The 144,179-nt window shown below is 45.6% G+C and overlaps 1 long non-coding RNA gene across 1 annotated transcript; it reads left to right on the top strand.

Moving 5' to 3' along the window:
- Positions 1 to 56,919: 56,919 nt before the first annotated feature.
- LOC138503333 (uncharacterized) lies at positions 56,920 to 133,817 on the top strand. The gene is made up of 2 exons (XR_011279620.1): positions 56,920 to 57,096; positions 133,143 to 133,817. It is a non-coding gene; the product is annotated as an uncharacterized lncRNA (long non-coding RNA).
- Positions 133,818 to 144,179: the final 10,362 nt, after the last annotated feature.

The following is a 144,179-nucleotide window of genomic DNA, read 5'->3' as shown; positions in this document are numbered from 1 at the left end:
TACCGTCTCTATAAAGGGCTGTGTCCTGTGGGAGAGGTCATATCACACCACCGGCACCCTCTCTATAAAGAGCTGTTTCCTGTGGGGGGGGGGGGTCATATCACACCACCGGTACCCTCTCTATAAAGGGTTGTTTCCTATCCGCGGGTTCATATCGCACAGCCGGTACCCTCGCTATAAAGGGATGTTTCCTGCCGGTGTTGTCATATCGCACAGCCGGTACTCTCTCTATAAAGGTCTCTTCCGTGTCTGCAGGGTCTTATCGCAGAGCATGTACTCAGTACTCTTTCAATTAAGGTCTCTTTCCTAACTGCGGGGTCATATCGCACAGCCTGTACTCTCTCTATGAAGGTATCTTTCCTATCTGCAGGGTCATAATGCACAACCTGTACTCTCTCTATGAAGGGATAGTTACTATTGGTGGGGTCATATGGTCATATCGCACAGCCGGTACCCTCTCTATAAAGGTATCTTTCCTATCAGCGGGGTCATATAGTGCAGCCGGTACTCTCTTTATAAAGGGATGTGTCCTGTCGGTGGGGTCATATCGCACAGCCAGTACTCTCTCTATAAGGGTCTCTTCCCTATTTGCGGGGTCATATCGCACAGCCTGTACTCAGTACTCTCTATGTAAAGGGATGCTTACTATCGGTGGGTGTCATATCGCACAGCAGGTACTCTCTCAATAAAGGTATCTTTCCTATCTGCAGGGTCATATCACACAGCCGGTACCCTCTCTATAAAGGTATCTTTCATATCTGCGGGGTCATATGGCACAGCCTGCACTCTCTCTATAAAGGGATAGTTACTGTCGGTGGTGTCATATCGCACAGCCGGTAACCTCTCTATAAAGTTATCTTTCCTATCTGCGGGGTCATATTGCACAGCAGGTACTCTCTCTATAAAGGTATCTTTGCTATCTGCGGGGTCATATATTACAGCTGGTACTCTCTCTATAAAGGTATATTTCCTATCTGCGGGGTCATATAGTACAGCCGGTACCCTCTCTATAAGGGGATGGTTACTGTTGGTTGGGTCATATCGCACAGCTGGTACTCTCTCTCTGTAAAGGTATCTTTCCTATCTGCGGGGTCATATCGCACGGACGGTACTCTCTCTATAAAGCTATCTTTCGTGTCTGCGGGGTCATATCGCACAGGCGTGCCCTCTCTATAAGGGGATGGTTACTGTCGGTGGGGTCATATCGCACAGGCGTGCCCTGTATATAAAAGAGCAGTTTCCTGTCTGTTGTCTCATATCCTAAAGCATTTGCTCCCTCTAAAAAGAGGCTGTTCCTGTCTGCAGTCGCATAACCCTCAGCCTGCAGATACTTATAACGAGTATTTTCATGTCTGCAGGCTCATATCCCACAGGCTGTACCTCCATGCCAATTGCCCCTTTCTGTCTGTGGGTTCGTTTTCCACAGCGTGTACCCCAACATACAAAGAGTCCATTTCTTATTGTGGGCTTAAATACACAACACTCTCCGACAACCCTCGTTGTCATTTGTCAGCCTGTCTGCAGGCTCACTTCATACATCCTGCCCTCTCTATAAAGTGTCCTTTCCTACCCGGGGACCATAATCCCCTGCCAGTACCCCCGCGGAAAAAGATACTCCATTGCCTGTGGGATCAGATCCCCCAGCCTGTGCTCCAGTCTATAAGAGTCCTTTCCTGCCTGTGGCCCACAGGCCACAGCTGCGTGTGAGTGGCTCTTATCCCACAGCCTATCTCCCCTCTAGAACAACAGCCATTCCCTACAACCTGTACCCCTCTTTACAAAGAGCTCTGTTCTCTGATCAAGGTTGGCAGCAAGAATCACGTGTACCTCAAAATTCGTTCTTGAATGCACAATCCTTATTCAACTTGTCCCAGTCGATGTGAGAGGGAGGGAGAAGGGGGCACAGAGCTTCCTTCTGCCCCAGTGCTGGCTACTGATGGGGTCTTCCTAAGGGGCTCTAATTGTGATCAGCTGCCCCTCTCCCCCTCCACAACAGTGAGCCTGCCCTCCAAAGGTCATTGCCTCCTTCTCTGACCTACAGCGGGGAGTCCAAAAATATTTAGATTAGTCCAAATTTGACATCTGTCCCAGGGACAATGGGGAACCAAGGACAATGGCCTTCTGTCGCCAAATCCTCAACGCCCATTAACGCAGCCCAAGTGACTGCTCTCGGGGCTTGGGGCCTTCAGGGGCAGGACTCCCAGAGATGCGGACGGGACACGTTTCGACCGGATCGTGCTTCCGACATGCCCAGTAGGGCTCGGACAGAGCAAGTCACATCCAAATGCCACTGAAATTGGGGCATCCCAAAGAACACTGCAATCAAGCTTTGGCTCACTCAAGTAGCACAACCATCCACTGAACCAATCAACCCCATCCAAACAACACTACTTTGTACCCATTGGCTTAGCCGAGCTGCACTCCCGTCCAACTACAGGCCTAGTCAAACTACAGTCCCGTCTATCCGAGGGGCAAAGCAACCTGCACTGCTCGCAAGCCACGGATCTATCCAAAATCGCCCCCATCCAGTTGCGAGCCTAATCTTACCACACTGCTAGCTAGCCACGTGGCAAGTGTGACTATAGTGTCAGCTTCTGTGCTTTGAGGCCAATCTTAACAACGTAACCACCAACCCATCAGCACATCCCAAACTCACAAACCTCCATCGATGGGGCCACGCAAGCTGGACTGCCATAATGCTGGTCACAATGGGCTCTTGATGGTGGTGTGGCAGGCCCCCACAGATGGCGCTTGCCTCTGCAACCGGAAGTGCAGAATCTGGGGATCACCAACGAATGTGGGTGTGTCCTTTGGGCTGGCAATGTTGTCAAGAGCGCACTCAAGCACCTTCACCAACTCCACAGGGGGCCTCCCACTGCAGATCAAAGGCCTCCAACTTCAAGCACCCGCCACCTTGAAAATCACATCCATTGCCCCATTCTGCCTGCAAACACCACCCCCCCCAAGCCAAGGCCCTGGAGGCACGAAAACGAGAACTGCAAGAAAGATGTTCAAAGAGGAGGTGAAAGGCTTTCTCGTGCTCATCGCCCAGAATATGGAACACATTGCCTTCTGGTATTAGGTAACCTTCCTCTATCCAATTCTTCATAAAAGAACTGAAACCCCAACTCAGAAATAACTTTATAGAGCTGCATGCTGGCTTCCTGAATTATAGCTGTTATTATTCTCCAATTTAAGGGAGCCTACGGCACTTTCTTTGCAATTTACCGTGATACCAAACTATAAAAATAAAAAAGGCCCTCAATTAATTGACCACAGAATGATGAAGGGCTGAGTCAGCCCTATTGTGATTCGAACTTGCAAATTGCAGTCTTGCCCAAAGTCTGAAGTCAGTGCTTAACCTGTGAATTATCCACCTGGACAATACCTTTCCAACTCTTGTGTAACCTGCCCCCCACCAGCAACATAAGGATGAGTAGGATAGTAGTTTGCGCTGTTGTTTTTTGGGGGGCTGCACTTTCTAAATTACCATACGTACCTGCGGATGATTCTCCGTCGCATTGCCATATTTCTAGTAGAGGGGCTACCGCATCAGTATTTACAGGGGGGCGGGTTCCTAGTCATGACGTTAATCACCCTTCAAAGGGCGCAACATTTTCTTCCCTCCTTAACCTTGGGTTAAAGCCAACAGAACCTCTTACACCATCAGTGTTGGACCTGCCCTCGCTACCAATCAAACAGAGACTTCCCTTCAAACCCATCTGCCTTATCCATAAAGCCCTACACTTCCGCCCTGAGCCTATGTATGGAAGCTGGTGCATCCCTACCAGCCAATGAGATGGCTGAGGTTGGCTTCCTTAAAATGTGCGTATCTCTCAAAGGTAAAAGCTAAATGATTTGTGGGTTGAACACTACATTCTGAAGGGTTGCCCAATGGTGGTCATTGCCTTAATCCATTCAATTCAAGGTCACTTTGGCAAACTCCCCAATCATCTGAAAACTTGGGGGGAGTTCACACATCTGTCGCTGAAGTGTCTGAATGGTGGGTCACTGATAACATAGTTGACACATTTGAGGGAATGCTTCATTTGCTTGCATGCAAGCATGTCCTTCAAAAGTGTGAGGCAGAGTTACACCAGCATCGAGTCGACAAGACCATAGGGAGCATGGAAAGGCTGCTGATGGGTATGTGAGCATTTACACCCACAAGAAGGCGCAGACGATCACACCCAAAGCCGAAGCAGGGGCATCTGATAAAAGGAAACAGAAGGAGGGTAAGGACAGAGGTCCTGATCCTTCTGCCAAGAAAGCCCCCCAAACAATGATGGGAAATCTCAGAGCCATGGCTTGTCAGCCCCTACAGAAAAGAAGAGTGAGGGTATCTCTAGTACTGAGGCACCTGCACCCTCAACACCCAACGGTTGCTTTCTGTCTGGGAATATGGCACGTAGGATGAGAGATACAGCCTGCAAGGTTAAACACAACCAGGCCATCGTGGATGCTGGCCTCATAGAAGTGGTCATAGTCAGTATGGGCATCTTATCGGATGAATCCCACTAGGACAGAGAGTGGCCGATTGTTCCCTGGACACTCTGAGTAGGAACACCACTGAGTCTCCAGGAGAGGCCCCAGTTCCTGCCCATACTCCTTTTAGAGCAGGTTTTAATGAGAGGGGAAGGATCTCCCACTTTGCATGACATTGCTGCTAGTAAAGGCACAATGGGTGCAAGAAGGGCAGTATATCCCAAGTCCAGACCAACCTGTAAGGAGGGTTTGATGGTCCTAACTACTGTCTCACTGCAATGTTAGAGCTTAGTTGGAGGGGTAAAACCTCCATGCATCACACTGCTTTCAAAGACTCCATTCCAGTAGGGTGTCTGTTAGGTAAGACCTTCCTGACTCAGACATAGTCGATGCAGTCCATATGGTGAGAGCTCTGAAAGCAGCAGGGGAATAAACGCTTGAGGCTCTAGGCCTAGCGGTTCTTCCAGCAATAGAGTGTGATAGACCGTTCTTACCAGTAGCCGACAATCCATTCCTGAAGTCCCCCGAGGTGCCTGCTACTGTGGGAGAGGGCTCAGCAGCCACTGAAGTGCCTATGGATGTGGCATGGGATTAAATCATCTCAGGGTTGCCTACTGCCATAGAACCAAACCTGAGATGGAGGACCAGGTAGCTGTAGACGTGAAGGGCCTGCCAGCGCTGAGAACATTATCCTCAGCTGGAGACCACGCCAGGTTAAGTTTTGCCAGGAACAGAGGGACTGTCCCACTCTGGCTAGTCGGTGGAAGTGGACAGGGTAGCAGGCACATGGTGAGAGTGCTGGCCTATTCCAAAACAGGGAGCGGATGCAAGGCTTGTGTCCTGGCCTGTTCAAAATCAGTGAGTCTGATTTATTTATTTTATTTATTTATCAATTTATATTGCGCACCCGGTACCCAAGGGCTTAAGGGCGCAGACATAAAACAGGAGAACATAACATGAAACGTAATTCCTCAGCAGTATGGGGCTGTCTGTTAGCCATCAGTATTTAGGAAAAGAGAAAAGTCTTTAATTTCTTCTGGAAGTCTACTGTCGAGACGACGTTTCTCAGAGCGGGAGCTAAAGTATTCCAAGCAAGGGGGACCACAATGGAAACATCTCTGTTGCGTGCTTTGTTGGTCTTGCAACGCAAAGTCTTCAACAGATGTGAATTAGCTGATCTTAGAGTACGGGTGCTAGATTTCTTAACAATGTCTTCCATTAAGTAGGATGGCATGTGCCCACTCATACATTTGTGAGTAATGAGCAGGAGCCTGAAACTGACCCATGCCTCTATAGGTACCCAATGCAGGCTCCTCCTTGCTTCTGACACATGATCTCTGCGCTGGAGTCCTTTAATGACCCTCACTGCCCCATTCTGAACCACCTGAAGACGAAGGAAATCTGTTGTTGTGATGCCTGTCAACAGGTTGCGCCAATAATCCCGTTTGGAGCAGATGATAGCTCTTGCCAGGGTCTCTGTGTTTTTTTCAGAAATAAGGGGCCAAAGGTGTCGTATCAATTTAATCTCTCTTCCTAAATACCTTCCTTCTCGGGCTCTTCGCTCATCTGCCTCCAACTCCCTCAGGGTTAGCCGCTTCTCCAAGCAACGAGTTGGTGGTCGATCTCTCTCCTCGGCTGGGCATCCCTCTGGAACAGCCTTCCTGCCTCCCTGAAACTTGAGGAGAACCATCTCCGGTTCCGGAAACACCTCAAAACCTTCCTCTTTGCTTCTGCTTTCTCTGCTTCTCTCCACTGCTGAAATTCCTGCCGATTCTGCAATGGTTACCTGGCCAACCTTTCTGATCTTTGGCCAGGTCCCGCCTTTGCACACCTCCCCAGCCTCTCTGACAACCCCCTGCACTTAGGACTGGTTCTGTATCCCTTCAGTCCCCTTCCAGCACTTATGTCTGCTCTTACCTTGCACTTGCCACCATCAGGCCGTTTATTTATCGTATTTATTCTTCTTTCCCATGTACTGCACCTTCCCCTTTCCCTTCCCCCTGGCACTCTTCCCTTTGCCCCTACCCGTGCACTTGCGCGATCTGCATGACACCTGGCCTAGTAGGATCATTGTCTGTCTTCCACTGTTTTCCCTTCCCTTGCCTCGTCGTGCCTTGAAACACTTGTGTATAGGCGCGTTATAAATGCCATATCATATCATATCATATCATATCATATCATAGAATAAGAGGATGAGGAGACCAGACTGCTCACCTGAGCTTTCATACTGAGGTTCTTATCAAGGATGACGCCTAATGTCTTGACCTTGCTCTTTACCTCGATGACACATTTGTCTATACAGAAATTCTTGTACAAAGGGCCTAACTTTTCCAATTTGATTTTAGAGCCTATGAGTATGAGTTCTGTTTTGGCACTATTAAGAGCCAGGCCATTAGCCACCATCCACTTTTGGATTTTCAAATAAATTTGATTAATGAAAGACTCGTCATTGCAGTGTATTCCTGTGATAGGGATAACACATTGCGTGTCATCGGCGTAATTGGCGAAAACGATCCCTTCTTGTTCTAACATAGAAAAGAATGGAATCATAAAACTATTATAAAAACAAGGGGATACGCAGGCTCCTTGAGGAACCCGTAATATTAAAGGAACTGGATTAGCCTCTGCTGAATCACTTACCACCCTAACCTGCCTACCACTTAGAAAAGAAGAGATCCGTTGGACGGCTTGAGGTGAGAAGTTGGCGATTTACCTCAACCTGGTGGACAGAATGGAATGGTCCACCAGGTCGAAAGCCGCTGAAAGATCCAAGATCATCAGTAAGGCAGTATGACCGTATCAATTAAGGATTCTGAAGCTGGGTTCAATCAGATGTGGGGGTTTCTTCCAGGCCGTAGGATTTTCATACCGGATCTGGGGCCTGGAAAATCTGTCTGGCCACCTAGAGGTGACTAGGACATCTGACAGCTCATCGTATAATTTTCTCAGGGCTCAGGAGGGAGTAAAAGTGAAGGAACCAGTGCGCTCCTTTCCGTCTTGACAAGGTTCTGGGAAGTCAGGAGGGTCATCCGAGACTCTCTTAAAAACATTAATCCATTACCTGTGGTTGGGTGGTAGTGAGGAAAGGGAAAGTCTCTAAACTGGGATTCCCGCAGGAAGTCATATCTGACAGGGGATCCCACTTCATGTCAGCGGCTATGCAGATACCACAGAAAGATCAGCAGACATCTGCGCGCCAAACAGATTTTCAGTGCTGGAAAGTTGGTTTGTGCAGGGCCCCAGTAATAGAGTCCCTACGCTATGATCGGGAATCGGTTACCAGACAGGCACCTTCAAATCTGGATTGGGGTAGATTTAGGCCAGAAGATGCTGTCCAGCCCATAGCCCACCTTAGCAGGCAACTGATGGAAAGAGGGAACGACATGGCCACAGGTGAGAAGAATCCAGAGTGATTGCCTTGGATCATGTCTCTCACGAGATCCTGTATGGACATGCAGCCTAAGGCTGGATCTCAACACTTCAAGGCAGATGGGCAGAGTATATTTTCCCACCTTGAGGGTGAGCCAGACCCTTAGAAGGTTGAAACTCAACCTGTTTAGCTGCAGTGTGTGATGGATTTCCATATGCAAGTGCGTGATAGCCCTAGTTTAGTTGATTTTTATTAGCATAAAATGATGTAGGTAATTTCTTTTTCAGAAAGTGAGGTCTGCTAGTCAGATTCCTCTTTCAGAAATGCTTCATACTAAAGTTATAGTGCACCAATGTACCTTTCATGTAACCTATCTCCTGGCATCTACAGTCCAATCCCTGCAGTGGTAAACCACATGTTCAAACGTTGCATGGGCATCCCTGACAGCACTGGGGACTCACATTCCCTGCAGGAAGAGGTGACCTTTTAATCTTCTGCACCTCTGAACTAAATTATAATAATTGTATGCCTTAGTCAGTCTGTCAGCACACACATTTTAACTATAAGAAAGGCCTGTTTGTGGTATGGTGAATGCTAACAGCACACAGTTAAACAGTCATAACAATTGAATACCACACTAGTTCCAGCTCTGAGAGAACAGCACAGATATGACAGGATTGATGCTTAATAGTTTCAGGTCTGACTGTCTCCACTACAGCCAAGGGAAAAGTAGCCTGTTATCCAGTGCTGCCCCCTTGATTCTCCTGGAGGAAGGATAACACCCTCCCCGGGGCATAGGAACTTCCCTTTTGAGGTATCTTTTGTGTTTGGTTATCTTGTTTGTTTTTGATGAGGTTCCAGAACTGACTCAAGTTCTGGAACCTAACAGTTGCTGGAGCTGAGCCAGGCTATGTGTGCCTGTTGCTCGCTCCGTCCAACCTAAAAAGAGTATCCTGCTTATTACCTCTGAAACCGTGCCCTCAGTCTTAACACTGGTGACGAGGATTCCGGGTTTGACGTGTAGAGGAGAGGTGATCCTGGCAGAGACCCGCAGCGAGCCCCTCCCGTACCCGCTCACTGTTGGAGCTGCTACGGAGGTGCGAAATGCAGATGTCGGAGCAGAGAGCAACAGGCGCTGCAGTCGTGCATGTGCCCAGGAAAGAGAGGAGCGCTGCATGGGGGAGCGGGGCAGAGGCTAGTATCCTCAATAATTGACCCTGCGCTCGAGCACACGCAAAGCACAACATAGCAGAGGCAAGCAAAGCAACTACGTGAAGTGCACGGCTGCGTCCCTCACAATTGTGACGCACTGCGTCCCTCACAATTGTGACGCACTGCTTAGCAACGCAGAGCGTTGTGGAAGCTGGCAGGGCAGTGTTACATGGACTAAAGGCGCAGCAGATCAGAGAGGGATTGCAGTACCTACAAACTTGGTGCCTGCAGGATCAAGAGAGCAGGTGGAAATTATACAGTTTCAGACACTTTAAAAGGCACTGGGAGCACCCAATTAAACCAGCCATGAGCCAGCCATCACACAGCACCTAATTAGGCCAGCCAGTACACACTGACCACAAAAGTGATGGGTGGAAGGTTTCGAATGAATCTAAACCACTGGCAATTGCTCTGGGCCAACTTTTCACACCACCGTTTTTTAGCCCGTCTGCGCCATTGCAAAAGGGGACCAGCCATGTGCAAATCATTCAGCAGCTGCCGCCACCGAAGGTAGCAGTCCAGCCCGAACTGTTAGGCCAGGTCCCCTCTGCACAGAAAACCAAGCAACCCCAGACATGTTTCGGCCTTGTTGGACCTCCTCAGTGAGGTGCAGCCTGGTTCCCTGTGGCGTAGCGAGCAAAGGACCCACGTCTGGGCATACCCTCTCTCACAAGGAGAAACAAACTGACCACAAAAGTGATGGGTGGAAGGTTTCGAATGAATCTAAACCACTGGCAATTGCTCTGGGCCAACCTTCCACACCACCGTTTTTTAGCCCGTCTGCGCCATTGCAAAAGGGGACCAGCCATGTGCAAATCAGTCAGCAGCTGCCGCCACCGAAGGTAGCAGCCCAGCCCGAACTGCTAGGCCAGGTCCCCTATGCACAGAAAACCAAGCAACCCCAGACATGTTTCGGCCTTGTTGGACCTCCTCAGTGAGGTGCAGCCTGGTTCCCTGTGGCGCAGCGAGCAAGGGACCCACGTCTGGGTATACCCTCTCTCACAAGGAGAAACAAACTGACCACAAAAGTGATGGGTGGAAGGTTTTGAATGAATCTAAACCACTGGCAATTGCTCTGGGCCAACCTTCCACACCACCGTTTTTTAGCCTGTCTGCGCCATTGCAAAAGGGGACCAGCCATGTGCAAATCAGTCAGCAGCTGCCGCCACCGAAGGTAGCAGTCCAGCCCAAACTGCTAGGCCAGGTCCCCTCTGCACAGAAAACGAAGCAACCCCAGACATGTTTCAGCCTTGTTGGACCTCCTCAGTGAGGTGCAGCCTGGTTCCCTGTGGCGCAGCGAGCAAGGGACCCACGTCTGGGCATACCCTCTCTCACAAGGAGAAACAAACTGACCACAAAAGTGATGGGTGGAAGGTTTCGAATGAATCTAAACCACTGGCAATTGCTCTGGGCCAACCTTCCACACCACCGTTTTTTAGCCCATCTGCGCCATTGCAAAAGGGGACCAGCCATGTGCAAATCAGTCAGCAGCTGCCGCCACCGAAGGTAGCAGTCCAGCCCGAACTGCTAGGCCAGGTGCCCTATGCACAGAAAACCAAGCAACCCCAGACATGTTTCGGCCTTGTTGGACCTCCTCAGTGAGGTGCAGCCTGGTTCCCTGTGGCGCAGCGAGCAAGGGACCCACGTCTGGGCATACCCTCTCTCACAAGGAGAAACAAACTGACCACAAAAGTGATGGGTGGAAGGTTTTGAATGAATCTAAACCACTGGCAATTGCTCTGGGCCAACCTTCCACACCACCGTTTTTTAGCCTGTCTGCGCCATTGCAAAAGGGGACCAGCCATGTGCAAATCAGTCAGCAGCTGCCGCCACCGAAGGTAGCAGTCCAGCCCGAACTGCTAGGCCAGGTCCCCTCTGCACAGAAAACCAAGCAAACCCAGACATGTTTCGGCCTTGTTGGACCTCCTCAGTGAGGTGCAGCCTGGTTCCCTGTGGCGCAGCGAGCAAGGGACCCACGTCTGGGCATACCTCTCTCACAAGGAGAAACAAACTGACCACAAAAGTGATGGTGGAAGGTTTCGAATAAATCTAAACCACTGGCAATTGCTCTGGGCCAACCTTCCATACCACCGTTTTTTAGCCCGTCTGCGCCATTGCAAAAGGGGACCAGCCATGTGCAATTCAGTCAGCAGCTGCCGCCACCAAAGGTAGCAGCCCAGCCCGAACTGCTAGGCCAGGTCCCCTCTGCACAGAAAACCAAGCAACCCCAGACATGTTTTGGCCTTGTTGGACCTCCTCAGTGAGGTGCAGCCTGGTTCCCTGTGGCGCAGCGAGCAAGGGACCCACGTTTGGGCATACCCTCTCTCACAAGGAGAAACAAACTGACCACAAAAGTGATGGGTGGAAGGTTTCGAATGAATCTAAACCACTGGCAATTGCTCTGGGCCAACCTTCCACACCACCGTTTTTTAGCCCGTCTGCGCCATTGCAAAAGGGGACCAGCCATGTGCAATTCAGTCAGCAGCTGCCGCCACCAAAGGTAGCAGCCCAGCCCGAACTGCTAGGCCAGGTCCCCTCTGCACAGAAAACCAAGCAACCCCAGACATGTTTCGGCCTTGTTGGACCTCCCCAGTGAGGTGCAGCCTGGTTCCCTGTGGCGCAGCGAGCAAGGGACCCACGTCTGGGCATACCCTCTCTCACAAGGAGAAACAAACTGACCACAAAAGTGATGGGTGAAAGGTTTAGAATGAATCTAAACCACTGGCAATTGCTCTGGGCCAACCTTCCACACCACCGTTTTTTAGCCCGTCTGTGCCATTGCAAAAGGGGATCAAGAGAGCAAGTGGAAATTATACAGTTTCAGACACTTTAAAAGGCACAGGGAGCACCCAATTAAACCAGCCATGAGCCAGCCATCACACAGCACCTAATTAGGCCAGCCAGTACACACTGCCAGCAGTATATTGAATACAACTAGGGAGGGCTCCCAGGAATTTAACCAAGCAGCAGCCAGTTTTATTCCCATAATTGCCTACGCATCAAGGGTGGATTGTTAAGACGGATTTCTGAACTCTGACCTGGTGGGCAGAAGTTCAGAAGGCCAGCCTAGTTTCTTGGAACAGGGTAACCTCTAGACAAGCCAGACTAATCAAGGTAGCTAGGCAGGCGGTCAAGACTGGGTCTCAGGAGGGGTGAGGGTGACTGAAGTACCTCAATGAGTACACAGAGCAAGGACACTTACAAATTACTCCTAGACAGGTATATATATCAGAAATATAAATACATTTATTACAAGGCCTTTGTAACTCAACACACAGTAAAAGAATCACAGTAATACTATCAAACCAACGCAACAATATCAATACAAAATACATACAAGACCATTGGGGTCTAAAGGGTTAAAGGCACGAAATGTATTCACAACCTAGAGGGGAAGGAAAATAGGCAGTGCAGATTGTCTTTAGTCCCTTTCAACATCAAACACACACCTAGCTAACAGGCAGTCCAAACCCTAAGAAGAGAAGAGCCTTATGCTCAATAGTGCATGCAGTGCAGGCGCATGCGGTTGTTCCAATGGGCAAAACGGGGTCTCTTCAGGGGTCTCTAGCAGCTCAGGAAGGTGGGTGAGGTGATGAAGAATAGATTCCCACTATTCAGGGAGGACCTCCACTTGAAGGTAGAGGCAGTTCCAAGGTTCGGAAATAGTTTGCTAGTTTGCACTAACAGTGGAAAGGAGAGGGAACCCCAGGGGCCACTCGTTTGTAAAAATGGATGGAAGTGCTAGGGGCCAACGGTTAGGGTTAGGGTTACTTACCGGCCGCGGGCGCACTCCGGACTAAACTTCGCCAGTCGAGTCCACTGCGGTTGCAGGTTCAAATGTGAAAAAAGACGTTTCTGCTCTTTCAGTTCCAAAGATACAGCGATGATTCCCAAACGGGATAGTGGCGATTTCTCTGCTCCTGATGGATGGATCACTGCAGCAGGCTTCAGGGGCAAGAGGGTCACAAATGCAGTACACCTGCAAAGAACGTTGCCGTGGCTGGGCAACACGGTAACCACATTTACTCTGGTCCTGGCGCACTCGTCTCACTTCAGATCTGGGAATGCCAAGTGTTCGAAATTCGGTGTGAGGATGCCGGGGACACAGAGCTAGCAGTATACCAAGTTTCGAGGGCCTCCTCGAAACAGCGGTGGAGACAGAGTAAAGGTCCTGCGTAAGCTGGTCAGCCCACTGGTTGGCCCAGGGCTGGCTTGCAGGTTTTGTTGAAGGTACCAAGAATAGTTGGTCCCACTATTCTAATGGGTCAAAGCATCTTTGCGCACCTTCTAGGATAACCAGATGCAGAGGGGTCCCATGGGCCAACAGCAGGCTCAGGGTGCCAAACCTTCCAGCGGTTCACCAGTGGTTCCTCGACTCGGCTTCTTAGTTTCAGGATACTTGGATCCTATCCTTCGTTCAGTGAGAACTCCAGAGATCGACATGGTATGGGTGTTTGGGGCCTCCTCTTATCCAGAGTCTCCTTCGCGCCAAAACAAAGAGGACCCAATGGGAGATCTGCTCACAAACACACACTCCATATGTGGACCAATCATGGACCATGGTGGTCCCAGGCATTCACTGCACTCCAGACTCTCTGGCACCCAGGATGTGTATTGGGGACAGACACCCCAGCCCACATCCTGGAGGCACACACAAGGCATGCAGAAGCCCACGAAAGCTTGGCATTTTATGGGAAACTGCATGACCAAACAAGGACTGACCCGAGTCGGCTCAACCTGGGGAAGGCAAAGAGGCAAGATGACCATTGGACAGGACAAAGAACCTCGTGGCATGGTCATTTTGGAGCCAGGCCAACTATTTGTGCCAAACGCGGCAAGCACAGTTTAAATGGCAGGAAAGGGTTAAAATTATAGGAAAAGATAAGCTGCCACCAGCCCTGTCCATGACACATCTGCACACCTCCAAAAAAGTCCTACGAGAGTATCTAGGGTCTTTGGAAATGACTAAGAGACCGAAGTGCACTGTACTGTAAGGTACATTGTGCACTTGTTACATGTTGCAGAAAAGTTGCAACATTGGAAAAGGACTAAAGGAAACAACTGTCTTAAGGGCATGTCAGTTTCCCCCAGAAAAGTGAGAGAAAGCCCAGAGGAGTGCAGCAGAAAGCTGTGCTCCCCTAGCAAAGTCAGACTAAGGTGTTTAAACAGCAGCAAAACGTTTGTGGGTGTCCAACTGGAGGGAAAATTACACATATAATGAAATCTTTCCTAACATGGATCAAGATAGAGAAGAAATGGCTGCTGCCATTCCGCCACCGTTGCCCTTCCTTGCAGAGCCTGGTACTCCTCCTATCCGGTGGGAGAGATGGAGGAGGATGTTTGGAAATTACCTGGTGGTAATAGGAGGCGGCAGATTCAGTGCAACCAGGAGGAAAGCCCTATTGCTCTATAATTTGGGCCCCGAGGGCCATTGCATATTTGATGGCCTGGTGAGTCGGCTGGAAGAGGGAGCAGGAGACCTCGATGAGTATTCAGTGGCAGTCAAAAGGATAGAGGAGCACTTCGAGCCCAAGAAAAATGTTACTTTTGAGAGGCACAGATTTTTTCTAGCGAAGTCAGGATAAATCCGTGGAGACCTACGTAGCCACATTAAGGACATTGAGTCACACCTGTGAGTTTGGGGACCTAACTGACTCCTTGATTAGAGACCAACTTGTCAGATGAACCAACAACCCGAGAGTTCAAAAAAAGCTGTTGGCCAAAGACATGTCGTTGGAGCAGGCGGTAGAACTCACATGTAGCATCAGGCAGACCTTGCAGTACATGAAAGAGATGTAGGTGGGAAAACAGGTGGTGCAGGAGGTTTGTGCAGTTGCTCCAAAGAAGAGGTTACCTGGCCCAGGTTCAAGGAAAGAATGGTGGGGACAGAAGTGCATTAAGTGCGGTAGCCCAAGTCACACTGCAAACAGTGCATTCTGCCCTGCCAAAGCTGTGGAATGTTTTAAGTGCAGGTGCATACATGTGTAAGGAAGCGTCCATTAATATGGTGGACAAGAGAGACTATAATGGTGATCCATCAAATTCCTCGACCTCCAGTGTGTCTGCTACACCCTGTCAAGAGAGCAAGCCACGCCATATTTTTGAAATGTCTGCTTTGTCAGGTGAGACAAGTGGTCCCATAGACAATTTCATGGTGGATGGGTGCAGCTTAGAATTGAAAGTTGATTTGGCATCCCCATGGACCATCGTATCTGAGGACACTTTCAAACATGCGCTAAACAGGAATGTGTAAGATTTATCACCAGCCAAAGTGCAACCCTGTGGTTATGGGGAGACGGCTATAGACCTGCTAGGTGAATTCCAGGGACAAGTGTGCTACAAAAGAAGGGAGTGCATGGCCGACATTCTAGTTGCGAAGAAGGGTGCCTCGCTATTAGGATGGGAGGAGCAAAGGAAATTTGGAGTGAGAATTCAGGCCAGTGCGCTGAGTCCTATCACCATAGCTGAAGTAAATGACAGATGGTCCAGGGAATTTCCGGAGGTGTTCACGGAGCGTTTAGGTAAACTAAGAGACTTTGAACATGCTATCAAACTAAAGCCCAAAGCACACATAGTGGTTCACAAGGTGAGACCAGTTCCACTGAAAATGAGGTAGCAGTTGCATGAAGAGCTGGTCAGCCTTTTCCAGAATGGTGTAATTAAGCGGATCCAAGGGACTAAATGGTTGTCCCCAGTTGTCTTGGTAGCTAAGAGTAACGGGAAGCTGAGACTGTGTGTCAATCTCAGATAACTGATTAAGAATATCTTAGTGGAAAGTCATCCATTGCCGGTCATTTCAGAGACTTAGCCATGTTAGGAGAATCCAGTTGGTTTTCAGTCATCAATCTCTCTGCAGCGTACCATCAGGTGCCATTATCCAAAGGAATCGAGGATCTCCCGGCCTTCATCACTCCTGTTGGAACATTTAAATACCTGTTTATGCCTATTGGGTTGGCATCAGCTGCCTCAGGGTTCCAGAGAGTGATGGAGGAGGTGTTGGAGGGAATGGCAAATGTTGTGGTATTACAGGATGACATATTAGTGTTCGCTGTGAGTGAGGCACAACATAATGCAGCGTTGGGGTCTGTGTTGGAGAGATTGAGGAAGGCTGGTTTTACGGTGCAGAGAAGCAAGTGTATGATTGGGCTAAGGGAAGTGGAGAAACTAGGACACACGATTTCAGGGCAAGGGGTTGCACCCAAGTTCAGTCTGGTAGATGGTATTTATGGGTATGGCTGAATTTTACCATAAGTTTGTAAACAATTTTGCCACCATTTCCAGTCCTTTGAGGGAGTTGTTGAAGAAAGAGAGTCAAATTTAAGTGGTCGGATGAGTGCTAGGGAGCTTTTGTGAGAAGTAAAGAAAGCATTGGGAGTGCACCATCTCTGGGAGGATTTGTGTGTGGTAGGAGGATGGTGCTATCTGTGGATGCAAGTTTGTTGGGTCTGGGAGCCTCACTTTTGCAAATTGATTCTGGGAAGGAAGAGCATATTATTGCATTTGCTTCAAGACCATTGAGGGGCCCGGAGAGAAACTACTCGGTAATTGAGAGGGAAGCCCTGGCTGTTTATTGGGCAGTTATACATTTCAAGTTTTTCTTGTGGGGTCAGGAGTTTCTGATCAAAATGGATCACAAACCACGGGTGCAGTTGATGAGCAGAGAAGGTTGGGCGAGGGGCTCTCCCAGGATTTCCAGATGGATGCTTGGATTGCAAGGATATAATTTCCGTATGTGCTACGTGCCAGGTAGGGAGAATGTAGTGGCAGATTGCCTCTCTTGATTATGGATGGAGGATGTAGGAAAACCAGCAGGAGTCGCTCAGGAAGAGGACATGATAATTGCAAGTCTTGACTGTGGTGCTGTGGAAAAGGAAGAGTGGATGTTAGCGGACAGAGAGGATGTGACACTGGCTAAGGTGAAGGAATGGACTGTAGGAGGGTGGCCAAGGAAAAAGAATATGGATAGGGTGTTTGATCGTTTCTTTGAAGTCAAGGAGGAACTATGTTTGTCAGAGGATGGTAGCAGATTAAGGGGAGGCCCAGGGTGATTCCCCCTGAAGGAATCAGAAGCAGATTGACAAACATTGCCCATCAGGGTCATCCTTGTATGGGTGGAACAAAAAGGGAGTGTGCGATGTGTGTCAAAAGTAAAGTTTTGATAGAGATTCCCCTCTCACCTGTGCAAGTTCCGAGTGAGCCTTGGAGGAAAATAGCAGTGGATCTCATGGGTTCTTTTCAAGGTTTAAGGGATGGCTTTAAGTTTGTGGCGGTTATGGTTGACTACCATTCAAAATGGTTGGAGTGGAGGGCTCTGAGGGAAGCTACCACGGGTAAACATTTAGCGTTCTTTGAATATGTGTTTTACAGAGAGGGTTATCCCTCTGAAATCATTACGGACAACAGATTTTAGTTTTGCTTAGAGACGATGAAGGAGTTTCTCATACGCTTTGGGATAAGTCATTTGCGCACAGCTCTGTACCACGCCAGAGTGAATAGGTTAGTGGAACGGGCCAACAGATTCCTTCAAGGGGGCATACAGCTAGCACTGAGAGCTGGGTTATCGTGGATGGACGTTTTAAAGGAGATGGTGTGGAGTTATTGCATCACTCCCCACTCATCACCAAGGTTTGGCCATTCGTATCTTTAGAGGGGCATCAGGCAGCCACCAAGTTGTGCCCTGGTTGGCTGGGGTTGTCGGGGTGTGTGGATGTTGACCAACATAAAGTCATGAATGTGATAGAGAAGGCTCAGAATGAGTACAAGTGAAATTTTGATATTGCAGCTAATGTCAAGTTACAGGAGTGGTCAGATGGGGAATGAGTCCTGATAAAGTACCCCAGATTCGGATCTAAATGTCTGGAGAGTATGTTCCTGGGACCCAAAGAAATCACAGCTGTTCGGGGTGGTGTGGTGATTGTAGAAGGTGGTGAGGTTTGGTCCAAGGGGAGGTTGGTCAAGAGTGGTGCTGGGATGAGTGATGAGTTGGAAATGGAAAAGGATGGTGCGTAGAGCGATGGCCTGAAGTATGTCTCGGTGAGTGTGGTGGAGAAGGAGGTTGTGGGTAGCAGAGCACCAGAAACCAATGGCCAGATAATTGACCAACAAAAAGGAAGGGTAAAGAAAATGCCTACCAGATTCAAAGACTTTTTTTGCGATTAATGTATTGATTAAGGTTGTTTTGGTTTCATTATAAGGAGGGAGATGTGTTCTGGAACCTAACAGTTGCTGGAGCTGAGCCGGGCTGTGAGTGCCTGTTGCTCGCTCCGTCCAACCTAAATAAAGTATCCTGCTTATTACCTCTGAATCATTGCCCTCAGTCTTAACAGTATCCTGGGAACCAGTGCTTCCGTTCCAGCACTGACATAACAATGCTGCTCACACATCAGAGTGCTGACTACTGGAGTCCATTTGAAGTCAGAAGGCATGGAGAGAGGGTGGCTATAGGGTGGTTAGAAGGAAGAGGTAGGCCAAGAGAAGGGTCCCACAACTTGATTTCTGTGAGGTCCTCTTCCTTAACCTGTCCCCTCAATTTCCTGCAGGCAATGTCATCTTGATATTAAAAGGAGAAGGACACACCCTTCTTCCTTAATTCATCTTTGGACCATCACGAGAAGAAGATTACACTTTTGGTTGTATATTTGGAGTGTAGTGCCCTCCAAAGTCCTCTGCCAACGAAGTGAAGACAGAAGGCATCCAAGGCAGAGATCTGTTCCCTAACCATCCCCAAGGAACAGTGAGGGTAACTGCCGTTGGACCAAGGCCTCTAGTCTGGCTGCACTGGAACCATGCTAAAGTTCACTAAAGGTAACAGATCCCTTGTAGGTGCAAGCCAATCTCTCTAAAGTGGGAGTGCAGAAGGGCTCACCTTGTGCTTGAGCTACTAGTGTGGGTCTGCCAGCAACCAAAGAACCAAGGAAGTGCACTTCTTGGCTCACCCTGCAACTCTAAATTGCATCAACACCAGTGTGGGCCTCTTTGACACAATCCAAGCTGCTTCATTGGAACTGCTGGTGTCCTCTCCAGCCTTGGTGCCCAACTGCTTCTGCCTCTGCAAGTTCACTATAACGAATCTCTACAGCCTCTGCATCCAAGACAAAGCAAGTCTTCTAGCGTCTCCAACTCGACACTGCTGCCTGGTCTCTATAGCTTCTTTGACTCCAAAGCCAACGCATACCCCGACACTGTGTTGGGTCAGCTGAGCCCTCTTACCACCAAAGGTCAGTCTCTACTTCTCCACACCTAGGCCACTGGGTCTCTGACCCGACATTGCCTACTATCCCAGGTGTCCTTGACCTACAAGCCGTGGCCGCTATTGAACAGCACTGCATCATTGGACCCAGCGCTCCCACTCATTGGCTTGACACCGACCCAGTGCAGAAAGCACCCAGACTCTTGGTTCGATTCTAAAAAGCCAGGCTTAATGCTGTTGAGCCTCAAAGAGAAGAACACAATGTACTGTGAAGAAGCCCTGCCCCTCTAGTGAACTTTTAAGATCGGGGTGACATTTAAGTCCCCTTGCTCTACCTTGTTCTTAAAGACAAGTCCTTTGAACAATTGCAATGTGTCAATCTTGTGCCCGAACACCCCTGCTCATCTACCCCTGCTCATCTACCCAGAGTGCCCTTTCACAAAGTCTTTGTTCTCATTCTCTGTGCTTCTTTTACAAGATTTGGACTTTAGGGTGTTTTCTGATTAGTTGTTGCCAGTTATTGTTTAATTAAAAGTGTATCTTCTTATAGAACCTTGATTGGCCATTGTTTTAGTTTGGACAATTGTAGTTAAGTTGTTTGGGTTGCTATTGTGATCACCCCACACCACACTCCTGGAGAGCGTAGCCTGCCCTCAGTCTGTGATACAGCAAAAGGTGAAGGACGTTTACCTGCTGGGCTGTGTCTGTTTCACCTTTATGATTGGGACCAGTTCTGGTGTGGTACCTGTCTGGGGGGTTCCATGTGGTAATGTCCCTGCAACAATGTTGCCATGCAAATTATTCACTTTTTTGCAGAGACCTTATTACATGGAATATGCAGGGGACAACCCTACAACCCGCAAAACCTTTTTTATTTCAAGGGACGCGGGCGACACCCCCGCAACGCCCGCTCCGCCTGTCCCTATATATATGGTCACCTATATAATGTTGCCACAACCTTTTCCTGGCAACATTATGTATGGCGACCATATATCTAGGGACATTATTACCTGATACAGTGTGGAGCTGAGTAGGTGATTTAGCCACTCCTCATCCCTGTTATCCTGCAGAGCAGTAGTCATGTTAGCAGCTCAAACAGCACTTCCATCCAAACATGTTAACTGCTCAAACAGCACCTCCATCCAGCCATGTGGCCAGCTGAACCGGAACAGATGTTCACCTATGGACCCCTCTAAAACTGCATGACCATCTATTACCATCTATTGAGTGGTCCATCCAAACAGCACATCCTTCCTTGGGAGCATTCAAAGAACAATTCTCTGTAACAGCGCCTCGATGCCTTATGGGCTGCAAGTGCGCTTAACAAATGCAAATAAATAAAATAAATAAAATGTTATCCAGCCATGGGTCCATCCTACTCTTTATCTAAGGAAGCATTCAAATAGTGCTTCCACTCAGCTGGGGGACGACCTCATATAGCACTACCATCCAAAGATGAACACATCCAAAGAGCACTAAAGAACACTGGCATCTAACTGTGCATCAGCAAAAAAAATAGCACAACCCATTGACCCATCCAAAGTGCACAATCTTTCTTCCATGCATGCTCGCAAACAGTGCTATTTTTTCTACCTGTGGCATGCTAAAACATTAATAACATACACGTGTTCTCCAATACAGCACAACCTCCCGCATAACTAACAGCACAACCTCCTAGCCATGGGCATAGCCAGATTAATTGCATGATTTGGGCCATTGTGCCACCCAAACAGCAGTTTATGGGCTTGTTGGCGCCAGCGCACAGCTTTACCACCATCGACCTGTTAGACTAGGTGCACGGCCTCCCCTAACTGTTCTGCTTGATAGACAGATACACCTATTGCAGTTCGTGGAATTTCGGAGTCTAACACTCTGCCCTCCTTTCCGTTCACTCCCCTTTACAACTTTTACTCTGCCACAGATTTGCGCCTGAATCTGTTTTTGACCCCTGACCCTGTCGGAGCCTTGGTAGTCTGTTCTTTTCCACGACAGCCGGCAGGTGTTGTCTGATATTTTGCATTCTCATGGCAGAATGATGGAGTGGTTGGAAACTCAGAAGGAAAAAGTAACAACCATTTTTACAAACCAGTCTTGGGCCTTTAGAAAAGCGGAATTGTACCGTCAGAAATGCAAGGCTGTGTCATTTCTGGTGGAGATCACGAGCTACCCCAAAACACGTTCATAGTTGTTGGCCATAATCAGTGAAGTTCAGCTAGGCCAAGCCAGTATGCGACACTATGCATCCTAGCTAGGTGTGTGCTATGTAAAAGCATAACTGCAGATACCAAAATAACACACTCTCCCTTAGGGAGACACATTGCAACCAAACAATGATGTAAAGGGTTGGCAATAATAACATCTGGCATATCTCTGGCCAGCCGACCATGCACTACTGCATGGACATTAGTCTTGGTCATGCCACCAATGTGAGCAGTCTTACCCAAACTGCTAGACCGCAAGGCCTGCCTGCCAGTGGTGGAAATGGAGACAATTTAAAGAGGGATCTCACAAGGCCATGGGTGGGAGCAAAGTTTGTTAGGAGGGGGCAGAGTTCGAAGGGTACGGAGTTTCGAGGAGGTGGAGCTGGCAGTTGAACTCCAAGGAAATTATCAAAATAATAGTTTTACAATAGTGGCATTTCTTTCATGCTGCTTCTTTCCCAACCCCACACTGTGCATCAATTCCACTTTAAATCACTTCCATGGCAGTGGTGCACCCGAAATACTGCCCCTGTAGTGAAAATCAAAAGTTGGCAACCATGAACCCACAGTTTAATTTCCTAATAACTGCTGTCTGCACAACAGAAACATTTATTTGTGATTATGCGGTTTGGCAAGCATATAACATCTTTATAAATATAACCTGTGATAAAACACAAAGGAAGGGGCACACACATTACATGTTGTTTGTGTGGTAGTCCGGCAACAAAAGAAACACATTTCAAAGAAAATTAGCGAATGCAAGTTTCAGCAGCATTTTTGAGTTTGGAAATGTCTTTTTTTTTTTTTTTTTTACTTCTATGAAAGTATAAGATGAACATTTGGAAAACAATGGTGTGTCCAGCATGTAGGAAGCCTGCTTTTAACAGTGATGGCCCCCACCCCAGTAATAGTCATGGACCATTGATTCCTGTGGTGTCCCTTTCTGGTCAGAAGAAAGAACACAGGGGGAGCGTGAATGGCGGCTGGGGAAAGGCGTGCAGAGCAGATTAGATCACCAAGCCCCCAGCCTCGCTGAGGGAAGCCCTTGTCAGGGCTGAGGAAGGGTGGACCCGAGATCCGGGGAGACAGCTGATGCGGGTGTCCTCATTGCAGAATGATGGAGTGGTGCTCGGCAATCTTCAGGCAACGCTTACCCAGTAGCCCGCCCTTGGAGCTACCAGGTGGGCGCGGCTTCAGGGCCTTCACTCGGTCATGGGAAGCCAATATCATCCCACATTGTATACTATACAGCTTCCCATGTTAGTGAGGGAACTGGTGTTCGGCAATCTTCGAACACGCCTAAAGGAATAATTGGATGCTACTTATTCTGCCCTTGCCATCACTCCAAAAAACACTTTGAATGCTGGATCCATACATTCAAAAGCTTAAAATTAAACTTCCAGTTCCAGCATGCAACGCCACTCCATCATTCTGCCATGGGCATGCAGAATATCATACAACAATGGCTTTAAATCTTTGGCCAGTGTATTTGGAGCGTACTGTTTAGGAGCAAATTGTGATGCTTGGGCGACAGCCCATTTTTGGGCGTTAGCCCATTTTTGAGTGTACGGCTGAGATTTTAACCCAAGTCCCACAATGTGAATCCAGCCACAGGGGCACAGGAATACCATATTACATAGCACTAAACTGTCTCATATTGACAATCTTCTATACAGGAATTGTTTTGTTACACATTCTTAGACATAAAAGGTGTGCGCCTTTCAGACTTAGCCAGCAATGTTCTAGGAAAATATCTTCTCAGGTGGAAAAGACAAATTGAATGAAATGTGCACATTTCGCCTTAGCATATGTTCACGTCTTGTGATGTCACTTCCCATTACGTACATCAAAGTACCCCAAACCCCTTTTAGGTCTTGAGCCCTCCGTAAAGCTCAAACAGCTGATTTGGACCACACATAGCGCCACATAAAGTGCCCGCAAATAGAATGTGCAGAATTTGTCTTAGCATATGTTGACTTTTGTGAGGTCACTTCCTATTGCATACATCAAAGTCCCCCATTTTTTTTAGGACTTGAGCCGTGCGTCCAGCTTGTACAGCTGATTTTGACCACATCTTGCGCCACATAAAGTGCCTACATTTTTCCTCTGTCTCGTCAGTGATTTTTATGCAGGCATACATTAAGTGTATTATTACTATGGAATCCGCCCCAGTTTTGATCAAGACCATGTGGACTAAGTAGGAATCCATTAGTAAATGCCACCTGCAAAGTGTATTTGCAGGCAGTGTTTACATTTTTCACAAAAAGGGGAGGAAAATAGGAGTAAACACCACTCTTTCTTTCTCCCCCCGCCTTGTGAACATTTTAAATGGCATGCAGGGGACACAATGGTAATTTGCACCACCTGTTTCTCTGGGCGTAATTCTTACCAACACAAGTGGTCATCATGTTTTATATTTACTCTGGTCCTAACCGATATATAGGCACCAACTAGCACCTCCCTGGGTACCCCCATACCAGTTGATTGTGGTTGTGCAAGATATCATGGCCTGAACGCACCTACGGTAATGCGCATCCCCTGTTTTTCCAGGGGTAATTCACATTAACACAAGTGGTCATCTTGTTTTATGTTAACTCTGGTCCCAATCGATGTATAGGCACCATGTAGTCTCTCCCTGGACACCCCAATACCTTTTGATTGTGGGGGTGCAAGATATCATGGCATGAACTCACCTATGGTAATTCGCATCCCCTGTTTTTCTGAGGGTTATTCATACTAACACAAGTGGTCATCGTGTTTGATATTTACTGAGGTCCCAACCAATGTGTATGCACCACCTAGCCCCTCCCCTGGACACCCACAAACAATGTTTATGCAGGGATGCAAGATAACATGGCATGAACACACCCATGATAATTTCAATCCCCTGCGTGTAATTCACATCAACACAAGTGGTCATCCTGTTTTATATGTACTCAGGTCCCAACCAAGTAAATATGCACCATCTACCCACAACCTGGATACTCCAATATCTGTTGGTTGTCGGGATGCACAATATCACGGCATGCACTCACTCATTGTAATTCACTTCTCCTCTGTCTCTTGGATTAATTTGCCACAACACAAGTGGTCATCCTGTGCTCTAGCACTTGAAGCGTCTCTTGTGCTAGATGGGATTACCAATAAAGATCTCAGACCAAAGAACTGGACAGACTGAAAGAATATGGCAAAAAACTACTTTATTCTTAGTTCAATAAAGCAGGGCAAACTGGCATACATCCGACTGATGCTTGCACCCTCACACCCAGACTTGATTACACAGTTGTCTTATACCCCAATATGCATCATCTATGACGTCATCCATGGCAAGCTGTAAAGCCTATTGAAGGTGAGGATTGGTTAGGGGAACATATGTACCTATATATCATATAAGGGTAAGTTCATCATTGGCTGCCTCTTATCTGCAAGGCACGCCTCAAACTACCTCTAAATATGTATGATACTGGTTACAGCAGAGTAAATGGCACTGGATTGGCGAATGCTACTTTGTATAGCAGGTTACCCCATAGACCCTCTGATTACATGTCTAAATGCCATAATAATCAGGAGAAAAACAAAAAAGAAAATAATGCAGAATGCCATCACAATTATTATTCCACAAAAACTCATTATTTTCTTCATGGAAATGAGCCTTTTATAATCTGAGACCTTGTTTTTGCTTAGACTTTTGATATATAACTCTGTAATTATCTATGTATCACACCTTTATAACAAGAACTGCAAGATAATTACTATGATTATCCTGAAAATAATATGATTGTTCTTAAAATTGCCAAAAAAGTGACAATGTTCACGTGTCTTCTTACTAAAGCAGGATAAAACTGTGATATACATGTAAGAAAAATACAACGTGTGGAGTCTTAGTTCAATAGGTAACATAAAGATGGAGTGTGCTTCTCTTCTTTCAGCTCTGGTAGTTTAAAGCACTGTCTCTTGAGCTTATCTAAAAAGTTCCAGCATAACTGCAAGTCGATTTATTCTTTATTAAATGTTGAAAGATATTGGTACTCAATCTAAAGTGCTTCTGTGCTCTTCATTCTCCTTGTCTTTGCTCTTTAACCATTGAGAGATTCTGCATGTGCGGAACGTCTTCTCTTGATTCACCATCGGTAGCTGCAGGAGGGCTCAGGGTTTCTCCTTTATATGGTTTGATGTTGAGCAAATGCAGCAAGACACATCTTCCTTTTAATTTAGCAGCTGTGGGGGTGGCTTCTTCCACCTCATATGGTCCTTTAAAGTGGGGCGTACTCCAAGTGAATGCAAACGTTTGTATCAGCACATGGACCCCATGTAGAGGAGGTCCCAAATATAGCCTGCACTCCTGCTGCCCATTTTGAAGTACCAGGAACATTCACACCAAGATATGTGACGTATGATGAGCAAATAAACCAGCAGAGAGCCGCATTAGGGCTCTGCCCAGTGCATCAGAAGAGCAATACCTATTGAAGTGCCAATAACCAGACAACCATGGGCAGTAAGGTATCCATTGAGAAAGCCCTACCAGCAAATGACATGAAATGAAGATTGCTTAAACACTGTCCCAGAAGAAACTCAACAGGCCTTAATTGAAGACGAATGGTGACGTCACGAGGGCCCGGACAGACTCACAGATGAAAGAAAACGACAACCAAAAAAAATGACACACAGAGACGAAACGCCATGAATAAGGATATCATGAACTTAGAAGGAGAGACGACGTTAAAAGATAAAGAAACTTAAACTGTTAAGCAGGATGAAGCTATTCAACCAGCTTACACCTGTACATATGCTTGTAACCGCAAGAAGCTAAGAAAACAGTGCGGCTTGCTATGCTTAGTAGAAGAATAGAGCGGCAAGCGCCACCTATATATCTACCTCAACAAGACACACTATATAAGTGCAAGTCCACTTTTATACAAAAAGCAGAATTAACTCAGGTTACTAGGGGTCAAACAGGACAAGATTCATATTCCAGCTAAAACAAGAAGAGACGGCTGAATGGAAACTCAACGAGAGCAGCCCATGCCTGGGAAGTCGAGGTCAGACCAAGAAAGGGAGGCGGACAGTAGCTCCGGATGAATCGAAACTTAAGAACAGAGCAGCCTGCCCTGTGAAGGTCGAGATAAGGAGGCCCAGGCAGGCGGCAAGGCAAACAAGAATTAAATGCCCAAATACAAGGAAAACTAAGTAGATTCACGGTGTGCTAGCACGTGACCTGCTGAGCGAGAAGCAGCACCAACGTCTGGCTGTCTGCCAAACAGAAGATACCATAACTTTTCCTGACAAGAAGCTACAGTTTCGAGGCCGACCACAGCCAACTAATTGACACATAGCACTAAAGTACTGATTGATGGAAGGGAGACTGGGTGAATCTTGGGGTATCCTGCACCTGGTTGACCATTCTGCGTGCTGCTAAGTAAAGTGGAGATTTATGCATGGGGTTGAAGCCAACCCAATCATAGTGGACCAAATAATCTAGGGTCCTATAGATAGTAGAAGCAATGGGACGTCGTACTTTTAGTGACGTCCACCGTAGTCATTTTTGAGGGAAGGGCTTAGACGCCCACATAATGATGTTTATCCAATCCTCACACTCTGTTACCATATACAGATATAGCACCTATATTTAAATTACCTTTTCCAACCAATAGAATTGCATGATAACTTTTGAGTGTTACACGTCAATGATGACGAATTTTGGGTATAACTTTTACTGTTTGCATGAAGTGGTTGGGAGGTGAAGCGAGACGGCTATCGCATCATCGTTGATTTCCATGTTTCCACGTTTTTTGTACTTTGCCATTAAACTGACCCCCCTTTGCCAAACCATTGAGTTGTCCTTATTGATTGGTGTTGGAGTAAGAAATCCAACACCCCATCCACCTCAAGGTGCAGCTATCTCATCTTAAAAAGTACTACAGAGCAAGCTCTGACTCTGTGGGCCGGTCAGGGGTATCTCGATCTTGCGGTACACTTGGTAGCAGAGGATGGTTGGTAACCATCGATTATTGATTATTGATTAAAATAAGACACCTATTGACCATCGGCATAAAGTAACTTTAGGTCTTCGGCAATATCACAAGTCCTTTGCCATTCGGCTGAGTAGACCGTGAAGCTTCCCATAGACAATGGTAGCTTAAGTAAGAGACTGCCGTCGTGGCCTGAAATGACCCGTTGTCCCAACACATCCCTTCCCATTCCTACGGGTAGCTGATCGGGCGCAAACTCTAAAGGAGGCGGTAATGAAGGCGGTGATCCCGAGGGTCCAGAGACGAACAATGAGAATGGTGAGTGAAGAAAAAATGTAGTGCTTTGGAAAACAGTGTACGCCTTAAGAACAAGTAACGGGAAAAGGTAACGGAGGGAGGAGGACAAACAAAATAGTCAGAAGTAGAGAAGACTGCATATATATAAGGGGATAATGACACGAGAATAATTGAATAAATAAAGGTTACCGGGGTGGACGCCCGAGAAGAGAGAGGTTACCGGGGTGGACACCCGAGAAGAGAGAGGTTACCAGGGCAGACACCTGAGAAGTGAGAGGATTTGCCTTATTCCTGCGCTTTAATATAGCGGCCAGAAGAAACGTGTGCGCAGAGTCCCATGTAATGGGGAACAATTAGACTACCACCACGCTTAAAGACGTCATGAAACCGGTTTGTTTAAACTCCATGAAGGGGTAATGATTAGAGGCAGAGATATCTGTGTCCAGCAGGTGTCCTTCTAGTCTGTTAAGTGTCTGTCTTACATGTTTTGTAGTGACGTCATATGTGAAATTTTTGTTAAAAGAACTGATTTAAAAAATGTGCGCAATGCGATAGCTGAGAGAGAATCGCACATGCATTGATGTTTTGAGCAAATTGGTAATATAAAAAAAAATTTGGTGGAAAATTTGGATTGGAGCTTGCAGTGTTTGGTGCTCGCTCATATTGTCACAAGGTGTTTGAACCACACAAAAGCATTAACAAGTGTTATATAAGAGGAAAGGGAACAGATTTAAACATGGAAGACATAACTCCATTAGCACACTTATGCAAGCAGTTGCCAAAACATGCACCCAAGCTAAAGAAGTGTAGCACTGAGTGGGTTAAGGGTACCGCCCACAAGATGTTTATGCCATGGACACAAAATGGGTCTTTATCTAAAGCCGTCTTGCAACATATGAAGACATATTTGCATGCCACCTATACAGGCAAGAAGCTAGAAAACCCCTTGCGGTTCTAGATCTTTGGAAGATGTATGAACAGACAAAGGAGGAAGAGCCGCCAGCAGATTGGATACTAAATGTATGCACAGAGAGGGGTGAGACGCCATTGCGCCACCTGCCCCGCCGAATACAAAAACTGAAGAAAGTAAGGATGAGGGATTATACCCGTTGAGGGAGCTTAAAGCAGCCACAGGGTACAGCAACCCTGCATATGAGTCACCTACATATAGTAGTGACGAAAATCAAGAGAAGGATAAGGACAAGAATCGTACCTCTGCAGTCCCAAGGGCCCAGGGGAGAGGTGATGATGAAAGAAAGGATCAGGCACAGATAAGTGCATCTCTCGACAAGGAGAGAGAGGGAAAGAAATGGAAAGGAAGTGAAGACAGAACTGATGAGATAGCATTCGCAAAAGACAAATGGATGGGAGGACAAATCTTATTGAAACTCGATGGGAAAGGCAGTGATGACATGAGACCAAAGGAGAGGTTAGATGAGGCACATAGAAAGGAGAAAGAGAAGGAGTTAAGAGATGAAAGGATAAGAAGGAAAGATAGACTACGGCGAGAACAGCTATATCGCGAAGAGCTTGATCGCAACCTGAGAGCAGCCTATGATCAAGACAGACAGAAACAGCAAAGGTTAGAAGAAGAGCAAAGGGTATGTGAAAAAAGGATAAGGTGACAAAGAGATGAGGAAATTCGAAGGGCAGATGAACTTAGAAATGAAAAGAGAAGGGAAGAACATAGGGTCAGAGAAGAGGCGAGGAAGCGCAAAGAATTTGATGACGATATCGAACGTAAGCAAAGACAGAGGGCACGCGATCTCGAATATTTGGAGAGGGAAGTTAAAAAACCTGATCCAGTTGTAGACTGGGAAGACATTGAAGAATTCTTTCCTGCGTACGATTCAGTACCAGGCGCACGTCTAGGGCAAATATTGAAGATGACTTCGACACCAGAAGCATCGGGGAAAAGATCGATAGAGTATATGATGAAATGGGGCTAGAACAAATACCCCAAGTAGAGAGGGAGGACGAGCGCTTGGAAAGCACTCAGCTGTATGACACTGAGGATGTCACCCAAAGTAGTGGAAGCAGGAAACTCTCCCTGGACAGATTAGAAATCAGTAGAAACGATGAAGACACAAGAAGTTGCGTGAATTGGGAACAAACCATGCCCGACTCCGAAGGGGAGGAGCATGAGGCAAACGAGGAAGGGAGACGGTGCGAAAGACGACTCCCAAGGGAAAGAGGGATACGATGGTCAGACACTAGCGAGTCCGCACCGAGGGCATCAGAGTCAGATGCACAGTCTGACTGACATGAAGGAGTACCTCATAGTCAGAGGGGGGTGTTGTCACCGCCCTATGTAGACAGACTAAGGACATTGCCAGGTAGACGGCAATGCAGGAATATTACCCCTGCAATAGACAGGAGAACTATGAGAGAAGAGAAAGAGGGCTGCGCATTCCAATTTCCGCTAGTGGAAAAGGGGGGAGCAAGACCACAATATATTCCATGGCCACACATGGATCGAGAAAACTTGAAAAACAAGCTTCCAATGCTGACATCGGGAGCCGGAAAATGGATACATGAGTTAGAAAAAATGACAGGGGGAAACACGCTAGCTATAGAGGACATTAAAGGTCTCCTGATTGCCATACTTGGTGAGAGAGCAGACAATGTGTGGACACGGGCAGGCTACCCCAGTGTAACCACAATTAACACCGTGCATGATGGAGCGCCATTTAACAATTGCAGAGCAGCAGTATGGAAAACGCTACGAGTACTTTACCCAGATACTTCCGATATGGGAGCTATAATGACTCGAAAAATGAAGGAGTAGGAAGATCTGTTAATTTATATCCAGAATTTCCAGGGCACGTCGGTGCTTGAAACGCATGAATCTTGGACAAAGTCAATACCTGTGTTTTACCATATATTGTGCCAAGGATTGCCAGAACCAGTGCAGCAACAACTCAAGAAATTGGTAGGAGTTGAGGCTAAGCCTTGGGCTGAAATACAGTTGACTATCGCACATTACTGTAGACTATTGCAAGAAAGAAATCGTAAAAAGGAGGCAACTCGAAAGGGTGAGGAAACGAAGCTGGTGCAAAAGAAATGATCAAAGTAGGCTCTTGAAGGAGCCATGCTAACTAATGCAGCTGAACAGAGCATGCAGCAGGTGGCTAATCCACAACAGAATAACCAGGGTAACGTAGGGTGTTACCCACAGGGAAGGGGATTTAGAGGAAGAGGATGGCAGAGCAATCAGGGAGGTTTCCAAAATAATCAAGGAGGCTTTCAAAATGTGCAAAATGATAACCCAGATATGTCAAACGGACAAATCATCCAACCACCACCAGTATGTTGGCTGTGTGGAATGACAGGGCATTTGGTTCGCACATGCAGAAGTCAAGACATGATGCAGAATGGCCAAGGAATGGGAGCAGGCACGGTGAATCCACCTGCAGCCTTACAACAGGGCTTTGCACAGAATCACACGGTGCAGCAACAAATGCCAGGAGAGCAACAAGGGGCGCAGCCACAAAACATGGGAAATTTTTCACAAGGACAATCCCAACAGGCACTGTTGCAAGTGTCACACACGATGAGTACAGGGCAGGCCCAGAACCCTGGAAGGGGAAGCAACACTAGGAATGGGGAAGATCTGCAAGTGCACAGTGGGTCAAACTTATATATAAACTAGGACAGCTCACTGGGAACCCTGTTGTGCTCTATTCTATCAGTGACACCAGACCCTCATAGGGAACCTAGGGTGGATGTCGTTATAGGGGGTAAAGAATGTTCCTTCCTAGTGGGCACGGGTGCAACACACTCGTGCATACGTGAAGGCACGTTTTCCTTGTCCGGCGAGGCCATAGATACTTAGGAGCTCACAGTCGAGTTCCCTTTCCAGACGCACTCCCAGTCTACATAGGAGAGTCGAAATGAATGTACCTTTATTATATTCACATCAGACCCCAGTAAACATTTTGGGTCGAGACTTAATGACAAAGTTGAACATGACAATTTCGTTCACTGAGGAGGGCATAGTATGCTCCACTCCAGGAATGCAGTATTCAAATGTATGCAAAATGATTAGAGCATACTCAGGACACATAGCCATGAGGGCCATACCTTTGGAGTCAGAGGTTTTCGCATATGGCATTCGTGTGCTTATGGCAGGATTGCCAGGCCTTGCAGACAGAACCATGAGAACCCCTGATGAGTTTTTATTTAGACCACAAATACCTATGCATGAGGAGGAGGGACAAGTATTTCCCTTGATACACACAGCAGCAGTACGAGGGAAAATAGCATTGGTTGATGGGTACGATGATGGAGGCAGACAATGGTGCGCGATTATCGCCATCGAAGAAGGGTGTCGAGTGACTGACGTCACTGATGACGATCTGTTTGAAGAACAATCAGACACGGAAGAGACAAGGGTGGAAGTGAGTCTCATTTTTTGGGTAAAAATGATCAAAAGGGAAGTGCCTCTGAGAATGATGTTGGCGCTAAAGCGTCCAGAGTATTTTGATAATGATATAGCTAAAGTGCCTGTCTCAGTATGGTCTACAGGACCCTATGACGTAGGCCTCTTGAAGGGGGTGGGAGAAGTGAAAATCAAACTAAAACCAGGAGCAATTTTACAAAGAGTCCGACAATATCCCATGTCCAGAGAGGCAGATGAAGGGAATTTTAAAACAATTTCTGCTATGATGGACCAGGGCATTTTAGTGACGTCAGAGTCACCATGTAATACGGCAGTTTATCCTGTCAAGAAATCAAAGGGGGGGTCTTGGCATTTAATTCAGGATTTACGAGCAATAAACAATATTGTTGAAGCTGAGTTCTCCCTAACCCATCTACAATTCTATGTAATATACCCATCGAGGCAAAATATTTCACGGCGATTGACTTGAAAAATGCCTTTTTCTCAATCCTGTTGCACCGTGACTCACAAGATCTGACGTCATTCACGTTCAGACAAATGCGTCTGAAAAGCACAAGGCTGCCACAGGGGTACTGTGAGTCTCTGTCTATTTTCAACAGAGTCCTGCAGATGGATTTAAGCAATATTGCATTAGAAAGTAACATCTTGCAGTATGTGGATGACATCCTAATTTGCAGCACCACAGTAGAGCAATGCAGGAACGATTCTGTTCAGCTACTGACTATACTGGCTGAGAAAGGTTATAAGGTTGACAAGGAAAAGTTACAATATTGCCAACAGGAAGTGATGTACATAGGCCAGTTAATCTCACATTAAGGCAAGAAGGTGACCGCAGAAAGGGCTGAAGCCATATTGAACATGGGTAAGCCACACACAATAAAGCAAATGCAGAGCTTTTTAGGCCAGTGCATCTATGTTAGGGCATCGGTTTTCGATTACAGCTCTTATACTAAGCCTTTACTTCAGGCTCTAAAGAAAGCCCAGGACAAAGGAAAATATTGAAGGGTCTGAGACAATGGAGAAAGGGTTTACTGAACTTAAGAGAGCGATTTTCACAGCTCCAGTTCTCGGAATTCCCAATTATGCAGAGGAATTTTACCTGTTTTCGCACACAGATGGTAGCGTTATAACAGCAGTGCTCGCCCAAAGAACCTCGCTGGGGTACAAGCCCTTAGCATATTACAGTGGGAACCTGGACCCAGTAATGAAAGGCCACTTCCCATGCGAACAAAGTTTAGCTGCCGCGGCGTACGCCATAGAGAAAGCGACAACCATTTAATGGGCTGTTCCATGACCTTATAAGTCGAGCACTCATTATTTGCCATTTTAGAGAAGCCAAAGGGCAAATTGACATCTCAGAGAGCTTCTGCCTATGAAGTGATCATATCAAACCCATCGATCAAAATAGTCTGATGTAAGATACTGAACGCAGCTATGTTTATAGCAGAGCCGGTCACTGAAGGAGAGCGGATACATGACTGCACGAATTATGAAGAATTCTATGAAGAAATCCCCAGGGTAAAAGAAAATGCCTTGGCAGGAGGAGAGATCGTCTTTATTGACGGGTCTTCGAAGATCGACCAAAGTGATGGGCAAAGATACACAGGTGTCACTGTGATGAAACACATACAAAATGGAGAATTTTGAGTACTTGTTAGTGCACGAATACCATCTCACTACTCAGCACAGGCTGCAGAATTATTGGCGCTGATACTCGCCATTGAGAATCACGCAGACCAGGAAGTAACAGTGTATAGTGACTCTGCCTATGTGACGTCAACAGTGCATGCAGGCTTAGCGCACTGGAAAAGGAGGGGCTACCTCCAAGCGGACAGCCTGCCAGTGCAGCACACAGCCTTATTGGACAGGCTGATAAAGGCACTACAGTTCCCAGTGGGCATAGCGGTCATAAAATACACCGCCCTCCCAAAAGGGATAGATTTTGTCACACGCGGAAATCACGCAGCAGACACGGAAGCCAAGCGTATGGCATCCAAAAATGAGACGGTTATGGAAGTGAAAGTGCCATGCATCCATGAAAGGATAATGGTAGTACGAACCACATCGGAAGCCTATAACGATCTTGTGCAAACGCAACTAATGGAGCTCCAAGGGGAGGCACCGCAGGAAGAGAAAAACTTGTGGAAACATCGAGGGTGTTTTTTAAACCCCGCTGACAGCTTGTGGCAACAGGACAGCACTGGTAAACCAGAAATGCCTGTAGCCCTACTAAAAATAGTGCTGGAACAGTTGCATTACCTGACGCACATGACAAAAGAGAATCTAGCAGCAATGCATGCGAAAGACTGGTTCACGCCGAATTTAGCTGAGCATGTTGCATTCTTTATGGTGAACTGCATAATTTTCCAGCAATTCACCGGTGGGCACACATTAAAAGTAATAAGAGGAGTCATCCCCAGGCCAAATGGGCCTTTTCAGCACTTGCATGTCGATTTCGTCGACATGATTCAAGTATGCAAAGGGTACAGATATTTAATTGTCGTGGTGTGTCCATTCTCTAGATGGATAGAAGCAGGTCCATGTACACACCCAAACTTTACCTGTGCGGCGAAATTCTTAGTTAGGGAATTGTTCCCCAGGTGGGGGTATGTGAAGTGATGAGATCAGATAATGTGGCTCATTTTGTAAATACAGTCTTTGAGCAGATTAGCTTGCTGCTTGGTATAAAGCGCAAGTTCTCGTCGGCGTATCATCCAGAAGGTAATGGGATCTGTGAGAGGCTCAAGGCTTGTTAAACGAAAGGATAGCCAAGTTGAAGCTTACTCTAAAGAGGGGATGGTTGCACTGCCTTCCATTGGCACTGTATGCTCTTCAGAACCAACCTGGCTCCGACCATCATCTTACGCCACGCGAGACAGCCACAGGAAAAAGAATGAGAACTCCCCTCACACCCCGAGATAGAGCTAGATGTGACGCCCATTCGACAGGAGAGGTTCTAGGATCTGAAATGCAAAATTATCTGAACTGCATGACATCTTGCCTTACTGTAATTTCAGACCAGCTGCAGTGACGACAAACAGGGTGCAGTGCAGCGCAGAACACAGAAAGAAACACTACACCAGACTCAGTTCAAGAACTTTTGCAAATTGTGGCTTAACCTGGACACTTCCTCTAAGCAAAAAAGGGGATAAGGACATAAAAACGGACACTCTGTGCATCCTAGTTGCAGGGTGAAGAAGAAAATTGCGCGTATAAGCCACAACATGTTTTGTTGACTTGAACTGTTGATCGAAGACACTCTCAAGCCGTGAGGAGAAAAAGACTATTACAAACTTTGATCAAGGATACGTACATTGGAAACAGATACAGCATCCCGATTCATCCAAAACCGAGACTTTGTTTGGTAGCACTTATGGTGTCCCACAGTAGAGACATCACAATGGACGTGGTTATATATTTCAACCTAGTGTTAAGATCTTACCCGTCACTGTCACTGGTAGGGAGGCTCACCAGTGTCACATACTTTCTCCAAGATCATGAAAATGAAACGATAATAAGACAACTGCTTACTGTCATTGCTGAACAATTTATCATACTCCCTGAGTACAGTGAGAAGGAAACAAATGCTTCCACCACTGGTGGAAATAGATGAACTCATCAATAAACTTTTCTTTCGCATAATCGAAGACTGTCCATCTATTGTCGGGGGAACAACTGATACTTTAACATTCCTTCGAGATCCAGCAAACACTGAACATTTGAGCCATCTTTTAAATAAAGTTATTATTTTGGTCGCACTCCATGCGACTGGACAGTGCAAACATTGTTTACGTCAAGGAAAGAACGTATAATCCTGAATCTCAACAAAGACAGGACAAATGTCTCTGTCACCAGAAGACAGTAGATTAGTGCACAATGTCCTTTTTCACCTAGTTACCGACTTTCCGAAATTGGTGGTGAGGCTTGTTCGGGTTGACGTCCTCACCTGCATCAGAGATCCAGCCAATATCGCACAGGTGGGAATGCTCCTGCATGGAATAATACTCCAAGTAGAACTTTCCAACCATCAGAGAGATTATCTGAGGAGATTCTGAAGAGACTTTTGTTGAGGGACAGATCAAGGGAGCATTTGTTGTCAATTGTCACTATTTCTTCAAACTGACCAGTGTCCAACATGTCCTCAGGACTGAAGCAGATTCGGGGGGTGGACTGGGAACTCACGTACTTTGAACATGCACAGTAAAGGTGACTCATCGAAGTGTTATTTTAATCTATTTTTTCCATAAGTTTAGCAAAGGAACTGTATCCTGTATTAAGAGACAATGATACTCGCAAGAGGGGGGGGACACTTGTGAAGCACCTGACTCTTTTTGACACAGAACTCGAAGAACAATAGCGAGTGGGGAAACAATAACATTGACATTTTTGTGAATGATCGAGATGGGGGCCCAGAGCAGTAACCTGGTCCTCCCACAAGCAGAGGGGCACCCCCGCTTCTCTGGAAGAAAATGCTGTCGCCTTACATATCGAACTATAATGTATTTATGCATTGTATTCATCATTATTTTACTGTCATTAACGATCAGAACTGCATTTTTTAATGGTGCATGAAGCGTTCCAATTTCAGTGCACCCACCTGATGATGTACGCATGAAACCCACAAAAGCACCAAGACCTTATATAGTCATTCCAGTCCCGAGGAGATCTGAGGTTAAAGTAAATGAACTTGAAATTAACCTAATTAATAGTGATATACACACATTTATGGTAACGAATGCACAGGAAAGCCAGCGACAGGGTCGGCAAGAGAAGAATGAAGAAAGGGTACTGACAACTACACGCACACACACACACTGAATGCACACAAACCAGGCCTAGCGTCAATGACCAAAGCACCTCAAATGAAAGCAGCAGAGAAGATGAGACTGCCTACCGCAAAAACTTTCACAGGAGATAGTGAGAAAAAACAAGAAGAATTAAGAGGAAGGCCAACAGAGGCAGTCTTGTCAGAAGCCCTTAAGAAAACAGAAGCAGCCGCAGAAAAACTCTCTGCAAGGACACAACTGTTAGTAGACCTTCTATTTACGCACATAGTCGGAGCGAGCAAACGACAAGAGGAACTGAAGAACGAAACGACAGAGACTGTATTACCCAGCATGCATATTACAACACAAGGGACAAGTACCATGCCTACAATACAACCATATACCGGACCAGTGCTAGGCTGGTTGGCATGGGCACTTGCAAGCAGCAGAGAAAAGATGCACGAGGACCAGGAAAGAGCTGCAAGACACTTGTCCACTCAAATGGCACAGATGAAGAAGCCTGCACCATGGGCCAGGATACCTGAGAACCCCCAAGCAAGAAAAGCCATACAGAGGCATTCAGAGATGTAGTTATAGCAAACTACAGGAAAACATTAAGAATCGAGAGAAGCTTACATGAAGATAATAATGAACTAAACAATTACCTGGACAGCACAGCACATCTAGGGAACTTTTTGGTACCAGCACATGAAAGAAGTTGGAAGACGAAATTCAGAAGGAGAATGCTTCATTTGTGCACTTCTACCGTACAGCATGGGGAAATCCAAGATCTTCGTGGCTGTAGAAATCGATGTACCGACAGCACATTGTCTGTCACACGTAGCAATGTGCAACACCAGAGGCCAGTTCATGGGAAGAGATGCCTCATTGATATGGGCAACTGAAACAGATTATCCCGATGAAGACGATTATGTTCAGGACATTAAGACGAGAAATATAGCCCATACTAGGAATCACGTGATCAGGTACGAGAAACCTGAAGTTAAAGGAGCAGGGATAAGAAGGGAAATAAACCCAAGACTGAACGTTCAAGGAAAAACTCCAGAAGAAGCTCAAATTTGGAAAAACAGAGGACAAATGCAGATTTGGGGAACAGTGCTTTCACCAAATGGATGGGAAGAAGGAGTAGTGATCTGCCAAGCATGGATGGTCCTTGGAGCCTGCAAGGAAGCAATAGAAAACTCACAGAGACTGTGCAAACCACTATGACCAAAGCTTACAAACTTACTGACATGGGTCGAGGAGGACCCTTGCAGATAGTGCCACTAGAAAGCCCGAAATTGTGCTTCAGGAACAATGGCACAAGGAAAATGGGAGAAAAACAGAACTGCAGACACATTTTTGAAGCTCCAGGAATGACTCATGGGACTGCAGTAATCATGGATCATTATTGGGCATGTGGATCCAAAGCATACATCAGACTGCCGAAAAACTGGGGAGGCATATGCACAATAGTGAATGTCCACGTTCCAGCACTAGTGATCCCGAAAAATGACCTGAATATTGATAGTTTCCCAAAAGCAGATGCTCACCTGAGGAAGAAGAGATCTGTGGAACTGACAACTCGAGTGAAGAGAGAAAATTATTTCACTGCCAAATCAGAAGAAGTATTTCATGCAATCCCATATGAACACAGGCTGTTCAGCCTCACCTCATCAGTGTTCGCGACAATCCTCATGCCAAGATTCCAAGTTGGAGCAAATACTAAATGGTCGCAAATAACCAGATGGGAGGTAATGCAAACCATCAACTCAACAATAAAAGGATTCAACGCAATTGAGGAAGAGTTAAGAGCCATCCGACTGATGACTCTCCAGAACAGATATGTACTTGACATGATCACAGCTATGGATGGAGGAGTTTGTGCAAAAATTGGAGACTCATGTTGCACATTTATACCTTCTCATGATGAAGAAAATGGAACTTTAACAGAAGCCATAGGTATGCTGACAAACCTGCAGAACCAAATCCAAATGATCAATGAAACCAACGAAGTTGATGATGACAGCTGGTTTGGATCACTGTTTTCATGGGTTCCACAATGGATGGCAGATGCATTCAAGTTCTTGGGAGCCCTGCTAGTAATGATATTACTAGGATTTTGCGTTATCAAGATAATAATCTCGCAATGCCAGAAAACTGCTAAGAAAGCCATAGGGATGAAGATCATGATTGATGTCAAACCAGGATGGAAGCCCAGAGATCTAACTGACGATGAAATAAGAGACTTTGTGGAGGCAAGCGGGCATGCGCCAGAGGGTACGAAGTTTCTTTACCTCAGGAAACGCAGAAATTATGAAGGAAAATTGATCTATTGTAGCCCAAATGGACAATGTCAGCTAATGACATGGAACAAAGACGAACATGTAAAAACAGCAGGAAGCCTGAGAGGAGTGATAAAAATATGGACTCCAAGGAGACATTCCTTCAAACCATTAAACCCAGAAGACGGAGAAGAAATGGATAGAGAAGAACCAAGTAAGATGAATCCAAAAGAGGAAGTGGAAGTGGTCGATGAACCGACCAGAGGGGGGGAGTGTAGAGGAGGTGCCAAATATAGCCTGCACTCCAGCCGCCTATTTTGAAGTACCAGGAAGGTTCACACCGAGATATGTGACGTATGATGAGCAAATAAACCAGCAGAGAGCTGCATTAGGGCTCTGTCCAGTGGCCATCAGAAGAGCAATACGTATTGAAGTGCCAATAACCAAACAATCATGGGCATTAAGGTATCCATTGAGAAAACCCTACCAGCAAATGACAGGAAATGAAGATTGCTTAAACACTGTTCCAGAAGAAACTCAACAGGCCTTAATTGAAGATGAATGGTGACGTCACGAGGGCCCGGACAGACTCACAGATGAAAGAAAACGACAACCCAATGACACACAGAGATGAAACGCCATGAATAAGGATATCATGAACTTAGAAGGAAAGACAACGTTAAAAGATAAAGAAACTTAAACTGTTAAGCAGGATGAAGCTATTCAACCAGCTAACGCCTGTACTTTGTAACCGCAAGAAGCTAAGGAAACAGTGCAGCTTGCTATGCTTAGTAGAAGAATAGAGCGGCAAGCGCCACCTATATATCTTCCTCAACAAGGCACATTATATAAGTGTGAGTCCACTTTTATACAAAAAGCAGAATTAACTCAGGTTAGTAGGGGTCAAACAGGACAGGATTCATATTCCAGCTAAAACAAGAAGAGACGGCTGAATCGAAACTCAGCAAGAGCAGCCCGTGCCTGAGAAGTGGAGGTGAGACCAAGAAAGGGAGGCGGACAGTAGCTCCGGAGAATCAAAACTTAAGTACAGAGCAGCCTGCCCCGTGAAGGTCGAGATAAGGAGGCCCAAGCAGGTGGCAAGGCAAATAAGAAATAAATGCACAAATAGAAGTAAAACTAAGCAGATTCACGGTGTGCTAGCACGTGACCAGCCGAGCGAGAAGAGGCCCCTACACCTGGCTGTCTCCCAAACAGAAGCTACCATAACTTTTCCTGACAAGAAGCTACAGTTTCGAGGCTGAACACAGCCAACTAATTGACACATAGCACTAAAGTACTGATTGATGGAAGGGAGGCTGGGTGGATCTTGGGGCATCCTGCACCTGGTTGACCATTCTGCGTGCTGCTAATTAAAGTGGAGATTTATGCACGGGGTTGAAGCCAACCCAATCATAGTGGACCAAATAATCTAGGGTCCTATAGATAGTCGAACCAATGGGACGTTGTACTTTTAGTGACGTTCGCCGTAGTCATTTTTGAGGGTAGGGCTTAGATGCCCACCTAATGAAGTTTATCCAATCCTCACACTCCGTTACCATATACAGATAGAGTACCTATATTTAAGTTACCTTTTCCAACCAGTAGAATTGCATGATAACTTTTGAGTGTTACACGTCAATGATGACGTATTTGTGCATGAAGTTGTTGGGAGTTGAAGCAAGGCGGGCTATCGTATCACTGTTGATTTCCATGTTTCCCCGTTTTTTGTACTTGTCATTAAACTGACTCCCCTTTGCCAAACCATTGAGTTGCCCTTATTGATTGGTGTTGGAGTAAGAAATCCTACACCCCATCCACCTCAAGGTGCAGCTATCTCGTCTTAAAAAGTACTACAGAGCAAGCTCTGACTCTATGGGCCGGTCAGGGGTATCTCGCTCTCGCGGTATACCCAGACCAGGGCATCATTGATCAGGATTGACAGAATAAATGTTACCTTTGGTCATTTGAATGAAATGCCTGTAGAATTCCCATAAACTGTAGCTGACATCATGCCAGAAACCCCTGATAATCATGGACTATTTCTCTTGGTTGGCTAATGTAGTATTCTCTAAACAGAACATGACTTCCTCTGCCCCTAGTTTACTAGAGGGACTAATACCAGACCCGCCTGTCCTTCCATCTTCTCTGGATCCTCTTGTCCCCTGCTTCTGTAAAGATGTGATATGCCCCACCAGCGTCACCCTTTCTGTCCGTCCTGTTTTTAATTTCTCCTGAATTTCTCTAATGGCCTGTGACATCTCTAATAGTGGATTAATACCCACCTATATTTTAGAAAAAAATGCTTGCCAAACTGTCATATACTTGAAACTTCTAGGATGGATGATGATATTCCCACTGCCTCAACTTCTGGCTTGCACCGCCACTGCACTACTCTAGGTGGACTGCAGGACGCTGGTGAAGGGGTGGCCATTTGTAACAGAACCAGGCACCTACCACTTTTGGGAACAATTGAAGAAAGACAAGAATACAATTTACCATGTGTTCTCAATCTTACCAAGCCGCACCGTCTTTGCTACTTCATCCTGTATGTCTTATCTGAGTCAAGGCAGAGGCCGGATTACCTTCATTGAGTTCTTCAGGTTCCCGGGATATAACTCAGGCACAAACACGTCCCCAAATAACCCTGGGTCGTAGAAAAAGTACAGCACATAATTTGAGACAGAGGAAAGGACATAGTACCAGGAAAGGAAAGCTTACTGCATCTTAGGGTCACAGAGGGGACAGCAACTAACACCACCCACATACCCAACTCATAGGAGGATGCCGTTAAGGGAGTACTCTGCCACATTGCCTAGTAGTAAACACTAACATACTTGTGAGAATGGGGGGGACACACAAGAAATGTCTGAAGCAGGTGACATGAGATTAGAGAGTGCACTCATGGCTCCTAGGGAAGAAGACCAGAGAGTGTAGAACCAGGTACTGACACTAGCGGTGTAAAAACCAAACTAGACGGGATGTGGGCAAAGAGCTAGGGGTGGGGGCGCAAGGAAACTAGCAGTAGACACATATACCCAGAGGGGAAACACAAAACAACAGAGGATGCCATAACAAACACCAAAGGACAGGGCAAGTAGAGGAGGTGCGGGCAACCACACAAGAGGGAGAATGGAAAGGGCAAACAATGGGACTAGATAAAGGGGAGGGGTCATGTGCTAGAGGTCACGGGAAAGCAAAAGACAATTATCAGAGATATGCAAGGAAAAAAAGGTCAAAGCAACCAAGGAAACTGCTACCTGTGACAAACTCATTGCCAAACATTGTCCTCCTCAAATGCTACCCAAAGTTTCTATTACTCCACTACACCCAACCCAGAAGCACCTACCCTTCAATACATTGTCTGCTCAGCAGCGATCTTAGAATGTACATAAGGCAATTTCTGTTCATGGAAATCTCACTCCACTACCTACTTATCACCTTGGGTAAAATCTCCAAGAGTTTTTGAGAAACTTGACATACCAGTCCGTTGCGAACTCCCGTCTTCTAGTTTATAAATCTATCCACTGACACTTTTTTGGCCCAAGTGGGCCAGTTGATAAGTTACTTTACCATGTGGCTAGTAGTTTTGACTAGTGTTACTCGATAAATATTCTTTAAAATGCATAATTTGCATCACATTTGATCAAAAACCTCCTCATTGTGTACTACTCAAACAGTCTGCCTCAAAGGGAATGAATTTCCATTTGCAACTGTGGCCCACTTTTCATTGGTGCCCAAGACAATTTTATATCCCAGTCCGACCCTGGGTGGGGCTAGGCCTGATTGGCATAAAGGGCATCATTGCAAGTTTCGCTGGTAATTTAACACTAAATCCACTCATTGACCACCAAAATTGGGTACCGTTACTGCCACTCGGCCCTGCATGGCTTACCACCATATTTCAGGAGGTGGAAGGGCAGTGTTAATCCCTAGTGTTGGAGTCCTTACGACTCAATGGTGATTTTGGTGCAATTACCATGAGTAGTAATTATGCTGCAGTAATTTTGCTCATTATTTACTCGAAAGTGGACGATTTACCACCAGCTTGATGCAGGAGGTAAATCCTCCACTTTAAGGTCAAACTCAGAATTTGGCGGTGCTGTAAAGATTGTAACAATTAAGTGACCGCAAAAAAAAGTGGCAGTACCAGCATGACTGCCACTTGTTTACTGCACTTCTAAACTTGTAATGAGAGCCACAGCCTTTCTCCTTCTGTAAAGACTTGGCTGACTGAAAAACGATGATTAATCAGACCTGTGCCTGTGGTTATGATTAAGGTTCCCTATTTTCTGTTTTTACTGATTTTCACTCATAAATTCAGATGGAAATCACTATTTTTCCTTTCAATATTTATTTCAAAAGAATGGATAAAAACAGAAATCCTTGTCTCTTGGTTGGGTCTTTAAGTTGCCAAACATGCATTGCAGGTCAGTGACTGTGCAAATTAACATAACAGAAATGTTAAAAAAGGAATTTACTTTTATGTTGCTGAAGTGGCTGCAGATTCGCCGCCCTTGAGTTGTTGTGCAAGAACACAGCTCTACAGGCTCCGCCTTATAGGCATCCAAATTCTAATTCGTTTTTTTCATGTAAATACATGTGAAAAATACTAGTTTTTACTACTTTTTTACATAGCAAAAAATGTGGATACAGAAAAAAAGACCAACAAATAAAATATGGCTAACTACAGACAGAAAAATAGCATAAAACCAAGTGCCTTAGATTCAAAACCTCACAGCCACCCTGCTTTGCTTTGGCCACTTTGCTCTACACCAACTAGCTGATGTTTTTTCTACATTTCATTGCTCTGCTGTTACAAAGCACCCGGATACGCGGTTGCTCCTCGGACTTGAATTTCGCCAGTATAACTTTTCTTTTCGAGCAGTCTATTACTCCAAACGCATACAAACAACAATCGGGTGCACCGGAAGTTCGTCCACTTGGATGATTCCCGGCTGTACTCGTAACTTGGAAGATTGAATGTGTGTGGGGGGAGGGGGGTGGTGTGCTTTTCCTACAGAATATCTCTTTTGTACACGCTTTAGTGGCACAGCATGCCCCGATTCACCTCCCCAGAGCCCCAGAAGCAGACAAGGCACGTGCCATCGCTCTGCGCCCACTGGGAGGCTGCCAGCTGCCTGAGGGCAGAAGGTTGTAGGGGGTGGGGTGATGAGAGTTGTGCTTTGGAATGAGGCCCCCGTTGTTACAAAGAGGCAGTGCCAGCCGTTCCACATCACACGGAGAGGGAGGCAGGTCTGCGGTCTCCATGGCAACAGATGGTGTTGCTAGGATATGGGACGGGGGTGCTGAGAGAGTGGGGGAGAGCACCAGAACACAGTGCGCCGCAGGCACTTTCCTCTTCCTGCCATCTTGGAAAGCTCTGTAACGTCACACAGGGCAATGCTATGACGTGAAGAGGTAGACTGGCCTATAGAAAAAATCGAGAGTTCCCTAAAGGCTGGACTCTGGGACGCCAGCGGGGATGAGTTGAATCGGGTACAAGGCTGGTCCTCTTTCGATCAAATTTGCTTCCCGCATTATCATTTGTGTTTTCTTCCTTCTTTCTCCACTTTCTTTGTCCTGCCCCCCAACCCTTTGGCTTTCATTCCCCCTTTGTAATGTCCTCTTTCGCCCCCCTTACTCCTTCTCTCTCTTTGCATCCTTTCCTCCCATTGTCCCCTACCCTATTTTCGCTACCAGGTCTTGCTGTCCTCTCACCCCTTAGCCCTTATCCCCCATCTTGGTTTGCACAATGTATGTATCAATCACAGCCCACCCCCACGATTCCCGTCTCCTTTCTTACACCATCTCATACACCCCCTTCACGTTCTCCCCTCCCTCCCCCCGTTTCTCGCCTCTTCTTCTCTCCCTCTTTCCTCCCTTTTCCTTGTCTTCCTTGAACACGTGTAGCTCACCCCCTCGCCCCTTTCTCGGCCATTGTCTGTCTCTCTTGTCACATCTCTCCCTCGTGCCTCCTTACAACCACATCTCTCACCCCTTTTCTGCCCCCATTCCCTTCACATTTGAACCCACCTTTCCCCTCAGTGTCTGCTGTTTCTTCTCTTCCCTGCTCCCTTCCGCCCCCCCCATCCCTTTTCTGCGTTCGATCATGAAGGGAAGGTTCCGGCTGTCGCTGAATACAAATGCCTGGGTGTATGGGGGAGGGGCGTGAATCGCCGACCACATTCTATATTTCTATATTTTCATTCTCCAGTTAAACCCCAATAATACACTCGCCGAACCCCGCAGGCTCCCCTCGCCACACTCCCCATCAGCGAAAGCAGCACCGCTAGGAACGCGTTTTAATGTCACGCGGAATTATGAAGCAGTACGTGCACCCGTAACGTGCCCAGACCAGGGACGCACGCAGACTGGACACGCTGCAGTATTTCGGCGGCATGTTGACAGGCAGACGTGTTGAAAACTTTACAATGTCTTTGTTTATCTGTGACAGGCCGCAAACCCGGCAGGATGTCTAACACCAGGATATGTTAGGCAGGTCGTAAATGTTCACCAAGTTTCGCCGATGAATCTTGTCACTTGTTCAATTTACTACCCAATGGGACAAGACGTCTCCACCCTCATCCTTATGTCCTCCCTAGCAAGATCGAGGGCGAATTGTCCCACAGATTTATCCGAGAGAGGGGTCCAAATGTCTCAGGCCAATGTAAGAACTAGCTCCGCTGCTCTGGCTGAGAGGAAACGGTTCCTAATCACGCAGTTTTTGTGGTAATTGTGACATTTTTTAAACTCGCCTTTAAGAAAAGAGGAATTCTTTCTAAACTGTAATGGTATTTATATGCTGTTACTTCGTGTGATGTATGGAACAAATGGTGCACTTGCCACCTTGAACCTATTGCCCTTTTGTTTTTTTATGACTGTATGATGTCATCTTTTATGGCGATTTCTTGCCGAGATAAAGAATATGTGTATTGCATTGTATTGTAATATTGAATCATTTGTCTCATAACCTTCGAAGCCAGAGAACGAGCTATATGTGTATTATTGCCATTACTATTCTTATCATTAGTGACGATAGGCTGTAAACTCTGCATTATGTGTAGCACGGGCTTCAAGGCATGCAGACCCACTGTATGTATCATGCATGTCACGTAGAGAGACACAGATCCTGTAAGTATTGCACTCATTTGCATCAAATGCTTGGTGCGGGCTGACACGACTGACCTCCCCAGGATTTTGTAGAGGGCAAGGCGCTTTCTGCTTTTGGAGGGCAGCAACATACTTTTTAAAGGCAAGTTAAGGATGGCAAAAAGCTACTTTTGAAAGTCGAACTCCTGGCCAGAAGGTGGCAACAGTTGGAAAATGGAGTGCGTGCCCGGGCATATGATGTCATTGTCTGGTAATTGCCAATAGGCAAGCCAAAGCTATTGAAGGCATGCCTCTGAACTCTCACGCCAGAAATAATACAACCTACTAGGGAAAAAAGGCCAAGAGAGTCTTGCAAGGGTAACACGTTTTAGTAACACAAGAAATAAGTAGGCCAGCAAAGATTTCTGCTGCGTGAGAAGATTCTGACGAAAAATAGTACAAGCAAAAGGTTTTAAGGCAGCACATCGTCATTACTACATCATACATACAGTAAAAACCTGTGTGGCTGGTTGGTGAGACCCTATACATGGGTGTCCTGCTCCATAGGGGATGCCAGGCTGCAATTGGCCCCAGCCCTGTCCGTCCGTCTTCCATCACATGGGGTCAGTTAGGCACATCTGTCCAGGGAATGAAGGTGAGGTTGCTCATTAGATACTATTGTACGACAAAACTACTCTATCATTATGGCGTGCACCTAGGAAACTCAGGGACTGGTACAGGGGAAGGCTAACGATCTTGCTGACCCACACATTCTTAACTCAGTACATATCGCACTCGCTGCACCCAAGGTTTTCACCCTCACTTTGCACTATAATGTATTCCTCCCTGTACCTCATACTACAAAGTGTGTCATTATGAAATATGGTGACATGGTTGTGTTCTTTTAGATCTTTTATGACCACTGGGTTTATGGTTGGTCTGAGGTCACCTACTATTGCGGAATTCAAGGGTTTTAGACTGGGACAGTTGTGGGTGTCATTCTCCTGGTGGGATGGGCCGGGGTTGGAGGTGTGCTTTTGGCCTGGCTGTGATGAATGTGCACAGTAAGGTGCCTGGTGCTGTCTCGCAGCCTTGCAAGTCACATTCCTTCTTGGGATAAAAAGTATTTGCAACAGTTAAGGAACAAAGGGAGGTTTCTATGGGAATTTGCAGCACAGGTCTTCCTACCATTAGTGCTTGGGCCTGTTCAGGTTTCTTCATCGGGCCAGTGTTTCCCACGCGGCCATGCAGGAATGATTGTTTCTACCATAACTACATAAAATGGCGCTTTCTTATATGCATGCACTAAATCTATGCTCTTATATTTAATATTGTGTTTGAGCAGGGGTTGTTAGTGCGCACCCCTCAATCGTGGTATATCGCAAGTGGGGTTATGGGATTCATCTTACTCTAAAGTGCCTAGGGGGTGGGAGAGGTTCATTTCCTTCCCAACTATATTGCAGTGCTTGGCAAATGCGTTTCCCATGTCTACCCGAAAGCCAAAATGGGTTGCTTTGCCAATGCTTGTTTAACAAGAGGCACATTAGCTTTAAGGATGCTAACTGCAATGCTGCACCTCCTGCAGGACTTCATAGTCACTTCTTATGCTTGTGAAGCCCTGATTGATGCAGTCTCTCAACACTACAAGTAGTCCTCCTGTGCCAGCAGGGCACAGGGCTTTAAAGCTAATGGTGCCAGCTTCTAGGAGCACACTGCTCTTCAGACACAGGCCTATTTTCTTTTCTACAGGTCTTCTTTCTAATCTGAGACTGCAGAGCTGCTAAACGCTGCTCCATGGCCTTCTAGCGACTTGGGTTCTACAAACACAGCCAGGAAGTACTTCACACTGTCCCAGGGGATGGATCAGAAAGCATGCGTCTTCACTTACCAGCCACTCCTCAGTCCAGGCAGGAACTTGAAAAAGTGAGAGCAACTCTTTTCTCTGTCATGCCGGAAACCTGCCCCCAACTTGCAGGAAATGTGCAGAATTGAGTTTAGCATTCAATACAGAAAAGTGACTTCCAGATTAGAAGACGTTCAAGCTGGTTAAGTCACCAATCCCTACCTTTCCCCACATTTGGCAGCATGGTTGGCCCTACATAGCAAGGCATTTGGGTTGGGGTTTGGAGCCCTCTAAGACTTTTGATACACTTTCTCAAAAATCCAATATGGTGCATGCCTGACTTCCTCTGAAAAACCCTGCCTGATCTGTTGGCAACATTATTGGACCTGTATGTCTTTGGAAGCAGAGCAATGGGGGGAGGGGGTAAGCTCAGGAGCAATGGGTGGGTCAGGAGCCTGTTGAGCATGCCACCCTACAGTACCAGCCAATGCCTTTCAGGGTTAATCACACCTAGCTGTACTCTACCCAGTGGATGGCATTGAACATAAGGTCATATGGGTAGTGTATCATGCAGTGGGTGGCAAGCAGAGTAACTCTTACACCAAATAAAGGAACCAACTCAGGGAGATGGCAACTTTGTCTGTTTTAATATCTATTGTCTAAAACAGGGAGTTACAATGGACATCAACGGACGTCGCACAGCATTCTCTCAAAGCATTTAATAAAAATCACACTTTTATAGTACACATTTGTCATACGTGATGTCATACTACATGGCAAAAAAGAAAAACCTGTGGGAGGTTGTGATAGGTTCATGGGAAACATCTAAGTATACTTTCTATAAGGGATTGGGTTGTGATTGGACATTACTGTCAAGTGGACAACTCATGCCCACCCCTAGTGCAAGTCATCTTCATCATTTATTAGATACAGAGCACATCATTGGCTCTCAAACTATAAGGCCCTTCTTTATATGGCCCTCAACAATTGGTTGGCATGCTCGTGCCAGTCTGGAACATATGGCTCACTAGCAGCACGTAAGCTCATACCCCAGGTGTCAGGAGGTGGCCATGACTTTACCTCCCCACTCATTTAGCCCATCGTCTCGCATCACCCATGCCTTCTGCCATGTAGATTGTCTTTGAACTTGACCTTGCAAGTATCCTTGCCTCTGAGAATATTGGGGAGTACGGGCATGCAGTATCATAGTTCTGGAACTGCATGCCCAACTTCTATTTACTTCCTTGGCTCACATGACAGGAAACCGCAATTCGGCCCATTTTGCAGCATTTAATTGTCTTAAATTAATTTAACGTGACACACATGGTGTTCTTTCTTTGCACCTTAGCAAGGGATGGTTCAGCGTCTCATGTCCACTGCCTTCAACAATAGATAACCAGTTCTTGGCTGCTTCAGCCTTGACACCATGCCGGACAGCCCTTCCATACTCATCCACGATTTAGCTAATTCTTTGCTGCGACACAGCCCTCAGCTCTCCCCTCCATGGGTTACAACTCACTAAAATTGTGACACCAGTGTCTAGCTTCTATATAATGGCGGCTCCGCCTGCAGTCCAGTCACTATGTGTAGCTAGCTTCAATAATCACTTAGTATACTTATTACTGTATCTGTACAGTTATTGAACGGTTTGCATTTTCTGCTGTACTCTTCACACGTGCAATCTTTGTCTCGCATATGAAAGTTTACTCGATTCTTTACTTTGTCATCAGTTTCTATAAGGTCCATACACTCTTTTCTTCAGCCAGTCTTCTCTGTGCGTCACACTCGTTTCTTGTGACGTCACCCACTCCTTTTCTTGCTCTTTTCATATTTCCTCAGGGACTTCCGCCATGAGATTGCCATTCCTTTGGGAGTACATCTGATACGGCTTTCTTAATGGATACCTTCTTTCCAAGATCCGCAGCGGAATGCACACAACCGCTGTTGTCAAACATGGCACAATTTCAACTTTCCAGCATATAGGAGGCGGTCGGAACTTCCTGCAGGGGCAGTTGGCTTCTGCTCTACAGCATCTTTTGTGAGTTTGCAGGAGTTCAACTCTGCAGAAGGATGGTCCTTCAGGGCAGCGGTGAAAGCGGCAAACTTAACAACAGTGGCTACTGATAGGTCTTATTTTCAGTGATTCAAAATTCACTTTTGGATAATCCAACTCTAAACTTAAGTATGCAAGCAGATATAGCTGGGTGCTGAAAAGGTGAAATAAGTATCAGAGGCTGGCATGTGAGATTACAAGTTAAATCTATATGGTTTAAGACGCAAAACCTATAAGGGGACGAATGCTGCAATTCTGCGTGCTGCTGCACACAGCGACAAAAAGACACATTGTGACAATGTAACTCCATTTCTTCAGAGTCCATTTTAAACTTTACTCTATGCCGGCAGTATTTAGCTGTTGTGTGTAACACATTTTGCAACAATATATGTGCTCTAAATTACAATCCAATTTAGAAACCTGTGTGTAAGTGCTGCGAAGACTCACATCAATTGCAAAAGGAGTACAGAGCAACATGTATTATTCCTGGTTCTCAGTGGCAGCTTAAACGATTATACAAAGATGCCTCACCTCGTATTTCTCCCTCTACTGATATAAAATACAACAAAATAACTTGTTCTTGGTGTTGGTGCCCACTCAGGTGTGTCTACAGAGATCTTTTAGCCAATATACCTTACCAGAGGAGACACATCAGTTTGCATATTATTCTGGTCCCACCCACAAAATAGGTCCAGCACCGAAATGCTGGGTAATTCTGGGGGTTTCCAGGCTTGTGAGGCATCTTCGTGCTAACTGCACCATAGGACTGCATTAATGAGGAAACATTCTGCCTACCGGGCCATGAAAAAGGTGTCCATGGCAAAGCTCTTTTCTAGGCTATTCTGTTATGTTATGTTCATTTATACTGCACACCGCTACCACCCACGGGCAGGCTCCAGGTGCTCATGTGTAAAACTTTTCAAAAATATTGTTTTCCACAGAGTGGTATTAATCCAGGTAAATACCGTGAGTCTCATTACAAGTTTGATGTAAATGTTAACATGCAGGTAATTCCGTTTCCCGCCACTGTTAACGTAACAGCAAATTACAAGCAGGTAGAAACACCATTGCCGGTAATACCAGCGTTGGATACTGGATCTTCCGGAATTACCATTGCCAGTAGTACCAGCAACGGAATGCTGGAAATCCAAGACCCCAGTGCCGTTATTACCGGCACAACATTGATACCGGCAAAGTATGAGTATGGATTTGCCAGTAACACCGGCAATAATCAGCCAGCATTACCGACAAATCACAGGCAGAGATACTAACACCAGGTGATGTCCAACAGGCCATAGGTGCATCCAACCCACCCAGGAGCAGTGGTCGAAGTGAGCGGGAGCGGTCGGGAGCGGTGCTCCTGTACTTTTTTTAATTACCTTTTACAGCTCCTATACTTTTATTTGAAAAAGAAACCGTTCCGGAGCGGTTTCGTTTTAAAATAAAAGTTTAGGAAGAAGTTGAAACTTGCACTTTCACTGCACTGCACTGAACGTTCTCTTAAACAGCAGGTGCAAGTGTTTGAGGGTGTGTATTGTGTGTGGGAGGGGACGAGGTGATGGGGTTTGTGGGGAGCGGAGCAGGCCAGCAGGGAACATAGTTCCACTACTTCTTTTCGTACACTTCGACCACTGCCCAGGAGCACCAAATGCACACAGGAAGAGTGCTAAAGGCCACACCTTCCTCCAAAACACTTACCAACAAAACCATGCAGCCACTCATTGTTGCTAACATGGACCTGGAGGTGCTCCATGTTGATTTACAGATGCTCGGGCTGGAGTACCAGCAGTGGCGAGGGCAGGGAGAGAAGGAGGAGGATGCAGATGGAGCGGAGGCGCTGGACGCGTGCAGAGATCCCACACACCATGGACCTTCACGGACACACACATCTTCACCCTGTACTGTCTTGACAGGGAGACCATCAGAAAACTCCTCACCCACAGCCAGGAAGGCATATGGAGCAGGATCGGGATCAGGAAAGCCATACAACCACTAGTAAAGCCGGTGCCAGTCCTGCACTTCCTGGCTTCTGGCATGTTCCAACACTCTGTGAGGCTGCTGCCTGGTATATCACAGCCTGCATTCTCCAGAGTGTTGGTGCAGGTGCTGGAGGCCCTCCTGCTCCATGTGGGCCAACACATTGCCCTCCCCACCACCCTGGGAAAGCTCAACGTTACCAAAGCCAGGGTCCATGCCATTGCACGTTTGCCCAATGTGGTAGTAGCATTGGATTGCATGCATGTGCCGCTGGTGCCACCCCACACCTCAGAGGAAGTCTACAGGAACTGGAATCAGTTGCATGCCCTCAATCTCCAGGTGACCTGTGACACCAACCTGCCCATCAGGCACTGCTGTGCCAGGTTCCCAGGATCAACCCCAAAAATATGATCCTGCAGAACAGCACCCTGCCAGTGCTCATGGCGCTTCACAAAGGACAAAGGACCTGGATGTTGGGTGAGTACAGGTCCAATCCAATCTACCTTGCAGCTTGAGTGACAGACAATAGGGGTGGGGTGTGTAACAATGTAACAAATGCATGTCCGGAATGCACCCTGCACATGCAGGACCCACCAGCGCATGACTTGCGATGTAGCAGCCACTGAGCAGGCAATTGCAATCCCAACCGAACATCCACACAAAATGCACAACAGGTACCAGGATGCACTCCCCCAACCTCCAATGCAATGGCAGTGTATTATCAGACATGATCACCTAGGGTCACTAAATGCATGTCATGGGACTCCCTAAGCAGTGCAATATGCATACAAGGAATGGAATGTGAAACAGTGTAGCACAATGTGAAATGGGACATGCATGCAAAGACTGACCACTGCATGCCTCCATCACGGGCATTGCCGTTACCAATCTACAGTACACATGCTTTGTCCTTCCACCTTGTAGGTGACTCTGGATACCCACTGCTTCCTTGGCTGTTCACCCCTCTGAGGAATCCCCAGACGTAACAGAAAGTGACGTAAAACTGGGCCCTTGTGAGGACCAGGGTGGTGATGTAGTGGACCTTTGGCCTCCTGAAGACCTGATTCAGGTGCCTGTACAAGTCTGGGGGTGTGCTAATCAGGCCTGAGAAGGTGGGACAGATTGTATTGGCCTGTGCAATGTTGCACAACATTTGCATCAGGCGCAACATACCCTTACCCCGAGATCTGGACACTCCTACCCCAGTGGATGATGTTGCTGTGCCAGTTGGTCACATGCACCTGCGCACTGAGTGCATTGAGGCCAGGGATGGATGCATGACCCGGCAAAAACTCAATGAGAACTTTTTCTGAGTTCCCTTCTTGACTCAGCACTCCCCTTGCACCATACTGTATATCATGCATAATCACAATAACTACTTGTGGGAAAAAATAGAATGTCCAGTCATTGCTTCAAGTTAAAAGAATGTATTTAACAGAAATGTAAATGCACCCATACCCTGTACCCCCATCCCCAAACACCCCCTTAAACCCCTCCCCAAACACCCCCCCACCTCCTACCCAAACACACCCATTGGAGCATTCAGTCAGTGTTATTGTCACTATGGGCCCTCTTGGCCATGGGGCTTTTGGCAGACTCCTGTGTGGGATGTAGTCTCAGTGACTGACGTCTTAGGCTGTCTTGCTAGGAGCCCTCAGTGGTGGTCATGGATGTAGGTGGGTCTGACCACTTGGCCTGCTGTTGTCCAGGCAGAGTTGGACGGCATGTCTCATGACCTCTACAGCAGAGGTGATCTCATGCCTCTCCCTCACTAGTTTTGCAAGTGTGAGGAGTGCTGTGTTTCCCCGGCCTCTGGACTTGGCACTCCTGAGGCTGGAGGCCTGCATACACTCCCTCATGAGTCTCATCTCATGTAGCTGTTATTGTGTTATGGCAGTGAGTTCTCCCTTCCCGGTCTCTATTGCATGCAGGCGTGCAACGAAGCTTCAGAGGCTGGGCAGTGGTAATGTTGGTGGGCTATGGGGCGATGAGGGGCTGTAACAGGCTGAGGGGTATGCTGTGTCGTCATCCTCCTGCTCCATGGCAACCCACCCATTATGGCCTGGTTGCTGCTGCGCCCATGGTGGAGCGGAGGGCATAGGAGGGACAGTCGAGGTACAGACCACATGTGTGTTGGTTGCAGCCATGCCACATGCAGCGGTGGGTGGTGATGTTGCTGGTTGTGGGGCTAATGGCGCTGGTGGTGGGGCTGATGGTGGCTGCAACATGGTAGTTATACTGCCCTGCTGCCTGGGCCATCCGGGTTCATCACTGTCGAAGGACTGTGTGCCTGATGGGAAGAGATGTGCATTCTATTAATATTCTGGGTGTCATGACTGTGGGCTTGCATTACATTGATGCCACAATATGTGTGTTTGCTGCTCTTATTATGAGGCTTCTCTGATCTGTTGGCTCTGATGTGTGCATCTACATGTGGGTGGTGGGAGTGCACATTGCATGTTGGTCTGCCAAGGTGGCCTGTTGTTTTGTGTGCAATGGGCCTACGATTCATGTCCTGTCCTCTCTTGGCACACATGTGTGGGACTCATTTAAATGGTGGGGTGTATACTTTGCACCATGCTCTTGGGTCCCGGTTACTGCCTCTGCGTCCCAATACCTGCGATGCCCTCCAAGTGCAGGATGGAGCTGCACCTTTACTCCTAGGGCATGAAGGTGAGGGGTGCCACTGTCCCTCCTCCTGTGGCTGAGGATTCCCTCCTGTGACTGGTGATGATTTTGCACACCCTCAGACACAGGTTGTCCCATCGCTTGTGGCAGTCCCTGGTTGTGCTGTCAAGCTGTCTACGACCCCCCACCATATGGCGGTCTTCTGCTGTTGGTTGGATTTGCTGTGTCCAGCTCTAAACAGTTCATCAGCATGCTGGACAACTGTGTCCACCAAGGCTGTCAGTTCTGCCTCAAAGAACTTGGGTTTCCTGGAGTGGACGTCAAGGACACCTGCCTTCTTTGCTTGTGACATGTTTTGGACCTTCTTTCATAGCAACAGGAAATGGGAGTTTGAGAGTGGATTATGTTTTTCAAGATGGCCACCGGAGAGCTTCCCGTTTGGTCATTGATGCTATTTCAATTGCCAGTAATTCTGGCAGTTTGGGGGTCGGTACCAGTGTTACCGGCGCATCGGCACAATGCTATTGTCAGCATTGTACCAGCAAACTTGGAATGAAACCCTGTGTCTGGTCAAAAGGTGTAATCAGAGAAACTTGTTTCCCTATGCCCACTTACTTGTTACTTGGGAGGTAGTCGTGATTCAACCATGGGTAGCTACTGATGCACCCATCATTATGTGGGGCAGATGCCCTGGGGCTGCATCTGAAGGCCAGCAGTGTTGGGGCAGAGTCCATCACATACCAGGCTTACCATTGTGCAGTTTTGCAACACCAAAGAGTGACACCTGGAAGGTTTTGAATGAATCTTAACCACTGGCATTGCTCTGGGCAACACTCTGGAGCACTCAGTCTTACCAGCCTGATGGAGATTCCAGTCTGCCTCTGAGCAGCTGCATGATGAAATTAACGTGTGTGCACAACTGCCTCGCTATTGCTCAAGCTCTGCCGTAACCGCAAGGCCTTTCTTCCAATGTTTCTATCTGAGGAAAAAGTGGATTGAAAAATGTTCCCCGGAAAAGCTTTGTAAACTTCCTGATGAGGGCACCTAAATATCAGCAAGCAGGTAATCAATTAATATATATATATATAGAAATTAGTGCACGGCCAGCAGCTGCACAGATGCAGCCTGAAACCTCCCACAGGATGGTAAGATTACCATAGTAAGCGCCACACGACTCTGCACTGTGCTTACAAGCTGACACATCATGTGTAATGTTGCTTGTGGTCTCGTGCAGAAAGGATGTTATCCAGCATTTCGTGGTCCACTGTCCCTTTAGGGGTGGGACCAAGTATGATATTCATATGGTCACCCCTCTCTTTAATGGTTTAGCAGCCGGAAAAACGGTGCTTTGGAGCGCTACAGAGAGCAATGCTACCAGCAAGGGGTTGCCATTTTGGACCTAAAAATATCAAACCTGGGCCCAATTTAAGAGGGGGGGGGCATGGCTCTAGGCTTGAGGAGGAATACACCCTTGAGTGTTGCAAAGTCACACGTTAAACAGTCAGCATGCCCTCTGAACAGGACATTTGATGACAGCCCTTCAAATTACTTGTGGTAGTACAGTCCCTCCGCCACAATGTGCGTGTGCTTTCTCTGAGAGGAAGTAAAGGCAGGACAGAAGTCCTATTCATTGTCAAACACACACGCCCACACACACACACACCCACACGCTCCCCCCGCCCCCATGCGATACTGAACAATTCATAATGGAACCTAGATCCTTCCACAATGTATTACACTTCCACTTCCTGTACATGAGAGAAACAAGATCACCGAAAGGTCCAGCACCATTTGGGTTTCGGATGGTGCAATATTTTGTGTCAAACTGGGACTTGAGTAAACCGTAGTCAAGGGATTTGAGGCAGGTTTGTGGTCCAAAAACATGCCACTAACCCCTGTTCCAATCCATTCCCATTTCTACTCTTACTGGTGAAATGGAATTAAGGAGTGCAATTGTATTCATTATCCTCCCCACCCCATCCCCATCGCATCTTCTCCCGGCTTCCTCCTCCTTCCCATCTCCCAATGTCCCATAATGCTCTGCAAGGCAGGTTCCTTTAAAAGGGTTTGTCTTCTCATCTGACATATCTTCCCTTGGCAGAGGTTTAGTAGAGCCTGGCATAATCTTCAACCAATCACACCTGTACCCACCCACCCACAGCTTGTCTCCAGGTGCTTCATTTCTATTGGTGGGAGCGCTAGCCTTTAGTTTTCACCCACCCCCTTTTCTTGAAATCCTGAGGGTTGGGGTGGTGGAGATGCAGAGTCTCCCATGGCGGGCATCGAGAACCACGCTTCCGGAGTTGCATGCTGCATCGCCAATGACATAGGTGGGTAGTCTTGTAGGGAGGAGTATTTTTCCAGCATATTTCTCCTCCTCCAAGATGTGCTAAGGAAAAGGATTGGGTACATTGATGCCAAGAGGCGGTAGTTCAGTGCCCCCACTCCTTAGGCCCCCATTGATGCCGCCTGTCGTCTTGGCGCGTGTTTGCCTTGCGCCAGCTGGCATGGCCTGGGTTCCAGTGAGAGATTGAATGAGTTTTTGGAATGCGTCTGGTGGGGAGGCGGCAAAGAGGGGGTGGGTAGAGCGAGGATGGGCAAATAACCCTGTTGCAGCTGGAGGTGCGCCAAGGCTTCCTGGCATCAATGCTAGTCACCACTGAATGGCATGGAACTGGGAGACATGACCAGTGAGAGATTGAGGGAAAAACACCTTGGCATATGATGGTGGCGTTTGCAGGAATCAGAATAAAATTGTATCTTTTAACTACTGTCACCCAATGTACGGCTTCCCTGTTTACCCGACTTGATGGGATGCAGCATTCTGCGGTCCAGGTGGCACCTTCCGGGCAAGCGACGCGTTCTTTGGGGACCAACAATTATTTGAATCCCGGCCAAGGGAATGTTTCTTAACCCACATCCCTTGACATGGAGCCAGCAGGCAGTGAAGGGCCAGCTGCTACTGCATCAGGATAGTGGCACTGCCAAGGCACGGGAGGCTGGCACTGATGACAGCTGTCAAAGTTGTAGTACCCTGTGATTTGTTGAAATGAACGTTGGATTGTGGATGCCTGCTGAAGGTCACTTGAAGAATAAGGAGGACATTTGATGCCCTTCCATCTCTCTACTTTCTCTCGCTATCTCAGACTTCACCGTTGCGTGCATGCTTCCATTCCCTCTCACGCATGTCACTTACTCGCTCCTTCCGACGCACTCATTCTTTCTCTTCTATATGCACTCTCCTTTTTTGTCATTCTCGTTCCTCCTTCTCTTTCTCAAGGTTTGCCCAAAGCTTCCTTCACTGTCTCTCTTCTTGCCACTTGCGTGTATTGTCTCCAAGGGCGTTGCTAGGTTTGTAAAAGATCCGGGGCTATGCTAATGTCGGGACTGTCGGGGCTTGCAAGCCTTTTGGTTGTAGCCCCTGAGATTCTATCCAGGGCTAAAAACAAAAGATCCGGGGCTATAGACCCCTCAGCCACCTCCACCTCTAGCAACACCTCTCATTGGCTCAGGTACTGAGTGAGTTGCTTTAGGCTGCTGCATAAAGGAGAGGGGGCCTGAACCACCTTCTGCGTGGTACGTGTGGAAAATGGTGATTGTCATTGCTCCCTTGCTAAATGACTGTGCCCGATTCCAGGTGCTCGCTTTGTGTTCAATGTGCGGTGGGCGACATTACACCAGTGAAGCAAAATCATCAAAATACAGCCCAATTTCACTTCACCAGCGGAGCAGATTTTTTTTCTCAATTCAACACAGTTTGGATAATTTCGACTTTCAGCCCAAAATTTTGTTTTTTGCATTACAGTTTGGATGTGTGCCTAAAATTTCAGCCAATTAGGGAGACGCAATGTTTTGCACCTCTGTAAATGGCTGACATTGTTTACAAGTTCTGGAAATCCAGGCAAGGCAAAAAAAAAATGTGGTTGGGAAAATGCTCGATATTGCAATTTTTGCCCCTCTGGTGAAATTGGCTAAGCGAGTAGATTTTTCACAGAATTCGCCCATTAATACACAGCAAATTTCACCTGTTTTGCCCACCAATAATTTTACTGGAACGGTCTGTTCTCCTCTGTCCGTACTTAGTTCTCCGTTTGCTGTATCTTTGCCTCTATCACTTGTTTGTCTCCACCTGGATGAGTGTTTGCTATTTTGATTTCCTTTCTGGCCATCTCTATCTTTCTTCGCGCCTCGGTTCCTTCGTGAATACACGCCTCTACTTGCTTCTCTCCCTCTGTGTGTCTGCCTGTCCGTTCATCTCCCCCGCCCCCCCCAACCCCCCCGCCCTCTCCAGCCTATGTGCCTGCAAGTTGGCAACGCATCATTTAACTCGAAAACATATTTTTGGGAAAGTTGGACGCAGAATGGGGTTGGGGGTGAAGTTTAAATTATTAACTGGACATGCTTTTCCTATAGCAGTGAGGCCGCGATCTTAATAGACGACCGCCAGGAACGCCCACCCCCTAGCACTGAAACGCACACACATACCTAATTGCAGCTATATTCCTGCGCAGATCAGTGGGTACATCTATCAGCCCACGGCTCTACACCACACCTGCAGGCTTACTTCTCTGATATTGCACATCGATACATGTACGATATATGTGTACTTATGTTTATATCTGTGCACACAAACGTACACGCACTTAACAACAGATAATAACATGAACGTATGAGTAATTATTCGCCCCCTCTCCCTGTACTAAACTCCATTTATTTGTATCGCATTTATAAATGCGTTTCTGTCTCGGGTTTTCTTTCTCCAACGTTCACTATCCCATTTAGTAGCTCGATTCGGCTCGGCATATTAGAATTCCTCTCTCCCAGTCCATATGCTTGTCTATCAGTATGGCTTCCTTCCATTCCGCTCGCGCGTTTCCCTCGCTCTCCCCTCCCCCCGGCCCCCGCCTCCTCCGCTGCAGCCTCAGCATAAGTCTAGGTGGTAATGTGCCGCACTGCTCGACTGCACTGTTCCAGCCCGAGCTCTCACCCCCCTTTGTTACTGCAGCCGCTCTCGCTGACGCCATGCAAGCCGTGCTGCTGGTGCTCTTAATATGCCACTCTCTGACAGCAGCCACAAAATGGCCGCACTTCCTCCTCGGTCACGTCTATATGAATACTAAGGAATGCTTTCTAAATAGTAGCACGGTTGCATATCTGTCCCACGCTGTGGTTCCAATTGATGGGAGTGGGGGGTACATTGTATAAGAAGCAGCCACTCGTATCCTGCATACCATTAACCCATATGATGTGATGGCCTCCTCGCTCCCTCAGGGTGTTCCTGATCACGACCACTTTGCCAGAAGTACAGATTATTTGTGACATCATAAGAGCTTGGAAGGGGCTAGGGAAGGCTTATATTCTGAGGGGGTCCAAACTATAGCCACTTCAGGGGTTTGGTCAAACATTTCCAGAGACCCTTAAGGTAGACACCATCCTTCACTCATGCACAGTGGAGAGACAGAGAATGCTGCCCTATCAGTCCCCGTAATCAAGCAGGTGGAATCCTCACTTAAAAGGTCACACATTGCAGCACATTCGGGACATAGAGCTGGTGCCTACGCTGCCTATGTCACCCAGTCTCTTCTCAAGGATTTTCCAGCACTCATCCCCGCCCTGGAGGTGGGGCAGGATTGCGAAGACCTATTGGAGATGAATGAGATGAAGATTATGCTAGTTTCTGATAGCACCTGTGATTGACTGAGAGTGGTTGGTTTGACTGGTGTGTCAGGGGTGCCAGCCAGAAGGGCTTGGAGTGAGGAAGCATCCCAGAAGGCCATCCTGGTGCAGCTTTCATTCCCAGGCCACAAGCTCTTCAGTTCTCAGATTAATGATCATCAATGAAAATTGTCATGTCATCTTTAATGTCCTGGGTGTTAGCCTTAGCAGTGCATGGTGATGTCGTGAGTTATGGTTGCTAGCTTACCATAACTGGTGAATTTGTGGGGTTTTTCGATTTGACTTGTAACCATAACGTCCCTTTAACAAAGTTTGTTCACATAATTTGATAGGTTTTTATTAGTGCAACTTAACCATAATGTCCCTTTAACAAAGTTTTTTCACTGAATATATATGTATATATAGATGTAGGAAACTTCATTTGAGCCAAGTCACACATTCCACAACGCCACCTAGTAGCCATCGCTGGAAGCTTACCTCCAGTTCTGGGGCACAACAGTAATGCATTTTGGGTATGCAAATTAGCTGAAATGCAAACCCTTTTCTCCAGGAAATGGTCTTTGTCTAAGAGAGCAGTGCTACTTTATAAATAGCCTAATCAACCCAAGACAGACATTTGCAAGGCTGCCAGGACAACTACATACCTGGCTTCGCCCTTATTAGGGATCATCAGTGCAGTATAGTCCTGAGAAACCTGCGGTTGGAGCATTTAGCCATGTTTTCACAACACCAAGAAAGTTATGGTGGGTTTAAAAAGGTTTAAAATGGACTTTCCTATTTTCACATTTCAGGTGACAGTTTTTTTCCCCCCAAACCTTTTTAAACCCACCATAACTTTCTTGGTTTTGTGGATTTATATTTATATAGTATATATTATTGTTCATAATATTTGACACATTTGTTTGCGATAAAAGGATTGTATGTGTAAATCAAGTAGCTAAAGCACACTTGGCTTTTATATTTCTCACCACTCACCCTAACATGAAAGCATTTGTAACTATGAACCATATGTACTCGGACAGCCTCAGGATTTGGATGTGAGAATAAAATGGTTTTGAGAGGGCCAGGTTGCTTCACATTTCTGGAGATGTTTTTCTAAAACTGGGATCCTTGTGGAATTTCATAAGCGGAGGGGATGTGAGAGGAAGCACAGTTTCTCAGCTTAAGGATATATGTGGATATGGGGCTGTGTGCATATCCAGTCCCCAATGCACGGACATCCTTAGAAAATGGTATTTGTAAGCGGGAAGGTGGATGCAGCACCTTTATAAACAAATGCATAATGGAAGGAGACAGCTACTGCCTCCTTATAGGACAGGGCTGCAAACATTCGAGTCTCCAAATGTTTTGGACTACAAAACTCATCAGCCCTAATGAGCGAAGAGAAGGGGTAAGGGATAACAAAAGTCATAGCCCAAAACCTCTGGAGAGCCACGGGTTGTAGAACGTGTTATGGAAGAATGCAAAGAGTTTTTTTTTAGAAAAGAATGTAAGCGAGGTTCAAATATTCCCGTTTATAAATAGATACTAGGCCTCTTTAGAAAGGCAAGCATCTAATGGGGCTTTTAAAGCTTAAGTTGGATGAAGCGAAGAGGGTGGATGGGACATATGGTAGCATATTAAAGGAGCTTAAATCAGTGGTGGCAGCTGGACTACCAGCTCAGTTCAGTCCTTCACTTGGTAAAGGGAACCGTCTGGGACTGGATTGGAAAGAAAGGAGTTAGATGCAATCCACTCCACAGAAGTGGAGAAGGCAGGAGGGTGGTACCAGGCCAGTCAGTCTCACTCAAGAGTTGGGAAAACATAGAATCACATGTAAAATGGGATGAGTAGTCACAACTCCATCAATGATGGATGAAAATATTATGATGTGGAGGAGCATAAATGTGCCCAACAAAGTGATCTGAGCGCGCTAGAAAAAAGTTGCTCGGGGCTGGGCTAGGGGGCAAGGGGGCACTTCCCTGAGAAAAATGTTTAAATTATAGGTTAATATTCTGCATTTTATAGCATGCTTTACAGAAAAATTGGGAATACAGATCTATGCAATTTACAATCAGCTCTACAGGGTAACACTTGAAAAAAATCCAATAGATGCCAGGTTACCAACAGTACAAACGATTATTTCATAACACATGTTTATGATGCCTCTGTCTAAAATATATTCCAGCAGTTCCACTGTAAAACACACTTTCATGAAGCCTATCGCCACAATAGTTCCAAAATTCTCCTGAAATGCGTTAAAATGATGCGTGCGCCCACATTATATTATATGTTATGTTATGTTATTTGACATTTATATAGCGCTCTATATATCATTGGTATGACCTCAAAGCGCTGGTAGGTTGAACGCCCTCGGGAACCACAGTCCAAGTCAGAAGAGCGAGTAAGTGTTGTAGGGTGCGTGGGTGCACCAGTTATGTGTGCAGCTGATGTAGTTGGCAGATGGTAGCTGCATCCTAGCATTAGGTGTGGTGGTGATGCTATCAGTTGAATGTGTGCAGTCTGGTGGGTGGACATCCAGACTGGGTTTGGCTGCGTTAGGCCTGTAGGAAGCTTATGTCGGCAGATAGGCCTTTTTGTCATGGGATATAACTGCGTTTTAATAGAATAATGAGGTGATCATGGGGTGGTGTTCGCATGAGAGTAGTTAGGCTGAATTTATCGAGGGGTATAGCTGTATTCTAATTGTGTGATAGTAAGCATAGTGATATGATAACATATGATGGTTCATCCACAAAGCGCCTAAGCACAGTGAGCTTTGAAGGCACTAGATAACAAGGGAGGGAACAAGGAAAAACGCAAAGACACTCTCACAGGCCATGAGCAGCATGAATGTGAAGACTAGCTACTGTACTCGGTCTAGAGACACCCAGACCATGCAAGTGTTAGCCACAGACAGGAGTGCATGCCTAGGAACGGTACATGAGGTCTGGAGGGGCTGGGTACACAGCGACATCGCGGGGGGCTGGGTAGGGGCAACAGCAAGCATGTATGGGCCAGAGGTACAGAGAGACATCACGGGACCAGAGGGGCTGCGGGTATATAGCAACATCAAGGGGACCAGAGGGTGCTGGGCACACAGTGGCTACCTGGGATACGGAGGGGCATGGGTACACTGTGATATCTTAGGTGACCAGGTGGGAAGCTGGGGGCGCATAGCGACACCATGGTGAGCAAAGGGGTTGGGCACACAGTCGGATCGTAGTGGACCAGTGGTTTTGGGACGCAGTGACGAGATTTTCTGGGCGACAGTGAAACACGGGACCTAAGGGGTTGTGGGTACACACACCCTCGGGACCGCAGTCCAGGTCAGTAGAGAAGATGGTTAGGCAGAAACCTGTGCAGTTCCCTTAGGGACCACTGCAAAAGATTTAAGACTACAGGTGTTTGGCAGTAAACCCACTTGGTAGCAGTCTGTACCACACAGATTCACTTGGTAGCTGTGGCTGAGCAGTCAGACTTCCCTCAAAAAGAGTTAGGCAGTATATAGAGTATACACAATAGGTACAGAGATACAGTAGAACAAGCAAACAATGACCAGAGCTTTGGTGTAAAAGTATATAATTATTAATTTAAAGACACACTTGTAAATTACACTTGCATAAAGAGAAAAGTAAATTCAGCTCACAGTCACTATTATATATATACAACCCTAATTACTTATTAGACAAGTCTTAGTGAGAAACACCACTTATTTTCAGACAGAGGTGAACGCTTACCATAAGATGGCACTCTAATAAGTTATTAAAAAGGGAGGGAAAAAGGCAGAGTTATGGAAGCACACAAATTTCAATACTTTTAAAAGAACCTCAGTAAGGCAGGATAGGCAGAGTTCTACTGGAGAGCAAGGAAGTCAATTGCAAGGCCCAGCTCTTGGAGAGAGCAAGCAGAAGGGGTCCAGGTTCACACAGTGGGGTTATGCCCAAAGAGTCTTGTAGATAGTTCGCACACAAAGAATGAAATTAAAGTCAGGAAAAGTTAGCTAGGTTGTCCCAGGCCAGCCCAGGTTAGAAAGTCGAGGCTTTACTGTCACCCCGAACGATCTGTCGCAAGGGAAGCCAGGCGGGACACAGTACCTTAAGTGTGAAGGAAGCTCCAGCGGGGGCAGTTGTTCCTGGCAGCGGGTGCAAGTCGGTGTTTCGTCCAGAGGAAGAGGAGGTCTCGCGGGGGGGAAAGATGAAGGTCGTTGCACTGCCAGGGAAGAAACCAGCAGCGGAGTTCTTTCGGTTAAAAGGTACTACCGTTCTCTTCGCGGTAGTGGTAAGCCGTGGTATTCCGGTTGCCGGGGTGCTTCGCACGGGCAAGACGGCCACGAGATGCTCCAGGAAGGTGAAAAGAAGGCAAAACTGGTTATCCCCACCAGTCAAAGGAAGAAGACTCTCCGGACTGGAGGTCTCCTCTGTCGTCGGGAAAAGTGGTGAGACGGTTCAGCAGGGCTCCACCGGTGGTGTCGTTGTTGCAGGTCGGCTCAGCTTCTCCCTCCTCGGATTTTTAGGTCCTGTGGCGACTTCTGAAGTTCCAGTCCCCAAAGCCCTGCTTTTATGCAGCAAATCCCCATTCATTCAGCCTAGCTGTCAATCAAACATGCTAAGTGGTGATCCGGCCGGCTCACCACTTGGGCCAATCACACAAGAATGAGACTCCCCTCCTACACCTCCTGTGGTACCCAGACAGAGTGGCACCACTTTTGGAGGCTTCTGTGGAGAAGCCTGCCAAAAAGTTGAACAAAGGGCTCAACTTGGTTTGGAGTCACAGAAGAGAACACAAACGCCATTTTAGAATCGAGTTCTGGCAAAAAATACCAACCGGTGAATGAATATTAAATAAATAAACCGGCGGTATGTTCGAGGCTATAAGAATTAAATAATTAAAGTTGGTAGCCTCGAACAATGGGAAAATCCCTTAGAGATATATTCGCGGTCGAATATAAAAAGTAGTATCCACTGCCACCAGCTAAAACTCGATCAGGGGGGATGGAGACGTGCCCCCTCGAACAACAGACCCCGGGGCAATCGAATTGCCCCGCCAGTACGTCCACAATATGATGTTTTGTACTGGTTTCTGTTCATAATTTGGGACTAGTAAAGCCAATGGTGACTTTACATGCCCTGGGAGACAATAGTCAGTCCCAGGGTATGGAGTCTATGTTTGGGGGTCGCTACGACACCCCTGGGCTACGGCACGGAGGGCGCTGTGTAACCCACATCAAAAACACATGAGACCCTATGGAGTAAAAGACCCCATAGCCCATAAAACACATGGAACGACAAAGGAACACCTCAAATCATATCTAAGCGTGGGAGTAAAAGGGTCTCACTCTTAGGAGAAGAAAAAAATAAACCCCAAAAATCCAGCAAAGCTGCTGGGGGACTCACTAGGTTTGGAAAATTAGCCTTTACAGAGAATTCTCCCTAACAAAGATGAGTAAGTGTCGTAGGGTGCGTGGGTGCACCAGTTATGTGTGCAGCTGATGTAATTGCCTGATGGTAGCTGCATCCTAGCATTCGATGTGGTGGCGATGATATTAGTTGAATATGTGCAGACTGGTGGGTGGACATCCAGACTGGGTTTGGCTGCGTTAGGCCTGTAGTTAGCTTATGTGTGCAGATAGGTCGGTTTGTCATGGGATATAGCTGCATTTTAATAGAATGATGAGGTGATCATGGGGTGGTGTTCGTATGAGAGCAGCTAGGCCGAATTTATCGAGGGGTATAGCTGTACTCTAGTTGTGTGATGGTGTAGAGTAGAGAGTAAGCATAGTGATATGATATGATATGATGGTTCATCCACAAAGTGCCTAAGCACGATGCGCTTCAAAAGCGCTCGATGACAAGGGAGGAAACAAGGGAGAACACAAAGACACTCCCACAGGCCATGAGCAGCACGAGTGTGAAGACTAGCTACTGCACTCTGTCTAGAGACACCCAGACTGTGCAAGTGCTAAGGCACAGCCAAGAGGGCATGTCTGGCAACGGTACATGAGGACCGGAGGGGCTGGTTACACAGTGACATCGCGGGGGACCCGGTAGGGGCAAGCATGCAAGGGCCAGAGGTACAGAGACACATCACAGGAATAGAGGGGCTGAGGCATCGCAATGACGGGACGATATGCCAACATTGTCATTGTAAAGCAAATTTTCATGATGCATGTGCTCTCAATACATGCCCTACAACTACATTTCTCACCTTAGACGCCCTATATTACATGTCCCCACTCAATCAAAGTCTCTCACCAAGCTCACTCTTATCCATTTGCCCACTACACTGACAACCCCCTTCAATGATAACAATTTTGTCTGCTCTTTTATCACATACCTGAAAGGGCCCCCAAATGTAGCTCTCCCCAGTTATCCAACTACTGAGGACAACCATGCCATGCTACGTATGCCACTGGCACAAGGTTTGCTCCCCCACTCTACCTACAGCCTAAACATACTCTGGACTTATTATCACACTCACTATTGCTCTTGATATTGCCAAATCCTTATATTAACATTTCTTATATACTCTCTCCATCCATACACACACACACACACAAACCTTACAGACCATGCTCTCAGGAGCCCCTCTGCTTCCTCCTCTCTCGCCGATGATTACTTTGCACACTACTTCCCCTCCAAAATCATAAACATATGTAGCAACCTGTACACCTTTTATGTCTCTCACCCTGATTCGTCTCCCTGCATCCCATCTCCACTACAATTTCCTCACTACCTCTGTTGCCTCCCATCTACCCTACTGAACTCTTTTCCATTTTATCCATCTTTCACTCTGTGATCCGTTTGACCCCAAAACAGTAAATGAACGTGTACCTGTTACCTCTCCGATCTTTAACCTTGCTCTCTCAACTGGCAGTTTTGCATCCTGCTATTAAATGGCCACAGCCATACATATACCAAAGCAACTGCCTACCTTAACAGCCCTTCATTATACATATCTGTCTCTCTCTTACCCTATCACTCTAAAATCCTTTCCTTCAACTGCATAGCCGACATGTTCAGGGTAAAGTCATTCTGTGACTCCCAACATTCTGAATTCTGGTCTAAACAATCCAGATTTTAGGGTTACTCAACTCCTTCTTCTGAACTAAATCAGGTTTTCCAAATCCATGCTCCACAACAACCTCTGTTGTAAAGTCTTGTGAGACAACAGGTCAGTGGACGTAGTGGGCAGTGAGAGATAGAGAGGAGTTGCTGAGGTTTGCCTGGGTTTCCTCCAGTTCATCTCCACTCCTCTCACTGATCTCAAAGTAGTCTCCCTGACCCTGTCTCATTCTTCCTACCAGCATCTGCTCCTGCCTAGGGCCAATAGGGCCCACTGGACACTGCCCACTGTGGCTAACCAAAAGTTGTTTCTTTCTTCTCCTCCCTGGCCTTCCATCACCTCCTGATGTTCCATCTCTCCTTCCACCTCTTGGTGTGCTTCCACCTGGTCTTGTCTGGTGTCTCTTCCTGCTCTTAGCAGCTCCAATCCTCCTGGTCCTCTGGGCATTGTTCCCTTTGGCACTTCTTCCCTTACTGTCATACGTCCAACCTCCTCTGTGCTACCTTCCATGCCCCCTCTTCCATGTGAGACTCTCTTATCCGACTGCTCCATATCACTTCCCTGGTCTTACTTCCTCTGTGTCACTTTTGAACTCTGATGTTTTCACCTCCTCTTTTTGCTGGATTCTGCCCACCTCCTACTGCACCCTGGTTCCTACCGCACCCGCTTGCATTCTCCCGCCCTGACATCATCCCCTCCTCCTGTAACTGTCATTCTACTCTTATCATCTCTTCAGTTGCTCCTCTCAAATTGGGGAGGAAGACCCCTGTGGATAAGCAAGGGGACAGGCCAGGGGAAATCCCATGCCCAAAAACCAGAAGAGACCAAAGATGTGTCAAACTCCTGATTTATTCAACAATGCCCACATAAAACAGGGACAGCACAAACATTAGGCAAATATTTGCGACTCTCAACCACTTACAGGCTTGACACAAACATAAAACCATGTGTGACAACATCATTAATGTGGCATTTTACAAAAGCCTAACGTCGGATTGGATTGATAAGGGCAATCAACTATATACACATTAAATAATGGTTGGTGCTATTATTGTCATCAATATAATACAGGTCCCAAGTGTTTGTCTGCTGCAAGGCAAACCTAACTCCACTGTCTGGGATAGGACACTATCGAGAGACCACAAAGAGGAGGTAGGAAAATACAATATATAACACATTCACAGGTGATCCACAGGTTTTCCCAACTACATCAGGTCCAGGACAACACTTGATTGAAGCTGGGTAGTCTTAGTCTAAAAGTACAATTTAATTTTATTTCATTTAATTTCATAGACAAATATAAATCTAAAATGTATTCCACATACCCAAAACAAAGAGTTCTCATACACAATCCGGACACAATACATACATCAACTTGAATATTGAACAATACTATACTGTAAACATCACATCAAAAACACAATGAGACACCAACTAACACAATGATCTAATTATTGGGTCTACAGAGAAAAACCCAACATGTTTCTGTCCTAAACATGGTTCTGTCCTAAACACCACTTTGGTCGGACATTCATCAGGGGATATCTTGGTCCGGTTCTTGTTAGATTTCCGAATTGGTGTGTCTTGGGTGAAATTTCTTTTTTTAAAAACTATTTTATGACAATAAAAGATAGACAACAGGAGTCACCACAACCAATCATGTTACGAATAAATCCATACATCAAGCACAAAGATGACATTCCGAAATAATGCACCATCGTGTATATTTGCAAACACACAAACATAATTATTAACCCAATACCTGCTTTTTATGTACAGTAGATTTCCGTTCAGTGTAAGAGAAAAATTCTTAAGCCCTTCTCAATAGGACCTTCACTTCTTCAATGCCCCAAAGAGTGGGCCTGACAAGTTGCACTGCAAAGAACATCAATACACACCTGATCATTGACAATCCCAAAACTACAAACCTCACAACAGTCATCAAGTAAAACCACAACTGTGACAGTTCATACCTCAAATAGTATGCATCAAGCAGTATATCCAAACAATCGAAATGCTGGGATGTCTTCATTAGCCCAACAGTTGGGTAAATATCAACGCATTGGTTAAACGCTCTGGGCTCTGATTCCTATATAACAAAGTGAAAAGTATTCCCTCAGTCATGTTACATTATGGCTATCAAAACATTTGCAAGTCGATGATTTGTACACAAGTTTAAGTTCATAAAATGGCTTTCTCAATATATTTGGCAGACGCCAGACGGCATGGAAAACACACCTAACCAGTAGGTATTCCCGCCACGTTCTATTATCCCTTTCTAGAGGGAGAATCACTCTGCATGTTCACGAACATCCCTCAAAAGTGAAAAGTGTTCTTACCTCTGCGTCTTGCAATAAATGCTCTGCAGGAACAATGGGAAGCAAATTCAAACAATGAACTGTAAAACACTGCGTACAAATTCAAGCGGATACCAACGTCATTACTTCCTGATTATCCATCGGTCTACCAGTCAACACTGAAAACGGTCTGAAAAAATGCACTGAAAAATATGTGTTTCCACACCGGCAGCCATCATTGACTGAGTACCGTACTACACAAATCTACGTACAAATCACACCATCCCCCGACCATGGCGACTGACTCATCGGCATAATGTGGTAACTTTCTTTTGGTTTCCACGCAATGTAGATCCCTAATGGCCACCTCTTCAAGTAAATTGAGGTGCAAGAAACGATCAAAGGATATTTATCACAATGTCATATTTTTCAAAGAAACATGCCCACTGCCATCCCGATGTAACCAGCAAGAAACTACCCATGTTACACCTAATGTCATCGGGCACAGCACTTTCAAAGAGTATATCAGAGATACAACTTTGCACTTCTACATGAATCTGCCTGACTATTTGACACAATCTCAAAGAACAGGATAGATAAATGTATTCAAAACCCCAACTTGGCTTCATATGTCACACATGGCAGATGTTTTTACCATAAGCATTGTGCAAAATGAGGACCCCATGTGTACAACACCGTCCAACCATGAATCATCAAAGGGCTAGAGCCCAAACTAACTGTGCACCATCATTGCATCACAGGGTATTCACATCAGGTGAAAGGTACCTGTCTAGGAGGTACCTACATTGTGGCACTCAATATCTTCATTCAGGCCACGAATATGGCTTTGAGATTTGAAAAAAAAAATTTGTTCCAAATTAATACATTTTGGTCAATTTCTTCTTTATTAGACCCATGCACCTTTTTCAGGATCACCCATGTAAAGTTCTCATGAGTATGGCCTTTTTCAACCATAGGGGCCTGTACACTTTTACCCTTGATGCAACTCCGATGCTCAATTTGGCGGGTCTTGCATTTTCTTTTTTTTAAAGATTCGTACATTAGCAAGTTTCATGTGTACATTGCATACAATATATCATTGAGCATACCATCAGTTCAGAGTGCCTAAACTGGCTCACACTGCTATAGGCGATTCAGAGAGATATATTTGCGTAGTCACATCTGTCTCTTCTTCTCCCTGGTCAGTCAGAGTCTGTAAGTATGTCCGAAATGGAGGCCATATATCTCGGGGTCTGCAGCTAGATGGCTGCATGGATATCCAGCGCTCCTCTGTCTGCAGCCCAGGTGACAGCACAAAGCCACTGAGCAACAGTGGGTATAGTAGGGTGGAGCCACAACAGTAGTATACATCGCATTGCTAACAGCATACAAAGACTAGCCAGCCTGCGGCTGGTCCCCTGGATTGATGTGCACTCGTGGAACAAAGAGTTCATGGGGGATGACTCGACAGTTCGCACAAGCATCGCTGAGATGGCCGTACAAACTTTAATCCAATATTCAGATATGCCCAGACCATGTGAAGGTACCCTGCATTTTCAGCGTGGCATCTGGGGCAGAGAGGTGAGTGATCCTGAGACATAATATTCAATCTGGCAGGATTATAGTGATACCTGTGCAGTACCTTGAAATGAATCAGCCAGTACTTGGCATTCAGGGAGACTTCACAAGCGCAACCCCAGATATTATCCCACCTCTCCTCCGTGATCTCGGTACCAAGTTCCCTACTCCAAGTCTCACAGAGTTTATTTAGGGGTTTATTGCACCGCTCCTGAAGTAATCAGTAAATTCTAGAGATCATTTCAGAAGGACCAGCCGTACCTGACATGGTTGCCAATAAAGGATCGTCCGTGGACTGTGAGGGGAATTCAGGCCACCGTTACTTAACAGCGTGCCTCAAACCAGCGTATTGCAGCCACCCAGATGGGAGCTCTCCAGGTCCCCCTCGAAGATCTGCCCAACCAACAAGTCTGCCTTGCTTGTATATGTCACCCAGGGTAGAGTAGCCTCTCGCTGACCATATTGCTATCACGGCTTTACTAATACATGGGACTTCAGGAACAAGGTTCCTAAGCTGCAAGTCTTGGAGAAATGGGTGTGGGCTACCCGTCCGTCTCCTTATCTTTTCTCATGGCCAGAGCAGTGTTGTATGCCGGGCCTGACACACCGGAGTCTCTCCACAGAGGGGGCAGGTAGAGATAGCGCAGCTCTTTAGATCCAGCTACAAGTCACTAAATTTTCACATGTGGAAGTGGTGGGCCTTCAGCTGTCCAATATGTCATATAGTGCGCCTGCGCTGCGAGCCAGTACGGCTCAAAGTCAGGAGCCGCCAGGCCCCCCGTCTATGTATCATTAACAGAGTGGACCACTTCAGCCTAACCGCCCCAGAATGCCATAAGAAGCTATTGATATCGGATCTGAGTTCAGTGAACAGCGCTGCGCCGGGCCACAATGGAACATTTAAGAAACAGTAGAGTAGCTGCGGGAGCACCACTATATTGAGGAGAGATACTTTGCCAGAGAGAGTGATGGGTAGCTTTGACCAAGTAAGCAGCTTCAGACTGACTTGCTGCAGATAATTCCCATAGTTACGGTCATATAGGGAGTTCTGGCACCTCGTGACCTTAACTCCCAAGTACTTTATGTCTTCTGGTGCCCACAGGCACCCCATGAGGGCCTCCGGTGCCACAGTAGGTTCGGTCAGTGGAAAAAGCGCGGATTTAGATGAGTTGACCCGAAGGCCTGACAGGGTCCTAAAGAGGGAGCTATCTCGCATAATACGCATGAGATTACGCTCCGGATTCCTTATGTACAATAATGCATCATCTGCATAGAGAGAAACAATCTTGGGTGACCCAGATAGCTGGATCCCCCTATGCAAATGTTTATGTCACATTAAATCACCAAAGGGTTCCATGAAAATCGCAAAGATAAGTGGAGACAGAGGGCCTCCTTGTCTGTTCCCCCTACTAATATCGACCAGAGGTGAAAGCAGACCATCAGTGCGTACACTGGCGACAGGATTGGCATAAAGCAGCTGTATCCAGGACACAAAGCGGAGACCAAAATTACACATTTCAAATACCGCCAATAGAAATCGCCAGGACATGGAGTCCAACGCTTTCTGTACGTCCAACATGGCCGCAACAGCGCTCACCCTGGGATCGATCTGGGAGAGGATGTTAAATAACCATTGCAGGTTGAGTGCCCTAGTGCGGCCCAGAACAAAACCAGATTGGTCAGTATGTATCAAGTGTACCATACATGGGGCCAGCCGCAGTGACGAGCACCTTGGCAAATATTTTAACGTCACTGTTTATCAATGATAAGGGGCGGTATGATCAACATTGTATGACCTGCTTCCCAGGCTTAAGCAGAACCTTTATTACTGCCTCCCTCTATGTGGGTGGGGGCAGTTCTTTCTTAAGACATGAATCGTCCCACAGGGCCGCTAGATGGGGGGCAAGGAGATTTTTGTAGCTTTCTTCGAAGTCTATGGTAAGCTCATGCGGTTCAGGGGCCTTATTGGGTGGTAAGGCATCAATAGCTCGAGCAATCTCTTCGACTCCCATGGGCCATTCCAATGCATCCCTTCTTTCATCAGAAAGGACAGGCAGCGGCAACCCATCTAAGAATGTTCCTATATCAGTGTCCAGGGCTTTGTCGCTGCTGGTATACAACTTTGCATAGAAAGAACGGCATGCTGCGTTAAAGTCCCTAGCAGTGTGGACCAGTTCACCATCAGGGTCTTCAATAAAAGGGGTGTGACAGCTGCCCCATCCTGATGTACCAGCCTCACGGTCGTTCCCGCTCCCCATATTGCCTACCAGCTATTGGACTGTCAAGGAATTTACGCTCCGTCTCTGCCGTCTCCTTGAAGCCATCTAGAGCCTCTTGAATAGAACCCAGAGTTGTAGCCTCTGGGTCCTGTGCATATAATATTTCAAGTTGCTTCAGAGAGTTCTCGCATATGAAAATGTTCCTTTGTATTGCCTTTAGGATTCCCGCCTCCTTGGCCATGGCCATACCTTGGATATATGCTTTAAAAGCGTCCCAGAGGGTAGCTAGAGAGTCCACCGTGCCCGTATTAATATTAAAATAGTCTTTCACACATTCTCCCAATTCAGCCTTGAACACCGGATCAAGTAGCGGGTGGGGCTTAAATCTTCAGGAGCGACCAAGGGGCAGCTGTTCCACCCAGGTCAGGAACAGGGTGATTGGGGAGTGGTCTGAGTATGTTTTCGGAAGTATGTCAGTGTCAGCTATGCAATTAATCAACCGCCCAGATATTAACCACAGATCTATCCTAGAATGAGAATTGTGTACAGTGGAGTAAAACGTATAACCCCGAGACTGTGGGTGTAACAGCCGTAATGCATCGACTGTCCCAAACCCATCCAGCCTTTTAAGTACAGTGCAGGCAGCTCTGGGCAAAAGTCAGACCCTACTACCAGATTTGTCTAATTTGAGATCCAGAATCATTTTGAAATCCCCAACCCTAAGGACCGGGACCAAGGGATATCTGCATAGCATGTCCATCAGCTGTGTGTAAAACTCAGGTTCGTCAATGTTGGGCCCATATATATTGAGCAATACCACCTCCCTTCCAGCCAGTGTCCCGTACAACAACCCATACCGCCCCAGTGTATCAATATGGTTGTCCTTGGGTGTGTATTGAAGTGATCTGTGGATTATGGGCCTCACCTTTCGGCTTTGGGTCGAATATTTTGTCTAAACGCGATGGGCGCCCCAACGTCTAGCAAACCTCTCACACCAGTGAATGTTTCTCCTGCAGATAGAGGATGTGTACCTTGTGCTGCTCCACATATAACTGCAGCCTACGCATCTTGGAATATTTGCCCAGACCCCTAACATTCCAGCTCATACATTTCATCATGTCAGCCATAATCAAATACCAGCAGTTGGAGAGGACCGGGCCGGAAACGGTCCGAGCAATGCTGATCCCATAGTAGTGCCATGTAGCATTGTTGTCGTTCGACTTCCCAACAACCTATGCCAAGCATTTTCTGAACCCCTTTAAACTCCACCGACCCGCCTACCCCACTCCCTCCCAATCAGGTGGAGGAATACCCCCGAACAACCATAACAAAAAACATTGCAAATTAGCATGGGGGGGGCTGATTGTGTCAAGCAGCCCGCCACACTCCACAGCCACATCGGAGCAAGTGTAACTAAGGCACAAGATCGACGCATTAGTCAGACATAAACAAGTAAATATGAACAACTGACGACCACGTGAAGGGCGTTAACCTGAACTATGCCGAATAGGGGGACCGTGGTCTGCCTCTGTAATAGAGATATAGTAACTGCAGGGGCAGTGTCAGCCTGGGAAGTTCTGCTCGATACATTTCATGGCCTCTTCAGGTATTGTAAAGAAAAAGACCTTCCCGGTGTGTTCAATGCGAAGCCTGGCAGGAAACATCATTGCGTATTTAACATTGAGTTCACAGAGGCTCTTCTTCACTGCGAGGAAGGATTTTCGCTCATTCTGTACAGCCACTGAGAAATCCAGGTAGTGATGGATTTTATTTGAGCCAAGTAGTAGCTCCCCCTTAGCTCTTGCGGCATGCAGCAGTGCGTCCCTGTAATTTAAGACTCTGGCGATGATAGGGCAGAGGGGGATCCAGGTTTGGGCTTCATCATAGAAGAGCAGTGGGCTCGATCTATTGCAAAGTGGGGTGATAGCTTGGGGCCATCAAGCAAGGAGAGAAGTGTGCACTCTTCAAAGTCCTCCATGTCACCAGGTATGCTGTCCACAGGCACACCAATAATGTGTATATTGTTACGCTGGGACCTTGACTCTGGATCCTCATTCTTTTTGTTGATCTCCTGCACCTGCCTTGTGAGTGTAATGAGGTCCATCCTGAGTGCTTTGATATCATCTTTGGCCACACCAACTCTGGTTTCGACTTCTGTTACCCTAGTATCCGTCTTTTCCATCCTGGCCTTAATAGCAGTGATCGTAAATGCCGCCTGCATGTAATCCAGAATTTTCTGCATCTCAGTAGACTCCCTGCTGCCAGAGGGGGCTGAGTTCAACGTGGACTCTTCAGAGCATCCGAGGTCCTTTAGAGTAGCTTCGGTGAACAAACTCATGCTACTTTGTTTCTTACTTCCCCCTTTAGCCATGGCAGTTCTACAACACTAGCAGTAAGGGAGTTGCTGGACGCGATATAGCCCCGCACGAGAGGGGGGGTGGTTGCCAAGGAGTATGTTGTGAAGTATTAAGAGCCGTTGCCACATTCCAATAGTAGGCCCCACTGCCCCACAGGGTTGTCAGAGGCAGCAGGATTGCAGTGTTAAGTGATTTGACGTAGTCAGATAATGGTAGCCATCAGGACTTAACCACATAGAGCCAGAGAGAAGCCTGGTCAACCACCATCTCAAGGGGTGCCTCCCAGTATCGTGGTCTGTAGGATGTGTCGCAGTAGTTCAGATGACAGGCAGCATGGGTGGTAACAAGTGTCTACAGGTAGGGTGGTATGAGGCGGTTGGTATCCTTGGGGGTAAACATGTGTGTGCTGATAACAGGCTTATGATAATAGGGTCTACAAGTTGTTGGCCCAGTATCTGGGGATCAGAGCAGCAGCACAGAGCCTCCTTTCATAGAGCCAAGATCAATTTGCATTAACAGCCGTTGCACCCAGCTATCTCCGATCAGGGCCGGTCGGCCCCAAGCCACCTAGTGACACCCAGCCAGCCCCAGGCTCAGAACAATCTAGAGGCCGCCACCGCAGGGGCACTCATTGCGCGCACCATGGTAGGTGGTCTTCACCCGTAGCTGTCAACCGGTCCAACAAGCAGCTGAAGTGTATGACCCAGCAGGGGTCCACAGACCACTGGTGCCGGTCCGAGACCAAACCTCAGAGCAGAACGATGTGGCCAGGGTGGTACCAGAGTATGCCCAGTCAGGATGGTCTTTACAAAGCGCACCAACCACACAGTGCGCGGTGGGCAACAATCCCCACCCAATGCCGGCCTCAGTTCACAGGCTGCACAATAGCATGGGAGTTGGTGCAGGGACAAGCCAGGTCGGATTGCCGCAGTATTCCGTTATGTGCTGCTGGCTGTTCCCACACAATATCCACGGGATCGGATCCTTCCTCTGCCCGGGCTCACCTCCTCATTCATCGCCGCCTTTACTTCGGTATTCCAGAACCGAGGCACAGCACCCTCGATGTTGCGGATGCGTTTTTGTGCTGATCGGCAGTCGCCACTAGCCATGCAGCCCGGGGGTGCTGCGGGGTCACAGCAGCGCATGCAAAGTGGAAGGCATACACTTGGCTGTCTGCGTCTCATGCCCATCCAGGGTCCCGGAATCTCAGATCCTTTCCCCCTGTAGAGTCCGAAGAGGAGGAACGTAGCAGGGAAGAGCAGCCTTAAGGATTCCACGATGTTGGGGCGGTCCGTGCCCCCGGCAGGGAAGGCCAAGTCTGGTGCACCCAAGGTTCTCCAGGCAGCAGTTACAGCCGACGTCAGTCTTGGTTCAGGCGATGAACAACGGTCCAGCCCAAGCCATGTTATACGCAACTGGATGGCCAGGCCGTATGGGCCGCGCCGAACAGCAACGATCCAGCTGCCAGCACGGGTCCAAGACAGCACCCGGTTGCACTACCCCTTTAGCAGCTCCAGTGATCATTCCATTAGGTCTTGGTGCCAGGGAATTATATATATTTGCTGTGGTACAGCAGCAGGCTGCGGAGCCGTATGTTTATGCGGCCATCTTGTCGGTGCTCAACAGCACCCCTCAAGGATCTTACATTTTTTATTGGTTTTGACTATGTAGTGTAGCCCACAAGGGCAAGTAATCATGTACACAACATTCTCGCTGTTGCAATTACTGAATTCTGTTATACACCATTTATTTTGTATACCAATGTCTACTTCTTTGGTTTTGATTGTATATTTGCACATGACACATTGTCCACAAGGATAATGACCCATCACGGGCGGTAAACCCAACAGCTTGGTTTGTCTTATTATGCCCTGTAATATCATTCCTGATCAAAAGATTTCTCAAGTTCAGACCTGGATGGCAGAAAACTGGCTGTGCCCTAACAGTGGAAAAACCAAACGTCTGCTAATTGGATCACCTAGAAATCAATACAGTTCCTTCAAGATTGATAACATGCCAATCTCTGTATCTCATGCTGTCAAAACCTTGGGTGTCTACCTGGATTCCAACCTCTCAATGAGCAGGCAGGTAAACGCCATTGCATCCACAGCAGCCTACCATTCAAAACTGCTTAATGCAGCTAGGCCTTTTCTGTCAGAATAGAACTGCCTCACTATAGCAAGGGCAATAATTGGGTCTCGGCTGGATTATTGAAATCCCCTCTTAGCAGGGACATCCGCCAACACATCAGTAAACTACAAATTGTCCAAAATAATGCCCTCAGTGCCGCCACAGGCATTTCTAAGAGGGACCATATCTCTGAGACCAGGAAGCAAGTTCGCTGGCTCCCCATCAAGGAACGGATCATCTTTAAAACTCTTGCCCTTATGCACAAAAATGCGTCCATAACACAGCCCCCTTGTCCTTTCTCAAAGAATAACCAAACCTATCGCAACCAGACCAACAAGAACGGCTTACACCAACTGAACCTCCACTCTTAAGACCCAGAGGGTTTGCGCAGGAGGTGCCAGCTTCCCTGTCATGGCTGCTACCCACTGGAACACGTTACCACCTCACATTAGAAGCATTGAGTCACCTTCATGCTACATGCTACATGCTCACTGTAACCATGAGCAAATTATTCTTCCTGTAAGTAAGACACTCTCTTGCAACAGCACTTAGATGCCGATTGGCTGTTAGTGTGCTTTACAAATCTAATAAATAAGTAAATAAACAAACAAATAAATAAATAAATAAATAAAGACCCGCCTAATTGAGCATCAGAGTTCCATCAAGGGTAAAATTGTACAGGCCCCTATGGTCATACATTTTATTGAAAAAGGTCATACTCATGAGAACTTTACATGGGCGATCGTGAACAAGGTTCATAGTTCTAATAAAGAAGAGATTGATCAAAAACCTATTAATTTGGAGAAACAAATACTGTTCATAACCCAAAGTCATATTAGTGGCCTAAATGAGGATATTGAGTGGCACAATGTAGGTCCCTCCTAGAAAGGTACCTTTAACCTGATGCGAATACCCTGTGATGCACTGATGGTGCACAGTTAGTTTGGGCCCTAGCCCTTTGATGATTCGTGGTTGGACAGTGGTATAAACACGGGGTCCTCAGTTTGCACAATGCTTATGGTAAAAACATCTGCCATGTGTGACATATCAAGCAAAGTTCGGGTTTTAAATAAACAAATCTATCCCGTTCTTTGAGATTGTGTCAAATAGGCAGGCCGATTCATATAAAAGTGCTCGCTGATATACTCTTTGAAAGTGCTGCGCTCGATGACATTAGGTGTGACATGGGCAGTTTCTTGCTGGTTACATCTGGATGGCAGTGGGCGTGTTTCTTTGAAAAATATGATATTGTGATAAATATCCTTTGATCGTTTCTTGCACCTCGATGTACTTGAAGAGGTAGCCATTAGGGAATTACATTGAGTGGAAGCTAAAAGAAAGTTACCACATTATGCCGTTGAGTCAGTCGCCATGGTTGGGGGTGTGATTTGTACATAGATTTTTGTAGCATGCTATCCAGTTAATGATGGCCAGTGGTGCAGAAACACACATTTTTCGGTCATTTTTTCAGCCCGTTTTCAGTGTTGCTTGGTAGACCGACGGCTAATCAGGAAGTAGTGATATCGGTATCCGCTTGAATTTGTACGCAGTGTTTTACAGTTCATTGTTTGAATTTGCATCCCGTTGTTCCTGCAGAGCATTTATTTCAAGACGCGGAGGTAAGAACATGTTTGGATTTTGAGGGATGTTATTGAACACGCCGAGTCTCCCTTTAGAAAGGGATAATAGAACGTGGTGGAAATACCTACTGGTTAGGTGTGTTTTCCATGCCGTGTGGCGTCTGCCAAATATATTGAGAAAGCCAATTCATTAACTTAAACTTGTGTATGAATCATTGACTTGCAGATGTTGTGATAGCCGTAATGTAACTTGATTGAGGGAATACTTTTCACTTTGTTCTATAGGAATCAGAGCCCATAATGCTGGCGTTGGACCAATGCAGTGATATTTACCTGACTGTTGGGCTAACACAGTGTTAAGACGGATTTCTGAACTCTGTCCTGGTGGCGCAGAAGTTCAGAAGGCCAACCTAATTACTTGGAACAGGGTAACCTCTGGACCAGCCAGACCAATCAAGGTAGCGATCGCGGCGGTCAAGACTAGGTCTCAGGAGGAGTGAGGGTAACTGAAAGCCCGCAATGAGCACACTAAGCAAGATCACTTACAAACTACTCCAAACAGTTGTTATATTAAAAATATATACACATTTATTCCAAGGCCTTTAAAACAATGAAAATAACAATATAACGATAGTAAACCAACACATACCATATCAACACAATATATATACAAATACGACAGTCTCAAGCGTTAGATGCACGAAATGGGTAGTCCACCTAAAAGGGAAGGAAGACAGGCAGTGCGAAATAATGCTTAGACCCAGTTCGCCTTCAGAGGCACCTAACTAGATGAAAGTCCGAGCCCTGCGAAGAGTGGAGCCTTGTGCTCAAAAGTACCTGCACGCGCTGGTGCCAACGGGCAAAAGGAGAAGCTCTTCGAGGGAAATCAGGCAGTTCAGTTTAGTGCACAAAAGAAGAAGAACACGTTCCGCGACTCAAGCGCAGCCTCCACAGTGGGCAGAAGCAGAGCGCGAGTACGGAAAAGGGTGCTGTTTGACACAGCGGGGAAAAGCAATGGGCTCCTGCAGGAGGGCGACCAGATCCTAGCTATGCTACTCACCGGTCACCCGATGCAAGGAGACCCAGGCTTCTCCGCGTCAGTTTCAGCAGCTGGCAGGTTCAGAAGAGCAGGGAACGCCTTGTCGTCGTGTTGAGTAAAAAGACGTCCCAATCGAAGAAACCCGCACAGTTTGTTACCACAGCAGGGCAACGGAGCGGCCGTGTGTATCTGAGCCAAATGTACACTACTCACTTCAGACCTGGGAACACCAAGTGTACAAAGCATGTGAGAGTGACAAGGACTCGAAATACTACACAACCTGGCGGCGGTTACAGAGCAAGACTCCCGTGTAAGCTGGTCAGTCAGCTGGATGTCCCAGAGACGCTTCCGAGGGCTTACTGGCAGGAGATGGTGAAGATGCCGAGAATAGCTGTTCCCGCTATTCCAAGGGTCGAAGTACCAGTACAGGCCTTCTGGTTCGATCAAAGGTGAAAAGGGTTTCACAAGGCGACAGCAGTGCAGAGGAGAAGTCCTTCAGCGGGTCACCAGCGATTCCTCGGTCCAGCCTCTTGGTTGCAGGATACTTGGCTCCTGTATTCCTTTGTTCGTGAGAACTCAGGAGATCGACATGGTAGTGGTGTTTCCAGCCCCCTCTTATCCACGGTTCCCTTCGCGCCAAAACGGAGGGGACCCAATGGGAGATCCGCTCATCAACACTCACACCATTCATGGACCAATCACGGACCACGGTGGTCCCAGGCATTCACACCACCCTAGACTCTCTGGCACCCAGGATGTGTATTGGGACCAGACATCCCAGCCCACATCCTGGAGGCACACACAAGACATGTAGAAGCCCGCGAAAGCATCCGTGTTTCGCGGGGAAAGTACATGCCCAAATAAGGAAGGCCCCGGGTCGGCTCGACCTGGGGAAGGTGAAGGGAGCAAGACGGTCAGCGGACAGGACAAAGAAGCCTCGTGGTCTGGCCATTTTGGGAGCCAGGCCACCATTTTGGGTTAAGCACGAGAAACGCGCTTAGAATGCCAAAAGGAGCTCAAAACACAAGAAACGATCGCTGCCATCATTCCCGTCCCTGAATCACTTGTACCGATCAGATACAATCCTAAATGAGTATCTAGGGCCTGTAGAAGGCTAGAAACCCAAGAGAGCTGTAACTTAGCTTACAGTGCCCTCTTGTGTCATGTTGCACGAAAGCCGCAACATGATAAAAGAAACTACGGGAAACAGCGTTCCCCGGTACTGACTGTCTTAAGGGCATGTCAGTTTCCCCGTAAGAAAGGAGTGAAAGCCCCGAGGAGTGCGGCAGAAGGCTGCACTTCTCTGGCAAAGTCGAGAACAAGGTGATAAACAACAGCAAAAAGTTTAGGGAATGCCACATGGAAGGAAAATTACCTACAATTACGAAATCTTTCCTAACACACAGCCATCCCAGCATTTGGATTGTTTGGATATACTGCTTGATGCATACCATTTGAGCTATCACAGTTGAGGTTTTACTTGGTGACTGTGGTGAGGTTTGTAGTTTTGGGATTGTCAATGATCAGGTGTGTGTTGATGTTGTTCTTTGCAGTGCAACTTGTCAGGCCCACTCTTTGGGGTATTGAGGAAGGTCCTATTGAGAAGGGTTTATGAATTATTCTCTTCCACTGAACAGAAATGTGCATAAAAAGCAGGTATTGGGTTAATAATTATGTTTGTGTGTGTACAAATATACACAATGCTGCATTATTTCTGAATGTCATCTTTGTGATTGATGTATGGATTTTTTCGTACCATGATTGGTTGTGGTGACTCCTGTTTTCTATCTTTTATTCTTATTAAATAGTTTTTAAAAAAAGAGACTTCACCCAATACACACCAATTCGGGAATCTTACAAGAACCGGAACAGGATAGCCCCTGATGAATGTTCGACCAAAGTGGTGTTTAGGACAGAAACGTGTTGCGTTTTTCTTTGTAGACACAATAATGAGATCACTGTGTTATTTGGTGTCTCATTTTGTTTTTGATGTGATGTTCAAAGTATAGGATTGTCCAATATTCATGTTCATGTACGTGTTGTGTCCGGATTGTTTATGAGAACTCTTTGTTTTGGGTGTGTGGAATACATTTTAGATGTATTTTCTGCTATGAAATTAAATAAAATTGTATTGTACTTTTAGACTAAAACTACGCAGCTTCAATCATTTGTGGTCCTGGACCTGATGTAGTTGGGAAAAACTGTGGGTCAACTTTAAATGTGTTATATATTGTATTTTTCTTCCTCCTCTTTGTGGTCTCTGGTACTATTATTGGCCAGGCACTATCTACTAACTCTGCCTGGAACCACCTTCCAAGTTGCTACAAGTAAGAACAGGCCATCTTTACAAACCATATGAGATCAGAAACCAGCCGGGCAACTGAGACCTATGCCTAATGTCTCGTTTTTCTGTATTTCTATCTTCATTGCTTGATACATTGGCACGTTTTATTTGAACAGCAAACTTCATGTTGAAATTATAAATGGTTGTTGTTCCGCTGTAATTACTTCAACATTTTCACTAAAAAATATAATTTTTTTTAAAATCACAAATGGTCCGTGTTCTGTTGTAATCACTTTAACATTTTCCACTAGGAAATACATTCTGTATCAAAACTGTGTTGAAAATTATACATATGAGTAAGAAATATATGCTTTTCACTGACAAGGCTGTTGTCTCCAACAATGGCTTCCCCAACCATACGGGCACCGAAAAGGGTCTAAAAACCAGCTTGCACCTAAATTAGGGATGCAACTCCTTTAAACCATAGAGGGAAGGACAACCCCCTAGTCTCCATCTTTACAAAGTGCCCTTGGCCGATGCAAAAGTGTGTAGGGCAACATCGATGGGAGATAGTGATTGGTCAGTGAGGTTTTCTCAGCCTTGGCGCTTTGTAAGGTTACCAGCAGAGGAGCACAATAGGGGGTGGTGAGACCAACACCAAGGTGCTGCTTGTTCGAATAAGGTTACCATTTTAGATTCTGTAGGCTGCAGGCCAGGACATTTAGCTTTCAACATTGCACTACCGTACAGCCCTTTGTCTTGAGAACTGTCTGTCTGTGTATAATTCTAATGAACAGACATTATCCTCCGACTGTGAGTCACATGTGTGAATGCCACGTTTTGGAATATTCTGTTCAGCATTTATGAGGATTTTAGCCCCTTTTACTGCAGGTGTTGTTACCTCCCTTGGCTTCTACAGACTTGTTTGAGCTGTCATCTTCTCAAAATTGAGTCTGGGCTGGTTGGAATATGACCTTCCATTATTACTTGTTTCTTTACTAATCTGAGAAGACTGTGTCTCGCGCCTGGGACTCTCTGGTAACTGATATTGCTGTACCTTTGGGTAATGATTATTCCTTGTATAACCTTGGCAAGTGTATGCTCCTTGTTGTCTGGGCTGTTCATCTTGAGTTTTCTGCCACCTCTGCAAGCTGTGTCCTCCTGCAGCATTAAAGCCTATCTGTCTCCTATTCATCCACACGTGGCTGTGCCGTCCATCTTTTTTAAATGGCCATTCATTATAGCTGCATCCTGCATTAATCAAGTGTTATGTGTATCCTGTGTGTCTTGCGTTTCAGCATAGAGGAGGAGAGTGTGTTTTCTAACCTATGGATGCAAGTATGTTCTTCATGTCGAAAGTGCAGTTTGACCAAGTGTTTGTGTATCCTCGTGTTGGATGCATATGTGCTTTGTGTGCACTGCATCTACGTGTGTCAGTACTCAGTAGTGATGTCATGTGTCTTTGTCACTTCTTTTCACTGCTCATTCATGTCCTTGATAGCCTACAGGTTTAATGATTCTTCAATTGATTCAAGATCAGGGCGATAAGGTTGCCTTGGTCAGTAGCGTCTCTCGTACCTGCAGTATAGAAGCGGTGAGTCAGAGGGCATGAACAATGCGCACATGCCATTTCTATAGCACAGGGCCGGGGAGGGGCTCATGAAATGAATGTCACATTCTTTTTTCTCTTTTCATTCCCCTCACTGGTGGCATCCTCAATCACACTTCTTGGAGGTTCCTCCTCTCAGTGGCGTGTCTTCAGGATCCATATCTCTGCCACCCCCTCAGATCGTCATAATTCCTCACACTTTCGTCCATACTCCACGTCATATAGCAGCACTCCCTGTCTGGTTTGCCCCACACCCATTATCCCACGTAATTCCGGGCATCCCGGGGATAAAAGAATGTTGTACCTGAAGGGAAAGATGGGACTTTGTCTCAAGTGTGACTGGAGCACATCCATAGTTTGAGTTTGCTCCTCTGCCTTAGTGTTGACGTCTACCAGTATTTTCATTCCTACTGTTTTCTGGGAAGCCTTCTTGCTTTGGGCTATGGCTACCCTAATAACACAGAATCAAAATAGTACTAATACTAATGCCGCTATGAGTACCTTGATGCCGTTTGCCACCCAGGAGGGGAACCAGGAGAAGATGTACGGGAGCCAATCTTCATCCATCCCCACTGAGTTTGTTTCTTGCTGCATCTGGGAGTGCAGGTCTGAGAGTAATGTTATGGCCTCTGTCACAGTCCCATTTTCTTCATCGTGGGCAGGTTTGTATGTACTGAGCATAACAACTGGAATGGTTTGTCGCACGCCTTGATTCTTGAATAAAGTATTGCTTTCATACAGGTTTAGAGCAGATATATTTCAATTTTACGGTGCAGGGGAGAAAAAATGACTCTGACACCACAAGTCGTTGGATCAATAGAGAACAGACTCAGTATCCTCAATTGATGGATACTCAATAATACTGCTAAGAACCAGTCAAAAGTTAGGAAAAGTGATGGGTATTTTATCTTTTGTAGTAGGTATAAATGTGATTGTCAACATATTTGTAAAAGTATGTTTCAATTGTATTCATTCAACCTAATTATGAAATTCATGAAGTATATTATTAATCAGGAAATATAAGGTGCAGAAAAGGAAATATATACAAAGCTTAACGCGTTTCGGCAAAGTACATCCCTTCATCAGGAGAAAATAAACATAATATTCAATTAATTCATTAGTGATTCTTCAAGCTCAAACAGTATCCACACGGTAAAGGAAAGGTTGTATCAGTAACCCGTGTGCCTATCTACACAATTGATAACAAGTAACGAGGCGGTAACTAAACGAAAAAATTACCTGTGTAATTATGTTCAAACATAGTTGATCTACATCTTGTTTCATGAATTCATCTAGCATCCAACAATCGTAACAGTGTCTGGGTCTGTTTGACAAGTGGGAGATGCAGCATTAAAGCCTGTCTGTCTCCTATTCATCCACATGTGGCTGTGCCGTCCATCTTTTTTAAATGGCCATTCATTATAGCTGCGTTCTGCATTAATCAAGTGTTATGTGTATCCTGTGCGTTTTGCGTTTCAGCATAGAGGAGGAGAGTGTGTTTTCTAACCTATGGATGCAAGTATGTTCTTCATGTCGAAGTGCAGTTTGACCAAGTGTTTGTGTATCTTCGTGTTGGATGCATTTGTGCTTTGTTTGCACTGTATCTACGTGTGTGAGTACTCAGTAGTGCTGTCATGTGTCTTTGTCACTTCTGTTCACTGCTTGTTCATGTCCTTGATAGCCTGCAGGTTTAATGATTCTTCAATTGATTCAGGATCAGGGCGATAAGATTGCCTTGGTCAGTAGAGTTTCTCGTACCTGCAGTATAGAAGCGGTGAGTCGGAGGTCATGAACAATGTGCACATGCCATTTCTATAGCACCGGGACGCGGAGGGGCTCATGAAATGAATGTCACATTCTTTTTTCTCTTTTCATTCCCCTCACTGGTGACATCCTCGATCACACTTCTTGGAGGTTCCTCCTCTCAGTGGCGTGTCTTTAGGATCCATATCTCTGCCACCCCCCACAGATCGTCATAATTCCTCACACTTTCGTCCATACTCCACGTCATATAGCAGCACTCCCTGTCTGGTTTCCACCACACCCAGTATCCCATGTAATTCCGGGCATCCCGGGGATAAAAGAATGTTGTACCTGAAGGGAAAGATGGGACTTTGTCTGAAGTGTGACTGGAGCACATCCATAGTTTGAGTTTGCTCCTCTGCCTTAGTGTTGACGTCTACCAGTATTTTCATTCCTACTGTTTTCTGGGAAACCTTCTTGCTTTGGGCTATGGCTACCCTAATAGCACAGAATCCAAATAGGACTAATACTAATGCCGCTATGAGTACCTTGATGCCATTTGCCACCCAGGAGGGGATCCAGGAGAAGATGTACGCGAGCCAATCTTCATCCATCCCCACTGAGTTTGTTTCTTCCTGCATCTGGGAGTGCAGGTCTGAGAGTAATGTTATGGCCTCTGTCACAGTCCCATTTTCTTCATCGTGGGCAGGTTTGTATGTACTGAGCATAACAACTGGAATGGATTGTCGCACACCTTGATTCTTGAATAAAGTATTGCTTTCATACAGGTTTAGGGCGGATATAGTTCAATTTTACGGTGCGGGGAGAAAAAATGACTCTGACACCACAAGTCGTTGGATCAATAGAGAACAGACTTAGTATCCTCAATTGAGGGACACTCAGGTCCCCTGCACACCCTTAATACTGGTAAGAACCAGTCAAAAGTTAGGAAAATTGATGGGTATTTGATCTTTTGTAGTAGGCATAAATGTGATTGTCAACATATTTGTAAAAGTATGTTTCAATTGTATTCATTCAACCTAATTATGAAATTCATGAAGTATTTTATTGATCATCAATATAAGGTGCACATAAGGAAATATATACAAAGCTTAACGCGTTTCGGCAAAGTACATCCCTTCATCAGGAGAAAATAAACATAATATTCAATTAATTCTATAGTGAGTCTTCAAGCTCCAACAGTATCTACATGGTAAAGGTAAGGTTGTATCAGTAACCCGTGTGCCTATCTACACAATTGATTACAAGTGACGAGGGGGTAACTAAACGAAAAAAAATACCTGTGTAATTATGTTCAAACATAGATGATCTACTTCTTGTTTCATGAATTCATCTAGCCTCTAACAATCATAACACTTTCTGGGTCTGTTTGACAAGTGGGAGATTAAATAAAACAACCAAGGGTTAACTCACTATTGTGTTTTTCTTCAGAAGGGAGTCATGCCAATTAACAATGAACTTTACCTGTTGCATAGTCTCTAAGCAGATGGGGCTCTTTTTCACACTGTAGGTGTTAAGTCCAACTGTCAACCAGTCTTTATCAGCACCAATCTGTGAAACATATATGAATTGTGTTGCGGTCGCATCAAAGTGCACAGTGTCAAAAATAAACCATGTGTGGACAGTCACCTACCCGTGACTTTGGATCTTGGGCGTATCACTTGCTAGATTTCACAGTAGTCACAGAAGATAAAAACAATGCTGTGCTGCGATAGAGCCTCGAAATTTTGTGAATAAACTCGGTTTGTATGTACAGCAGGACAGACCGATTTTTGTGCAAACCCCTCTCTCCATGGATTTGATGAGGTCAAGAACATACCTTTTCTGGAGAGTCATTAGCCTCATGCCTCTGTGCTCCTCCTTTTTTGCATTAAATCCTTTCACTATGGAGTTGATTGTTTGCAACAGCTCCCACTGGGTACTCTGAAACCATTTGGCATTCACATTTGCTTTTGTCCACGGAACGACAGAAGCAAAACACATTGCTGGTCTACTGAACAGCTGTGCTCTTCTGGTATTGCATCAAGTGCTGCTTCGACTTTACTAGAGACATAATTTCCTCTTTTTACCCATTTAAGCTCCAGAGACCTTCTCTTTCTCTGGTGTGCATCCATTTTAGGGAACCCATCTAGCTGTATGTCCTTTTAGGGTAATACCAAGGCTGGTGCGTTCAGTAGAATTAGGGAACACACTCCTCCCCAATTTGCAGGCAACAGCATGTATTTCTGGGACCACAGGCCCTTCATGCCCTGTATCTTCGATATGCATTTTCACCCTGCATTTGCTCCAACCCTCACTGGCCGTAATTCTGGAAACACAGTGATGCATTCTTGAGGGGTATTATGGGTATGGTCCTGCTTCGTTGTCTACCTATGTGAGCAGCTTGGAATACTCCGCCCATTCATTCCATCACTCATTTTCTGTCTGTACTATTTCTACTGACACTTCAAAAGTACTTGTGCTTTGCACCCAATGAGCCCCTCAACCCAGTTGTCTCCTGTAAACACCTGTCCATATACTAATAGGTGTGGCCTTTCCCAACATCAGGCATTCCTCCTACTTCTTTTCTTTCTGTTTTTGGGCATTGCGACTCCTTATGGGTCACTGTCCTGGCTTCCGCTCAGTTTGGGCCATCTAGTCTGTACTGTATAATTTTATCCCTACTCTAGCAGTCCTCTATCATTGCTTTTGTTTTTAGGTAACTATCCTCAAAAGGGAATGTTGTTTGCGATATCCATCGTAACGTGGTCCATTTCCCTTGTAACTCACCCAAAGTTGTGCAAAGCGCCAGATGTATAAGGCACTGTGCTCTAGTTGCTGGGATTTCAGTGGCCAAGAGAGACAGCAGAATGCAAAAAGTATTGCTACATTTGTTCTCGCTGTTGGATCCATATGCTGCAGCTGTACACGTGCATTGTGTCATTTCTGGCCCATGAGCTTGTGCTTAACAAACTCCATTACTTTTATCATTATGTATGTGTATTCCTTTTAGGCTACTTTCACTTCTATATTTAATCCCTAATATTTACAAAAATAATTGAATGAACTCTGCAAGAAAGATGTGTTCAAAAGTAAACTGCATCTCCACGTCTGTTAGTAAGGTTCTTACTGACAATCTACTTCTCTTGAAAATGCTATAAATATTTACTGTAAATGACAGAACAGCATAAAGTAAAGTCTGAATGGGCAACATTTAGCACATCTAGTGAATCGTGCTCTCTTTGTCTGGAGGGCTTCCGTTAGCCCACCCCCCTTTTTTCTTTATTTTTTTTTACACTGCAGGTAAAAGTCCTTTTGGGGCCAGTGTTCGTGAGAGCAGACTCCTTTTCTGTGCAAACAAGGACACTGTCCCTACATGCATGTGCTAGCTCTTGTCTGTTCCTTGTCATTGCATGAGTCTGGGTTCCTGTGTTTTCGGTTTCTTCTTTGGCTGCACCTTCTGGAACTTGGGGCAGGGGGGTTTCACCTTTGCTGGACTTCATGTCACCAATATGCAACCAGGACTTCCCCCTTACTACTTTCACTGCGGTGGGGGTTATGTCTTCTAATCTATATGGACCCTCAAGATGTGGCCGGTACCACATTCTTGTGAAATTCTTTAAAAGTACCAAGGCACCTGGATAAAGGGAGGAGGTTTGAGACAGTCTTGTAGGCGATTAGTGCATCATTTTCATCACTCTTCTTCAACCTCTCCTGCCGTGCTTTGATCTGTTGGGAAATAAAAGAAACTCTGGCCATCATCGCTGCTATTTCACTCATGTTTTTCAGCTCCTAAAACAACAGAGGTACTATGGGCATCAGTTAATGCTCTAGTGGGAGGAGAAAGAGGTGTACACATACAGTGTCCTACCACCAGCTCATGAGTCAGGTGGTGATCTGAGCCTCGTTGGATGCATAATGCAAACAGGGCTAGAGGTAGCCAATGGAGCCATACTTTTTTCAGGGTTATTTTCAATCTCGCTATTTTCTCTTTGAGCAGGCCATTGAGGTGTTCACAAATTTCATTTGCTTTTGGGTGATCAGCGCAGGAGACCCTATGCTTAATCCCCAGCAGAATCATGATGTGCTTGAATACTTAATTTACAAAATGTGGGCTGTTGCCTGATATGAGGACCTCACCCCCCCATTGTGGGGATGCCTCTCTTACAAGGAATTTGGCAGCGCAGGTGGCATCGGGGTGGGTGCATGGACCGGCACTGATCCACTGAGAGAAGGGACATATGACTACCAGCATATATTTGTAGCCATTACACGTTTGGGTCATGTCCACATAGTCTATGTACAAATGTTGGAAGGGTCCAGTAGGACAGGGTATTTCTCCTCTCACTACTCACAAGGTGTGCCCTGCAGTGTACTTCTGGCAGATAATGGAATTGAAAATGAAGGCAGCAATGTGTTCTGACACATTTGGGTAAACCAATCTTCCCCAGACTGTGCTGTAACACTCTCTTTACTTGTATGGGTTGGGAAATGGAGTTGCTCTAATGACACCTTCAGTAATGCAAGGGGCATAACAGGTTTGCTGGTGCTGTCCTGTTACCACATTGCATTAGTGGGGGATACTGGACACCCCTTCCTCCTTCAGAATTCCTGCTCTTCCGGTGGAGCATTCCCCTGCAGCTCAATTATTTGTGTGATAGGCAAGGAATTAAAGCCTTCTTTCAGTACCATGTTGCATGCTCATGTGCGTCTTTTGGGTGTTGTGTCAAACTCAGTTATTTTAGAAAAATATGTTGCTCTTTTGGTCTCTGCACCAGCGGCTTTGTTGCAGTGGGAAATTGTGTCCTCCCCCTTGTGTGGGCCATGCACTTCACCATGGCGATGGCGACTGGGGTGCATGCTACACTGGCGTGCGATCATCACGCTGGAAGCACCGCCTCTTACAGAGTGACAGACCTGCATGTACAGTTGACATCACATAGCCAGAGCCGGCGAACACTGTGACCTCCTCATTTTCATGTGCCCCAAGTGCCACAATAAGCGCTACTAACTCTGCTGCGTGCGCTGAAAAATGTGAGGGTGACCTCTGTCTTGCCACTATCTCAAAGACCCCACTCTGTCTCACTTCCACCACTGCTGTTTCCGTGTGTCTCTCCCCGAACTCTGCTCAACTGTCGTGCAACTGTCAATAAAGAGCACCCCCAACCCCTTTGATGGCATTTTCTCTAATATGGGATATTTCATTGTTATATTCGGTATACTTGGTGAACTCATGCATGTAATTTCCCTCCTCCATTAGCTCTACTATGAACATTGATGGGTTCACTACTCTGCATATCACTACTTAGATCGCTGGGTTTGAGATGATTACCTCATATCCAGATGGCCCCTGTGTTGTCAGTGTGCTCTTGGGCTTCTCAAGAATGACGAATAGGGCATGCCCCACATACAGTGTTACTCCGCAGCCCATGGTAATGTTAGCTGATTTCTCTACTGCCAAATATGCTGCCACCAACGCTTGTTCACAAGGATAATGACCCTTCATTACTGAACCTCAAATCCAACTGTAGTAGGCCAATGGTTTGTGTCCCAGGGTAGTCTTCTGTGTGAGTACTGCTGTCATCACCACCCCATTCGAGTGTGAGAATAGATACAATTCCTCACTGTAATCTGGGATTCCCAAAATTGGGGCTGTGCATATTGCCCTTTTCAATTCGTAAATGGCTTCTATCATTTCACTTGTCTAGGCTATCTTGCTGTTGTATCTCTGAGCCTCTTTGAGTCCTGCTAGAAGGGGCCTAAGATATGTGCTGTAATCAAAGAAAGAACCATGCTCTGCAATAGTCACAAAGACACAAAAATGGTTGCATCTCCCTCACTGTCTTTGGCTGAAGTGCTCACATGAGTGCTTCTGCTCTCTCCTGGGTTACCTTCCTGCCCTCCTGTGAAATCAACTGGCCAATGTACAGAACCTCTTCCTGAAAATACTGTAATTTGGCTTTGTCCACCTTGTATCCCTTGTCTGCCAGGACTGTCATGAACTGTACTGAGTCCTGTGGGGGGTGGGGAGAGTTGTTGGCGTCTGGTGTGCATGTATTGGTGCCTGTTGTTCTAACTGTGTTGGTGGCGCATATGTCTGATACTGTGTGTGATCTTGGGCATAATAGTTGGGCTGTTCTGCACTGCATGCTGGGGGTAGGTCATCTCCCCTCTCAGATCCTGACAATTCTGTTGCATCCCTGCTTTCTTCTACACAGCTGAGCGATGTATCCCATCTTCCTACATGCCCAACATTGTTGGAACGGCCCCCGTTAAATCCTCCTCCTCCTTGTGGAGCTTGAAATCCCACCACTCTCGCTCCGGGCATGCCCCTCTTCCCCAGGGTCAGTAGTTATATTATTCTCTTCCTGCGAAGTTCCCTCGGGCCATTGGCAGACTGGGATGTACGCCCTGCATAACGTCTCCCTCTCCACTTGTCAGCATAGCCCCTTCCATTGAATACTTTGATAGTTTATTTTGAACTAACTTTGCTTCTTCTTACTTCCTTTCCTCACATTTCTTCCTAGCATTCTCTTACAAGAATAGACAATGGTGTACTATAGTCAATTGTATTTCTGGCCACAGCTTCACTTCCATTTCCACAAATTTTTGTAACTGTTTCTACACTGGCACAGGCAGTCCCTGACATAAGATGTGGTAAAAAAGGGCCACTGTCTTGTCCCACGGTTCACGAGTTTCAAGGCACCAAAACTCTTGAATCTCCCGAATATATGCAATGGGGTCTTCATTCTCCTGCATTTTGCAAGACACGATCGTGCTCATGTCTGATGTGTTGAGGTACTGCACTCTGAGGGCCTTCTATACAGCTGCTCCAAATAGTGCCTCATTATGAGCTGCATGATGGGCTGTCACCCCACGGTACCCTGCCCGTATCCAAATATCATCAGCTCTCTCCTCAAGGATGGCACCCATTGCTAGTGTCATTATCTCTGTTAATTTGTCTAGTTAATTTTTCTAGTTCATCAATCAATTTTTCTGCTGCAGCTGATAATGTTGGTAATTTGCATCTCAAGTTGTCTTTGTCCATTTGTGGCCATGGTATATATTGTGGTGGCCCTCCCCCTTTTCCAATAATGGGAATTGGGTTAGTTCTACGTTATGTTCAGGCCCAGCCCCCACCCTTCGTTCTCGTAAAGGCCTCACTCATGCTTGCTTGCTTTTGCCCTCACAATGTTCTCAACCACTGTACATATGGGGCAACCTCTTCTAAGCTATGTGATTGTCCCTTTGTGTGTTTTTTGTGAGTCACAAGTTCATCCTTTCTCCGTTCTATATCTTCCCCCATGGACCACTCTGCCCCTCGTTCTGGGCTAATCTCTGCGGAAGGCCGTAGTCATTTATTCCTCTCCTTCACTTTCCTCCTATTTTTCATTTGACCCCATTGTCCCACAACTGTCCTCAGCTTCCTCACCCATGTCATTCCCCAAAATTCAGTTGTTTTAGCATACTCTTCCCGTCTTGTCATTTTCACGCCCTTTCCAATGAGCTTGGTCCCTCTGTGGGGACCCTGCTGTGCACCTTGCTACCTTACAGGTAGCCCCAATATCCCTCCAGCTCAGATACAGCATCCCAATCCTCCTTCGTATCTCTGCTCCCTCATCCTCACCAGGAAGTGTATTGTTTCTCATTATCTCTTCCATTTCTCTGATGCGTCTCTCCCAACTTCTTTCTCTCTCTCACTCCTGTTCCTTACTCTTATCCTACTCTTGACACATATGCTCCTTAAGGAGTCTATCAATATACTTCTGCTGTTTTTCTCTATCTCTCTCTCCCTCTCCTTCTCTGATTCCCTCTCTGCCTTTTCTTCTGCTTCCTTCTGTCTTTACCCTTTCCTTCTTCTGCTTTCTCACCCCCTCTGTCTTCACTCTCCTCCGTTCTGTCTGCTTTTTCCAATTCTTTCCTCCTCTTCTGCCAATTCTTTTCTTTCTGTTCCTTTTCCTCCAACTCTTCTTTGCTCATTCCCTTGCTTCTGCCTCTCGCTCCCTTCTCTGTTGTGTCTCTTCTTCCTCCTTGTCCTGCTTCTCCTGTGTTTCCTTGTCCTGGTCCTTCATGTCACCTGCACCTTTCCCATCTAATTTAAGTAATATCTTTCCTCCCACCCACTCACTCTGGCTACTCGCCCCACTGCTTTGTCACTTTCCATTAGCCTGGTCTGCAATTTGCAGCGCTCCTTGTATTCATTGCGCACAAGCCCTGGTTTTTGGCTATTCAGCGTGGCTCCATTTATCGTATCTTCACTGCTGTATGCAGGAGGTGCATATATGGGGTTTTTGTAGCCTGCCACTGCTTTCAATAGATTCAATGGGTAAAATCCCTGCCCCTCAATTGGTAGGTTGGTGGTCTGGGGAGGACGAGGAGGAGCCATGGACGCTTTGTCCCCCATGTCATGCTGATTGAGTATCCACTCCCTCTGGGGTGGGTCCTCCACCTTGTCCCCAAACATCTTCCATAGCTCCAGAATTGCTAACCTCTTCCTCAGCTTCTATCCCTTATAGGCAGCATGTAAATATGTGGACATGTGTTTCAGCACAGATTTGGGAAAAACTGCCCTCCGGGGACAAGTCTTTGACCATATTCCCTCTTGTTTCGCGAATCCATTCTATGTTATATTTACAAAACCTTGTCTTATACCATGGGAGGGACTTGCACATGTGCACAGGAGGTGTGTCTCTCATGATGGTGCGCCCCACCTTTGACTGCCAATACTTATTTGACCTCAACAGATCTCTCTGCAAGCCTCTTTGCCTTCACCAACACCAATTGGGGCACACACCACAAACTCTGCCCATCCACTGAACTCCGCCCTCAAGGCCCAACCAAAACTCAGCGTGTCCCTAAAACCATGTACCACGATTGACAACTCCTTTTTGCCCCCCTTCGGGCCAACTCCTCCCCTTCCAGTTATCACCCCACAAACAGCCCCTTTTCATCACATTTCCACTGTCTCCGTATCCTTCACCATGGGCAGACAAAACGTCCCCCGTCACTTCTCCAAACCTTATTTGCAGCTTCCTACTGGGAGCTCTCCTTCAGGCTCCCGTCAGCCTCCTCTCCTCTCTTGCTCATTCCTGACTGTCTATCCAAGATTCAGGATTGGTCCACCTACAACAATCTCTGCCTTAATGCCGGGAAGATGGAGATCCTTCTCAGTGGGACTCAAGTTCCCGCTTTCCCTCTCTCACTCTGGCCGCCCTCCTTGGGCCCTCTTCCTTCACCTTCCTGTGAGGCTAAAAACCTTGGCGTCATCTTCGACTTCACTATCTCTTTCTCTCCTCACATCTTGGATGTCGCCAAGAAGTCCCACTACCAGCTACATCTCCTCAAAGGTACTCTTCCCTTTCTCACCTTGCACCAGAAGCTCACTGTCTCCAGAGCTCTGGTTCTCTCTAGGCTGTACTACTGCAACAGCCTCTTTCTCAATCTGCCTTCCGCTACTCTCCACCCTATGCAACTAATCCAGAACAGGACTGCAAGACTTATCTTTGCCCTCAAGCCCAGGGACCATTTCTCTCCAGCCCTGAAATCTCTAGATTGGCTCCTGGTGGCTGCAAGGATCAAGTTCAAGACCCTTTGTATTGCCCAGAAGACTTTCTGTGGGCGGGGTCCGCACTACATCCAACGCTCTCTTCCTAAAAATCTTTCTTATCGAGCTTTTCGCTCAGCTACCTCCAACTCTCTTGAGGGTCATATGCTTCTCCAGGAAGAGGGTGGGGGGTAGATCTCTCTCCTCTGCTGGTGCCTCCCTCTGGAATGGTCTCCCTCCCCCTTTCAAACTTGAGCCGGACCACCTGATGTTCTGGAAGCAGCTCAACATTTTCCTCTTCTCCTCTGCTTTCTCTCTCTCCCTCCCCTGCTGACCTACCTAACCTATCAGCCTGCCACATCGACTGGTTACTTGGCCACCCTCAGAGTGTCACTGGTTACCAGGCTCTCTCTTGGTCAGTCACCCCTGCACTGCCACTGGGTTCCCACAAACCTAGGGGCTGTAACAATAACCTCTACAGTCTCTTGCCTCCTTGCACTTACCCAGAGCCACGCTGACCCTGTGCGTGCTGAACTTAGTCTGAGCATTGCTGTCCTGTTTCCCCATAGCTCTTCCTGGCACTTCATCCCCCACCCATTCCCCTTGCACTTTTTGTTTTTGCACTTACACGATCTGAATGACACAAGGCCTGGTAAAATCGTTTGTCTGTCCTCACTCTGTCTTCCCCCCTTTCCTCGTAGCGCCTAGAAACACTTTTGTACAGGCACATTATAAATGACTTATATCATTTCAGAGACTTGCTACATGATTTAATCCCACCCCTTTTCACTGGTGCCAGTAAACTCTATACATACAAAACATATTAGTACACTCTCAAAACATCACAATACCCCCAAAACGCCCCCGGCCGTCTTCCTGTCAACAAGGGAACCATACATAACCGTCCTGTCCTTACGGCAACAAGATACCCATAAATAATCTTCCTATTGTTACCACAACAGGGCAACCATACATACGGTCCTGTCCTTCCGGCGAAAGGATAACCATAATAAACACCTTCTTCTGTGCCGTTGGACACAGGATACCAACTTCTTTGTTTTTTTATATCTTTTTATTTTTTCTTATAAAAAAACTCAGTAACCTGTCTTAGAGTTTAAGGCGTTCCATTCCATAACCATAGGTACAGGTAAACTCTCATAAATAATAAATCACTTTCCCCACAATTTCCCCAAACAAATCTCCTAAATACATAAACAGCCCCCTCCCACCTTGTCTGTCAGATCAGTGCTCTCATGCTTACGTGTGTCTGCCGAAGCCTTGGGAATCGATCCTCCCACAATATGCTACTCTGCCTTCTGACCTGCAGGGCGTCCCGCCAGGAGAGGGCAGAAATTTTACCAGACGGGCTCCTGTCGACGTTCTTGAGTCACGTTTGACAAGTTATCCGGTCCTTACGGGGCATGACGCAGTCCATCAGGCGCACGGCGGGAAAAACTAGTAAAGCAAGCAAAACTGGAGCAAACAAGAGGTGAAGAAAAGTCCCTGAATTCAAGTATAGCATCGGCAACAGGGCAGATTACAATTGAAGACTCCGTAGAAGATACCTTTTGCAGTACAAGTGATCAAAACGACCAGTTGATTGTCATCGATGAACGATCCAATCAGGACACCAACAACTATTTTGCATGATTCAACCATACAAGGAGATAAAGCAGCCTTCAATTACTCGGCTGTCTCGAGTGCGGAATCATGGACATTTCCTGAAAGGCAACAGACTTCAGAAAAAGAACAGAAGCAGACTACTACCCAAGAGTCGCCAATTTTGAAACGTTTTTCAGAATCCTTTGAGTAGAACATACGCCTACAGAGTGGCCCTGTTCCAACTCGCGCCAAGCTCAGAAGAACCGGTGACACTTAATAGATATAACACTTTGCGACTGATGAAAGCAATCCCGCACCTTAGAGATATAGAATCGGATAACATCGAAGTAATAACTTTCCCCAATAAGAATCATATGGAGGAAGCTCACATTGACTTTTACCTAGAGGAAACCATGGACTGTGTCCTAGCGGCCAACCATCATCTTAAGAAACTTGGCTTTAAAGCAGAAGAAGTTTATGTAACCAGACTGATGGCAAAAAAGAAATCTATGAATATCACAATATTAGACCAAAGGATAAAAAACAACAAAAAGAATGAGGAACATCAAACTAACATACAAACTAATGATCGAAGTACCCCAAGTCAAGTAAATTTAGCTGAAAGGACAAACAAGAACGCTCAACCAAGGAAGACATACCTATAACAACCAAAGGAGAAACTATGTGTCTCACAGAAAATATCTCTAACTTCGTGGAACACAAGGGGCTATAAACATCTGCTAGAAAATTACTCCACAGTTTTAGCGAATTCAGAATTAATCTGCTTACAAGAGACCTGGCTTACTGATGAGATCGTCTGAGAGGGATATACAACCTGGATGAACCCTGCAATTCAATCGAAAACAGGTAGAGCGGCATTAGGAATGATAATCCTAATGAAAATCAATACAATGTGGAATATAACCGCAAGAATGAACATAAATTCCTGGTTTCAATACATAACCATTAACAATCCAGAACGTAATGACAATAAAACGACACGCAAAAGCGAAAATAAAAGCATCTCAATCTTCAACATCTATTGGAATCCAATGGCAATCGATGACAACAAGCTAATTGATTCCGTATGTGAAGAAATTGACTCCATCTCCCGAGCTAATATTGGAAACGAATTCATCATATCCGGTGACTTTAATATGCATTTATTTAACAAAGAGGGAATCAAATTTTCAATGCAAGAAATGTCACCTCGTGCAAGGAAATGGATGAAGGAGCTGAGAATTCGTAACATTTCCTTAACCAAACAACCGTTAAATGGAGAGGGGATAACGTGTGCAACTTGGATAGGAAAAACCTCTACGTCGATAATTGACTATATCTTTGCCTCTGACACTCTACAACAATTAGTAATTGAAACCAGCAACTATTCAAATGAAGAAAGCGATCATCATCAAATCTCTATTTCTTGGTATGCCCATAAAACTATTGCTGAGTATATATTCTTACCTGACTTGGAAGTAAGCAACAGTCTGAATAAATTAAGAATACGAGAACAGCAAGCCAGAGAAATTCGTACAACCTTTCAAGCAACCACATTGAAAGATCAGGAAAAACTGAACTATGGATGGCTATTAGAAAAATACAAAGACCCACAAACAAAAACAAAGCATGCGACAAAAAAATCTCATGGCCATTATTACAATCAAACTATCAAACAAGAAAAGCATGAACATCAAAAGAGACTGCGTCACTTGAAATCAAAAAATGAACCGGACCTCAAAAAACAGTTAAAGAAAGAAAAACACAGATACTCAAACTTTATAAAACAAAACAAGGCTATGATGAAACAACATGATGCAGAAGCAATATTGAACGCTTTAAAAAATAAAAACACAAGATATCTATGGTCTATGATGAATGATAAATCAACTCAGCAAACATTAATACAAGAAGTTGACTCACAAAACTGGGTAAGACATTACAATGAAGTATATAACAACAAAACAAGCAAGCTGTTAATTGATGGAGGAAACAATGAATCTAATTGGAAATTTCAATGGGAGCTCGACGACATAATAAATAAAATCAAAGCTTTGAATTCTTCGCGAGCACCAGGCCCGGATGGGCTCTCAAATGCAGTTCTCAAAGCATCACCAGAAGACTGGGCAAAATTCTTCTCACAATTATTGCAACTCATAGTGAAAAGTAAAGAAATCCCCAAAACCTGGAGAACTGCAACAATAATCCCAATCTTTAAATCAGGAGACCGAAAGCTGCCAAACAACTACAGACCGATAGCCCTCCTTGATCCACTAGGAAAGCTATTTGCAAGCTACCTACAAAAACAACTAAACATATGGGCAGCAAAAAATGGAAGACACGCGAAAAGACAGACTGGCTTTGTGACGAAGATTGGGACAAACGTAAACTTACTGTTACTGAATATGATAAAGGTTGAAGCAAGCATCAGAAATCAGCAAGTTTATGCCGTGTTTATAGACCTGAAAATGGCATTCGATTCAGTAAACAGACAGAAGCTCTGGGAGAAACTAACAGCTTGGGGTTGTCCTGCTTACATCTTAAACCCAATCATTCAACTATATTCAAATACATCTATTCGAGTCCGATTAACAAACGCTGGTATGGTCACAGAATCCATTTCTACTAGGAACGGTCTGAAACAAGGCTGTCCCCTAGCTGCATGTCTCTATAACCTTTATACTAATGACTTTGAAGAGCGTATTCAAAACACGAGAGCAAATCCTCCGAAAATCAATAACGAACCTATCCAAGCACTTATCTATGCTGACGATATTATCATCTTGGATAAAATGACATCTGGCTTGCAAGAATCTCTGAACAAAACACAAGACTATATGAACGTAAACGATCTGCAAATCAATACGTGCAAAACCAAGGCTATGAAACTGATCAGTCTGAAACGGAAAAAACATCCCTTTAAAGTCATGCTGGATGAAAATGAAATTGGAATGACAAAATCAATGAAATATTTGGGTGCCCTGATAAATCCTTCAAACAATGAAAAAGAATGGTTTGAAAACATCAAAGAAAAGGCTATATCTTTAGCGAGACAAGGAAGATTCTTTCATCTGAAGTATGGCACATTCTCAGCAAAGCCAATAACGTTATTATATAGGCAAAAGGTAGTGCCTATCATAACTTATGCCAGTGAATCTATAATCAAGGAGAAGTTTATTAATTGGTCCATTCTAGAAGGGCTATACTGGCGGAAAACGTTGGCACTTCCAAAATCATTTCCTGTGGCAAGGATCAGATTCGAATTGGGTCTGCAATCAATGGAATCCATAGTTACATGGAAAAAGATGGACATATACAGAAAAATCTTATCGGAGGATCCAATTCCATCACTTGAAATATTAAAAAAGAAAGAAAAAGCAGTCCAAATGACAGCTCTCGAAAAATGGACGACATCAATTAAAAGAAAATTGCAAGAAGAAGAAATATCAGAAGAAATGTTGACTAAGAGGCCCCAACAGGCGAAAAGAAAATTAAAAAGCAATGACTGGATAAAAACAATAGAGAAACAAAAATCTTACAAAAGATATCTATATTGTAACACTGAAGCAAGGGCTCAGAACGAACTACCGGGATACCTAAACCAATTTGCTGATAAAACAATCCGAGATCAATTTCTAAGATTTCGCTTAAATATACTACCAACCAGAGACTACCTAGCAGCATTTGACAAAACTGGCACTGTCGCAGTGGAGTGTAGATTTTGTAAAGAAGCACAAAGCCCAGAAACATTATTTCATTTAATTATGGTGTGTCCGAGGCTGAAAGAAAAAAGAGATATATGGAGAAGTTTCTTCCGGATCTCGAGTAAAGTGATGACGACAGAAGAAAGATGGGAGAATCTTCTAAGAGGAAATGACCAGTGGTTAATAATCACAATAATGAAATTTTGGGGCGAAATCATAAAATGAGTCCTAATCTTCAGAAGAAACGAAATTATTCTTTTAAAGAATAAATCGGAATAGACTTGAATGTAAAGTTTGAAAAATCAAACCAAACATTAAAAAAAAAAAAAAAAGTAAAGCACTTCCATTGGCGAGCCAACCTCTGCTACCACATGTCGAATTGGGGAGGAAGACCCCTGTGGATAAGCAAGACAAGCCAGGGGAAATCCCACGCCTAAAAAATGGAAGATCCCAAAGATGTGTCAAACTCCTATTTTATTCAACAATACCCATATAAAACAGGAATAGCACGAACATTAGGCAAATCTCAGCGACTCTCAACCACTTACAAGCTTGACACGATCTTAAACCGGGTGTGATGTCATCATTATTGTGGCATTTTACAAAACCCTAAAGTGGGATGGGATTGGTTAGGGTAATCAACTATATACACATTATGGTTAGTGCGATTATTGGCCAGGCCTTATCTACTAAATCAGCCTGGAACCACCTTCCAAGTTGCTACAAGTAAGAACAGGCCATGTTTGCAACGTGGCATTGGATGATGCAACAGTGTGTAGGGCAACATGGACGGGAGATAGTGATTGGTCAGTGGGGCTTTCTCATCTTTGGCACTTTGGAAGGATACCAGCACAGGAGCACAATGGGGTGGTGAGAACGACACCAAAGTGCTACTTGTTCCAATAAGGTTACAATTTCAGATTCTCTAGACAGCATGCCAGGACATTTAGTTTTCAGCTTTGCACTACCTTGTATTCTTTTGTCTAGAGAACTGGATGGGAATGAAGGTCCCTGACTCTCTGTATCTGGTTCTAATGAATAGACATTATCCTCCGATTGTGAGTCACGTGTGTGAAGCTCACATTTTTAAATATTCTGTTCAGAATTTATGAGGAATTTAGCCCCGTGAAGCTCACATTTTGAAATATTCTGTTCAGAATTTATGAGGAATTTAGCCCCTTTTACTGCGGGTGTTGTTATCTCCCTTGGCCTCTAGAGACTTGTTTGAGCTACCTGGTCTGACCTTCCATTATTACTTGTTTCTTTACTAATCTGAGAAGACTGTGTCTCGTGTCTGGGACCGCCTGGATACTGATATTGCCTGTACCTTTGGGTGGCATCACTGCAAGCCATGTCCTCCTGCAGCCTCAAAGCCTCTCCCCTGCCTTCCATTCATGTGTGACGTCATGTGTCTTCATCACTTCTGTTCACAGCTGGTTCCTGTCCTGGTTAGCCTGCAAGTTTAATGGTTCTTTGATTGATCCTGGGTAAGGATGATAGGGTTGCCTTAGTGAGTAGCGCCTCTCATACCTGCGTATTAGTGGCAGTGAGTCAGAGGTCGCGAGTTGTGTGCACCTGCCATTTCTGTAGCATCGGGACGGGGAGGGGCTGACAAAATGAAAGACACATTCATTTGTCTCTCTTCACTCACATAAACCACACCACCTCCTCTTGTCCTCTCCTCCTCTGTTGTTACCACCTCCTCCTTCATCTTTTTAACTGCCACCACATCTTCCCGATCTACACTATTGCCTCTCCACTCTCTTCCATCTCTACAGCCTCTGATCTTTCTACTGTTCTCCAGTCTCCAGCCTTCTCCAAACCTGAGCCTCCTGCTCCTGCAACCCACAGTGAGAAACTGGGGATGGGTGCTTTTATAATGTTTTCCCTCCTCCCCTTTCGTTGTCTTTCATTGAAGATCTGCACATGCGTCTTATAATTGCTTGTGGGCCTGGATTGGTTTGAGGCCCCTGAGTACATCTGGTGTTGCTTTGGTCTCAATGGGATGGACCAAACCTATAACTGGCCTGACCACCACTGTGGAGGGCAGTCTTTCTTCCCTGCTCCCTACCCACTCCCAGGCCTGCCATGGCTGAGCTATGGTCTCCTGTGCTCCCAGCATGTGAATTAGAAGGTGGAAACACACTTGGTAGGGTTGGTAAGTACTTTGTGCTGGTTTCTACCTTGGAGACGGGGAAAGTGAAACACGGCATCCCAGGTATGATAATCTCTTGCCGGGGAACAACGATTCTGCGGCTTTGCTTCCTGCTCTGAATATTCAGTGTTTAGGAAGTCACAAAATGGCTACATTGTATCTGAAGAGCTGCAGAATTATTTTCAGCTTATCTCTCCAACTTTGTACAATTACTGCTTTGATGTACTGGGGGAAGCTTTAAGTGCATCAACATAACCGTTATTAAGTAAAGAGAAACCACTTCCTTTAAAGGTAAAGGTGTCTATTTTGGGTCCACTCAGTAGGACTGGTTGGATCTATGAATTGGAGCCATTCACTTATCCTTGCCCTGCCAGGTCTCACAATGTTTTTGGCAGGTTCAAATCTTGTAAGGATGACCACCCCTAAGAGTTGGTAGAGTGCGGAGGTCAAGCCCTTCAATACTGACTTGGGTTGAAGCACTGTGATTGTTCCCTGACATGTGATGGGGACAAAGCTAGGGTAGCCATGGATCATCCCCACACTACCCCCAAACCTAACATCCACTGGCTTGGGGTGGGTCCTAGCGCCCTGAGTCACAACCCTGCCAGTCCCTAGAACCAGGCATGGACCTCCATCACTGATCCCAGGACACTATACGATGACTTGGTGGACTCCTATCTCTGTCACTGCTTGTTCTCCATTTCCCGGAGCTTCAACACCTCTTCTCCATCACACATCGTCAATAGGTAAACTCATTTCTTCCTTTGGTTTTAATGACCACGTCTTGGCTGATGATACCCAGATCGTCTTCTCCTTCCCCTCATTCACGCCTGCCCTCTATGAATGCTTTACCAACTGTCTCACCACCATCGGCCACTGTATGGCTTTATGCTGAATCATGTGTAACTCCTCTAAGACAGAAGTCCTCTTTCTCCAACCCTGTGACGCTTCTCTCCCTTTTCCCATCTCGTTTCCCCCCTGACTTAACCTCACTCAACATGCAGGTCTCCTTTGAGAATTCTGGGACTTGTGTGCAAAACCTGTTGGATGCAGGATGTGACAAGCACATTGCATCATGTGTCCAACATTTTTATCAAATTGGCCCAACCGCAGTACATGGACATCCTTTCAGGCTCAAGAAAGACCTGCAATGCAGGGGGTCCAGAATGTTGCTGCACTACTGCTACTTACTTTGTATCTGTATTTTTTTATTTTTTATTTATAATGCGCGTAGAACTGACCGAACCGTATAATGACGCTGATGACAAAAGCATGATTAAATAGAGCATAGCTAAACCCAACCATCTGGCAACCAAAAGCCTGGTGGAGCTTTATTTAAACATAAATGTCTTTATTGCTCTAACAAACTGGTAGAGTGAATTAAGAGTCCTCAATTCAAGTAGTAAGGAGTGCCACAGCTTTGGGCCGAAAACAGAAAACCTTCTGTCTCCCCGGGACTTGTACGCTGAGGGGGGCATAGAAAGAAGGTGGAGATCGCTGGAACGCATAATGCTTCCTGGGCATAAAGAGAAAAGAAAAAACAAGCATTGGTAAAGGGAATACTTTTGGTTCGTTTTTAGACATTCTAAAGAACTGCACCAACTTTTACCAACTTCACAGGCTCCCTCCCTAACTGACACCACACCAGTCCACACCAATATGATACTGAAACACTCCCTGTCACTCCCTCCTGACCACAACCTCAGAGCACAAGCCATGCATGCAGGATCTATACTGAGCTACCACATGAACTGACTTTTGTTACCAAGCAAATCTATCTCAATGTATGCCAAGACTGTGCCTAACTAGATACTTTGTCTGCTAAAGCATATAGAAGCTTGACGGCACATTGACGCCCGCTTCATCTGATCGGCACACAGCAACACCCAGCATGCCTTGCTCTTGCCCTCTCCCCCTACGAACCTTTCAACCCATCCTAATCCTTGCACATCCCACAGTGCCAAGAGACCATGGCAATGACAGATGTCTTGATATGCAGGATCCAATTAAATGCCATTCCCCATTTCCCGGATATTGTCATCATGTGCTGTGTCACCGCCCTCATTTGATCTGGTACTCACATCATATGACAGATATTGTCAGATCATTACTGGGGACAAAACAAGCGCTAATTATATTCTGCACCTGCAGCTTGCTTCCCCCAATAACATACATGATGCTTCATACAATTGGAAAAGAGGGTAAATGGCACTATTGTAATGTGGCAAACTGCACAATGAAACACAGAAACAAATACTGCGTGATATAATACATTTTCAGGCTGGAGCATATGATTTCAATTGGTCCTTTATAACATTCTGTGAAAACATGTTAAAATGCTGTTTACACATTTCTTACACAAGTCTGTCTATTGCAAAAAAAAACTTCCCGAAGCAAAATGATGGCAAATCCGATTTACAGGTAATCTTCATGGCTCAATACTGTGGCCATAGTTCATCCTAAATCAAGCAAGTTTGAAATATGAGATGTGCACTTAATACAATCCCACATTGATCCTTAGCAAAGTATTTGCTAGCTAGCAAAAGGTTTGAACAGAGAAATACTTAAGTTAAAAGAACACACAAGCTTGCCCTGGACATCTGTTTCCTTATTTACAGGTCCCATATCTTAAAAGGCATTTCACAATTATTATGGACAAGTAAACCCCTGATAGAATATTAGCCATATGCTGGTACTGAAACGTATTAGCATTTGAAGAAGTAGTACCTAGCAATAAATGAATGTTGATATATATAGGGCAGATTATGAAGAGAAGTGATCTATGATAATTGGATTTCATATCCAATCATAGAACGATAGCCCTAGATAAGTGTAACCTTATCAAGGTCATAAGAGGGAATACAAATGCCATATAGAGACAGCACACAGACTACATCATCATGACACAGGCAGAGAGAACGAAAACATGAGGACAGACTAGAGCCCAGCAGGCCAAACTGCATGGATGGCTTTTGTCTCACTCACCGACCAATGAATTAAGAAAGAAACGATCCCAGCCAAAAATGTGAGTGTGCAATCCACTCTACTGAGAATGAGCACAGTTTAAATAGCCTGCTCAGTGGGAAGTTGCCCACTCAGGGGGGTCTAAAATCACATTTGCGCTAATTGTGTGTTTTTTTAAAAGTTTGTTTTACTGTTGCTCCTATATACTGTACTGCCCCTCCACCTTGCCCCCCGCACTTTCCCTTTCCCACGTCCCCTGCACTTGCGCAATCTCAATGTCATCTGGCCTATTAAGATCATTGTCTCTGTCTTACCTATGTTCCCCCTCCCTTGCCTTATCGCGCCTTGAAACACTTGTGTATAGGCACGTTAGAAATGCCATATCATATAAAATCATCATGACAGAGGACAGTCCAACACTGAATTGCTAGGAAATCTCCTCTGAGCAAGAGTACCAAAGGATATTCCAGACACATTCTTATGCCTTGTTGAGCATCATTACTAAAGTAGTGCAGTGAAGATTTGTCTTACCAAGCAGAGAGAGCAGGCACTTACGGACACCCTACATCAGCGCATGGGGAACAGCAACCTTGTCCTACGCTGGTTCAAGTCATACCTCGCCAACCGCAAGCAGTTTGTTTAGATGCACTCCTCTAGATTGCTGATGCTACCTGTCACCTGTGGGGTCCTGCAGAATTCCATCCTCTCCCCACTGATCTTCAATGTTTTTTTTTATTGATTTAGCTGATTGCTCAACTTCTCAATTTATACACATTATTAAAATACAAACATTAAAATTAAGAAATATAAAAATCATGGTTAAACTTCTTGCTGTTGCAAAGTTATTACATACTTTACAAATGCCAAATCAAATCACAAACACAAGTTATACATGACTATTTTGGGAACTATTTCCCAATATTATGGGTACCTATTATGCTGTGTTCTATGACATGATTATGCATGGTTGATTGTGTTGTCACAGTCATCTCATTGCTATGATTCAGATATCTCAGTCGCTCCATCTAAATCTAGAGCATTGAGAAAGCTGATCGTGGCTATGCGGATGCTCATGTTCTGTGTTGCTAATACTATTGACCATCTATGTTCAGGTAGCACATAAGAGATCTCAGTCATATGTCTAACAAAATGTGCACATCTCAGTTGACATAATGCTACACATTCTATGACCAGATGTTCAAGCGTCTCTTTAACAGATAAGATATTACAAAATCAACAGTAATTATCCTCTTGGGTGATCTGCTTCCGTTGCGCTAGGATATCCCGGGTGAGCCATAAATTCAAGCGTAGACATAAAATTGCAGAGCGTATCTTGGGGTTCAGTGTTTCGCATAGATAAGTCTCTGTAACACCAAGTGTTTTGTCTCGAAAATATTGCGGATTGAAATGTTTATAGGTTAAGCAGATTGAACGTGTGGTTATCTAATCTTGCATAAAGATTTTCCTTTTGGCATTATCAGGATTATAGATTACATTCTCTAATGTGACATCAGCTGTAGCCATAATTGCCATAACATTCTTGGTTCATTCTTGTATAAATCGGTGTTCCGAAGAGAACATATCATTTGCCACTGTTGTCAGCAAGGTGTTAATTTTAGTATAAATCAGACATTTTCGGAACAAGGCACATAATTGCCAATGGTACTTTGCATGTAAGGAGGTGAGACCCAGCTCATATCTTAACTGATCTTCAATGTGTACATTGAGCTGTTGGGAGCCCTCTTAGCCACACACAACATCCACATCCACCAATAGGCTCACGGCACACAGCTATACTTCAAGATCGACTCCATAAAGGACCTCCATAGGCTCAAAACCTGCCTCTTGCTGATCCAGTCTTGGATGTCCAGTGCATACTTGAAGCTCAACCCCTCAGAGACCAAATTCCTACTCCTTACCAACAACACCAAACAGCCAGATATACAGACTTGACTATCAACCATGAACTCTGAGGGCCTCTCACCCGAACTCACCTTCTGTGCCAAGTCCCTCGGGAATCACATTGACAAAAACCTCTCTTTCAAGGCACACATAGCTAAGAAAACTCAGACAGCTTGGTACCAGCTCTCCCTCCTGCGAAAAGTCAAGCTCTTTCTCCCTACAGACAATTTTAGATCTACCGTTCAAGTACTGGTCCTACCCCACCTGGATGGGGCAATGCACTCCTCCAACACTTCACGTAGTCCTCCCTTGTGCCCCTGAGAAGTGTCCTACATGCAGCTGCATGCCTCATCAAGGGTCTACGCAGATATGAGCACATCACCCCGCCATCATCAACCTTCAATGACTTCAACTGCACACACAAATCACCTTAAACTCTTGCTGCATCATCTTTAAGGCAGTCACCCTCATGTCACCCAGCTCCCTTGCCGTGAAACTCAGCATCTCTTGTGGAAAGCACACCACCAGAAGCCAGGACACGTGCAGACTTGAAATTCGCAGCTGCAAAAAGGAAAGGTTCAGAAAACAAGCCTTCTCTGCCTACACCCCAAGACTATAGAACCTCCTCCCCGTCGACTTCAGATTCGCCCCCACGCTCCTAAAATTCAGACAAGAACTCAATACCCACCTCTTCAAGGAGTCTCTCTGGTGTGTATACATCTTTGGAAACTCTCAATATGGAGGTCAATTTGGGGAATTACTAATGCAGGAACATGTTTGATCACAATAGAACATATTCCTCCCCAATTCTTAGGCAGCTGCATTAAAGCTCTGGATTCACAGGCCCAATAACGATCCATTAGCACAGCAGTTCCACCATTCATTCCTGGTACTTCGAGCACCTGCTTACATCCTTTATTCTCTCCAACTAGAACCATGACTTTGTTCCTGAAGCATGTTGTTGCATTCTGTAAAGGTATTACGGACACCGGTCCTGCTTCATTGTCAACTCATGTTAGTAGCTTAGAATACTTGGCCCATGACTTTAGGCATATGCCATTTACCATTTGCACTATGCTTACTGATTCCTCCTTCAATAAGTGTGCGGTGCAATATAACATTCCTTCTTCCCATCCTCTACTAGTGGCCACTCGTCCATATACCAATAGCTGTGGTCTCTCCCAGCACCCTGGTACTCCTGGTGTTTCCTGTATGTTTGAACATTCCATCCTCTTAATTTCAACAACCTTTATGTGTACTCCAGTCAGGGATGAATATTGTCATGATCTCTGCTTCCAAAAGGTCAGGGTTTTCCCAACTCCCTTGGAAGCAGATCCATAACCCAGGTTCTGAGTGCCAACCAGTCCCAATTGGGACCTTTTGGACCCAGTCCTGGTGCCAGTGGCACCAGGCTCATAAATATGCCCAGTCCCAGCGCTGGAAGCGCCGGGCTCATAATGCTTGGGTGGACTTACCTGCAGCAGACCATGCTGCTTACTTGCCTGCCAGTTGAGTCTCTGATCCTCTTCTGTTTGGAACTACTTTTCCTGTTGGATGGGGCAGGAGCCACTCCCTAGATTCAGAACACTGGAACTCTTCTGGAAAGCAGGAACTCTTTTCTTAGGCGTGGCTGTGGAAGGAGACACCTAAGCACTACAGGAGGCTATTTAAACCACACCCGATGGATGAATCTTGCTTTGCGTTATTCTGCATCCTCAGCAGCAGAACGCTCATCGTGTCTTCTGCATCTGATCCTGGGCCTAAGGAAAAAGGCTTACCATTCTGAATCCAGTCTTCAGCAACACCTATAAAGACAAGAAAGAACAGGTTAGCATTACGGTCTTCAGTGACAGCTCTTCACTTACCTGGTCCATCGGCTGTCACCAACGCCTCGCGCTGCATTCCGGCATCTGAAAGACAAAGGCTTACCTACTCTTCGTGCGCTCCGGAGGTCTTCACACTGCATTCCGGCATCTGAAAGACAAAAGCTTACCAACTCTTCGCACGCTCCGGAGGCTTTCGGCGCTGCACCCTGCATCTGAAAGACAAAACAAGGTGCGTTTAAAGACATTGGGGAACTTTAATACTCACGTGCCATTACTCCTTTCCACATCAACCCCAGTGGGTATTCCGGCACCCTGCAGCCGCTCCGAACTCGTACCTGCAAAATAAAAGACAGTTAGAGCGCATCGTGAAGCAGGCAACAAGCGCTTACTTACGTGCTTCCAGGCGCTTCTATTCATCACACGGACTCCATCTTCAACTCACTTCAGCCCGTCATCCGCCATCGCCGGAACCTGCAAAACAAGAGACATCATTACTAAAGACTTTAAAGACAATAGAATTACTCGAAACTTACCGTTCGTGCAGTAAACGACGGACAGCAGTCCTCTGAAGTCAAGAGGCCTGCGCTACCGATCCAGTGAAGAAACTGGTTACAGCACCCTGCCCCGAGGCAGATGGAGAGCTCGGCATTCACTTACCTAAGGTGAGAGCGTTAACCTTTGGGGGTCTACAGGAGAGCAAGAAAGGAAAGAGATAGGGACACCCCAATAACCCCAGTTCGTTAATCCCATATTTTCTATCTGCAGACATCTTACTCTTGAAGTCAGGCATACAGTGCACAGAGGTCCAGCCCAAAGAGCCAACCGGGTGCTACACATCACCTTTGAAGATACGGTAGTCGCCCAGTCAAGACCGGCGCCTCTGCGAGAATCAGGTGAGCGTTACTAATTATTTCCAAGGAGAGAACAGACGGTCTTGCTAGACAATTGCTACAGTCACAAGCCGGACAAACCCCGTTACCCGCATCAGGGGCAAATCTTCCTTCAACATCCTCTATGAATCCAGTGCAGATCAACCTACCTGGGAACGTACCTCTGGCTCCGCCTGAACGATTTTCTGGTGACCCAAAGAGGTTTGCAGTATTTATCAATCAGTGCCGGTTGCACTTCTTATGCCGGCCAGCAGCCTTTCCAACTGATCAAGCTAAAGTAGCTTTTGTACTTTCGTACCTTAGTGGCAATGCGGCAGACTGGTCAATCCCTCTAGTTAATCAAGATGATCCGGTTCTCCATGATTTTCAAGCCTTTCAGCTTAGTATGGAAAAACTGTTCGCAAGACATTCACAGGGGCAGGCCTTGGACAATGAGCTTCTTTCGTTGCGACAGGGTAATCAAGACCTTTTGGCTTATATTGCATCTTTCAATAGACTAATAGTGGAAACTCAATGGCCTGAGGACAAAAGGATTACGCTGTTTTACAGAGGTCTACGTGGAGAGCTCAAAGATGTTTTAGCCCAAGTAGTGAATCCCCCACAAGACTGTTCGGATTATATAGACTTGGTCGTTCAAATAGATCATAGACTGCAGAACAGGAAGGCCGACCGTTCCAAGTTTGATGCTCGAGTATTTTCCAAACCGCCAACTCCTTCCAAAGGAGTAGACTCCGGGGAACCCATGCAAATAGGGGGTCTGAAAGGTCCTCTAACACAAAAGGAGCGGGAAAGGAGAAAACAGTTGCAATTATGCCTATATTGCGGAAACTCAGGGCACTTTCTTCGAGACTGTCCGGTGAAACCTGCCAAGAAGGCAGTAGGAGCTGCAGTTACCAAAGTTACAAACTCTGAGCAGGGAAACGACCTCGCCCGACAAGAATAGAGGTCCTCTTGCCGAGCGTGAAAACCAGTTCCGTGACCTCGCATTTCGTGATACCTATGGTCCTCATTAGCCCTGATAATCCGGATCGATTACATGCAATTGAACCTTACGTCGACAGCGGTGCCATCGGCAATTATGTGGATCATGAAATGGTTTTGAGGATGAATCTAACTCTTTGTCCCAAGGCTGTAAAGGACGTCATTACTACAGTGGATGGTACGGAGATAGCCTCCGGGCCAGTAACGCATACCACTCAAGAGGTGACGCTAGTAAGTCAAGATGGACACCATGAGAAGATCGTGTTCGATGTGATCAAGGCCCCTCAGTTTCAGATTATTCTAGGAATACCTTGGTTAGAGAAACACAATCCTCTGATCGATTGGTGAGCAAGAACGGTCCAGTTTCCAGAATGTGTCTCTACTTGTCACCCTCCACCTGGTGTTGCACTGGCAGCAATTTCTTCAGAGACTCCCCAGTTACCTCCCGAATACCTTGAATACCAAGATGTTTTCCGGAAGGATCAGGCTAACACTCTACCTCCTCATAGGTCTTATGACTGCCAGATAGACCTGATACCTGGATCTACTCCTCCTTGTAGTAGAATTTATGCCCTCACCGAGCCTGAGAACCTTCACCTTCGACAATACCTGGATCAATACCTGGCGAATGGGTTTATTCGTCCTTCCAAGTCCCCTGCTTCTTCAGCTTTGTTCTTTGTTCCAAAAAAGGAAGGAGACCTTAGAACTTGTATCGATTATCGCTCCCTGAACCAGATCACCGTTAAGAATAGATATCCGTTACCTTTGATCCCTGAACTCCTGGACCAAGTCAGAAAAGCATGCATATATACAAAGCTGGATCTTAGAGGAGCTTACCACTTGGTACGAGTAAAAGAGGGCGATGAATGGAAGACTGCCTTCCGCACCAAGTATGGGCTATTTGAATATCAGGTCATGCCCTTCGGACTTTGCAATGCCCCGGCCGCCTTTCAATATTTTATGAACGATGTCCTCAGAGAGCTCATAGATGTGTGTGTTGTTGTTTACATTGACGACATCCTCGTTTATTCTTCATCGGAATCTGAACATCGGAAACACGTGAAAATGGTCCTCGAAAGATTGCGTCAACACAAACTTTTCGCTAAGTTGGAAAAATGTGTTTTCAACGTGACTGAAGTTGAATTCTTGGGATTCATATTATCACCTGGCGGAGTACGTATGGATTCAAAGAAGGTGGATGCAGTTCTCAAATGGCCATCACCATCCTCCGTAAAAGGTGTGCAAAGCATGTTAGGCTTCGCTAACTTTTACCGCAGGTTTATCCCCGAATTCTCTCGAATAGTCCAGCCCATCACTGCCTTGTTAAAGAAAAACAAACGTTTTGAATGGTCTACCGAGGCGGAACAAGCTTTCCAGGATTTGAAGACTAAATTTATCTCTGCACCAATCTTAAAACACCCTCGCCCCGAACTCCCCTACATCGTGGAAACTGATGCTTCAAGCCTTGCCATGGGGGCAGTTCTATCACAAAAGGACCCGGTAACCAATCAGTTGCATCCCGTGGCATTTTGGTCCCGCAAATTCTCGCCTCCTGAAATCAATTACACGATTACTGACAAGGAACTTCTGGCTATCAAGTCTGCCTTTAAGGCTTGGCGGCATTATCTGCTGGGGGCCCGACACACCGTTACTGTGATTACGGATCACCGAAACCTGCAATATTTGAAAACCGCAAAAGCCCAATCCTCTAGACAACTCCATTGGGCATTATTCTTTGCCGAGTTTGACTTCATAATTACCTATCGACCTGGTACAAAGAACGGTAAAGCTGATGCCCTTTCTCGGATGGGAGTGGAAGAACACTTGATCAACCCTAAACCTGTACCAATCATTCCCGAACAAAGAATTCTGGGTGTAATCGCCACAGAATCCATAGAGGAAGTTAAGGATAAAGCCAGGCAACTTGTAACTCCAGCAGACATACATAACTGGCATCTGCAGGGAAAGGACTTTGCAGTAAAGGACAACTTACTGTATTTCCAAGAACGATTATACCTACCCAGCACAGATTTACAGAAAAAAGTAATCTCCTGTTATCACGATTCTTTAATGGAAGGTCATCCCGGTATGGCCAAGACCTCAGAAAAGATCAAGCGCTACTTCTGGTGGCCGTCTTGGAAAAAAGATATCAGAGACTTTATAATGTCCTGTGGAGTATGCGCCCAAAACAAGAGTCAAAAGGAAAGACCAGCAGGCCTCTTACGCCCTATTGACATCCCACCTCGCCCTTGGCATACGCTTTCTATGGACTTCATCACCGATCTACCTCCATGCTCCGGATACAATACGATTCTAGTAATCGTGGACTTATTCTCCAAGATGGCGCATTTCATTCCGCTCAAAGGCTTGCCAACAGCAGCAACTCTGGCCCGAGAATTTCTCGAAAACATCGTCCGACTACAGGGTTTTCCTTCGGTTCTAATTTCGGATCGAGGTAGTCAATTTATTTCTCATTTTTGGCGAAGTTGCTGTCGGTCGGCTCAAATTGATGTGAGACTATCGACCAGTCACCACCCTCAGACCGACGGACAAACCGAGAGGACCAATCAAACTCTGGAACAGTATTTACGCTGCATGCTGCAACAAACTGAAAAAACTTGGAAAGACATCCTTTGGATAGCCGAATATGCCTACAATAACTCTGTCCATTCGGGAACTGGGAAAACACCGTTTTTTCTTTTGTACGGCAGTCACCCTCGAACCTCGGAGTTGGATCCCCTCCAAGATCTTGAAACACCAGCAGTAGACTACCTGCATTCTACAATCACCCAAGCCTTTAAGGAAGCTGTTTCTCACCTTCAAAGGGCTAAAGAACAATACAAGAAAGGAGCAGATCAACATCGGAAGGAAGCCCCTCAATATCAAGTAGGGGACCAAGTCTGGTTATCCACCAAATATCTACCTCTAAAAGGGCCACGCACATTCAACCCAAGATACCTTGGTCCCTATTCCATCACTACCATAGTAAACCCAGTAGCGGTCAAGTTGGACTTGCCCCCTCACATGAAGATACATCCGGTCTTCCACGTCTCTCTATTAAAACCCGTGCAACCTCAAACCCGACTAACTAAATCTCCAAGACCCATCCTAGTTGATGGAGAACTCGAGTTTGAAGTCAAAAGCATTCTGGACTCCAAGATCTCCAAATCTAAACTATTTTACCTAATTGACTGGAAAGGCTACGGCCCCCAAGAGAGATCCTGGGAACCTGCTGAATATGTCCACGCTCCTCGCCTAATCAAAAGATTTCACCGAACATTTCCTGACAAGCCAAAACCCCCGGAGAAGCCCGGTTTGGGAGGGGCCTTGAGGGGGGGTACTGTCATGATCTCTGCTTCCAAAAGGTCAGGGTTTTCCCAACTCCCTTGGAAGCAGATCCATAACCCAGGTTCTGAGTGCCAACCAGTCCCAATTGGGACCTTTTGGACCCAGTCCTGGTGCCAGTGGCACCAGGCTCATAAATATGCCCAGTCCCAGCGCTGGAAGCGCCGGGCTCATAATGCTTGGGTGGACTTACCTGCAGCAGACCATGCTGCTTACTTGCCTGCCAGTTGAGTCTCTGATCCTCTTCTGTTTGGAACTACTTTTCCTGTTGGGTGGGGCAGGAGCCACTCCCTAGATTCAGAACACTGGAACTCTTCTGGAAAGCAGGAACTCTTTTCTTAGGCGTGGCTGTGGAAGGAGACACCTAAGCACTACAGGAGGCTATTTAAACCACACCCGATGGATGAATCTTGCTTTGCGTTATTCTGCATCCTCAGCAGCAGAACGCTCATCGTGTCTTCTGCATCTGATCCTGGGCCTAAGGAAAAAGGCTTACCATTCTGAATCCAGTCTTCAGCAACACCTATAAAGACAAGAAAGAACAGGTTAGCATTACGGTCTTCAGTGACAGCTCTTCACTTACCTGGTCCATTGGCTGTCACCAACGCCTCGCGCTGCATTCCGGCATCTGAAAGACAAAGGCTTACCTACTCTTCGTGCGCTCCGGAGGTCTTCACACTGCATTCCGGCATCTGAAAGACAAAAGCTTACCAACTCTTCGCACGCTCCGGAGGCCTTCGGCGCTGCACCCTGCATCTGAAAGACAAAACAAGGTGCGTTTAAAGACATTGGGGAACTTTAATACTCACGTGCCATTACTCCTTTCCACATCAACCCCAGTGGGTATTCCGGCACCCTGCAGCCGCTCCGAACTCGTACCTGCAAAATAAAAGACAGTTAGAGCGCATCGTGAAGCAGGCAACAAGCGCTTACTTACGTGCTTCCAGGCGCTTCTATTCATCACACGGACTCCATCTTCAACTCACTTCAGCCCGTCATCCGCCATCGCCGGAACCTGCAAAACAAGAGACATCATTACTAAAGACTTTAAAGACAATAGAATTACTTGAAACTTACCGTTCGTGCAGTAAACGACGGACAGCAGTCCTCTGAAGTCAAGAGGCCTGCGCTACCGATCCAGTGAAGAAACTGGTTACAGCACCCTGCCCCGAGGCAGATGGAGAGCTCGGCATTCACTTACCTAAGGTGAGAGCGTTAACCTTTGGGGGTCTACAGGAGAGCAAGAAAGGAAAGAGATAGGGACACCCCAATAACCCCAGTTCGTTAATCCCATATTTTCTATCTGCAGACATCTTACTCTTGAAGTCAGGCATACAGTGCACAGAGGTCCAGCCCAAAGAGCCAACCGGGTGCTACACATCACCTTTGAAGATACGGTAGTCGCCCAGTCAAGACCGGCGCCTCTGCGAGAATCAGGTGAGCGTTACAAATATATAAGAATCATGCTCACCCAACCTATCTCTTTTTCCATCTTTTGTGTTTTCACATAAGCATCTTCGTATGGAAATGATCTCCTTGATCGCCATCGTAGGGTTGGCCATCATCATTCGAATTGTCTTCTTGTTGTGCATGCTGCTAGATGGCTGAGGTATTTCTCATTGTGTGCAGGTATTTCTTTTGCAATTAATGTTCTGACTGCATTCATGGCATAGGGGATGAGAGAGCATATGTAGCAGCTTTCATCTGATGCTCTCTCCCACCTCCTTCATGTGCTGAAACCACATGCTTTTCTTGAAATGAGCCAAATTATCAAGCTATGTATTTATATTTTCTTTATCTTCACCAGCATCCCTTTTAAGTCAAAAAATATGTTTAGTAAAATCAGGGAAGTTGCTACTCATGCTTTTGTTAGGGGTCATATGAAATGTTTCATTGTCATCCACTATATCTGCATTTTTAATCATTATATCTCTAAACGCCATAACAATAAGGAAGAAAAGACGCATCATAATGCAAAATGAAATCACAATGACTATTCCAGAAAAATCTATCATTTTTCCTAAGGGCAGTGAGTCTCTTATATTTTGGAACCTTCCCATTTTGTTTTAATTCAAAATGTTATTTTGTTATTTTTTGTAAATCACGCTTTTGTGTCAAAAACTGCAGAATTATCACAGTAATGATCCTGAAAATAATATGACTGTTTTTAGGATTGCCAAGAAATGTTTCAATGTCCACGTGCCATTCTATCAGAGCTGGGTAAGACTGCAATATAAAGGTAAAACAGCATACAAGAATGTGTGCAATGTTATTGTGATTGGCAGCAAAGAAGATGCAGGGAACTCTTTTCCTGTGGATCCGGTACATCAATACATTGGGCCTCATTACGCGCTTACTAGTACGGATACAACAGTACCGGTAAGCTTTCCAGTACCATTGTATCCAGACCGGCAAACTCTGAGTTGTGCTCGCGGGTGCTTTTCATTCCACCAGGTCTGACCTGGCAGAATGAAAGGCACCCACGAGCACAGCATTTCAGATGCACCGGCACCGTTGATAACGGAGCCTGTGCATCCGATTTCCCCATTCTCCTTGAGTCCTACGGGGTTCAATGGGAATGGGGAAGTATTTTTTCCGGCACCCAGGAATGGGCAAATACCGGGTCCGGCAATGCCGTAATGACCCAGTAATTGCCCATTTCTGGGCGCTGGAAAAAATGCAACTCCGTCGGCAGCCGTGCCTGTATTACAGGCATGGCTACCGCCAGGGTTGTAATGAGGCCAATTGTCTCTTGATCCTATCTAAAATATGTGTAGTATAGCTGCAAGCCAATTCATTCCTTATTAGATTTAAGAAATGTCAATTTTATACCTGAATCTTTTTATACACCATAGATACTTTATCTTATCTCTTGGGAGCCTTTCTGGTCTGCATGCATGGAACTTCTTCTCTTGCTTCACTGTCAGCAGATGCAGGAGGTGTCCAGGTCTCTCCTTTGTATGATTTGACGTTGTGCATGTGCAGGCAGGCTTGTCTTCCTTGTAGCTTGACAGCTGTGGGAGTAACTTCTTCCACTTCATATATTCCCGTGAAACAATGTTTATTACAAGTGCAAACAAACTTTCGTACCAGTACCTGGTCCCCTGGGTATGAACTAGGTTGCTTCAGTAGATTGTCGGTATCAATTGGTTGGCTGTCTTCTTCAATTCTCTTTGAGCCCTCCTTCTGGTTCTTGATCTGTTGAGAAATAAAAGAGACACTAGCGGTCATAGTTGCCAAAAAATCATGCATCTCATCACCTTATGTCTTCGCTAAACTGTGGGCATCAGTTTCTAACCTAGTAGGAGGAGCAAGAGGTATTTTCATGTGGCATCCAGTCACCATTTCATGATGAGTTAGCTGGTGATCTGAGCCAGGCTGATTTCGCAATGCATATAATGCAAGGGGCAGGCAATGAAACCACCACTTCGTTAAAGTAATCTTGATGTTAGCTATCCTCTCTTTAAGGAGGATGTATAAATGTTCACAAATTCCATTTGCCTGTGGGTGATAGGCTGAGGATAACCTATGCTTTATAGCTAATAAAATAGTGACTTGCTCAAATAGTTTACAAAATGTGGTCCATTGTCAGACCACAGTACTTTGCACACACCCAATCTTGGGAACACTTCATGCACAAGTGACTTGGCAGTGCATATGGCATCGGGGTGCATACATGGATCTGCCTCAATGCATCTAGAAAAGGGACATACCACTACCAGCATGTACCTATACTAATTGCATGTCAGTAACATATTCACATAATCTATATGTAGATGATGAAATGAGCCATTGGTTCTAGGGAGTGCTCCTTTCACTGTCCACAACGTGTGCCCTGTTGTAAATGTCTGGCACACAATGCAATTTACAATAAACTGTGCCAGATGTTCTAATAAATTTGGTGAGAACCAATCTTCTGGAATCATAGCAGCAAGACTCTTTCGAGTCATGTGCGTGAGGTAGTGAAGCCACTCCAGCGCTACCCTCAATAATGCTAGAGGCATAACTGGCTTTCCAGTATTGCCCTGTCTCCATATAGCCTTAGTGGGGGATAAAGAACACCTCTGCTTCTTCCATAGGTCTTGCTCTTCTTGTGGGACTTGTCCTTGTAACTCAATTAACTAAACAATAGAGAACATATTAAAAAAAAACCTTTTACCACCTTGCACCATCCTAATGTTTGTTTAACACTTTTTACTTCAAAATCAGAAATATTTGAGAAATGTTCTGTCTTTTTGGATTCTATGTCTGCAGCTTTGTTTACACGAAATATCCTGTCCGTTCTTTTAGTCTGGGCTGTGCATTTCACAAAAGCGATAGCCAATGGGAGTCTTAGCGCTTCAATAAGCTTATCCAATAGTGATGCATGTTGCACTGGTGTGCCGTCTGCGTGGAGGAAACCTCTCCTTTTCCAGCGTGACACACCTGTGTGTACAGTTGACATCCCATAGACGGAGTCAGAGTACATCGTAACTTCCTCATCCTCGTATCTTTGAAGTGCAGTGATAAGCGCCACTAATTCTGCAGCTTGTGCTGAGCAATCCACATTCAATCTTACACTTGTCACTACTTCAAATTCACCCTCAGGATTCAGCTTTTCTACTGCTGATCCAGTATGCCTTTCACCAGTCGTCTGGTCAAATATTGAAGCACCGTCAATGAAAAGAACCCCCCCCTCCGAGAGCATTTTCTCTTACACAGCGAATATCATCATAGAACTCAGTATATGTCATACAGTCAAGTACATAGTTATCCTTCCCTACTGGTTCTCCAAGAATCTTGCTGGGTTCACTATTGTACATCTAACAATTTTAATCACAGGGTTCTAAATAATTACCTCATATCCTGATGCTCGTTTTGTAGTCAATGTACTTTTAGGTTTCTCTAGAATAGCAAATAATGCGTGCGCAACAAATAATGTCACTGAACACCCCATTGGAATACTTGAAGCTTTTTCAATATCAAAGACAGCAGCAGCTAACACTTGCCCCTTCATTACTGGATTTAAAATCCCACTACAGTAAGCCAATGGTTTATGTCCATGTCCAAATGTCGTTTTCTGTGTAAGAACTGCTGTCATAACTTCTCAATTTGAATGGAAAATAGATAAAATTCTTCATGATAATCTGGAATTCCTAGCACTAGGGCGGCACTGATCGCCTTTTTCAATTCTTAAAATCCTTCAGTCATTTCATCTGTCCATGTTTCTTACTTTTGTCTACTTGTGCTTCTTTAAGTCCTTTAAAAGTGGTTGAATATATGTTCTGTAATCCAGAAACCCCAGACTCTACAGTAGTTTCATAGTCCTAACAATTGTTGCATTTCCATCACTGTCTTAGGTTCTGAAGCCTTCATAATTTCTTCTGCTCTTTCCGGTGTCACTTTTCTCCCGTCTTGAGGTATTAACTACCGTACATAGAAGACCTCTTCCTGACAATATTGTAGCTTCCCCTTGTCTACCTTGTATCCTTCTCTGCTAGTATGGTCATGAGTCGAACAGAGTCTTCTTTGCATCTTTCTGCTGTCTCACTGCATACTAATATGTGATCTACATACTGAAGTATTGCACTCGCAAGCTGTACATTACATAGGTCTAACTGGATGACCCAGTTAAAGATTGAGGGGGCTCACAGTACCCCTGAGGCAAACAAGCAGGTTTCAGGCATGTATTTCTATATGAAAATGAAGTAAAATCTTGTTAGTCTTCATGGAGCGCAATTGAGAAAAACGAATTATTTTAATCTATAACTGTTAAATATTTGGCCTTCGATCGGATGCTTCATATTATTGTAGTGGGATTTGGAACTAAAGGAAGCTCTGCTTCAATAATATTGTTTAGGGGACAGAGATCCTGAATAAATCTCCAGGACCCCCCAGTTGATATCTTCACTGGGTACACAGCTGTGTTACATGGGCACCAATATTCCCTGCTTAATTAAAGCAGAAATAGTCTAAAATAAACCTTCATCCATTACTCTGGACATGGGATATTGCTTTGCTAATGGAAAGATTGCTCCTGGTTTAAGATTAATTTTAATTGCTCAGACCCATATCATATGGGCTGTTAGTCGATAAAATGTTTGGCACTGTTTCCAAATCTTCCTAGAAAAATGACGGTTTCTTTTTTACCGTTGCCATTTCTGCAGTATTTCTCTATTGTCCACTTTAATCCAATAAGTGAGACGTATGAAAAATACTAATTCATCATCTGAATAATCATCCCTGAAAAGCTCCTTGTGTGTCAAGTCTGTCAACCTATATCGTTCACTGAGGGCTCTCACTTCTCTCCATCCTCTTCCCTCATCATTTTTCCCATGGACAACCAGCCTTTCTTCTGTGACCACTGCTGCTTCTAACTCTTATGGGATAACCTGTTCTTCTTCATCATGCATAGGTATTTCTGGTCTTAACAAAAACTATTCAGGTATTCTCAATCGTTTACCTACCAATCTGGGTAACCACGTAAATAAAACAGTCACTCCATACAAAAATACTTCTGGATCTAAAGGCATTGCTCATAATGCCTTCTGACCTGTAAAGGTGAATATAAGCTCTTTCACATTCATATAATGTATCCCTGGAGTGGAGCACACTATTCCTTCATCAGTGAAAGATATCGTCTTGTTATCCAACCTGGACTCCAACATTCCCTCTGTCCTCATCCTTCTTGATCTCTCTTCTGCCTTCGACACGGTCCACACCATCCTGCTCAACCGTCTCCATGATAACCTGGGCATCACTGATCAGGCTCTGGCCTGGCTGACCTCTTTCCTCTCTGACCGACCCTCCCAGGTCCAACTGGGGTCCTTCCTATCATCTATCCTCCTCTCTACCTCTGGGGTTCCCCAGGGGTCTAACCTCTCACCCTGGCTCTTCAACCAATACCTGGCAACTCTCGCCCACTGCACTGCTGTTTTTTGCTCAAATTTCCAGTGCTACGCAGATGACTCTCATCTCATTTTCCAGCTGCCCTCGGCCACCTCCTCTCCCTCTCTCATTTCTGACTGCCTTACTGCCATCCAAGATTGGTGTGCCACCAATGATCTTTGTCTGAATGCCAGCAAGACAGAGATCCTCCTCATTGGCATACCATCTCCATCCTTCTCCCTCACCCTTTGGCTGGCCTCCCTTGGCCCTCCTCCTACTCCTACCTGTGAGGCTGAGAACCTTGTGGTCATCTTTGACTCCACACATTCCTTCTCCGCCCATATCTCTGAGGTCTCTAAAAAGTCTAACTTCCTACTGCACTTCCTCAGAGGTACTCTGCCTTTCCTCTCCTTCCTTCAGAAGCTCACTGTCTCCCAAGCTCTGGTTCTCTCTATGTTGGACTATTGTAACAGCGTCTTTTTAAATTTACCTGCCTCTACTTTCCGCCCTCTGCAACTTATCCAGAACAGGACTGCGAGACTTGTCCTTGGCCTCAAGCCCTGGGATCGTATTTCTCCAGCCCTGAAATCTCTCCGTTGGCTCCCAGTGGATGTAAGGATTAAATTCAAAACCCTCTGCATTGTTCACAGGCTTTCTGGGGCTTGGGTCCAAAATACCTTTAGCTATCCCTCTGCAAATACCTCCCCTCTTGAGCTCTTCGCTCCTCTACCTCTAATTCCCTCCGGGTCAATCGTTTTTCAAAGAAACGAGCTGGGGGTAGATCTCTATGTTTGGCTGGGGCCTCCCTCTGGAACAGCCTCCCTGCCAATCTAAAACTTGAGGAATACCATCTCCGGTTCCAGAAGAACCTCAAGACCTTCCTCTTTGCTTCCACCTTCGCTCCCCCTCTCCCATGCTGATCTGCTCTCTCTTGGCACTGTGCACCTGGCCCCCGTATGTCCCCTGGGCTCAGGTACCTGCTCACCCTGCCACCCTCCTGCACTACCTCCCAGCCACTCCTTGCACTGGGGACTGTATCTGTACCCTTACAGCCCCCCCATTGTTCTTCTTTTTCTGCACTTCGTCAGACTTACCCAGTCTGCTGCCTTAAACACAGCACTTGCCACTTGCTGGCTGCACTACCACTGATTATTACCCCCATTTTCTATTTATTTTTTATTTATTATTATTTATCTGCTCTCCTCTGCTTCGCACTTTCCACTCCCCCCCTTCCATGCACTTTTCCCTTTTCCCATTCCCATGCACTTGCGCGTTCTCAATGTCACTGGGCCTAGTAAAATCGCTGTTGTTGTTGTTGTTGTGTTGTGTTCTCCCCTGTTCCCCTCCCTTGCCTAGTCACGCTCTAAAACACTTGCGTACGAGTGCGATACAAATAAATTATCATATCATATCATATCAATTCCCCCAGAGAATCCTCGCGCATTCATGGCAATGCCTGACATTGGGTATTTTCCCTCACGGACACTGGAACAAGTTGCTCCATTGTCTACAAGAAACTAAAATATCTTGCCTTCTATCATTACCTTGACCCTTGGTTCTTCTTGGGAGTCAGGTGTCACTGATAGTACTGACCACATAAGGTTGCTCTGTGTGCTGTCCTGTTGTGGATAGAAATTCATCCCTGTACCTGTGAAAGGATTTCCTCCTATCACAGCCACACTTCCTATTCTAGGTGTGGGTGTTTGCAGGGCTCCTGTGATCATATTCCATTGTGGCACCATGGCCTGTTGTGTCTGTGCTTGCTGAGTTTGTATCTGTTGTGTTTGCATAGGCACTTGCTGTGGTTGCCCTTGTGGTGGTTGCATTTGTAATGGAGTTTGCTGTGTTTGCTTTGTTTGTGGCGCACGTGCTTGATTCTGCATTTGATCTTGCGCATAATACTCCTGTGGTTCTGTATTGTATTGTGGAACATAGCCCATCCCCCCTCTTGGAGTTTCCTAATTTTTCTGCATGCTCCATTCACTTCTACATGTTCTGGCTATATGTCCCATCTCCCACAATTCCAACATTGTTGTGGCTGTCTGCAATTAAATCCTCCTCCCTGAGGATTTTGAAATCCACCTCGTCCCCCCTAGGTCTGTTCCCTCTCCCTCGTGGCATAAAATGGTACCCACTCTGATCCATAGGGTACACTACATTGCTTTGCTGCACTGGTCGTATCTATTGTGTCGTCACACCTTCACCACTCGTCAATAGCGCTCTGTCTATGGCTAGTTTTGACAATGTATTCTGCACTAACTTCGCTTCCTCTTGCTTTCCACTCTCAGGGCCTCATTACAACTCAGGCGTTAAGGGTTAACGCCACCGTTAACCCTTAACGCCTGATTCTGATTTTAACGCCTGCTTTTAGCAGGCGTTAAAATCCATGGCCCTAACCTGCCATGGTGCTAATTACGCCGCCGTAATTTACGGCGGCGTAATTAGCGCCTTCCCCACTCCCATTATGCCCTATGGGGCAAAAATGGGAATGGGGAAGGGAAAATGGGAAATGGGGATTTACCGCCCCACTCACCTTGGAATGGGGCAGTAAATCCGCCATCCACCATGGTGTAAACAGAGTTTACACCATGGTGGTAAAGTTGGTGCACTTAGCACCAAGGTTGTAATGAGGCCCTCAGTGTTCTTCTTATACTTCTCCTGTAACAATCAACAATGATGTACAATAGTCAATTGTACTTCTGGCCATGGCTTTGCTTCAATCCTTACCTGTTTCTTCATCTGGCGTTGCACTGGCTTGGGCAGTCCTTGGCATAAAATGTGGCAAAATAATGCCACTGTTTTATCCCACGTTTCTCTCGTCTGAACACGCCTTCGCTTTTGAATATCTTGAAAAAAAGGCAACATGATCTTCACCTTTGCCCATTTTCTTAGTCATAACTGCACCCATGTCTGATGTATCAGGATATTGTACACTGAGAGCCCACCATATATCTGCTGTACAAATATTAAATGGTGCTCCATCGCGTGCCGTGTTTTGTGCAGACACACTTGCATACCCTGCTTGTTTCCAAATGCCGTCAGCTCCATCCCCTAGAATAGCTGCTAACAGGTCTTTTATGTCAACTGTTGATAACGTCATTCCAGATGTCATTCTCCTTAACTCATGAGTCCTTTTTCTTGCACCTAAAGTTAAACTAAGTAATTGTGTGGCTTTCATCCCTTTCCACATCATCAATATCTAATAAACTTAAAGACAGCATCATATGTTTATCTGTTATTACATCATCGGACCTACCTCCTGTTTCCCTCGATGAAGATCCTTCGACATTCTCTTTGGTTTTATACCTGCCTTTATCCCTTATTTGCCCATATAAATCTCCAAGCTTTTCCCTTTTTTTTTCTTTTTCATGCTCATCAGCACATGTTTGTATTCTCGGTATCCCTTGCCGCTCTCTGCGGGGCTGTTGGGACTCTCTCTCTTCCTCCCATTGTTCTCGTTCTTCGATCAGCACCATGTCTCTATTAAATAGATGTTAAGATGGATTTCTTTACTCTGACCTGGTGGGCAGAGGTGCGGAAGGCCAGCCTAGTTTCTTGGAACAGGGTAACCTCTGGACAAGCCAGACCAATCAAGGTAGCAATGGCACGCGGTCAAGAATAGGTCTCAGGAGGGGTGAGGGTGACTGAAAGACCTCAATGAGCACACAGAGCAAGGATACTTACAAATTACTCCCAGAAAGGTGTATATATCAAAAATATAAACATATATTACAATGCCTTTGTAACTCAACACACAGTAGAAGAATCAATGTAATACTACTAAACCAACACAACACTATCAATGCAAGATATATACAAGGCCATCAGGGTCTGAAGGGTTAACAGCATGAAATATGTCCACAACCTAGAAGGGAAGGAAACAGGCAGTGCAGGTAGTCTTAAGTCCCCTTCCACATCAAACACACACCTAACTAAGAGGCTATCCAAGCCCTAAGAATAGAGGAGCCTTGTGCTCAATAGTACATGCAATGCAAGCGCGCGCAGTTGTTCAAATGGGAAAAACAGGGTCTCTTCAGGGGTCGCTAGCAGCTCAGGAAGGTGGGTGAGGCGATGAAGAATAGATTCCCACTATTCAGGGAGGACCTCCACTTGAAGGCAGAGGCAGTTCCAAGGTTTGAGAATAGTTCGCTAGTTCTCACTGGCCGTGGAAAGGAGAGGGGACTCCAGGGGCCACTCATGCATAAAAATGGATGGAGGCGCTAGGGGCCACCTGTTAGGGTTATGATTACTCACTGCGGCTTCAGGGGCAAGAGGGTCACAAATGCACTGGACCTGCAAAGATCGTTGCCGCGGCGGCACAACACTGTAACCGCATTTACTCTGGTCCTGTCACACTCATCTCACTTCAGACCTGGGAACGCCAAGTGTACGAAATTCGGTGTGAGGGTGCCGTGGACACAGAGCTAGCAGGATACCAAGTTTTGAGGGCCTCCTCGAAATGGCAGTGGTGAAAGAGCAAAGGACCTGGGGAAGCTGGTCAGTCCACTGGTTGGCCCAGGGACACTTCAGAGAAAGCTTACTTGCAGGGTTTGATGAAGGGGCAGAGAATAGTTGGTCACTATTACAGACCTTCTAGGATGATCAGATGCAGAGTGTTCCCACAGGACGACAGTAGGCTCAGGGTGCCAAACCTTCCATCGGGTCACCAGTGATTCCTCGACTCAGCTTCGTAGTTTCAGAGTACTTGGATCCTATCCTTTGTTCAGTGAGAACTCCAGAGATTGACACAGTATGGGTGTTTTTGGCTTCATCACCTAAATCTCCTAAAAAGTCCTTCAGGAGTATCTAGGGCCTTTGGAAAAGACTAAGATACCCAAGTGCACTGTACTGGAAGGTACATTGTGCGCTTGTTACATGTTGCAGAAAAGTTGCAACATTGGAAAAGGACTAAGGGAAACAAAGTCTCCCAGTACTGACTGTCTTAAGGGCATGTAAGTTTCCGCATTAAAAATGAGTGAAAGGCCAGAGGAGTACAGCTAAAGGCTGTGCTTCTCTGGAAAAGTCAGTCTATGGTGTTCAAACAACAGCAAAACATTTGGGGGTGTACAACTGGAGGGAAAAGTACATATAAAATGACATATTTCATCATCCCTTTGTCCCCTATTTCTGTTAATCTCTTCTTCCCTTCTCCTCATCTCTCTCATCTCTTCTTTATTTTACCTTCTTTGCAACCTATGTACTTTCAATCTGTGTGTTTCTATCTCCTCTCGTTTCTTCTCTTCTAATCTCTCCTTTTCTTTCCTTGCCTCATACCTTCTTCATTCTTCCTTTTGCTTCCTCTCTTTTTCCTTCTCTTCCTTGTATGCTTTCTCTTGCTCTCTTTCTTTCTTTTTCTGTTCTTCTCTATCTCTAAACCCATCAATGCCCTTGTCATCTAGTTTGAGTAATATCTGTCCTTCCATCCATTCATTCTGTACTATTGTTACTTCCTTAGTCTTGTCCTTCACTTCTCTTTGTCTCATTGCTTCTTCCTCTATCTCCATCTGTCTGTCTATTCTCTCATCGTGCTGTTTACTTTCATTGCGTGTTGACATATATTTGCGTTCTCTACCTTTGCTCTCTTTCACATTGTCCTCACTGTTACAAGCGGGGGCTAGTATGTCAGATTAACATACCTCATCACTGCTTTCAATTCCTTTAAAGGAGAAAATATGTGCTTCGCAGTATCTGCGCTCTTGTTTTCAGGAGGGGAAGAGGAGCCAAAGGCGTTACATCCTCCCCTTTATGCTGATTAAGCATTCACTTCTTCTCAGGCCGATCTTCTTTCTCACTCTGGTATATCTTCCATAACTCTAAAACGGCCAGCCTTTTCTGTAACTTCTTCCCCTTATATGTAGCATGCAAGTATGTTGCAATATGTTGCCATACTGTTTTTGACAACGAGCCTATTTGAGGCCATGGCATAAGTGTTTTATTGGTCGTGCCCTTCACCCACTTCACGGGATACTGCCTTATTTTGGGTATATATCTTGGCAGGGTCCTGCATAGATGTAAAAGGGGCGTGCTCCCCCTATGGTGACAAGTCAATTTTGACTGTCAATACTTACCAGATCTTTTATTCTTTTATTTACTTTATCAAATATATCACCCTGATTGATTTGAGCAAACACCATCAATCGCTGCTCTTTACCAGAAAACCAAGTGTTTAACCAATTCTTTAAAATCTATGCAATTGTGTTCTTCCTATCCCTTCATTCACAATGTCTATCAAGTCTTGCTGTCTCGTTGTTTTATTATTGACACTTTAAGAATCTCTTCTTTATTTATTTATTAGACTCCTTTGGTTTTATCCTCCTGGATGACGTAAATCTCTTGATTAAAAAATCTGGTGATCACCTTACCTTAAATTTTTCCTATCGTTTTACATTTCCTAATCTAGACACAATAAAAGTTTTACACTGACATATGTATAACCCCATACACATGTGCACTTTTATTTGTTAGCGTACACCTTCCTTTACTATCTCTAGTAAATGTTTGTCATCTTTCTCATTTATTTACTCCATTTTGGAGTTTGATATTCACTATTCTTTGTGACCTTGCCTCAGGAATCCTTAAATAATACCCCCACTTGGAGTTTTAGTGAGTACCCTTCCGTCCCTCTTGGAACCAGGAATGGAGGTATCTATTTCTTTTCTGTCTAATCCTCAAAAACCCCATTACTTATAAACATATATTTACAATACAGTCCCTCCCCCTATATTTGCCATGTTCGATGCTCTACTTTCATCCGTGGCTCAGCTCGAGTCCCTCGGCATCGACTCTTCTCCAATTGGCCAGTTCACCTTCAGTCCGTAGGGCACCTGCGGTGACCAGACAGGAAGTTCTTCAATGGTGCACCTGCCAACCGATTCTTTTCATATGTGTGTATTGCACGCTGCTCTCCACAAATAGATCCATGATCTTCCCGCTAATGGTGAAATACGTCGATAGTCCGAGAGTCTAGATCTGGGCCCATAAACCAGAGGTCGATGGATCAAAACCATCCTCTGCTCCCAAAATGTGCACTTGTACCTTGGATCATTTTGTGTGCTTGATGGAATTACCAATAATGATCTCACACACAAATAACCAGACTCAAAGAATATGGCAAAGTACTACTTTATTGTCAGCTCAAATAAAGTAGGGCAATCTGGCGAACAACAAAATGTAGTCCAAATACTAACACTTAAGTTTCAATTATACAAAGGCTTTATACCTCATCATGTGTCATCTATGATGTCATCCTACGTGGCAAACTATAAAACCCAGGGAGGGAATGGGTAAGGGAACATATGTACCTATATATCATATAAGCATTAGTAATATCACTGGATGTCCCTTATCTAGTAGGCAGGCCTTGAACCACCTCTTAATACGTATAATACATATTATAGCAGATTAACAGCAGCAGATTGGCCTGTTCAACATTGTGTAGCATGTTTCTACATAGACCCTCTGATTGGTTGGCATTCTCTCCCAACCTTGGACTTTCGGCTCGTTATCAGCACATAGGCAAAATGAAACTCAGGTGCAGAAAGCAATGTCGGACTCCTACCCACTTGCCCAATTAGTCCATCATCTCTTATCGGTCAGGCCCAAAGCCAAGGCTTCTTCTTTATAGTTGACCTTGCAGACTGTTCTCTGTTCTCGGACTTTCATGAGAGTGTAGGTACACCATTATGTTCATCTAGAGCTTATTGAATAGCTCTTGTTTTCAACTTCTGAGTCACGTGTGAGGAGACCATGATTTTGTCCATTTCAACCTTTTATGTAATGCTATTTTATTCAATTAAACTGGGTGTCATTACTCCTTGTGGGCTCTGAAGACTTGCTTGCTCTTCCTCATGGAACATTTTTGCATCCTTTACTGTTCAATTCTTGGCACTTGCAGATGTTTTCTTCTTCGCTTGATCTAAGAGAAATATGTCTTACATACATGGCTTATCCGCTTCCCTCCCTTTGTGTCTTGCAATTATTCCTTAATGTGGCATCCTTGATCCCAGGACAATAGACTCCTCTTTATTCCTCCTTCGAAGCAGGTTTTTCAGCCTCTCCTGACTCTGTGGCCCTGCACTGTCTGTGAGGTAGCTTGATTGCTTCAACACGAGTCTGGCATCCATCTTTTTCTCATGGTTGCCTTTAGTCATGTTACATTTTCTTCTGCATCAAGCTTCTGTATGTCTCTGCTACCTTGCATTTCTGCGTATCTACATTCACTTCGTCCCTACTCACTAATTTCTTTGGTGCATATGATGTCTTCATATTTGATTACATGTTTCTCTTGCCACTTCAGTTACATCTTCATTCTTTAAGTATTTGCATATACTTTCAGCCCGCCTTCCCTTTGTGTCTTTTCTTCATGACATCACTCTGCCCCTGTCTGATTTCACCAATAGCTCTTCGATGTCCAATGGTGTGTGCAGACATCCTTCAATCCTTTCATTGCGAGGGCACATTTGATACGGTTGTCTAAGTGCACATCATCTCTCATACACTCAATGCAGTATTGGGATAATACCTTGGGCCTCATTACGACTGATGCAGAACGGGTTAACGGGCTCCGCTAAAGGAGGCAGATCCGTTAAACCCGTTCCGCCTCATAACAAGCTCCCCTCGCGGGACCCGGTAAGTAACGCCTGGTCAAACCAGGCGTCCTTACCGGGTCCCACAAGGGGAAGAGGGAGCAAACAACGGGCTGCTCCTAATCGGCCCGTTGTTTGCACCCTCTCCCATTCCCATTGAGCCCTATGGGGACTCAGATGGGAATGGGGAAGTCCGGGCCCGGGTTCCTGGAGTGAGGAATTACCGGGCCCTGCGAACTCGAATGGCCTGGTAATTCCCCATTCTGGGGACCCGCACCTGATTTCGACGGCAACCATGCTGCCAATAGCGGCATGGCTACTGCCAAAGTCATAATGAGGCCCCTAGTGTCCCACATAGGGCTCTTCTCCTGCTAATCCAATATGATGGAGGTGAGGGGTGGAAGCTAGGGATGACTTGTCGATCTGCTCCTCTACAGGGTCATCGAGAGCTAGACTATGGGTTTGGACTCTAGATGCTTAATTTTACAATGTTTCGATGTTTCAAATCCAAAGAAAACTTCCAAAGAAATGTTTCTGGGAAATGTAATGTATTGCTGAATTGGGCTTTGCTGCTGAATGTTTTACAAAACGAACTTGTCTGTGGCTTTTGCTACAGATTTATACGTTCTACCGATTTGCTCTGTCTCAGAGAATTGAATCTAGTAGAGGAAGTAATTTCGAAGCAAAGTCATGACAAAAATGTATACGATTCTTGGAGTTAAAATGAAACTCTGTGTAGTTTATCGACCTGCCAGCCGTAGGGTGTGGATCGATATAACCAGTCTATTGTATTCATTCTGAAAAAGTTTGTGCGAGATACAAGTGGAATTTGGGACCTACGATTACCATAAGTTTTAATGGTCCTCCAGCAACAGCCACCAACATACTCCCATTTGAACTAATGACAGAGTCTAAAATTGAACATTTATTGTGTCAGATGAAAGAACAAGTACTGATTAGATTAACACATACCCGACACATTCAGGACATACAGCAGACTGTAGCTGTAATAGTTCAGCATAGCACTAGACTCCAGTAATAGGAGTCTTCATTCACCCCAAATCCCCTTTCCTTCCCCCAACTAATGAACTCATATTTTGTAGCACCATTACATCACACACGCACACACACAGAACCCCCACGCCTTTGGCTAACCTGTAGCGCCAGTGCTGTTCTTTAACAGATCCTGTGTTCTCCCCTCCAAATGAAAGAGATGCCCAAATGTCACTATCACCGACCAGATAGAAGCATCGCGGCGGTGCTCAGGTATTCAGCCTGCACTCAACACTTGTTTACTAGATGACTTACTTTAAATCCATCCCATCTTTCTGTTAGATCAATACCCAGTGAGGCCCCCAAAATAGTATAGGTGTGCTGTTCAAAACAACTTCACACTACAAGCACACTTTGCATGAATATATGAAAAATCTTAGAAATCATTTTCAATGTGCCTTTGTGTATGCCAAAATGTATCTAGAAAGGTAAGTTGATGGTATGACCTCAAAACCTCAGAAATAGAATATGATAAAGTAGAACATATATTGCCCATAGTGAAAGGGACCAACACAAGGACCAATCGGTCTTGCCCTCTTAGAGAGGTCAGTTGCCTGTTATCGATACGATATCTCCTGTGGAGCACAGTATTGTTTTGATGAGTCTGAAGCGTATGGGTGCACATCAACCAAATGAATATACGCCATTGTGTATCACCTCTGATAAATATCGAAGAACCTCAAAATGGTGAGGGGGTGTTTAATATAGTGAAGTAAAATCCATGCAATTGTTCAATCTATTTTTTTAATTTTTTTTTATTTGTTTGGCTGATTACATTCAACCTTTCAAATTATTTCTTACAAAAATAATTTTTCCATTCATTATTTCATATTTGATAATACATACGTTCCTCTTCAAATTAAAATTCACACAGTCCTATTTGCAGTTTATCATTATGTGATTATCTTTACCGAGTGAAGAGAGAATTCATACCTCATCTGGAAATAAACCATTTAAAAAATGAACAATTGCTTTCCTCACAGACAATTTTGTAGTTGAAAAGAGACGACGCCATATGTCCTCATGATTAGTCGGTGCATGAATATATAAAAGATTTGAGAAAAATAAATGTCTCCTTGGTTTCAGATTGGGGCTAGCGACTATAATATGCTCCAGTGTCTCTTTTTGTTGTTTATTATTACAATAACGACAGATATTTTCCGCAGGAGTAATTTGTTTCCTTCTAGCTAAAATATCATGCTTTGTGGGCCATAGGTTTAACTTAAATCTTAAGTATTTAAATCCATGCAATTGTTCAATCTAAAAAACCTGAGAGTGGGTACTAATGATAAAAGATAAGTACATGTGATTAGGAATGACTGGGTGCACGATTGTCTGTTCCTAACGTACTGTATAACATTGTAAAAGGAAGCTACTTACTGTTTCCATTGTATTCCTGCAGGAATATGAACAGGTTGCTTCCAGTGCTCCAAGAACTGGAAAGCCTGCACCCCAAGAGAAGACCCGAAGACAACCTGGTTGTAGGAATTGGAGTTTTGAGGCATGGTAGCAATGGGGAATACGCATGAAAATGCCATTGTTACATGTGATCTACTGTAATTGAGGCTAGTTCCAACCTCTAGATAAATGAAGACCTTCTTCAAGCTTGAATCGGGAAAGCAATGAACTCCAGAAATGTCTGGGAGGACACCCTATCTGAGTTTGTTATGAAATAGACTATTATAACTGCAAATTAATTCAGCCCATAATGAAGACATATGAACATAATCCAGGATGTGAAATATTTATTTAGGATGTGAAATGGTTTGTCTTCCAGTGATTCATATTAATGTTTACCCCACGTATGGAATTTCTGGGGGGGGGATTGTTGTCAAGCCATTACTGGAAAAGCAACAACTCATTTTATTTTTATTTTGCAGTGGCTACTTTTAATAATTGACATACATTATGTTTCATATAATTTGAAGAAGGCAAAAGGCCCAATTGCATTGTGGTAAACTGTAAAATGAAACAGAAAACTATATTATGTGCAATAATACAATGTACGGTAGAACGAATTATTCAAATTTCGTCTTTGTAAAATGGTGCCAAAAAATATTAAAATAGCGTTTATGTATTTCGTACACAATGTCTATTTCAAAAACCTGCGTTTAAGATATACAATGGTAGGTAAGGTAACCTACACTCCACATTATTGGAGACATCGTTAATTTAAAGGCATAGCTGTAGACCATATTTAGACAAAGATACATTGATCCTATGTGAAGTGAGTATTTTCTAACAACTTTGTGCGCAAAACTACTTTTAAATTCATAAATATTCACGTGACGCTTTCACAGCCCTTAGGACATACATACATAGATGTCTAATATCTAATAGCATGGAGAGATTTGGCTAGCCATGACGAGTTTTAAAGATTCTCTCTCTCTCTCTCTCTCTCTCTCTCTCTCTCTCTCTCTCTGGGATATATATATATACAGTGAACATACGTTGTTATATATACAGTGAAAATACGTTGTTAAAGGGACGTTATGGTTAAGTTGTGCTACTAAAAACATATCAGATTCAGTGAAAAAACGTTGTGAACAGCACGTTATGGTTCGGTTGTCCTAAGAAAAACCTACCACATTCAGTGCAAACACTCTGTTAAAGGGACATTGTACTTACTTTGCACTACCAACTATCTATCCATATTATGGGTACATGTAAAACCGTAAAACCCCAGAAGTTCACCAGTTATGGTAAGCTAAGCAACCATAACTCACGCCACCACTGTGCACTGCTAAAACTAACACCCATGACATCAAACATGACATCACAAATGTCATTGATGGATTGTGCATGTACTGTGACGTGTTACAAGACCAAGAAAGATACAAAAGAACCAAAAAAGAAAGAAAGTTAAAAAAAGGATCTTTTCAAAGCCACCTTGCAGAGTTCAAAAATAGAATTGTCAATGAAAGGATGCAGGCTGACACGCAGCCGATAGGCTCTGCAGATTGCACGATGAATAATGGGAGTGGTAGCTCAGTCAAAAACATTGAAGTCATTTCCGAGAGAAAGTGCTCGCTCTAAAAAGATGCTTTTTTGGTGTTTGAGTGTGTTTCAAAGGGTTGAAATGAGCAACACCTACTAGAAAAATACTTGCTGTACTTGCAAAGAGGGCAGCAATGCATTTGTCATATTTCAGAGACAAAGCTGATTCCCAGCATCAGTAAGATGAACTCCATCTGTGGGAAAATTGGTTGTGCTACTATACACAATGTTGGCATTGTGGAAGTACGACATGGCAACATCTCGCAAAAAGGCACAGCCTTCTTGACATTGTACTTCGCTTTCTCCTTTACTCACCAAAACAAGAAGAAGGCAGCCACATCTGTCTGTGCAATGCGAGAAAAAAATAAGTCTGGAGTTTGGAAACATACCCATGAGCTAGCTAAGTGCCTCCTTCATCGCAAATTGCATAGAAATTTCGGTAACATGTACTATACTATTTCCTCACAATGAAGAATAAGAATGGCTGGTTGACTGAGTGTCACCAAAGTGGCAGAAAGAGGAACCAAAATCCGCCACTTCATTGCACATACTCCTTAACAGTGCACATCCACATGATAGAATGCAAAATGTGCAGCCACTGCACACTGTTTTGCATGCACTTCCAGCAAATGTATCTAAGAGTCCCCCAAAACCCATAGACTCAGCCTCCTGAAGCACTCAACCATAACCATAGGCTTCTGCATTCCTCTCTACAAACAGAACTTCTGGCACAGTCTCTCAGGGTTGCCAACTCCTCAGTAAGGAAAGTAGCTATTGGCTGTCCTAAAAGTATCTAAAAATAGCTAAATAATATCATCCCCTAATTTGCATAATTGGCCATGTGCATAATGGGTAATTACCGAGGGCATGGTTGTTATAGCCTCTCATTCAATTTTTCACCCAGCTAGCTGCCTAAGTATCCATGGGGTGTGGTCTGATGACCTACAGATGACAATACATAACATAATGCATAAGTGCAGTACAGCATGTATGTCGATATGTCATAGCCAGAAGTAAATACCTATCAGAAATAGTAATAACTCTATTTTGCTTCTTTATGATTTGCAGGAAAAATGTAAAAACGTGTAAAATTCCTCTGCAGGGCCCTTGTCCGCTTCCAAACCAGAAACTATTTCAGTCCTAAATAGATCTACAAGTTTCAACGCTGTCGGAACCTTGAAGCACCCGGAGGTTGACAGTTCCAGTACTGACACAATGCACTGCTCTACCAAAGCACCTCCCTTAGCTGCTTCTCATGTGCAGAAACCCCTACTAGGTCAGTATCACGGTTGGACTGGGGCATAAAATTGTCTCGGGCACCAATGAAAAAGTGAACCACACTTGCAAATGGCTCCTCCTTCTTTTTGTGGCAGACTTTTTTAAATAGTACGCAACAGTGAGTTTTTCATGAAATGTGATGCAAATTGTGCACTTTACAGAGTATTTATTCAGAAACAATGGTAAACTACCAGCCACACGGCTAGCAAGAAATATAGCGACTTTTTTCAATTGAATTGGAAAGCAATAGAGAAAAGTGTAAGTTTCCAAACCAATGGAAGAAAGTAGGTAGATTTTACGGTAGACACTTTCATACTTGCCAGATTACAAGTGGCGGTGGCAGAGTAAATCCCCATTTTTCCAGAGTCCAATAGACTCCATAGGGCTTTTTGGCAGAATTACCATGGCAGTATTTTTGCTGTGGTAATTCTGCCGATTTTGCTGATTTTTCAGCAGTAAGCGGGAGGATTTAGCTCCAGCATTATTCTGGAGGTAAATACCCCACTCCAGGGTCCACACTCATAGTATGGCAGTGCAGGAAAAGTGGCAGCAATTCCGTTACAACCAATTTTTTCCCATACCACCATACTTGTAATTAGCCGCAGCGAATCTTCCTGTGAGACAGAAATTATTTTCAAGATAGTATTATTTTAAATGAATAAGTATTATTTTTACATTGTTCGTCATTTCACTGCTTGCTCTCTAAACTGTCCTCAGGTTAATTCCTCTGGACCTTTCAGGTGCTTTTGACGCTCATCACTGTCTCCTCTACACTCTTTTCACTTTGTATATTTTCTAGGTCTCTATTCTCCTGTCCTGCTGACCATTCAGTTTCCATCCCCAGGGCTGGTGCAGTCTTCCTCCATTCCTTTCCGACATGGTGTTCCTCAGGGATCCATGATTGACCCCTTTCTCTTTCCACTTTCCACTTCTCCCCTGACTTCTGGTGGGACCTCTTTTGGTCTGTCCTGTCACTTTCTATGCTGATGACTTCCATATCTTTGTCCCCTTCGCTTCTTTTTCTGCTTCCCTTCATGCTACTCTTACTGCTTGTCTATTGGCCGGTATCCAGTCATTTCTTTTGACAGGCATTCTGCCAAGGTTCTTTACTACGAATTAATTCAGACCAAACAATCTCATCTAATTATATGGGGCAGGGGTTAAGGGGATAAAATGGGTGGGGAGGGTTTTGGGGTAGGGGGATTAGTATAAGGAAAGGGGGGTTTGGGAGGGGAACAAAAAAAAATCAGTGGGTGTTTTTCAGCAGAATTCCAGCAAAGTACAGTACTTAGACAGAATTCCTGTCGAAAAAATAACATAGAACCCTATTGGCTATCTAATCCTGGATGCATTCCCCCTTTCTTCATTTCAATACTGTAAAAACCCAGGTTGTCTTTTTCTAGCTCCTTCCCCGTCCATTACCCTCTAATTTCCTCCTTCTACACTCCTATTTTCTCTCTCCCTCTGTGATTTAGGAGTCCTGTTCAACTCCACTCCACGTTCACCTTTTCTCTTCATATTTCTTACATTTCCCGTTCATGTTGCTTTCAAATTTATAATATTCGTCCATTTCATTCTTTCCATAGTTCTAAACTTCTTATCACCAATCTGGTCTTCTCTCATCTTGACTATTGCTCTGCTTGTTTATTGAGTCGCCTGTCTGATCAACTCACTCCCCTATGTCCTATCTTCACCGCGGTCCATCGCATTCTTTTCTACCCTTCACCTAACACTTCCTAGCTTCCGTTTAAGTCTGTATTCTTTTTCATTTTTCCAATTTGAAACATCCCAAACTTGAAGGGATTTAATACTGATCCAGTTTGGCTTGCTACCATAAGGGCTTGCCTGCTGAAACTCGCATCCTGCTATCTACCATGTCCAGTGACCAGAAGGGCCCATCCAAATCCAGTCTGAGGTGCAGTCCAAATTGACCAGAACTGCACTGCTGATCCAATCCCGCCAGAAGTGCCCTGCTGCCGGTAGACCTGACCCGATCCATGACCAGAACCTTGATGGTCCATTGTAATTACAAGGGACTGTAAGTATTAATAGGAAGAACAGTGACCCATAGTATATTTGCATTGTCTTATCCTACCTCAACCCATCCCATCTTTAAATTCAGAACCCTAGTATTGTCAAAACCATTCTTGCGCTGATTTTCCTCATTTGCTTTACCATACCATAAGTCATTAGTGATTTTGAGTAACTAAAGTAGATCCCAGTAAGGAATCGAGCAACCACCACATGACGGGTTACGCTGGCGACGTAACTGTGAAGATTCATGTGTGGCATTCTCTTTTTCATACAAAAAAGGTAGCAGGCGCCCCTCTCTCGAAAGAACAAGGCATGATAACCTGTTCAGTGGTTATTAACCACATTGAGAGTTCACAGCCATTGCTTTTTGCTCACTGTACCTTCACAGATGGGAAGTATCCATTTGCATATCAGTCTTTGTCCCGCCCACAAGGGCAGTCCAGCACCGAAATGCTATGGCAATTCCTCTCTGAACAAGAGTACCATCAGCAACCCCATACACGTGTTTCAGCCTTGTTGGGCATCATCAGTGAGGTGACGCTGAGCCTCTCTAAGCACAGTGAGCAGGGAGTCCACGTCTGGTTGCCCCCAGGTAACCTAGGTTGACCAAGCCCAAGTTCCTTTCAAAAATATAAAAAAGGTAGCAGGCGCCCCTCTCTCGAAAGAACAAGGCATGATAACCTGTTTAGTGGTTATTAACCACATTGAGAGTTTGCAGCGATTGCTTTTTGCTCACTGTACCTTCACAGATGGGAAATATCCATTTGCATATCAGTCTTTGTCCCGCCCACAAGGGCAGTCCAGCACCGAAATGCTATGGCAATTCCTCTCTGAACAAGAGTACCATCAGCAACCTCATACACGTGTTTCAGCCTTGTTGGGCATCATCAGTGAGGTGAAGCTGAGCCTCTCTAAGCACAGTGAGCAGGGAGTCCGCGTCTGGTTGCCCCCAGGTAACCTAGGGTGACCACCCCCAAGTTCCTTTCAAAAATACAAAAAAGGTAGCAGGCGCCCCTCTCTCGAAAGAACAAGGCATGATAACCTGTTCAGTGGTTATTAACCACATTAAGAGTTCGCAGCCATTGCTTTTTGCTCACTGTACCTTCACAGATGCGAAATATCTATTTGCATATCAGTCTTTGTCCCGCCCACAAGGGCAGTCCAGCACCGAAATGCTATGGCAATTCCTCTCTGAACAAGAGTACCATCAGCAACCCCATACACGTGTTTCAGCCTTGTTGGGCATCATCAGTGAGGTGAAGCTAAGCCTCTCTAAGCACAGTGAGCAGGGAGTCCACGTCTGGTTGCCCCCAGGTAACCTAGGGTGACCAACCCCAAGTTCCTTTCAAAAATATAAAAAAGGTAGCAGGCGCCCCTCTCTCGAAAGAACAAGGCATGATAACCTGTTCAGTGGTTATTAACCACATTGAGAGTTCACAGCCATTGCTTTTTGCTCACTGTACCTTCACAGATGGGAAATATCCATTTGCATATCAGTCTTTGTCCCGCCCACAAGAGCAGTCCAGCACCGAAATGCTATGGCAATTCCTCTCTGAACAAGAGTACCATCAGCAACCCCATACACGTGTTTCAGCCTTGTTGGGCATCATCAGTGAGGTGAAGCTGAGCCCCTCTAAGCACAGTGAGCAGGGAGTCCACGTCTGGTTGCCCCCAGGTAACCTAGGGTGACCAACCCCAAGTTCCTTTCAAAAATATAAAAAAGGTAGCAGGCGCCCCTCTCTCGAAAGAACAAGGCATGATAACCTGCTCAGTGGTTATTAACCACATTGAGAGTTCGCAGCCATTGCTTTTTGCTCACTGTACCTTCACAGATGGGAAATATACATTTGCATATCAGTCTTTGTCCCGCCCACAAGGGCAGTCCAGCACCGAAATGCTATGGCAATTCCTCTCTGAACAAGAGTACCATCAGCAACCCCATACAGGTGTTTCTGCCTTGTTGGGCATCATCAGTGAGGTGAAGCTAAGCCTCTCTAAACACAGTGAGCAGGGAGTCCACGTCTGGTTGCCCCCAGGTAACCTAGGGTGACCAACCCCAAGTTCCTTTCAAAAATACAAAAAAGGTAGCAGGCGCCCCTCTCTCGAAACAACAAGGCATGATAACCTGTTCAGTGGTTATTAACCACATTAAGAGTTTGCAGCCATTGCTTTTTGCTCACTGTACCTTCACAGATGGGAAATATCCATTTGCATATCAGTCTTTGTCCCGCCCACAAGGGCAGTCCAGCACCGAAATGCTATGGCAATTCCTCTCTGAACAAGAGTACCATCAGCAACCCCATACACGTGTTTCAGCCTTGTTGGGCATCATCAGTGAGGTGAAGCTGAGCCTCTCTAAGCACAGTGAGCAGGGAGTCCACGTCTGGTTGCCCCCAGGTAACCTAGGGTGACCAACCCCAAGTTCCTTTCAAAAATATAAAAAAGGTAGCAGGCGCCCCTCTCTCGAAAGAACAAGGCATGATAACCTGTTTAATGGTTATTAACCACCTTGAGAGTTTGCAGCGATTGCTTTTTGCTCACTGTACCTTCACAGATGGGAAATATCCATTTGCATATCAGTCTTTGTCCCGCCCACAAGGGCAGTCCAGCACCGAAATGCTATGGCAATTCCTCTCTGAACAAGAGTACCATCAGCAACCTCATACACATGTTTCAGCCTTGTTGGGCATCATCAGTGAGGTGAAGCTGAGCCTCTCTAAGCACAGTGAGCAGGGAGTCCGCGTCTGGTTGCCCCCAGGTAACCTAGGGTGACCACCCCCAAGTTCCTTTCAAAAATACAAAAAAGGTAGCAGGCGCCCCTCTCTCGAAAGAACAAGGCATGATAACCTGTTCAGTGGTTATTAACCACATTAAGAGTTCGCAGCCATTGCTTTTTGCTCACTGTACCTTCACAGATGCGAAATATCTATTTGCATATCAGTCTTTGTCCCGCCCACAAGGGCAGTCCAGCACCGAAATGCTATGGCAATTCCTCTCTGAACAAGAGTACCATCAGCAACCCCATACACGTGTTTCAGCCTTGTTGGGCATCATCAGTGAGGTGAAGCTAAGCCTCTCTAAGCACAGTGAGCAGGGAGTCCACGTCTGGTTGCCCCCAGGTAACCTAGGGTGACCAACCCCAAGTTCCTTTCAAAAATATAAAAAAGGTAGCAGGCGCCCCTCTCTCGAAAGAACAAGGCATGATAACCTGTTCAGTGGTTATTAACCACATTGAGAGTTCACAGCCATTGCTTTTTGCTCACTGTACCTTCACAGATGGGAAATATCCATTTGCATATCAGTCTTTGTCCCGCCCACAAGAGCAGTCCAGCACCGAAATGCTATGGCAATTCCTCTCTGAACAAGAGTACCATCAGCAACCCCATACACGTGTTTCAGCCTTGTTGGGCATCATCAGTGAGGTGAAGCTGAGCCCCTCTAAGCACAGTGAGCAGGGAGTCCATGTCTGGTTGCCCCCAGGTAACCCAGGGTGACCAACCCCAAGTTCCTTTCAAAAATATAAAAAAGGTAGCAGGCGCCCCTCTCTCGAAAGAACAAGGCATGATAACCTGTTCAGTGGTTATTAACCACATTGAGAGTTTGCTGCCATTGCTTTTTGCTCACTGTACCTTCACAGATGGGAAATATCCATTTGCATATCAGTCTTTGTCCCGCCCACAAGGGCAGTCCAGCACCGAAATGCTATGGCAATTCCTCTCTGAACAAGAGTACCATCAGCAACTCCATACACGTGTTTCAGCCTTGTTGGGCATCATCAGTGAGGTGAAGCTGAGCCTCTCTAAGCACAGTGAACAGGGAGTCCACGTCTGGTTGCCCCCAGGTAACCTAGGGTGACCAACCCCAAGTTCCTTTCAAAAATATAAAAAAGGTAGCAGGCGCCCCTCTATCGAAAGAACAAGGCATGATAACCTGTTCAGTGGTTATTAACCACATTGAGAGTTCGCAGCCATTGCTTTTTGCTCACTGTACCTTCACAGATGGGAAATATCCATTTGCATATCAGTCTTTGTCCCGCCCACAAGGGCAGTCCAGCACCGAAATGCTATGGCGATTCCTCTCTGAACAAGAGTACCATCAGCAACCCCATACACGTGTTTCAGCCTTGTTGGGCATCATCAGTGAGGTGAAGCTGAGCCTCTCTAAGCACAGTGAGCAGGGAGTCCACGTCTGGTTGCCCCCAGGTAACCTAGGGTGACCAACCCCAAGTTCCTTTCAAAAATATAAAAAAGGTAGCAGGCGCCCCTCTCTCGAAAGAACAAGGCATGATAACCTGCTCAGTGGTTATTCACCACATTGAGAGTTCGCAGCCATTGCTTTTTGCTCACTGTACCTTCACAGATGGGAAATATACATTTGCATATCAGTCTTTGTCCCGCCCACAAGGGCAGTCCAGCACCGAAATGCTATGGCAATTCCTCTCTGAACAAGAGTACCATCAGCAACCCCATACAGGTGTTTCTGCCTTGTTGGGCATCATCAGTGAGGTGAAGCTGAGCCTCTCTAAACACAGTGAGCAGGGAGTCCACGTCTGGTTGCCCCCAGGTAACCTAGGGTGACCAACCCCAAGTTCCTTTCAAAAATACAAAAAAGGTAGCAGGCGCCCCTCTCTCGAAAGAACAAGGCATGATAACCTGTTCAGTGGTTATTAACCACATTAAGAGTTCGCAGCCATTGCTTTTTGCTCACTGTACCTTCACAGATGCGAAATATCTATTTGCATATCAGTCTTTGTCCCGCCCACAAGGGCAGTCCAGCACCGAAATGCTATGGCAATTCCTCTCTGAACAAGAGTACCATCAGCAACCCCATACACGTGTTTCAGCCTTGTTGGGCATCATCAGTGAGGTGAAGCTGAGCCTCTCTAAGCACAGTGAGCAGGGAGTCCACGTCTGGTTGCCCCCAGGTAACCTAGGGTGACCAACCCCAAGTTCCTTTCAAAAATATAAAAAAGGTAGCAGGCGCCCCTCTCTCGAAAGAACAAGGCATGATAACCTGTTCAGTGGTTATTAACCACATTGAGAGTTCACAGCCATTGCTTTTTGCTCACTGTACCTTCACAGATGGGAAATATCCATTTGCATATCAGTCTTTGTCCCGCCCACAAGGGCAATTCCTCTCTGAACAAGAGTACCATCAGCAACCCCATACACGTGTTTCAGCCTTGTTGGGCATCATCAGTGAGGTGAAGCTGAGCCCCTCTAAGCACAGTGAGCAGGGAGTCCACGTCTGGTTGCCCCCAGGTAACCTAGGGTGACCAACCCCAAGTTCCTTTCAAAAATATAAAAAAGGTAGCAGGCGCCCCTCTCTCGAAAGAACAAGGCATGATAACCTGTTCAGTGGTTATTAACCACATTGAGAGTTCGCAGCTATTGCTTTTTGCTCACTGTACCTTCACAGATGGGAAATATTCATTTGCATATCAGTCTTTGTCCCGCCCACAAGGGCAGTCCAGCACCGAAATGCTATGGCAATTCCTCTCTGAACAAGAGTACCATCAGCAACTCCATACACGTGTTTCAGCCTTGTTGGGCATCATCAGTGAGGTGAAGCTGAGCCTCTCTAAGCACAGTGAACAGGGAGTCCACATCTGGTTGCCCCCAGGTATCCTAGGGTGACCAACCCCAAGTTCCTTTCAAAAATATAAAAAAAGGTAGCAGGCGCCCCTCTCTCGAAAGAACAAGGCATGATAACCTGCTCAGTGGTTATTAACCACATTGAGAGTTCGCAGCCATTGCTTTTTGCTCACTGTACCTTCACAGATGGGAAATATACATTTGCATATCAGTCTTTGTCCCGCCCACAAGGGCAGTCCAGCACCGAAATGCTATGGCAATTCCTCTCTGAACAAGAGTACCATCAGCAACCCCATACACGTGTTTCAGCCTTGTTGGGCATCATCAGTGAGGTGAAGCTGAGTCTCTCTAAGCACAGTGAGCAGGTAGTCCACGTCTGGTTGCCCCCAGGTAACCTAGGGTGACCAACCCCAAGTTCCTTTCAAAAATACAAAAAAGGTAGCAGGCGCCCCTCTCTCTCTCTCTCGAAAGAACAAGGCATGATAACCTGTTCAGTGGTTATTAACCACATTGAGAGTTCACAGCCATTGCTTTTT

Source organism: Ambystoma mexicanum, chromosome 11 (genome assembly GCF_040938575.1).
Source record: "Ambystoma mexicanum isolate Mex_15411 chromosome 11, UKY_AmexF1_1, whole genome shotgun sequence".
NCBI lineage: Eukaryota > Metazoa > Chordata > Amphibia > Caudata > Ambystomatidae > Ambystoma > Ambystoma mexicanum.
This window is presented reverse-complemented; position numbering and strand designations above follow the sequence as displayed.